Source organism: Lepisma saccharinum, chromosome 2 (assembly GCF_977018435.1).
Source record: "Lepisma saccharinum chromosome 2, izLepSacc3.1, whole genome shotgun sequence".
Taxonomy (NCBI): domain Eukaryota; kingdom Metazoa; phylum Arthropoda; class Insecta; order Zygentoma; family Lepismatidae; genus Lepisma; species Lepisma saccharinum.
Genome location: NC_139230.1, coordinates 58423357 through 58567535, shown reverse-complemented (window position 1 = coordinate 58567535; position 144179 = coordinate 58423357). Strand labels below are relative to the sequence as shown.

The 144179-nt window shown below is 37.7% G+C and overlaps 1 protein-coding gene across 2 annotated transcripts; it reads left to right on the top strand.

Moving 5' to 3' along the window:
• Positions 1-72084: 72084 nt before the first annotated feature.
• On the top strand, positions 72085-139949 carry Jwa (PRA1 family protein Jwa). 2 transcript variants are annotated; one of them, XM_083117396.1, is made up of 5 exons: positions 72085-72430; positions 83777-83994; positions 112128-112244; positions 113865-113978; positions 134956-139949. In XM_083117396.1, exons 1-4 carry the CDS (start codon positions 72240-72242, stop codon positions 113927-113929), a joined length of 591 nt encoding a protein of 196 aa, XP_082973522.1. In that variant the 5' UTR covers positions 72085-72239; the 3' UTR covers positions 113930-113978; positions 134956-139949. The 2 variants fall into 2 exon arrangements, with proteins under 2 accessions (XP_082973522.1, XP_082973521.1); XM_083117395.1 differs by lacking the exon at positions 113865-113978.
• Positions 139950-144179: the final 4230 nt, after the last annotated feature.

Sequence of the window (144179 nt, the reverse complement as noted above, 5' to 3'; positions counted from 1 at the left end):
TTGTGATTTGAAAAATGGCAAACAATGCCCAATTACAGAGCATGATTTGAAATAAATAAACATGCCTATGAACTTATTTGGGTTCAAAAAACAGGCTATTATGGAGCTGCCGACACCACAACCCTCTTCTGATATGCTGTCTAAACTGAGTGGCTTGTTAATTATTCATCTGAACAGCATACTTACAGATGTTGATGATGAAACAGGCAAAATATTGTACATATTTAACAATAATTTAAATCATTACCAATTACCTGTAGGTGGGCAATTGCAATTTATTACAACCCCTGAGGGTGATGTCAAGATTTCAGTAGGGAGAAATATTTATAGAATCAAGCACTCAAACATGATTTCTGGCACTGTATATACTGTTTCTGCTGGTGACTGCTTATATATTGATGTCCCGGGATCCTATGACAAGCTTATACCCTTTTTTATAGAATTAAGAATCAGATACTCTATAATAAATAACCACTAAAACAAAAATGCCTAATGATATTTTTGGCCATACAAGACATGAAGATCACAGTGATGAGATTCTGATGCTTGATGTCAGAGTCAAGAAATTAAGAAGTGATTTACAAGCTTTACAAACCACACTCAATGCCAGTCTTCAATTAGAAATTACAAATTTGCAATCACAATGCATGGACCCTCTTCTTAAAATTGATTCTGAACTCAAAGTGCTGCTTCAGAAATATACTGATCTGGCAACATTAGATAATTTTCAAAGTTTGGAAGAAGCTGTAGCAGCTCTTCAAGCCAAATTTAAGACCCAGGCCACCAACTCTGAGCAATTGAAACAGCAATTGGAAGAGCAAATAAATAATGTCCAGACACAACTCCAAACAATTGTCAAAAGCATAAAATCACAGGAAGGTTTTGATCTAGTCATTTCCACTCTAAAAGAACAGATTCAGTCACTCCAGATACCTAATCTGGACCCTCTGAACAATGCCATAGCCGAGGTTAAAGAAAAAATTGGGACACTTGAAAATTTTATGAACAATTTGCCATCTTCTGATGCTTTGAGTGCAATAACTCGGAGTGTTGCAAACATCAAGCTGCAACTTGAAACATATGAAGATTTTGGAAAAATTCAAAGTACCATAACCCATCTTGAAGGTACAATAGCAGCAGTGCAAAATGATTTGGCAAATGTACTAGAATCCCGCCTGCCCGGTATTGTAGATACACTTGTCAGTGTCCAGCAACAAATCACAAAGCTTGAAAACCTCAACACTGAATCTGAACTATCTCATTTTCATCACTTGATAGATGATATCCAAACAAAGCTTGAAATTTTACAACAATCCACACCCACTCAGGCAGATATAGCCCTGCTCCAAAATGCTATGCAAAATGTGGCTGATGCTTCTGAATTAAACAATGTAAAATTGGCACTTGAATTTTTGCAAAATACAGTATCAAATCTTCCCACATCACAGGAACTTAAAAATATTAAGAGAGCTGTGAATAGGATATTGAAATCAGAAGATATCAAGAATATCCAAGCAGAGATCAAACAACTCACTCAGACAGTGGCCACTCTTCCAACCAATCAACATATTAATGAACTGCATGCCCTGTTTGAGGATATCAGAAGACAAGTTCATGATCTTACTGCTCAAAATTCAAAATTGGCAGTTGTTGAAAATTTGCAACAAATTGTAGCTAATATCAAGCAACAGCTAGGGACCATGGAATCCAATCAAGCAAATGCTCTGTCTGTTTTTGCCACCCAGCTTCAAGAGATTGTGCAACAATACAAGAGACTTGCTGTGGACATAAAAATAAAGCCAGGCCATGATGATGTTGTTAGGACCATCAATGAGCACCTTGAATCTGTAACAAGCAGATTGCTTACAGCAGAAAAAGAAATAACAGGCATAATCGAGAATCCAAAACATACAGTAATTCTTGAATTGTACAGCATCCCCAACAAAGAATATGATTCTCCATTTACACCAGGTGGCAAAATATATATGCTGTCCCCTGCACAATTTTATTACCAGTTTTTTGTTGGGGGCACACTGAGACCAATCAAGATCAAATATTGGCATCAGCCACAGGCACACCACTACCCTACCTTATCAATAACAAATGCTGACAACAAACCAAAAATCACCAGTGTAGAGTTGGAGGATTTTACAGACCCCAATACATTAGAAACAGCCTATACTGAAGATGATGGCTCTTTGGAATTTAAAATACAAATAGGGGACAAATTATATTTAGAAAATCCTGCAGTTTCAGCTGCTGAACACCCTATAGTTGCAATATTCTTGTTTACATATTATGTCTAGACAAATTATTGTTGATGAATTACACAGACAAGCCAGACATAATTTTAAGAGACTCCCAGTAGTCACAAAGGGCATAGATGATTTATGGCAGAGCGACTTGATTGAGTTGTCAAGTGGACAGTTGAAAAACTTAGACAAGATCAACAAGGGCTACAAGTATCTACTCACTGTCATAGACACATTTTCAAAATTTGCCTGGGCTGTGCCACTCAAATCCAAGACTGGAAAATGTGTTACAGAAGCCATCAGAACAATCATCAATCATTCAGGAAGATCACCGCGCTATTTGCAAACAGATAATGGCAAGGAATTTTATAATTCAGTGTTTCAACAATTTATTAAAAGCCAGGCAATAAAACATTACTCGAGTTACAGTGACCTCAAAGCCTCAATTGTAGAGAGATTCAACAGAACCTTAAAAAATCTTATGTATAAACAATTTACCCTCCAAGGTAATTATAAATGGATTAATATTCTTCCAGAACTTCTACATAAATATAACAACTCTGTCCATTCCACAATCAACATGAAACCCTCTGAAGTAACTTCATCTGATGAGCAAAAATTGATCAGGACTGTTTATTATCCTAGATACCAGCCAACAACAAGAAAAGCCAAATACAGGGTGGGCGATCAAGTAAGAATCAGCAAATATAAGCACTTATTCAAGAGAGGCTTTACGAGAAACTGGAGCACCGAATTATTTACAGTGGTTCAAGTTAAACCCGGGACCCTTAACACATATATAATAAAAGATCACCGAGGAGAAATTCTCAAAGGCAGGTTCTATGAACAAGAGCTCAGCAAAACTAAACAGCCTGACACATATCTCATAGAAAAAATCATCCGCAGAAAAGGCAACAAGTTATTTGTCAAATGGCTGGGTCATCCGGAAAACAGCTGGATCGATGCAAACAAAGTGATAATATGAGCACCTGGGATGTTATAAAGAGGCTGCCAGAACCTGAACAGCAGAATAAGAGAAATGGCAAGTTGCTGCCTGATAATATTAGGTGTCTTATTGTTGGGCCATCTGCTTGTGGTAAAACTACACTAATGGTTGATAATTTTTTATTGGCACCCAACTGGTTAGACTGGAAAAACAGGCACTTGTATGTCTTCTCTAAGAGCTTGGAACAATTAAAATATCAGCAGCTGATGAAGCTATATGATGGATTGGATATAGCCACTTTTGAATCAGATGTTAAGCCACTTCATGAATGTCTGGATAATTCAGTTGTTGTGTTTGATGATATTATACTGGATAATCAAAACAAGGTCAGGAATTTCTTTACACAGGGGCGGCACAAAAACATAGATTGCTTCTACCTGGCACAGACTTTTTCAAAAATTCCCAAGCAGCTGATCCGAGACAACAGCAATTTTATATGTGTGTTTCATCAAGATCATACCAACCTCAAACACATACATGATGAATATGTAGGTGGGGACTTGAGCTACAATGATTTTTCCAAATTTTGCAGCAAGTGCTGGAACCAGGACAGTTATGGGTTTGTCACAATTGATATGACAAGAACACCTAATAGTGGCAAATACAGAAATAAAATCAACGATTTTCTAGACGTTGAGACATAAATAAACAACCATGAAACGACCAGTCATTGATGATCTTAAGTTAAGAGATTATCTTGTAAAAAGATTTAAGGGATGGAAATCAGAGAACCGTGGAATTTATGAAAAACACAAACAAACAGAACAGCCTGTCATTGATGCTATTAATAATTTAGGTAAGAATATCAAAACTGTTACAGAGCAAAATCAAGATTTGATCACAGAGCTTGTGCCTGTAGCTGCAAGGAACATATTAGATTATCCATTCACCCCACTTTCCAGTATTCATACACCTAGTCCTATTGCTCCTAGAAGAATTGAAGCTACTCAGGATCCTATTGAATTGGGTCTTCTTGCTCAAAAATATTTAACCACACCTAAAGACAATAAAGATGAGGTTTTTGGCTTATATGCCGACACAGAGCTTGATGGCAGTATCATACATAGAATCGGTAATTTCAGAGTAACTTTTATGGGGGATGATCTGATTGTTTATTCAGAATCTCGTCTCGGAGAAAAAGGTGGTTTTGTTAAATATCCCGGCACACCTGGATTGTGGGAACTGATGACTAGGAAAAGGCCTGGCAGCTATACAGATCAAGATTATGAACATTACAAAGAAATATTAATAAAATCAGATGCTCTGTACCAGAACAATGATCCCACACAAAAAAGAGTCAAGTCTAGCAGTGGGGCAAAATACAACAATTTAATCAAGCCCATATGGTCACAGATCAAGACTGGTAGTGGAATCAAACAATACAACACCCTGCCTAAAGAATTTGTGTGGGTTGATGATGTCAGGAAACTTGTGGATAGGTTATTGGTGATAGCTGGGGAGGAAAATGCTGGCAACCACAATTTTTACAATGAAAAGGTTGGAATTATGGACATGATAAGCACCAAATTGTCTAATTTTATAGTGAATGACCCTAAAGGGATTGGATATCTCATAAAAATTATTAATACTCTACCCCCCAAATTTTGGAATGTCTCTGAGGGTCGGGGCCTGGTTAATGACATTATAAACAAACTGCCATTTGAACTACACATTCCAGGCTATCAGTATTGTGGTCCAGGCACAAAACTGGACCATAGATTAAACAGAGGGGACCCTGGTGTTAATCCCCTAGATGCTGCTTGTAGAGACCATGACATAGCATACAACACACATTCTGATCTTGACAAGAGACATGTTGCAGACAAGAAATTAGAAGAGGCTGCATTTGGCAGATTTGTAAGCAAAGATGCATCTTTGAGTGAGAAAATAGCAGCATTGGGAACCACCATAGCTATGAGCACCAAACAAAAACTGGGGTGGGGGTTGTGAATATGTATATAATAAACCTACAATGAAGGCCAAGGGTGTTATGTATCAAATACCTTATGCAGGTCTCAAATCTCTTAAAACTATTGACAGTCTTTTAACCAAAAAGCAGCGCAAGAAAAAAAGCTCTTGTCTTGCAAAAGGGCATGGTATGAAATTGTTGCTTAGTACCCCCCAATTAAAAAAATTACAGCAATCAAGAAAAAAATCACATGTAGGAGGATTCATATTTACTATCCCGGCCATCTTAGCTGCTCTCGGGGCTGTGGGGAGCTTGGCTGGGGGATCAGCTGCCATAGCAAAAACAGTAATAGATGCCAAGAAGAATAAGGCAGAATTAGATGAGCAGAGGCGACATAACCTCGCCATGGAGAAAAAAGGCAAAGGTGTTAAGAGAGCCATAAATAAGTTTAAAAAAAACAAGAGCCGCTTACAAACCAAGATATTGAAGCTTTAATCAAGCCACTGGGCATCAAACATTTTAGAGGTGTGTACATGTCTGATTCTTTACCGGAACAACCACTCAACAAAGAGTGTGGCATTGTTAATTTGGATGAGTACAAAAATCAGGGCACTCACTGGATCTGTTATCTTAAATATTTAAACAATGAGGCATTTGTGTTTGATTCATTTGGAGGTGTTCCTCCTGAAAATTTAATAAAATATCTAAAATCAGTTAATCTTTATTACAATAATGCCCGTGTTCAAAACTTCAAAGATGTTAATTGCGGACATTTGTGTTTATCTGTTCTCAGATATATGTCTCAAATAAATAAACCATCAATTGAAAATTTTCAAAAGGCCTTGTGGTATCTGAAACATCATGGGGGTATTCCATCTCACCAGCCAAAATTCAATATTGAAACTCAAATTACATGATGACATAGTGTATCCCAAAACAATAGCTCTCAGAGCATTTTACGGCATGTACCTGATCCCAAATATTACTCACCACAACAACAAAATTGCAGTAGGGGATCAAAAAATTGTCATCACTCCAGGGCAATATAATCTATCCACTCTAAATGCTCAATTACCCAGAGGTATAGTGTTAAGTCAAAATTCTGTCACTCACAGAGTAGAGATTGTATCTGCCACGGAGACAGTGAATCTGGGTACTATAGGAGAGCTTTTAGGCTTTGAGAACAACACAAAACTTGAAGCAGGCATCAAACACACTGCTATGAATATACCTAAATTCTTAGCCATAGAGACTCTGAATATTCACTGTAATGTGGCCGAGGGTATGATCACCAAATCAAATGGCATAGGCACTCACAAACAAACAGGCATCATTGCAACATTCAAACCTAATTCCGAATTCATGGAGCCAATCATCTACAATCCATCCCCAACATTATATTTTCCTGTGTGCCATAATAGAATAGATTACATTGAGTTGATGGTCACTAATGAAAAAGAAGAATTAGTTGATTTTGCTGGAGCCACAACAACTGCAATCATAGAGATTAATATTTAAATAAAAATACATACAAAAAAATGGAAAATATTGAGAGTTATGAGCTACAATCATTCCCCCCAAACAGGAGGACATTTGCAAATTTAAATCAACCCAACACAGAAATAGAGGTTGATCTTGATGTAGGGGACGGCTTTATACACCCCCACAGAGCAGATCTATACATCAAGTTTGATGTTGTAATGCTCGATGGAACAGATTATCCGGCAAATTCGAATATAAGATTGGTGGACAATTTTGTGCCGCATCTGTTCTCTGAAATTGAGATCAGAAAGCATGGTGTTGTTATAAACAGAGTTGATTATCCCGGCATTACCTCCACAGCTTTGGCCACATTAAAATTATCCAAAACCGAGGCTTCATACTACAAAATAGGCGGATTTGAAGCTGGTGAGAAAATATTATCCAAAAGCCACACAGTGCTGTTCCCCATGCGCCTGTTGCCAGGATTCTTCTCGGATTACAAAGATATCATGTGGAAGGGTGGTTTAAGAATCACATTTAGAAGAGCTGCCAATGACAATAATGCTTTGATGAGGTACAGTGCAATAAACCCTACAGGGGAAGCTCTGCCTAATACCCTACCTGATGCAGGCAAATGCATTATTCAGACTATGGAGCTAAGAATCCCTGTTGTTGAATATGAGGCCAGTTATGCTCTTAAATACAAAGCAGATATCCTAAAAAATCCACAGATTCCTCTGCAATTTTATACATATCAATGTGTACAGAAGCCTGCCGCTGGTACTTACTATGAGTTTGATGCTACAAATTCATTCTCCAGTATACAATATGACATGCCGGATTTTGTAGTGGTATTGTTTCAGACTGGAAGACACAATAATCAGGAAAAAAATTCAAGCAAATTTGATAACTGCAACATCAAGAACATATATCTTAAAAATGGCAGAAATGAGGTATTTCCTAGAGAAAATTACAATTTAGACATTTCCAAGGATGATTTCCTCAAATTATATGAGGCATTTTCGGCTTTCAAAAGGGTCACTACTGGCAGTACTGACATGTATTACTCACCAGATGAATTCAAAACACAGAGACCCATGTTTGTCATCAACACTTCAAAAAGGAAACAAGTTGTGGTTAATGACAGGACAAACATTAAAATTATCTGTGAATTCCACGAGGCATTACCTGATGACACCATTTGTAGTGTCATTCTTATAGGTGAAAAATCATATGTTTATGATGTAAGAAATGAGAGAGTCACGGAGCAATTCTAGAGGTCCGATTCAAACACAGAGGCCCCTTGATTACAAAGCAATAATACCAACACTTTGCTGTCAGAGAGGCCCCAGACACTCTACCAGCTTTGAAACCTCAACTGTATTATCAGCTAGCAGTGAATATCTTATGTATGGGCAGTTGTATATATTTCAATCTTTTATCAGGACTCGAACCCCGAGCTTTTTGTTTACAAGACAACAATATTAACATTTTGCCATCAGGGGAGGCTTCATATTTTATGAGGACTTAAACCCGAACCTCCACACCTGAAAAATTAGGGTATAAGCCCCTCTTGCCATTGTCTTAAGTATGGGTAAATCTATCTGTTGAGCCCTCGCCTTTTCTACACTAGAAATTCAGAATTTCTTAAAAATCAGAGCATATCACACCTGAAAAATTGGGGTACAGGCCCCATCTTGGCATTGTTTTAAGTGTAAGCAAATCTGATTGTTCAATCAAATAGCCTCGCCTTTTCTACACTTGTAAGTGGCGCTGTCCCCACCACAAATACAACTACTTTCTAATAAGTCTTTTGTCACATGAGGACAGCGATTCTCTAGCGAAGACAAATATATGTAATATTTTATCGAAAAATTCCACAGCTACGATTTTTTACTGTCCTTCACCGGTTGGCTTTATTTACATCGTTTGTTCACACTAACTCACGATATATCTTACAAAAATACACACAACAATGGGAACATTATCCCTCTGATAGTGAGAACCATAGAACCCCGAAAATTACCAATATAAACAAAAGACTCCAGAATAGAAAATATTTCAAAGTAGCACGTTTTACAGTAATATCCGAATTATTATCAAAATAGTCCACTACTTGACTACACTCTCTCTTGGAGTGTTGATTATCTTCTCAGGCTAACATCCGGATAAGCTGTGTTCGATTCCACGAATAAGCAAGATATTTTTTCTAATTATCTTCCATGTAATACTTTTAAAAGTGTGTATTTTAGTTTTTTCAAACTTTTAATTTATGTTGCACTTTGCATGTTGGCTATCTAAAACCTGTAAAGATGAAAATTTGCAAACATGTGCATCGGTCCGATGAAGTGAATGAAAAGTTGCAGTGTATTCATATAAGTTCTGGAACAAGATAATGATTTATCAGCGCAAAGGATGCAAACACAATTGAGATTCTCTCCTGGATGTGGGTGGTAACATCAAAGCGAAAACGTCATCCCTAGTGACGATACTTCACTTAACACTGACAGTAGCTTTCTTCTTTCAACTTATCAACTTCCACTTCACAACGAAACCGTTAGGGGTTGTGAGGAGTGGTCGTGCCTTCTACGGCATCGAACTTCCATGCTCACAATAGCAGGTTCGAGTCCAACTCTGCGCGATCGCTCTTTTTCTTTCTTAGAAAATCACGTGGGAACTATTAACGATTTCTGTTTTTTTAATATATTTTTTATTTAACCAAATGATGCGCACCTCTACCCGCATACATTCCGTGGTAAGCTCGTATTGCCCTAGCTGCTAATGTGGTACGCTAGGATGTCAGTTTTACATCGTGTTTTGTTATATTTTCCCCTTTTTTGTTTTATTTCTTTTACGTACAAGATTCAGGACAGATTTATATACTGAGTTGTATAGTTGTCGCATTTTTACAACTTAGCTAATCACGACGAGGAACCATTAACTTCTTGCAATGTGTTATCCATATAAGATACCTAGCACAAATGTTAATTTATTAATGTCCACATTTCTTCTTTATTCTCTCTAATACACACGAATGATAGAGAACGCATCAGGAATTTTGTTTTCCATTACTACGCTGTCTGTAATGCAGTGTTGCTTTCATTCGAAAGTTATAAAATAGATCATGATAATAACCCGTGGCTCTACAGCGCTGGAAGGATCTTGGCCTATATCCCATCTGTCATTCTCTCTCTCACAATCGTACCTAGTGGTGTAGACATCATTAAAAGTTATAATTATTCTAATTCCTTTATAACGGTTGATTCGCTTTGTGATGTGACTTTTTAGCAATTCAAAAATAGCACATTGCTTGTTGAAACAAGGGAATTTGTGGATACTTCTGGGTAGTGTTAAAAGTAGCCGTGAGTTTTAGCGCACCTGCATAGAGTGTCAATGGTCGTACGTTCGAATCTGGTTCACAATGTGCGTGCTCTTTTACTTATTGAATTCTAATTTATGAACCACAGAAAATAATTCATTGGTGAATTCGGAAGCCACGTGATGAGAAGGGCAATGACACGAATGCAGCAAAGGAAAGTGAATCGCAATCAGTTCGTGATACACAGCAATAGCTAACATATCGTTGGTGACTCGGAGAAGAATAATTGGGCAATGGGAAGCAGGCCGAAGCAAAAAGAGTATCTCGGAAGAAATGGGGATATCTTTAAACACTGTGTGTAAGTGGGTACGGAGATATGAAGAAGAAGGAGAAGTTGGATTGAAAACCAAACAGAGGCGTTTTAGACAAAAGTCAACCACTTAACAGGAAATAGATGCAATTGTTGAGGAAAGTAGGCGAGATCCTTTTAAGCCCGCAACAGCTATTTTGCGGTCTTTGCAACTGAATTGTTCGGGACGGACTGTCCGACGAAGACTAAGGGAGAATGGGCTTCGGAAACGCATTGCTGCAAGGAAGGTAAGTAATCTTGCACGTAGCGAAGGGGAGGGCTTGGGGAGCTCAAGCCCCCCTTTAATTTTAAATAGTGTATAGTGGTAATTAATTTTACTTCATTTGCATGATTAAACATCTTGTTTGAATAAAAATCATGTTTCAAGTCCATTATATGCACAGATAAGCTAATCGGGACTCGATCTGCAGTTTAAAGTGGGATCCGAACCACTGTGCAATGTTCCTCCACCAGGTAACGAACTCGCAACCCCTTGATTAAACATATTGTAGTATAATAAGTTGTAATGCACGGAGAAAATCAGCTACAGTGGTTCTACCCCAATTTCTCGCCTTCAGTTGGCGGCTGGTGATAAGGGATGATCCCTCTCCCGAAATAAAATTCTGGTATAAGCAATGTATAGGTGTCATTGACTGAACGCCATAATTTTAAGTTATGCAAGTACGCTATAACTGAATCGTAAATAAAAATGGACTGAATATTTCGGCATGTTTCACGAATGAGATTTTCAAAGTAATATTATTTCGCAAAATCAGGTCAATAATCCAGTATCAGGGAAAAATATAGAAATCATAACAATATATTTTTTAAAAAAAGTTAATAAAAATCAGATGCTAGTAACAGTTTAGATTTTCCGTAGCAATGAACAATTATATTTTTGTTCCCATCTCATGAAAAAACAACAACATAAAACCAAAGCGAAAATACTCCCAAACACTCTGGAAGATCAACCTAGCTGCTATATATTTTAGGACATACATCAAGGTGTATTGAATTTTAATATTCTAATTTGGTGGGGGGGGGGCATGCAAACAGATTACTTAGTGCAGCATTATGTCTCCTTCTCTACTCACGTCTTGTTTAATCTCTCCCATGTCTAAATTTGTTTATTAAGATTGTATTCTAAAAACTTTGAATGTAAGCTAAGCTAAGCTATGGCTTATAGTACGCGTATAACGGATTACGTTTTACACCCATACAAACAAAGTTACTAATTTGTATAAAAGGTAAAGTGTTCCCATGTGCTTAGCCCCACGCAGTGAAGGCGTATAGGGGGTGTGGGGGTAACGCCCCACACTTTCTTGATCCGGTCGTGAGTGGGGGTGATGTAATCAGCATCACGCCCCTGACCGCCTTTACCCCTCAGGGTTTCCCCCAGGGGACGCTGGATAGGCGCCGGGGCCGCTTCCACCGAAAGAAAAGTTCCCGGATTTGAACCGGCCTGGGATCGAACCCGGGACCTTTAGCATGGTAGTCAGACGCGTTACCGACTGAGCCACCGCGGCCACTAATTTGTATGTTTTACCATTAAATGATCTGATCGTAAAGGATAAAATGTTATGCATAGAATTTTAATTTCCTCTTTGTTACAAATATTTAAGTTTACGAATTTTTTTTGCAACTGTTTACATTTTGCGGATAAATGTGCATCATTCGTGACCGAAATTCTTGCAGATTCACGTTTTGTTCCCTTATAATTCTCTGTGCCAATATTTGCCGTATCATTCTGCAAATAGAAGGAATTACCATTCAGTAGACCTGCCAATAATAAGCTCTAGGAAGTCTTGAAGTGTGACATACTAAAGTGAAAAAGTAAATGATGAGATACGACATTCTCTCATGAGTTCTCACAGAATGAAACTCCAAGAAACCTTATTCGAAGTTCTCCTTTTAATCTTTCAAACTATATCAATAACACATTATAATAACCCATAGCTCTACAGCCCGTGAGGGCCTTGGCTTACCTACCGACTGCTGGTCTCCCTCCCACACTGTTCCTCCGTCACCTGTTGTAGCGTGGAGATCTTAGACCAGTATCAATAACACATTGCAAGAAGTTAATGGTTCCTCGTCGTGATTAGCTAAGTTGTAAAAATGCGACATTAAACAAACTATACAAATCAGTATGTAAATCTGTCTTGAATCTTGTATGTGAAAGAAATAAAACTAAAAATGGGGAAAATATAACAAAACACGATGTAAAACTGACATCCTAGCGTACCACATTAGCAGCTAGGGCAATACGAGCTTACCACGGAATGTATGCGGGTAGAGGTGCGCATCATTTGGTTAAATAAAAAAATATATTAAAAAAACAGAAATCGTTAATAGTTCCCACGTGATTTTCTAAGAAAGAAAAAGAGCGATCGCGCAGAGTTGGACTCGAACCTGCTATTGTGAGCATGGAAGTTCGATGCCGTAGAAGGCACGACCACTCCTCACAACCCCTAACGGTTTCGTTGTGAAGTGGAAGTTGATAAGTTGAAAGAAGAAAGCTACTGTCAGTGTTAAGTGAAGTATCGTCACTAGGGATGACGATTTCGCTTTGATGTTACCACCCACATCCAGGAGAGAATCTCAATTGTGTTTGCATCCTTTGCGCTGATAAATCATTATCTTGTTCCAGAACTTATATGAATACACTGCAACTTTTCATTCACTTCATCGGAACGATGCACATGTTTGCAAATTTTCATCTTTACAGGTTTTAGATAGCCAACATGCAAAGTGCAACATAAATTAAAAGTTTGAATAAACTAAAATACACACTTTTAAAAGTATTACATGGAAGATAACTAGAAAAAATATCTTGCTTATTCTTGGAATCGAACACAGCTTATCCGGATGTTAGCCTGAGAAGATAATCAACACTCCAAGAGAGAGTGTAGTCAAGTAGTGGACTATTTTGATAATAATTCGGATATTACTGTAAAACGTGCTACTTTGAAATATTGTCTAGGGTTTTGCGGGATCCTGAAAAGTCGGGACCGGGATCGGGAAAAAAATTCCCGTCCCGATCCCTACTTCGGGAAATGACTTCCCGACTTTTCGGGATCCCGACCAGTCGGGAAATACCGAATGGTCATTTTAAAAAGTCGTCAATTCTCGACGTTTTCTGCATTGTAATTGTCTGGAACTTATCGGAAATTGTTAGTTTTTGTACCAGAATTGCAAAAACAATAACTTAAGGTGAATATGACGTGTAAAATTCGAGATTTCAAGAACTTCCGGAAATTTCGAACATTTCCCGTCCCGAGAATTTCCCTACTATGTCGGGAAATTGAAAATTTTTCCCGTCCCGAATGTCGAGATTTAAAAACATTTCTCGTCCCGATCCCGTACCGACCCAAAATATTCTGTCCCGCACACCCCGAATATTTTCTATTCTGGTGTTGTTTTCTCTCTCTTTGTGTGTATTTTCCTGTGTCTGTTTGTCTGCCTGTTTAACAATAGGCTATATCGTAAATATTATTCTCTGCAGTCTTCTGTTTATATATTGGTAATTCTCATGATGTGAGGTAAGATGCATGGATAGGTTTGTCTTGTATTTTCTGCATTTTGTTATTTGAGTCCCTTCAGTTCCTGCTTGGAAAAAAAAGCTACGCATAAAAACCGAGAACTTGAGCTTAAAGCTTTCGGGGTTCTATGGTTCTCACTATCAGAGGGATAATGTTCCCATTGTTGTGTGTATTTTTGTAAGATATATCGTGAGTTAGTTTGAACAAACGATGTAAATAAAGCCAACAGGTGAAGGACAGTGAAAAATTGTTGCTGTGGAATACATATATTTGTCTTCGCTAGAGAATCGCTGTCCTCATGTGACAAAAGACTTATTAGAAGAACAAATTGATACATTAATAGATCAAATTTCATGTGTGTCTTTTCGTCAAAATGCCTGGAAATCAATATTACACATTTCTTCGTTGATGGAAAAAAATTTCCCTTGGTTGGGATCGAACATAGATCCCTCTGGTGAGAGCCCGGTACGCTAACCAACACTAACAATAACACTGCACTGCCTAGCTTCCAGTCAGTGTATTTTTTTTTTATTTGCGTAGTTTTGGTCTCTCCCTAGGTTAATCACGGGATAGTGAGGAATGTTTTTTTTAGACGAAGATGATAAATAGACACACAGGAGTAATCACCCTCGCAAAAAATCCAGAACTCCTGCTTGGAACCTTCGATGCGAGGTGTGTTTCTTGTTCTAACTATATCTGTGTGTTTTCGTTACATTCATGGTGTTTCGTGAGTTGATATGAAGAATGTAGATAAATATAAGACAAGTGGATGCAAGGGACTGGAGAATCGTAGCTACGGAACCATTGAGAAGATATCCTTCGCCAAGATAGAGAATCTCTATATCCCTTGTGATAGAGAACCTATCAGAAGAATGTAAAAGACAGATTAAAATATTAAATTTGATTTGTATCCTTTAGTCAAAATGCCTAGAAAACAATATAATATACTTGTTCTCTGATAGAAAATAATAAAATGTTTTGCCCATGGTGGGGATCGAACCCAGGCCTCGTTGATGAAAGCTCTGCACGCTAACCAACACACTACCAATAACACTACTTTTTCTTTTTTCCAGTCAGTCTGTTTCCTTCCTCAACACCTGAAAAAGCAAATACATCTAATTTCTCTGATAATTGTTTCATTGGCTATTAATAGAAACAACGTATGTCTAAAATAGACGCATTCTTTCTGTGAAATATCCCATGTTTCGCACATCGTGCTTCTCCGTTTACTGTTATTTGGACATTCACTTGGAAGTTAAAACTTAGCTTTGTGTGTTTGTTTTCACGTGCATGTGTGTGAGAAGAGTGGTGTGCACGTGTGTTTGATGTTACTCTAGGTATTATTTTCGTTCAAAGCATGAATATAATTGTAAAATATAGAATTTACTGTAATGCAAGGAGTGAAAATATAAACCCAGTCCGTCAGGTTCGTTCCCAAACAACATTAATTAATGGAACATAACGTGGACCGAGTATTATTCGATGTCGAGAACACGAGACATTACTTCCGACAATCTTCATCTCGTACTTCTCTTTGGCATCACTACTCAATTTACATAGATGTATACCCGTGACTGGTATAGAAGCCGCAGAATTGCAATGCTGGTTGGGTTGTCTAGTCACAAGGCGCTTGGTGGTCAGACATGGATGGCTTGCTTGCGTGCTTCTTCAATAGCGTCGTTACTACGCAGAAGTGTCCAAGACTGTACATGACTGTTTAGATTCCTTAACAAATATATAACCCTGGAGAGCTTGGCAGCTATGTATTTAATATGTGGCTCCCATGATAATTTATTATCAATGACAATACCTAGAAATTTCACATTGTCTGAGCTGTTATCGATCTGGATGTCTCTAAGACTGAAACACATATGCTGGGTTTTACTTTCATTCAGCAAAAAACCATTAGCTCTGAACCATAAAGAAGATTGATACAGGGTATTATCAGTTATGGCTTTAAGAGTGTTAAAGTCAGAGCTGGCATTAAAGAAGGTAGTATCATCTGCGTATAGTATTGTGAGAGCAGTGAAGCAAAATGGTAATTCATTCATCATGAAAGCAAACAATAAAGGTCCAAGAACCGAACCTTGAGGTACACCGCATTTGATCTCAGCTACATTTAACCTCTCCATTCCTATGCAGACAATTTGTTTACGTTTCTGAAGGTATTAATGAAATAGTTTAAGATCTGTACCACCAATGTCAGAGTATTTAATCTTTTTTAAAAGTGAAGTGTGTTCTACACAATCAAAAGCCCTGCTCAGGTCACAGAAAGAGGCCTGAGCAAAGTCCTTTGTTTCGAAAGCCTTAAGTACATTTTTGACTAGAGAGTCCATGGCATCAATTGTTGACTTACCCTTTCTGAAACCAAACTGTGATTTGCAAATTAAGTTATTATGGTCCAAGTAGTTGCATAATTGAGAGTGCATAATTGATTCTAAAACTTTTGAAAACACTGGAGTCAATGAGATGGGACGGTAGCTGGCTAAACAATTTTTCTCACCTTTTTTATAAATTGGTACAACCCTTGATAATTTCAATACATTTGGAAAAGTTCCTTCCCTAAGACATATTTATACAAAAGGTCAGTGGAAGAATTATACAATCTACGATTTTTTTTCGCAAGATTACTGGATAAATCATAGATATCTACACTATCTGATGGTTTCAGCTTTTTCACATCTATAATTATCTCTGGAGTTATTTCAGAAAAAACAAATTTTATTTCAGAATGTCTTACGCTATACTGTTGAAGTAAGTCGGAAACTGTTTCAGAGGGTCGTACAATGTTGTTACGAATTTCCTCAACAGAATTAATACAAAAATTATTAAAGTCGTTAAAGAGATTTCTATAACATCTTTTTTGCTGTATTTGGCAATCGAATTAATTAAGTTCCAGGCATTCTTGCATTTATTCCTGGATGCCTCAATATTAGTTAGATGATACAATTTTTTGATTCATTTATAGCCCATTTGTATTCCTTTCTTGCACTCAGGTAGATTGATTTAGCCAGATCTGTCTTATCCCTCTTAAATAAATCTAAGTATAAGAAAACCCTACATTTCATACCGGCTAACTTAGGAGTGTACCAATCAGCATTCTTTTTTGGTATTTTCTTCTCATTAACTTTGAGACTAACTTTACATTTTTTCTGGGGAATACTCCTATTATAAATATCTAAAAATACCATTAGAAACTTTTCAAATGTTACATCAGCCAATGTGTGTTCTGTATCCAAGGACTGAGGTTTACTTAACAGCAGTGACGTGCGGTGACATCGACACTTGGGGTAGCAATCAGTGGAGTGCCAAAGGAGGGTTGGTGGTGTCATACCCCCCCCCCCCTTTAGGACAAGTATAGCTAAATATAAAGAGCTTGACTTGCAACAATATGTAGTATTGAAGATTGATCATAATCGTCACAATCTCATCATCAAAATTATGGATAAAGTGATATATGAGAATACACAAACTTTAGGTATATGCTTAGGTATCCTGAAAATCTCAAATTGTAGTCAAACAATTTGGTTAGTCGATATGTGTATAGCACGAAGACGATAATACAAGCGACAAATCAAATTATATTGTGAGACTACATCGATCTGTACTTTCTAGTATGTTCATGGACGTACCCAGAGATTTTTTTAGGGAAACAAACTTTCTCCCGCGGGGGAGAATATTTACAAATTTGAAAATGTATATTTTATTCAGGCAGCTGAACAACTACAATTTTAATGTTTGAGCAATATCGCTGAACCAATATTAAAACGTTTGCCATCACAAAATTTTGGACAATTTTTGGGGAGAGGGTGCTAACGATCCTCGTTGTCCTCTCTGGATGCGCCCGTAATTATGTCCTTCGTCTCAAATAAACAACAAAAAATAAAATAGATATAACAACATCAAATCCATTCAAAACATACAGTCACGGACACTTCTGGAATATAACGATTACGTTGAGAGTTAATGGGGTTCTTACAGCCCATAAGTGTCTGTGACTGTACAATATAGAATGCAAGACAAATCCAAAGACTTACCTATTTGTATGTGAAGTCCATTCGACGCTCTGCTGTAGCGAAGTGGTCAATTACAGACTCAAAAAATGTATCTTGTTCCTTTAGTTCACTCAGCAGTCTTGATTCAATTGATATAAGCGCACGAGTAGAAAGACGAATTTGTCCGCATCTGTTTCTCGCGTAGTTCTTAATCCTTTTCATTGCTGAAAACGATCGTTCCACGGTGGCTGTCGTTACCGGTATTGTGGAGATCAAGGAGTATGAGAAGCTGTGGCATTGCCTTCCCAACAGGCGTTGCGCTCAGATAAAGTAGCAGCTGGTGAGGAGATTTGTCTGCAAATTCAGCAGAAGAATAGGCTACGACCAACTCATTTTTCAACAGAACTTCATCAAAGAAACGACCGTAACTTGCAATTAGGTTCTTGAAGTGTTCCGAAGGAAATTGATGTTTATATGTCTGAAATTTGGATGTGTCCAAAATACTCAAAAATGAAATGCTATTGTAGTCCTGAAATCTGGTCTGAATCTGTTGCTGTATATTATCTAATATTTCAATGAACAAACGCTTGAAATTTAACTTCGGATCTAACGAAGCATCGGAACTACGTGGTCTTCTACGTGGTGGCCCCACATCAGTGACAATTTCATCATACATTTCATCAAAAGAATTTCTTAGAGAATGAATCGCCATTAAAGTTTCCGACACCTTATGTCTGCAGTACACAATGTCCAAAGCTTGCTTCTGAAGATAGGAAAAGAGAACATCTGTGTGCATGAATATTCGGTGGAAAACAGCAAGAAGGAAACAAAATTGAAAATTTTCCATGTTTGCTAAGTGACCCTCTACAGATTCCAAAACATCTCTTTCAAGTTCATTGTTGTGGTCGATCATAACACAAAACACTTCGCGTAGGCTTTCTTTCTTTTCGTTCACAGTGTTTACCAGACGCGATGAATAGTTCCACCTGGTTGGACTGACACTTGGGAGACGGCGTTTCAGGAACTCTTCTAAATATTTTGCACGTTTTGGCGACCGAGAAAAAAATGCTGCCAATCCACCTAAGGTGGCAAAAAAATACGACATTCTGAAATATTTGACGCACTTTGTGACAGTACTAGATTTAAAACGTGTGCGTAGCAATGAACAAAAACCGCTCCAGGAAAGGATTCCTTGACGATTGCTTGTACTCCGTTCAGGCCCGAAGCCATTACAGCAGCTCCATTGTAAGTTTGTGCTATAACTTTGTCGCAACAGCCCATATTTACTACATTTGCGACAATGACTTCAGCAACAGCTTGGGCTCTTTTGTTAGCACTAACGTCACAGAAACCAACAAATCTCTCAACCACGTGGCCATCTTTAATGTACCGATATACCATTGACAACTGAGATTTATTCGTGACATCAGTTGTCTCATCAGCCATGATTGCAACAAATTTCGATGAAGTAATTTCATTCTGAATTTTGCTGTAAAGAGCACATCCAATAGATTCAATCAAGTCGTTTTGGATTCTGTTCGAAACACCCTTGAAAACTGTTGCACTTTGAAGATGATTTTTTAGTAAAGTGTCATATTGGGCGGTGTAATTAAGAAGTTCTACATAGTTGCCCCGATTCACTGAATTTTCTGTTTCATCGTCACCACGAAATGCGAGTTCTTGTTGGCCTAAAAAGCAAGCTGCGTTTATCAGGCGTTTCAAACGTTCCCTGTTTGTTTTTACGGTTTCATTCTGCAGCAACCTCTCCTTTCTAAGGTAAGATAAGGCAAGAAACGCTTTAATATGTGTTAGGGATGTTTCGTGAACTTTTACAGCCTTGGTAAACCCCCTAAATTACAGGAACCTAATTTCGTCCAAGACGAATTTCTGTCCGTGCTGAAAAGTAGGCAATTCCAGCAATACAGTTTCTTATTTGTTGTACTACCTGTCAACCAGTAAGTCTTATCGTAATTAGACGGTAAGAAATGGCGCGTGTAATTCTTCTTCTGTTGCGATATTTGAAGAGGTGGAGTTGGTCGACCTTTCTTGATCAGTGCCGCCTTTTCTTCAAATGTCCTGCAAGCAAATGGTCTCTGAAGAATGTTGGCCACAAGATCTTGATTTTCTTCGGACATTTGATTTGTTACACACAAACGCACACGCAGGCACACACACTACACACGCACAACCACACAACGAACTTTTCTTTGCTTAAAAACGCATTATGAAAACCTTCGCGAATCGCAATAGCACTCACGTCTACACTCACAACTCGGAACGGAAGCAACTATTTTAACTAACCCCCGTACCCTATTTTCACCAAGGGTCACGAGACATCGTTGCCAATATTTGTCTGATTTCAGTTCTTCTATCCCACTGAAACACGAGAGAAATATGAATATTTTTAAAATCCAATTCAAGTATTGGCGCAACAAAATTTTCGAATAACATACGTTTATTTTACTGGATTGCTAGATGCATTGCCCAGAATTGTATTATGCAAGTTCATACACTATCCGGAGGGTGATTCCATAAATTCTGTAGTTTTGCAAAAAGTATAATAGTTGGCAACCTTTTTGTTTTATGATACTTGTAAACTGCGCCATCTCTCGCCTCTCTCTTGTCCAGTGATATATCCGAGGGACACTTGTTTCTTGGCAGGAAACGAGGAGAAGGGGAGGGGAGTGGTTGCTACCGCTTCGGTGTCTATGCAGCTAGGAAAACAAGGGTCCTTTGAGACCTAATGCCAACCAAGGGCCTTTTTTAAAAAAAAATAAAGAAAAAAGTGCGAGGAGAGAGGGGGGTATCGCGTAGACAACGCATCGAATCCCATCGCGCATTTTTCTGAAACCGGATCCAATATGTATTCTTAAGTAGCTCTCACACACTTTGGGGTCCCCATTAGGAACCGAAGCTATTACAGATGACAACAAAGACGATTTGATTTGACTACGAAGATAGACATACGGGTTCGAATCCCGGCTCGGGCATTGGTGTTCTTTGTGTGTGTCCCTTCATCAATTTTATCGTATCATCTTCGCGATTACCCAAAAGTGGCAGACAAGTGAAATAGAATAAAGTATATCAAGCAATCAAACAACGATTTGATTTTTGTTGTTTGGCGTAGCCTTTTTGCCACATTTGGTTAATCTCGGCGTAGAGGATGGGCGATGGTATGATGACATTGATGAAGGGATACTCACAAAGAACACGCATACCCAGGTCGGGGTTTGAAATCAGGACCCCTGGTGTCGTAGTGCGCTATGATAACCACTACCCCAGGGAGGTTGGCCAAGCAAAAGAAACGGGAGGAAAGCTCTTACTAATCGGATACGGTTGTATCGGAAAAGCAAACTGCACTTTTGTGCTGTTGTATTTTTCAAATGGATTTTTTAAACACAATCTTTGGATATGATTCGTGTTTTTTGAAATAATGTTTATTTCTTGATTTCCCTAATTTCACAATCGCAAGATCTCGTTACTGAAAGATCCAGGCTCGAAGCCTGGCCTGTGCATCAGTGTTTCTTGTAACCACTATTCACCCGTTTAATTTAATCAACGTTCATCGTCATAGCAAAGATTAGGTGATGAAAGAGCAACGCTAAATAACAAAAATACAAATTGTTTCCTTCCCGTGCATTTGCAAGGCACTACGAAATCAGGAGTCAAGAGCTCTCTATTTATGAGTGTCCCTCATCACTTCCAAAAGCTCATTAGCTACTTATTATGGCAATTTAATCTATACAGCTATAAAAAGTGATGGAAGGTGGCAAACATTCAACATAGTAAAAGGCGGATGAACTGGTAATAATATACACTTTGTGTAATTTCTTCAATAATATTCAGGGCCTCCCCGATGGCGTAGTGGTAGCGTCGTCGCCTTGTAATGAAGATGTCTCGGGTTCGATACCCAGTGGAGGCATATAGCAGTTCGGATCTGTAGGTCCAGTCCGGATTAGCCTTACTGTGCATAAAGCGGAATTAAAACACCAAATCAATCAATCAATACTATTTATTTGGCTCTTTGAGCTCTGGGATACATAATTCATTCCAAATTATTTCATTTTTCACCGCAGGACTGCAGAGTACAGCACATCGAACAGGAATGCGCGTTCTTCACGGATTCGAATCCTGGCCTGGGCATGGGTGTTCTTTGTGAAGTTCCTTCATCAATTTCAGCACATCATCAATCATCTTCATCTTCGCGATAACCAAATGTGGCAAAAAATCGAAGTAAAATAAACCAAACCAACAACAATAAGAACGCGCGTTCTTTGGCCCAAATAAATACGTTCGTATTTATGACCGTTTAGCGTACCCGTTTTTTTATTTATTTAAATAAAACACTACTTAGACGAGCGAGAGAGAGAGCGAGTGAGCAAATATTTGTTATTTAATCATTATATCTTCCATATTTGAAAAAATAAAATAAAGCATAACATTTCCAAGTATTTTTGTCTGCACATAATACGTTCCCATTTCATAAACAATAAAACTATATTTTTACACCCCACATTATACATTCATATTATACAACGTGCATAAATACAGAGAACGTATTAAGTACTGCAGACATTTCCCCCCGAGTTCTTTAGAGGATTTACAAAGGAATCGAAGGGAAACCAGTCCCCTATCTGTCCTATAGGAGATAGACTGGGGGACCTGAAACCACGGGCTTTCAACCATTGCAGCGGGGAGCGAGGGGCCAAGGGAGGTAGAGGCAGAAATATTCCCTTTCCCTTCGAAAACCCGTTTCTACCTGAAAGTGCTGCGGCGGAGGAAGAGCGAGCTAGGCCAGTCCTGCCGGCTGATGTCACAGAGGTACGAGAAGCGCGTGAAAAGAAGTATTGTATATGAACTGCGGCTTCAACAAGACAATAAATATTGTGATTTGAAAATAATTAGAGACGTGAGATTGGTTGATCTATCTCTGCTAGACTAGCTACTCCTCAGTGCACGTCACTGCTTAACAGATCTAGCCAGTTTATATTACAGAGCAAGTTCCTGAAGTTTAATATTTTATCATCCGTTATTGGTCTTGAGATCACTATTTTAGATTCCTTACAGTTACAATCACACGGTTTTAAGTTATGTATTTTTAGCCAAGGAGAATCATGATCTGAGTATGCAAATACAGTTACATCACATGTTATACGAGATGTTTTTATGTTTGTAAATATATTGTCCAGGCATGCTGAACCCCTAGTGGGTTTATTATTCATATAGTTAAAGTCAAACTGCCTAAGCAGATTTTTAAATCGAGTCACACTTTGTTTATCTTCTGTTACATCAAATTGAGAGTTGTTTAGATCACCACCAATTACGATACTATAGTGTTTCCGTTGAGACTTACTGAAAAAATCTAACATTTCCTCAAGTTTTCCAAGAAAACACAGTAGGATCCCCATTTGGTGATCTATAAAGCACAACTATTACAATTTTGAGGTCTCTAATAAATAAACCTGTGGCTTCAAAGTTTAATTCACTACAGAGGAATTCAAAATCTAACTTATGACTAGCATGTACAAATGCATTTTTTACATATATTGACACTCCACCATGTTTAATTTGTTCCCTACTATAACTGTTAGCCAGATAGAAGTCATCTAGTATTTTGAATAAAATTTCACTTTTATGGCACCAATGTTCACTTAAACAAACAGCATCAAAACTATTTTCATTAGCAAAATCATTAATAATTTCATGTTTTTTGCCGAATCCCTGTATATTGAGATATCCTATCTTTAAATCCATTGGAGTGTGGGAGTTAGAACAATGCTCTAACTTCCCCATGAGAATTCTCAAAACTAAAATTAACACCTGTAGATGATGCGTAAGTGTTTGATGTGGATGCTATTTGATTTTTATATTCTTCATGGCTTAGATTTATGCCGAACATTGCTGTAGTATCACTGACCTTGGTAATTTTATCGGAAGTATTTACCATAAAAAATCCCCACTGAATCTACTTATTTGTAACTTTCATATTCTTTGGGGTGGTATTTTCCTGCCAAATTCCGGGAATAAAGAAAAGGGAAGAGGGGGTGTGGTCTTCTAGCCTGGTCACTTGTTTGACAGTTCCAGGAATATAGCAGTGCTTGAGGCCACATCTGCATTCACCAAATGGAACTTCCAGTTGTCTGACAGAAAAGTGTTGCAATTGAATGGTGAAGTGGGAATAGGTAACTAAATTGCCAATAATTTGTTGTCCCCCCAAATATCATTTACCCCAAGGGTAAAATTTATCAAGCAGAGAGGGGGACACAAGTATCCAGAGGGGGGAATTCCTTCTCATCCCTCCCTGCAAACACCGTCCTGCATAGCAGCAATATTTAATTGATAACGTACTTCAACTTGTGTCCAATGCTGTACTGTTAAATTTCCACACAATCACCCCCCACCCAAAGTTGGGTAGACGTTGGTAAGTGCCAAACCCGCATGTGGGCAACCCTGCCCTAACACTTCCATTTCTTCATGTAATGGATTATACGGTGCACCTAAGGTGTAAACGTTTTTACACATATTTTAGAAAAAAATGCGTAGTTAAATGTTTAATTTTATATCATTTTAAGGAAAAAAAACAACCAAAATATTTCGATGGTGCAGTCTGCGCCATAATCCCCACCCTGTGGGTACCCCAGAGTCTGTCTATTAAAATAAATAATTTCAACTTACCTTAAATTTCTATGAGCCCAGATATAATAAAGAAATCAATCGCATAGTTTTGAATGTGGGAAATAGCTCCAAGGCTCTGGAAGTTTGGCAGACAGGATATTATCAGGTGGCCTCTGCTTCTGTAGCCTTGGCTTCTCAGTATGTTCGAAATTTCATTAAACATATAATGGAATATTGTTAAAATGCTTATTTTCCTTATCTGAAAATTGCACTCTATGGATAAGCGATGCGAGACAAAACTTAGTTGTGTCTCGGTCTCGTCTCAATTTATAAACATCAGTCTCGGTCTATTCTCGAGTATCGACATGCATATAAAAACAGCATATAGGCAATACATGCAACCACAAAGTACAGGATCATAATTGCCACTAATGGATTGACTTTTCAATTACTAGGGCCTCCCCGATGGCGCAGTGGTAGCGTCGTCGCCTTTTAATCAAGGGGTCCCGGGTTGGATACCCGCTGGAGGCACATAGTTGTTCGGATCCCACTTTAAACTGTATGTCCAGTCCCGATTAGCCTTACTGTGCATAAAGTGGACTTAAAACACCAATTCACTCAATCAATCAATTTTCAATTACTGTTAATAAAGTATATGACTTTTCTATAAATAATCAGACCGCTTGCTATATCTGAAGAAACTTTGGTTATTTCTTCAATATCACACCAAAGTCTCGAATGAGACGAGAATTCGGACACCAAGTTCCTTTCTTGTATTGATTTTACAGAAGTCTAATTCATTATTGGTTTCGTCACGACAAGTCTCGGTCCCGTTCTACTCTCTATTTTTACAAGGCATTTTCTTTCTGCTCTAGGAGCTTGAGACCAAATCGAAGCTTGTCACAGCACCATCCCTATAGTGTGTGGCAACTTGAAACCTCTGGATTTGTAAGTTTCTTACGTATTTTACACGTGTTTACATATTTGAGGCGTTCTTACGCGAATCGTAGCGCGATATGCTAACCACTCCGCCACAGGGGCCGGCTGTCTGGTATATTAGTTCAATGTCAGCAGTAAGGAATTAGCTATAAAAGACTGGGGGTCTGAGAAAATAACTATGGAGCTAAAACTCCTACTATCCATAAATGCTGATTCAGCTCCGGTCTGGTTTAAATTAGGGATGGCCAGATCCGGATCCTGGCGGATCCGAAATCCGGATCCGGTTGGTTCCGGATCCTAAAATTTTTCGGATCCGGATCCGGTACTTTCTGATCCGGATCCAGAACTTTCGGATCCGGATCCAGAACGTTTGGATCCGGATCCAGAACTTACGGATCCGGATCCAGAATTTTCGGATGCGGATCCGTTTTGCCATCCCACATGCGCTTCTTTGGAAAGTAAGAATGTGCTTATAACATATTGTTACCTGCTAATATACATATATATATAATATACATACATACATACACATATATATATATATATATATAGTGTGTGTACGCGCGTGCGCGATTTGTAATTAATTAATACACTTACAAGGGAGATCTAAGTCTCCCCCTCCGATTTCCATGAAACTTGGCAGGTGTATAGAGCCCTCCCCCCCTCCAATGTCAAGATGAGGAGAAATTGAAGTGGGGATCTGACCCCGAAACCATGTAAATATGGCATAGGAAGAAACAGGGGGCATAGGGCCTTTCTATACACCTGTCAAATTCCATAGAAATCGGAGGGGGACACAGGGGTCAGATGATCCCCACGTCAATTTGTATTCATCTTGATATTTGAGGCGGGTTTTGCCCCCTAAAACAGTTTTTTAGCTGAAACAAAAAAAAAACACATATTTCTTCCTTTGGACCCCTCTATACACCTGCAAAGTTTCATGAAAATCGGAGGGGGACACAGGTGTCAGATCCTTACTTCAATTTGTCCTCATCTTGACAATTGAGTGGGTTTTGCCCTGTAAAACCGTTTTTTAGCTGAAACAAAAAAAAAACACGTATTTCTTCCATTGGGCCCCACTATCCACCTGCCAAGTTTCATGGAAATCGGAGGGGGACACATAGGTCAAATGCACACTTAAATTTGTCCTCATATTGACATTTGAGGGGGGTTGCCCCCTAAAACAGTTTTTTAGCCGAAACAAAAAAAACACGTATTTCTTCATTTGGGCCCGTTTATACACACACCTGCCAAGTATCATGGAAATCGGAGGGGGACACATAGGTCAAATGCACACTTAAATTTGTCCTCATATTGACATTTGAGGGGGGGGGGGTTGACCCCTAAAACAGTTTTTTAGCCGAAACAAAAAAAACACGTATTTCTTCATTTGCGCCCGTTTATACACACACCTGATAAGTATCATGGAAATCGGAGGGGGATACAGGGGTCAGATCCTCACTTCAATTTGTCCTCATCTTGACATTTGAGGGGTTTTGCCCCCTAAAACAGTTTTTTAGCTGAAACAAGAAAACACGTATTTCTTCCATTGGGCCCCAATATACACCTGCCAAGTTTCATGGAAATCGGAGGGACACAGGGGTCAGATCCTCACTTCAATTTGTCCTCATCTTGACATTTGAGGGGGTTTTGCCCCCTAAACAGTTTTTTAGCTGAAGCAAAAAAAACACGTATTTCTTTCTTTGGGTCCGTTTATACACACACCTGCCAAGTACCATGGAAATCGGAAGGGGACACATAGGTCAAATGCACACTTAAATTTGTCCTCATATTGACATTTGAGGGGGGGGGGGGTTGTCCCCTAAAACAGTTTTTTAGCCGAAACAAAAAAACACGTATTTCTTCATTTGGGCCCGTTTATACATACACCTGCCAAGTATCATGGAAATCGGAGGGGGACACAGGGGTCAGATCCTCACATCAATTTGTCCTCATCTTGACATTTGAGGGGTTTTTACCCCCTAAAACAGTTTTTTAGCTGAAACAAAAGAAAGTATTTCTTCCATTGGGCCCCACTATAGACCTGCCAAGTTTCATGGAAATCGGAGGGACACAGGGGTCAGGTCCTCACTTCAATTTGTCCTCATCTTGACATTTAAGGGGGTTTTGCCCCCTAAAACAGTTTTTTAGTTGAAGCAAAAAAGAAACACGTATTTCTTTCTTTGGGCCCGTTTATACACACACATGCCAAGTATCATGGAAATCGGAGGGGGACACAGGGGTCAGATCCTCACTTCAATTTGTCCTCATCTTGACATTTGAGGGGGTTTTGCCCCCTAAAACCGTTTTTTAGCTGAAACAAAAAAACACGTATTTCTTCCTTTGGGCCCCACTATACGCCTGCCAAGTTTCATGGAAATCGGAGGGGACACTTAGATAACCTCCCTTGTTAGTCTTACACTTCGTAATTATATAACACTGCATATATTATAATGTTTTATTTTAATTTGTAAAACTGTAACTGAAGAACAATTGTATAATTTTTGTATAACATTTGTATCTTGTTATATGTGTTAAAGGTTTCATCCTGGAATTGAATGTCTCACATTTATGTATGTTTTCATTTCCAATACATTCGAATGAATACATATTCGTTTCAATGGCATTTACAAAATCACTTCTGACATTTATGTTAAACAAGTAAGATTATTTTTGTGCACGAGTGTGTTAGCCGATGCGTAGCAAAGTATTTTAGGAACAACACTTGAAAAAAATCTTGTAGGACTAACTAATGAAAAATTTCTTTCTAATCGAAGATCATAATACCTTTTAAGGTGTGGTAATATTATAATGTGATTGAGATACGAAACTCTCGGATCCGGATCCAAAAAACCCGGAATTTTCGGACCCGGATCCGGATCCAGATCCGGAACTCTCGGATCCGGAATTTTCGGATCCGGATCCAGATCCGAAAATTTCAGACCCGGATCCGTTTGGCCATTCCTAGTTTAAATATAGGAAACTGTCACGGAAAAAAAAATTATGTTTTTTTTTTTTCAAATGACGAACAATACGAGTACATTATTCTTAGATCTCATGGACCTTATGTATTCGGAACCTACAAGTACAGAAGTACGCGATCGTGATTTTGTAGATGAAAGGTTTCCACTTCGGAGTGTGGAATATATATACCGGGTGTCATTTTAATGGCGCCCACGGACCACGGAAACGTATAGAGGACATCAAAACAAACCATTTTTCTCGGTAACATTTTTCTCGTTGGTGCATCGTTTCGGCGATACAGTCGTTCAAAAAAGTCGGTTTTGCCGCCTGAATGCTGGCAACCACACACAACATTTGATTGCATTTGTGACATCATTTCCCGTCGTGAAGCGATGCGTTCTAGGGTTGCCAGGAACACACATATTCTGTGAAAAATGACATAGCTACAATCAGCCACATTATGTACCGTAAAACAAAACGAGAAAACACGATCTGCAACCTAACAGGAAGTAAACAAACGATATGAAAAATGGTAGAAAGAAAATATAATTCAAGTGAAAGTGGTCATATCGAATTTTGTCTCAGCTTACATTTCAAATATTTGCAAATCTAGTTACCAAGTTGACATCTGCAATTTACTCTATCCACTTCGTCCTTCTGATACTAGTTGTCTGTGACACACTGAACAGATTACAAAATAGAAATGAAAGAACTCAAAATTCCAAAGGTACGCAACACATATGATTCAGGGCATTATGAGGCAAGTGACAAAAATGGTTGAAAATACAGTGATATAAGTAGTAGTAATACAAGCTCTCCGACGACTGTGTTTATCTATGCACCGGATACACATGTAATGGTTTGCAACTGTGAACAAGACATTATATACGCTACTGATTCATCATTAGATTTTTACTGTAGTTGTACGTATTTTAGCCGTAATGTAACAACGTGAACCTCGGATACGTCCGTTATCAGCACAAAAGTACCACAAGGCATCTGGACACAAACCTGTAGATATCAACCTTACAACGAGATTTGCAATTATTTGACATGTAGCTGGGCGTAAACAGCCACATGTAAGCTGCAAGTCCAAAAAAAATTATTGTTGTTGATATTTGACATGTAGGCTGAGACAAAATCCGATATTGACACTTCATTTTGAATACGTCTTTTACCATTTCTCATATCGTTGGTCCACTTCCCCCTTCACCTGAGATGACTGCTGATCTTCTGGCTGGTAGGTTATGATGTCTACTGGACGCATTTCTCGCTTCGTTTTACAGCTAATAATGTGGTTGGTAGTTTGTCATTTTACACAAAATGTGTGTGTTCCTTCCAACCTTGTCGGGCGCTGTTTCGCCGCAGGATATGACGTCACAGATACGATCAAATGTTGTGTTGGGTTGCCAGCATCCAGGCGGCAAAAGGGTCTTTTTTGAACAGCTGTAGCGTCGAATCGACGCACCAGCGAGAAAAATGTTACTGAGAAAAGTTGTTTGTTTTGATGTCCTCTATAGGAATCTGTCGTCCGTGGGTGCCATTAAAATGACACCCTGTATAATTGGCGTCGTCGTTTTTCTGCCTCCTATAGCTAATAGCGAAAATGAGGATGAGTGGTGAAATTAATGAGGTGACGCACACGATGTAACACCCACACCACGCCAAGCCTTGAATCTGGATGGAACCCATAGTGACGAGATAGTGAGTTCAGCATTCAACGCTCTCGACCACCGGACAACGGGGATAGGGAGCTTTGTTTCGGGCTTTGTGTGGGTGTAGCTCTTACATATTTTTTTTTTTTATATATATATATATATATTTTAAGAAACAAATCCCGAAACATTTTGCGCCGGAAATATTTATTTCAGAAAAGTGAGATTTGCACGTGACACAAGATTTCGAAATTTTTATGTGCACAAACATATTTGATCATAACTATGAAGTTTGATTTTTAAGTACATTTTATGCACAGATAGGCTATTCGGGACTGGACCTTGAGATTAAGATGAGATTCGAACAGCTGTGCCTCCACTGGGAATCGAATTCGGGAACCCAGCTCCTAACCATGGATCTCCGGCTTGGTGGCCAACTTCAACTTCAAATTCAAATTCTTTATTTAGGTGGTATAACCCTCTGCCCACAAAGTGAGTTGGTATCATTGTATGACGTCTTGCCTCATTTTGATTGGCTAGCATGCTCAGAGCCATGAGGAAGAATGAAGCCTGCCCAGTCGGGAGGCATCCGTTAAGGGGGAAAGAGTGGAGTGACTCTTACTGTACACGTGAATGGTGAGTGTGGCTATGCGATGGGGGATGTAAGTAGATTGGAGTTCCTTTTAATTCTGTAGATAGATATTTATTAATTTGTTCAATATTAGGTTTGTTATTTTCAATTGATAATTAGATTATTATTAGTTTCAGTATCCAGGAACCTAATCTATAATTCTCGGTCGTATGGCCGCGGGCACTACTCGCGTATTGTCCCCCAATTAATAATCAATTAAGTTGTAGGATATAAATTTATTTGAATTTGATATAAAAGGAAAGGGAAATATTAACTAGGTGTCTGTTAGAATTCTATATTCTGGCATTGTTAAAAATAAAATTGAAAAGATCTAAGTTCTGGTTTGAATTCGTAAAACTAATTTCCTAGAAGAATGGACTGGACTGGGACAACAGCTTACTTTCACTAGCACTCTGTATACGGTAGATCCTGCTTTAAGCAGTTGAGATTGAGCGTGACTACAATGAAATGGGCCCTTTTTTACAGCTTAGTTGCAGTGGGCGAGGTTAAGTCTGAGGTTGTTCTGCTACCTAACTTGTGTCAAAGATTACATTTAAATTTACAATTCTTATACATATGTGGTTACAGCATTAACACAGTATACAATAAAATGTACGATTTAATTACAGAATGCTACTGTTGATCAAGTAATTGTAATAAATGTTGTAGGAATAAAATGATACAAAAATTGTGAAAAGACAACAACATAAAAATAAAAGTAAAATAAAAAATGAAAGAAAGAAGATGTAGACAAAATACATAACATAACATACAAGTTACATCGTAGTATTTGAACACAATCTCTGCTCGGCTAAAAGAAAATTCTTTACATCATTACGGAAAGATTCTATTTTAGATATACTCGACATGCTCTTAGGTAGGGCACTCCATATTTTTGCAGCAAAATATGAAAACGACGACTGATATGCCTGTGTGTTGCAGAGTGGAAGGTTAAATTTGAAATCGTTTCTTGTATGGTGACTGAACACTGGTGCGAGGGATCGACATGTCTGCCAGATACGATGGCCTGCCAGAATTAAAAATTTTATATAAAAGGCAATATGCATGCTGTAGTGGCCTACGGTACATATTCAGGATATTCTTATTATTTCTGGAAGGTAAAATATGTTCACGCCTTGGGATGCGAAATATGAACCGCACACACGCATTTTGGCATTTTTGAATTTTTGCTTGTATAGATTTATTTGTTCTACCAGAGTACACTAGGTCACAGTAGTCTAGAAATGGATATACAAGTGTTTCAACTAATCGCTGTTTGATTTCTTAAGATAATAGTTCGTTAAATTTAAACAAGAATCTAAGTGTTATAAATGATTTATTGATTTAGCTGCTGATATGCTCATCCCATGACAGACGAGTATCAAATATTAGTCCAAGACTTTTAACTACTTGAGCTCTAAGTATGACATCACCATTTATTTCAATTGTTGTATTGTTGAGCTCGACCGTGCTAATAGCATTTCGAGTTCCAATAATTGTATAACATGATTTATTAGCATTGATTTTTAAGGCCATTATGGCAATTTCTTTTGGATGGAATGATTTTGTTAGTTGGGTGTCATCAGCATAGGAATGTACGTTACAGTATTTGACAACTGGGGGTAGGTTTGCAATATAAATCGTAAACAATAGGGGACCTATTATAGATCCTTGTGACACACCAGATGAAATATATAAAGTATTAGATAATAAAGTAAGAGACAGTTTCACACGTTGATTCCGGTTACTTAGGTATGAAAAATACCAGTTAAGGGTAGATTGTGAAAAATTGTAATATTTCAGTTTACTGAGCAGTAATTTGTGTTGTACCGTATCAAATGCTTTGGACAGGTCCAATAATATTAATGCAGTGAGGAATTTCTTATCCATAGCCTGGAGGACGTCATTTGCGACTTTCAGCAAAGCCTTAGCAGTGGCTGTGTGCCGGCCGAAATCCTGACTGTGACGGTGGAAGAATATTGTTTTGGGCAACGAGGCTAATTGTCTGTTTATAGATTATTTTTTCTAGGAGTTTTGAACACGCAGGCAGAACACTAATAGGTCGAAGGTCGTTTACATTAGTTGCTCGAGTCGTCTTAGGGAGTGGTGTTATCAAAGCTTCTTTCCATTTTCTAGGAAATACAGATTTCTCGAGCGAAACGTTAATAATAAAGTAAAAGGTAGCGATAACTTGAGCATCGTAGTTGATATTCCATCTGCACCAATAGCAGCAGACTTGATTTCGTACAAATATTTTCTTACAGTATAGTCATCCACTTTTTTAGAAGCAAATTGAGGAAGCATATTATTAAACTTTTGGTTACTAAATTTTAAACATTCTTGAGATACCAGACGTTGGTCGACATTTAGACTGTCAATCGAACTAATAAAGTGTTCATTTATCTCGTTCGCATTGTCAAACGTGGAGGGGAGAACATTTTTATTTGAACCAATGCCAATGGCGCCGCGTGGAGTAAATCCTTGGGTGTTCACAGCCAGCCTAAAATCAGAGAAAATTTACACCCCCCCTCCTCTCTCCTTCAGACCTAGGAGGCTAGAAACACACAGAGAAAGTAATTATTGATCACCATAGCAGAGAAGAGAACAGTTAACCTAAGTGACATTGGTTAATCGAGCCAAGAACCGAAGTTAAGATTTCTTTTCTTTTTTTTTTTAAATCCTTTGCCAAATGTCGAAGAAAAGCAACATAAAAGTACGAATATAACAGCGCGTGTTTTATCGAGGATACGAACCTGGGACCTTGTATTTGTAGCGCATTGTGTAGACACTCTGCCAGAGTGCTTAGCGAAAATACATTTACAAAATACAGGCCAATTTTAATTTATTGCGAATTATTGTATCTGCTTAATCCCCCCTCCCCTCTGTCGCCCGTGAAGACTCTCTCAAAAACATGGAAAAATTACATTGCAAAAATTATTTTGCAAATTTGGTTCGGATTCCACTTTAAACTGTAGGCCCAGTCTCGATTAGCCTTCCTGTGCATAAAGTGAACTGAAAACAACAAATCAATCAACCAATCAATCTTTTGGAAGTTTGAAATATTGAAATTCCTTGCTTTTCTCCTCGCCGAACTCCGTGCCAGAGTGCTTATCACAGCATCCTACAACTCTAGGGGCCCAGGGTTCGAATCCCGGCCAGGGCATGGATGTTCTTTGTCAATGTCCCTTCATCAGTTTCATCATGTCATCACTCACCCTCATCTTGGCGATATTAGCCAAAAGTGGCAGAAAAGCGAAGTAAAGTAAACCAAACCAATAAACAATTACTTTTCTCTTTATTTTAGTTTTGGAAATTCCTTTTCTTGCTCCTAAGAATTAACCCCCGCTCTCATTTTAGCTAATCACGATACCGTCGAATATGTGATTTTTTTTTTAAAAAATAGCTATTTGTAATTTCACAGCAGCTTCCCTATATTTCATTCGTACGTCTCTGGCAATGCTCAAATTTCATGATGAGAATTGCAACTCGCGATACTTAAAAATTATTATTTTAAAACTTTGTAGGAGTTTATAACAATTATAATTTATTTTCCAAAAAATGTAACGTTCTTGAGATACCAGACATTGGTCGACAGTTAGACTGTCAATCGAACTAATAAAGTGTTCATTTATCTCGTTCGCATTGTCAAACGTGGAGGGGAGAGCATTTTTATTTGAACCAATCCAATGCCTACAGATTTGAGCTGCTTCTATAAATACTTTGATTGTCTTGGTGTTTTATTGATATGATATGCTCAAAGTAACACTTTTTTTCTTCCCGAATAACGGATGTCGTGAAATTTCTAACTTCTTTGTATTCCTTCCATGCAGATTCAGTTCTGGTTCTCTTGAATTTACGAAACGCATTGTCCCTTACTTTCATCAACAGCTTTCAAAGAGTACAAGTAAGTTGGCATTAAAATATTCTACTTTCATATCCAAATTATCGGTGTTATATATTTTTTACCCAGTTATTTTTTTCTGCATCCTTCACGAAATTATCATAATCAATATCACCATATTTTCGGTGGTATATAATTCTGTTCACGCTTTCCTGTTTGGTATACGCAAGTACAACGTGCGTCATTCTATGATCGCTGTTGCTGACTGGCCCATCGACACCATGTTAGATTACATTTTGCGTGTTGCTGTCAAACGTCAGATCAATTAATGACTTATTCGTGGATTTTATTCTGGTCGGTTTATTGATTATTTGCGTTAATTGATTATTGAAATTGATTAAGCAAATTTTGAATGCAGACCATGTCAGCACAGGCCGGATGTAAGAAATTAATGTTGAAATCTCCGGTTATAACAAGTTCATTAACTAAGGGATACATTTGGATATCTTCTAAAATTGACAACTGTGTGTATGGAATACGCTTAGGCCTGTATACGGCACAAATACCGAGGCGTTCCTTTTTTATTTCAACCGTAGCTGCAAGGTACTCAACTTCAAACTCTCCTTCGATTTCGAAAGATAACGAATGCAGTTTGAGTCCCTCCCGTGCGTATCTGCAGACACCTCCACGCATGATGTAATGGCGATCAGAGCGTATTAAGTCATAACCTGGAATTTTCAATGCATTATCTGTTATATTGCAAGTTAACCACGTTTCTGTTATCACAAGAATGTCAATCTGTTTCTCTGTAATTTCGATGTATATTTCCTGAAGTTTGGGGAATCCGGAATAATGACCTTGTCACGGGCTGCTAATTTAATAAATAACTAATTAACTCAACTAACTCAACTGAGCTGAGCTTAGCAACGCAACAACGAAGAATCTCTCGCCTCACCTGCTGGGCGAATTAAACATTACATGAAATATAATACGGTCAGGATAAGTGCCTAACAGTCGGAGTTACCGAGAATAAACCTAGGAGGATTTGATTTTAAATACCTGAAATGACGTTACATAATACTACGGTGTTTCTGAATATACACATATATTAAAGCACAGATAAAAACACAGTACATCTTGCCCTCTTTCACTCGATCTCACATTCATACTCTCATTCCATGGCATATGGCGACAATATGACAATTACAAAGGTTAGATTAAATACTACTTTGACCATACTCTTGCTATGTCTTGGCTACATTGCCTTTTACAATTTATCGTTTAGGATTTTAAGTATAAAGTGAATAATTGTTCCTTGTGCGAACCCCTTCTATCTTTTCTGAAGGTATAAATATATTCAATGAACTATTGTTTGCTGTTAACATAAACTCTCATCTTTAAATCTTTTCCGCCGGAAAACAGATGCCTAGGGATGCCATAGCACTGATTTAAGTTAAGCAATGATTTGATTCACGCAGATTCGCGGTAGATAGTCGTCATCTTTCTCACACACGCACATGGTTGGATCTTACCTTAGCTGCATTCCCTCTGACCTGGGTTGGGTGAAAGTGGTCCTATAGTTCTGGAAGACATCCCCACACTCCATCGTTGCACCTCGCGGTTATCCTGGTTGGCGAAAGTGGATCAGTCGGCAGCTCCATCTGGCCTCATCGGATCCTGGCTTCACTCGTTCACTGTCGACTCCATACGACAACTTGCGCAATAATAGGTCAGTTCTTCGCGGTCACTCGTAAGTACAGATACGTGACTTGGGCGATGAGACGAACATACGCGATGAGCCATTCGCGGTTTCACATGGATATCAAATGTTATTAACTTTCACTACTTAGGACGTTGTTTCGGACGATTGACACGGGTGGACGTGTCTGGCGTTATTCTCACAAAACCACACGTATGTGCACGGATGCGTTGACGGCAAGGGGGAGAAGGACCCCCTGGTTCTATTCTGCTCTACTCCATGGCTCTGAAACACTCACTCGAGGAAAAACAAATCCAGACCTCGAGTCTGCTTGCAACTCGCAGCTCGGTCGCGCGTAGCTCACACTCCGGTGGCGATTGTAGGCAAACTGTGCAAAACTGTTTCAAATCATCCCTTTTATTCCAGATTTGAACGTAGTGACGCGCTACCCTCTATGATCAGGTGCTTGTTTATTGTTTCTGGTGCTTTGACCGTTGTCCTCCTATCCTGGTCAATGCTCACTCCGGTCCTTAACCTTTGGTAGCAGCCCCTCGCGCAGAGATTAGGCTAACTCTTTCTCCATTGTAGTCAGTCACGAAAAGCAAGGACATCTCAGTAGGGTAGCTTCTCCCTTTCAATTCAGCGTTGAATCTTTAATAATTCATAACTCCCGTAGTTCTGTTCTGATTAGGCTCAAATCTTGGAATCAGTACTTTCATGATGTGGTCTTCCGCTGGTTGAAATCTCATCAAATTCGGTCCATTGGTTTAGAAGTTGCATTTTTCTTGTTATTCCCATAAGAATGCATGTAAATCCGAATTCGGGCGAAAAACGGTGGTTGAGCAAGCTAGTGTTGGCTAAGGCAGTTCGCTAGACACCTGTATTCGCGACGGATATTAATAATACCAATTGCAATTAATTCCTACTAACGGGCAATTAGATTAATTACTTGTCACTCAATATTTGACCGTTATAACCTGACGTTAACATTTGCTACTTTGAGACCCAGGGAGCAACCGTTTCTTTTGTCATCGGCGAGAGGGTGGCAGAGGACATGCCCTAGAGCAGTTGAGTCAGTGGCGTAGCGCAGTTCTCTGGGGGATCCCCTCAGTGGAAAACAAATATCGAGATGATGCCAGAGTGGGACGGACGCACAATAGTTAGCAACCTCCTCCCCGCCGCCCAGTTGTAAAATGAATTAACTTTAACCCCGCCTTCCCATTTTTTTGTCATCGACATAGTCTATAGGCTACAGGGTGTTTCAAAAGTAATAGCGCAAACTGACGCAGGTGAAAGTACACGATAATAGAAGCAAAAAAGTCTCAGTAAACATGGGTCTGCAAAAGAGCCGTTTTCGAGATAATCGCGAATGTGTGATTACAAGCCGTCACTGACTTCATTGGTTGTAAACGTCGTCCTAGTTGGTAAAATGCTACTAATGTGTGCGAATGTGTGGTTAGAAGAAGTCACTGATTGCATTTTGTAAACACCGAGTGCTTTACTCCTTGCGCGTTCCGAGGTTTGCTTTCAAACATTTCCGAGAGGTGGCGTTGTAATCAAACAGGATGGATACAATCAGTACACAGTCTAATCCTACTGTGGGAGTCACTTTTCTTACTCTTATCAGTTTAGTAGTTTGTCGAAACTAAATCAGGGTGGTCTGAATCTCTGATAAATAACTGGATGAAGAAATTAGAAATATTTTCTCTTTCTTCAACGCGGTGGCACAGCCAGGATTATTTTTTTTAAGGAGGGTGGAGGCTTCACACAGCCAACTATTTTGTTCGAAACGTTTTTTTTTAAAAAAAACATGTAGGTTACACATAATACCAGTAGCGGCTGCTGCCTATTCGCGCACTCGCACGTGCACACCCAAATAAGTGTGCAATGTTTTTTATTATATTTATTCATTGAAAGCCATTTCTTCCAAACAACAAATGTTCTCGGGCCACATTACCTTCCATTTACTTCCTTACGTCAGCTTTTCTATCTGAGTAACTCGCGTCGGATGGGCGGCATGAACACAATTGGGAAGTGCACACAGCTGCACAACGAAATGGCGCTGTGTTCGACGGTGGGTAGAGGAAGCAGAAAGGCTCTTATGGCTTGGATCAAGAGCTTTCGGACTCGCTTCGCACAAAGAATTGTGACATAGTAGCAACGGACATGCGCTGTTCCCTCTTCGTCATATAGTGTTGCAATCTTTCCACTCCTTGCCGTATGACAGAGTCGAGACTCGAGAACAACCCATGCATCATTGCAAATTGAGGGATTTTTTTCTCAGCAAGGGAAATTTTGATCTCTCTCACCTCACGCGGTTCTGAACAAAGCATTGAAATCCGAATGAGGGGAGGGCGGGAAAGGAAGGGGAAATGGTGTGGTGTGTAGTGACGAGCGTACTATTCAACCATGCAAGGCCAGATGCAATGAGTGGAATACGTTGATACAATTGCTGGAAAAGTTGTTTTATAAAATGTCAGCGGTTTGAGTTAAAAACATTCACAATGTAGTAGGAATTGGTGCAATTAGACGCTCTGACTTGTATTTGGAAGTTCAACGAAAATTTCAAATAATCAGAGTTTAATCTTGTATTTTTGTCACAGAACAGTCAATCCAATTCTTTATTCAGTGCATACGAGAATCTGTTATTTGTACTATTATGTCACTGATTTGAGAATTTTTGTAGAGGTGCTGGCAAGAACTAGTTGCATTTGATTAGGCTTTCGAGGATCCTCATTACAATGACTAAAGTGGATAAGTACATTAAAAATGGTAATTAACTTAAGTGTAGGATGAAATGTTTATATGGCATTAAACTTGGGTTTCTAATGGGACATATTTACATTGAAGAAAGATAATATACATTATTAAAACACGGCAATTACACAAAATTCTGGCAATATTATTATCCTTTACAAACCATAGCAGTTTATCGGTATATCGTTGCGAGTGATTTTGTCAGGTCGTCGAATGCTGAATTTTCTACAGGTCACGAAAGAGACCAAACAACACATCTTCTCTCGTGATCGATTAAAAAAAATCACTACGATATTTCGATTTTGTAATAAACCTTATTTTTTAAAAAAAAATCATGAAATGTAACTCTGCTATCGTCTCATCATCAGGGAAGGGTGCGTCATAACTTGGATTGCAAATGCGATTAGCAGAAACGGGCAGGACTAATTGAGTGGGAATAACACTTCTTCTGGACGCGAGGCCAAGGTGCACACCCATAGATCCAGACCACGAGCTGCCACTGCGTAATACACACATATTTTTAACAAAAATACTGTTGGGTAAAATTGTTTAAAGGATAGTAAACACCAGTAGCGTACGCAGGATTTTATCAAGGGGGGGGGTATTTCTAAATCCTTCTCCAAATTCACTTTACTATTGTTTTATTATACTTTAATTAAATAATAATACTCATAATTAATTAATAATACTTATAATTAATTAAATAGTTGACTTACTAGTAATAATAATACTAATACCACTACTACTATTAAGTAGTAGAGATCTACATAAATATAGTATTTATGAAATTAATAGAACGAAATTACTTTCTAGTTATTCGATTTTTATCAAATCCTGGGAGCATTTTCTTGTTTCTTTGTTACGAAATAATTGTCTGGTCAACGAGGTGAGACATTTTAAGGATGTAGAAAATCCATAAAAACAAGAAAATATATTAAAATAAATTGAAATAATCAAAGTATGGAACTCATCCAAGGAGCTGCGGTGGTCTGGTCGGTAGAGCGTCTGACAACCACGCGGGAGATCCGGGTCCGATTGGTTGGATTTTTTCTGACTTCTTCCCCGCATAAATGTCCCCGATAATTCACATCTGGATTATTTCACTGTTCTTACAAAAAATATATATATATAGTTAAGCTTGTTGTCGTTTGAATAATTGTCTAGTCAACAAGGTGAGACATTTTAAAGAGAGACATTCAAACGTGCTGCGGTAAACAATGGGAAGGCGGACTGGTGACTCCTGTATTCTTGTCCGCCTAGCCCTTGTCTATACATTAGGCACTTACAACGAACCAAGAACTTTATTTAGTTAATTCTCATTGTTCACACAAAAAATACATGTTCATTGAACACTGGCGTACGTAGAGGGGTGACTGATGGTGTTACAGCCCCTACCGAAGTTTTGAGAAAATCAGAATTTACTAATAAAAATCCGTTAAGAACTTTAAAAAATCAAAATTTGTAAATGCGAAACCTCTTTTAAAGTGAGTCCCGATTACCATTTTTGTCTTTGAATACAATTTTAATAGACTGTAAAGCTCCAACAATACGAAATATTTTATTATGCATCCTGCTCTCCAAAACGAAGCCATGTGCTATCCACATTTACTATTCCAGCTCCTCCCGGAAAAAAATCCTGCGTACGCCAGTGTATTGAACATTGTTGCAACTGAGATATAAAACAATTTTTTTCTCTTTTAAATCATAGTTACCCTCATATTTTATTTTCAAGAATTCATGTTTATTTTCAAGGCATCACTCTGAAAGATGAGTGTGTTTGGAATGCTTTGCTTTTCTCCATGCTGCATGGAAGTAATAATTCAGATTATTATTATTATTAGTAGTAGTAGTAGTTGTAGTAGTAGTAATAGTAAGAGTATTGTCTCAGATCTTTGACTGTGATCAATTGGCCATTTACATTTTTTCCACAGCATTTTTCATAATATTTCACAAGCTCAGGGGGGGTTAAACCCCGTAAAACCCCCCTTGCGTACGCCACTGGTAAACACTCCCTTTTTGGACTTAGAGGTGGATGCGCTTTCAGCCCAAAAAACCTTCTTCTGGCTATAGCAGGGCATGATTCAATGTAAGAGTCGCTCACATTACGCTTCTAATAATAGTGAGTTATATCTGGACATGTAGATGGTGACCTAACATCAAAAGGTCAATTGCAATCTGCTGCGAAGAAATAGCAGCGGACTCAAGTCTTGAGAGATAGAAAATTAAGCAGCGACTGGACTTTATTCACACTGAATATTTGTCACTCAACGAAATGCCGATTGGAGCACTTTGAGCACTGTATACCATGTGTGGTGGAATTGGGACTACTGGACCTAAGGGCAAAAGGATAATGGCCCCTGGGCTCCATCTCCTGAGTTTTTGGGCCCCTTTGAAGTTAAACGTAACAGGTGTGAACAATGTGGGAAATTTATCTCAGATCTTATTTCAATCTCATACTGAGGCTCTGCGACCTCATTGAAAATATTTCGTGGGAAGTTACATTTTAAATATCATGTAATATTACTAAATGGTAATGGTAAAAAAAACGGTCATGAATTATCAAATTTGTTAATTTAGGTATTTTGTAACAATTGAATCTTACCCGATTCACAACTTTATTACACTACGTTTACGAAAACTACGTAGCTATAAAGGTATGAGATGAGAGAAGTTTCCTGGCGATTGTAATCTGTGAGAGTAGTTATGTACCCGCGTTGAAGTCGATAAATCAATTGATTGGAAAAGATCGATCAAAGATCAATTGATGACCAAGCAGTGTGGGCAAGCAAGGGTGGGGTTTTTGAGTGATGACGTCATAAATGGGTGGGGTTTATTTTGTTAGGAGGGATTTGATTGGTGTGACGTCATTGAATGGGTTGTGATTAATTTGTGAGGAGTGTTTTGATTGGTTGTTGGGGGGGAGAAGGAAAAGTCGGTGGCGGTTGGGGAATTGATAAGATGGTTTCCTGTTGTTAATGATGAGGTGACGGTTTTCTGGGAATGTTGATATGGGTTGAGGTTTCCTGTTGTTAATCAGGAGGTGACTACGGTTAGTTTTCTGGGAATGGTGATATGGGTTTCCGGTAGGGGGGGCGTAAATGACTGTTGAAGTTGATAAGAGTGGACTCTTGAGAAGATAAAGGAGTTGGAAAGGAAATGTGTTGGGATGTTGAAGTGATATGGAGAGATTGTGGAACACGTGTTGGGACATGTCGGATGTTTCTTGGAATGGGCGTGTAGAAGTTTGTGGGAACGTTGATAAGGTATGACTGTGTGCAGGATACGTTAGTAGGCGGCGGAATGGAGAGCGGGCAAAAAGGAAAAAAAGTTTCCGAGAGGCAGCACGTGAATAGAATAAAAAAAGTTGTGTTCTCGGAGGAGGTGGAGATTCATAGTATACCGGGAAAAGAGGAGGACCGACGAGGCACGTGGGCGTTGGATGCCTTGCGCGAGAGAATGCGCAGAGAATATCAGGGAATTTGAGGAGGGGTAGGTAGGTATATAAGAAGTTTTACCGTGTTTCACTTACACAGTTCGACAGACTGTACGCTATCAGGTAGTAATCATCTGCGATTTTGCTGATACTTGTTCCTGGACGCCCTTGCTGACACTTGTTTCTGGACGAGCTAGGTATAAAATCTGTATTCCGAGGTGAGTACTATGGGTTTCGTATCCTGGATGCTGTCATTTGTCGGTGGGATGATTGGCAAGTCATCCCCACCTGAACCGGTAACGGATGGTAGTCCGCTACCTACTTCTCAATGTTCACCAGAGCCGCCGATACGTCCAGGTGTGAGTACGGAAGAGAATACGGATGTGCCGAGCTGGATCAGTGAGGAAGAATTTCGTAAATCGTGGGAAGAAAGGAATGCAGCACATCATACATACGAGAAAGTAAAAAAACAGCGTAAGCGAAACTGTATCGACGGTGCTGGTGAACCTTTGAGAAAAAGGAAGCAGTCTGTGTTCAAGAATCTAATGTGCAATCCCTTATATGGGTATACGGAACGTCCTCCAGGTGAGACGATGTGTCTGGCATATCCTGTTACGGTTTCTGGTCGAGGAAAAGTGAAGTCTGGTAAACCAGAGAAGGCTGTAAATAACGGTGCAAAATTATTAATTTTCGATGCTCCTGTAAGGTACAGGGAGGCCCTTTTGGTTACATTTTATAATAAAGATTTACCATCGGAAACGTTTATGGAAATGGAAAGTGACGGTTTTCCGATCAATATGTATTTTTGCAAGAACCGTAGACATGGATTATGCGAGACACATTTTATTTACGAAAGAGCACCGGTATATTGCCACCTACCATACGGTGTGTGGTCGAACCGTGTGGTAGATGAGATAGCTGCTCACGGGTACAATGCAGGACCTTTCGCCGTATTGTCAGGAATTTCGTCATTTGACTGTATATGCCAAGAGAACGAATCGGAATTAAATTCGGAACATGTAAATATAGATTATCTACATGTTCCTCCAAAATGTGAGGTAAAAAAATATCTGATGATGGCGGATGAGAGACTGAATCGTGTTGTTTCAGGAATCGAATTGGTTCGATATGAGAATTTGGAAGAATTGTTAAATGACGAAATTCCGCGTCTCTATCGGGTAGGATGCCACAGCCTGTACATGATGGTAGATTACTGCGATGTTTCGACGTTGATGCAGATGTTCCGAAAACATTATCGAGAGTCTGTGTTGACGTTGAACGAAATTTTTAAATGGTTCAAGAGTGGCATAGGTTTGGAAGACCCGACAGGCGTAATGTTGGGGGTGAAAGGTCGTGTTCTGGACCCTGAGGAGCTATCAGAGTACAGTGTTAATCCTGTAAGAAGGAGTGACCTAAGCAGAAAATATGATTTTCTTTCTAGCATCTTCAAGGTTGAAGATCAATTCAGTCGAAGTTTGAGTCCTCCGACACGTCGATTTCCGACCATCATAGAGGAGACGGATACTTCCGAAGCTGAAGAAAACTAGAGTGGTCTAAGGTAAGAAGAAAAAATATTACCTGTATTCTGTACATGTTCTTTATTTAGGAGAACGAGGACGTCAGAAATTTTCGTCGTCGTCATCCTCCACCAAATCCACCACAGATGGAGAAGAAGGCGGTGAATCCTCCTCCTCCTCCTGCTGGGGGATTTGTGGAGGAGACGGAACAGGCACTACCTCTCCGCCAGGAGGCGCAGGGTCAGCAACTTCGTCGTGCGGAGCGGCTCCAGGGATAGGAACTCCTGCCCCAGCAGCTACGATGATTTCGTGCTGGAAAAGTTGCCGGGGCAGGTCGCCGATTAGACGAGCACCGGCATCAAGAGTTGCTTGGTGAACTCTGAAAAATAATAATAACAGCGATTAGAAAAATAAAATATTATGTATTGAGATGTTTCTTGAACGACGAAGTCTGAAAAAAATACTCTGTTAAAAAATTATGAAATGGAAAAAATATGAAAATAGATACCTGTTCCAATGCTCGTCGATCTGCTCGGCAGTTCTTCTTCTATCCTGGAGCATCTCCGCACGGAATAGCTCGCCCTGCTGAAAAAGCTCGCGAAAAAGGTCCGCGAGCGTTTCAGCAGCAGCGACTATTCTGGTGCTCTGCTGAGTAGCAAACTCGTGCTGACGCCTGCTAATTGCCTCCTGGTTTTCGAGGTGTCGCAGCATGGTGGCACGTATGTCTGCGACGGCCTGTTCCATTTCGGTTCTTGTGACATGTTTCAGATAATTTGTTATGAAATTCATCCATTGTTGCTGAAAAGAAAAATATTTCGATGTAAATTGTATAATACTGACGTGTGCATAAATAACAGTTTTTCTTTTATTTTCAGATGGCATTGTTACCTTTTGATTTCGACCTTTTGTATGCTGACCTTAAGAACGAGAATCAGAAGGGAGAAAGAAGAAGCCTATGGAATAAGAACCAGGCTAAGCATGCGGAGAAACATATTGCGTGTTACGTCGACTTTTGCGAAGAAAACAACTTAGCGGAAGATCTGTTAAAAAATCTGGAGGAAGTGTGCAAAGATATGGAAGTAAGAATCGACAATCTCATAAAAATGTTTTCATGTATAATCGGGAAAAAAGAAAAATCTGCGGCATTCGGGGATTTCGTCGAAAATATAAAACGTGGGCAGTATGTACCTTCCCATCTATCTCTTCGAGTGTGCTTTGAATTGATGGAGTTATTTAAAGGTGTCAGACAGCAGAAAGAAGAGGAGAAAATGGGGGACGAGGAGAAAGGAATGGAGAAGAGAATGGTGGAGCTTTTGAAAAAGAGAAAATTGAACAGCTAGAACTAACATTACTAATACACTAACACACTGTTCAATTTTCTGCGGTTGCATGCGAAGAGATAGATGGGAAGTTTATTGATTTGTTGCAATACAATTATTCACCTGTAGAGTTTCATTATGTGTAACAATTTCTGTGTATATATTTTGTAAACTGATGATCGGCACTATTGATTTGTTGCAACACTGATATTATATAATTTCTCACCTGTAGAGTTTCATTACGTGTAAAAATTTCTGTGTATATATTTTGTAAACTGATGATCGACACCAATAAAGGTTGCGATGTGTAAATATGAACTTATTATTTGACAAAATGAAATTAATATAAGGTACTTACATCATCCCCGTTCTCCATTCTGATTCTTCGTTAACAATTTCAAAGTGTGAAATGATCGTAGAGAAACATATGCAGCTGCCGCAAACACAGATTCCAGTATCATATCGCCTTTCAAGATAGTAAGTTGATTGCTGAATCTGGCTAATTGGTATATCCGGTAAACTCTGATTGGAGTATCATATCAAATTGGTGTCAACACTTGCGAGATGAACTCACTGCTGGCTAATTGGCATATCCGGGAAATTTGGATCGCAGTATCATATCAAGTTGGTGTCAACAGTTGCGAGATATCTAATTGCTGCATGTGGTTAATTGCTTGGCAGACTCTGATAGAAAAATAATAAGGGTCTAATTAAATATACAGCTCTCTGACAGCCCTGTCGAGAAGTGTTGAGATAAACAGTTCTAATATAAAGTTCCTTCTTTCTGTTTCCCAATGTAATGTTATGAACCGATCGGCAGGAAAAGTCTACAAATATGGATGTTATTAGTTGAGGCAGGTGTCTCCCATAATAAAGATGTATTTTATAATATTGGTTATATATGTTTTATAATGGGTTTGGTGGTATAAGTCCACTTTATGCACAGTAAAGCTAATCGGGATCGGACCTGCAGTTTTAAAGTGGGACCCGAATTTCTATAAGCTTTCACAGGGAAATGCACAGTAAGGCTAATCGGGATCGGACCTCCAGTTTGAAAGTGGGATCCGAACTTCTATAAGCTTTCACAGGGAATATATATATAAGTATAACATATATATATAATATATGATATATATAATTTTTGAACTTGATCTCGATCTTTCACCTTGACCTTAACCTTCGACCTTGACCTTAACTTTTAACCTTGGCCTTAACCTTTGACCTTGACCTTTGACCTGACCTTGACCTTGAACATTTCAAATTCGAATATCTCGGCTTCTAATTGAGGTAGAGGGATAATTCAAACGCTATTATACTCAGAAAAACATGCTCTTTCAGATGAACCAGGTTTCATCCTCCGCCAGTTTTCTATTTTCTTTATTTACGGTCGGAGACTTTTGATGTTACAATCAAATGAAAGGTCTTGCCGTGCAGATTCCGAATATGCAATCACTTCCGGTCTAGCTGAATTAGGACCGGCAGGACGACTGTTTAAATTTTATTTCCGGTTGGAGATCTTTGATGTTACATTCAGATGAAAGGGCTTGCGGTGCAGATTCCGAATATGTCATAACTTCCGGTCTAGCTCAATTAGGACCGGCAGGACGACTGTTTAAATTTTTTTAATTTATATAAGTAGTTATGCACCCCCGTTGAGTCGAGTAGTTATGCACCCATGTTGAGTACGATATTTCAAATTTGAATATCTCGGCTCCTAATCGAGATAGAAGGATGATTGATAGGTTGTTGGACTCGGAGTGAAGTCCTCTTTCCGGTGAACCAGGTTTCATTGTTCTAGGACCAGCAGTTTCCTAGTTTCTTTATTTTCAATCGTAGACCCCTTTCGACCACTCTAATGAAAGGTCTCGACGTGCAGATTACGAATATATAATCAGATTCGCTCTACGTCGATTAGGGGAGGAGCTAGAGCATTTTGAAAAATTCCGTTTTTTTTTTTTTTTTTTTTTTTTTTGCGAAAACTTAAAATCGCTGTAACTCTGCTCCTAATTGAGCTAGGAGGATGATTGATAGCTTGTCGGACTCGGAGTGAACTCCTCTTTCCGGTGAACCAGGTTTCATTGTTCTAGGACCAGCGGTTTCCTACTTTCTTTATTTTCAATCGTAGACCCCCCTTCCGACCACTTTAATGAAAGGTCTCGACGTGCAGATTACGAATTTGTCATCACTTCCGGTCTAGTTCAATTAGGAGCCGAGCTATTTCCTTATCTACGTCCTTCTTCCTTTGTCGATAGATAAACATTTCGGACGTTCCTTCGTTAAGAATTTATCTACATCCTGTGTCCTGTGTTTACAGATAAACATGAAAACCGTTACATAGCGATATCTACGAGGAAAACATGTGGTGAAGACGGTTAACCATTTCCAGGATAATTACATAGGGTCAGTAGAACCGTTAGGATCGGAGATAACTGTTGCGTCATGTTTGCGTATATAAAGAACGGCGTTCTCTCCACAAAACAGTCTTCGTGAAATAATCATTGTACGATCATGGACGTACAGTTATCCGCTTACGATCTGTTAGTGCTATATCGTGACGGATATTACACAACATTTGCACAATTACGGGAAGTGTTGGCGATTATTGCGCAGAAAATCATCGCGGGAGAAAGTATCTCTTTGGTCGAGGAGTATGACCACTTACTACGGACAGTGACAACATCCGCACCCGATCTTTCAGGAGGAGGATGGACAGATATTCCCGAAGAGTCCCCAGGCCCCCCGTCGACACCTGATTCTGTATCCCGAGTCACCAAAGAGGCGCAGGCATCCGACACAGGAACTTCTACAAACGCTGCATCCAGATCACACCCGGAGCCTTTGCCAGGACCGTCATGGAGACCGGACCCCCCAGCAGAACAGCCATCAAATGGGAAAGGTAAGAGAAGGAAACGTGCTTCAGTGTCTCGTGAACAGATAGGGAATATAACATTACATAACATTCAAGAACGTGAATATCCTAAATTCCGTTCCAAGGGACGACGTGTTGAATTCAGTTTCTCACACCCGCCAGAAAATGTCGATCCTCACACTTGGATTCGCGAAGGTGTTGAAAATCTTCTCACCTACGTTAAAAAAGACAGCAAAGATGAAGACAAAATAGGTTTAACTTTGTCTAACATATCTGACCCAACTGTGAAAGATATTTACATCGGGTGGCATAGATGTGATCAGTTACATAGTGATATGGTGTGGAACATTATGTACAAAATATTGCAAAGTGCAAAAACTTTCACTGCTACAGATCGCTTAATTTTACGAGCGGACCATGTCAATATACCTGTTGGAGGGGGTGGGGGTACTCGAACATATTGTCTACCTAATTACATGTTAAGCACTCGAAAAAGAAGTATTGTCGGTGTGCCAAATAGAAAAAAACCACTCTCTTTAGCTGAAGCTCTGGTCATAGGGAAAGCCCATGCTGATAAAGACCCGTCCTATACTCAATATAGAAGAAACAGAAATCTTCTTAAACCTGTTTTCGAACTGATGCGAAAAGCAGATGTAGATCTGACAGACAATACGTGTACTGGAAGTGGAATTCCGGAACTGAGAAAATTTCAGCAAGTTCTCCCTGAATATAAGATTATTGTATACAACAATCTTCGTGATGTTAAAGATGTTTTGTTTGAAGGACTGGTTGAAAACGCTTCCAAATTTATATACCTTCTCTATGATAATACCAGACAGCATTATGATGTAATAGTGAACCGTGTTGGAGCATTTGCGGCAAAACAAGAATGTCCCGGGTGTAACGAACTCATATTTCAAAAAGCTCATAACCATCTGTGTAAACAATTGTGTTGTATGTGCCGTTCAACTCCACCGTGTGTACCTGAACAGGGGGTTCGCAGAATATGTCAGACATGTCACAGAATTTTCAAAAATGAAAACTGCTTCACGAATCACGTTTCTACACCATTCCGAAACGGTACAGTCTGTAGTGAAATACAACAGTGTCCCCGATGTTTCAGAATTATTCTAACTCACAATACATATGAAAAAGTGCATAAATGTAACATGAAGTACTGTACTGTATGTAACTGTGTGAAGCCTATCAATCATTTCTGTCACATGGCTGTACCGAAACCTAAATTGAATTCAAAATTTCTCTATATATTTTACGATTTTGAATGTTATACAGATATTCCTTACTCTGAGAAAGAAAAAACTTTTCTGCATGTTCCGAATCTTATTGTAGTGCAGACAGCCTGTCACGCATGTTACAAAAAAGAGGATTTAACGGTTCCATGTTCTGTCTGTGGAACAAGAGAGTTTGTATTCTGGGATGATCCTGTAGACACATTTCTGTCCTATCTCGAATTGCAACATAAGTTTACCAACATAACCATCTGTGCACACAATGCACGAGGTTATGATTGCACATTTCTATTAAGGAGAATGTTGGAAAGAGAAATGAAACCTCGTGTCATCTTAGATGGAACCAAAATCATTAGTATGACATACCAAAATCTTCATTTTGTGGACAGTCTCAACTACGTTCAGACAAATCTTGCAGGATTTTCCAAACTTTTTGGTTTGCCTGTGCAGAAAGGATATTATCCGCATTTGTGGAACACCTACAAGAATAGAAATTTCATAGGCCGATGCCTCCTCCTTCTGCATACGGATATGAATATATGAAAACAGTTGAAGATCAACACCGTTTTATGTCTTGGTATGACATTGAATGCAATAAGAATATACCTTTCAACAACAAAAACCAACTTCTCCAATACTGCATCAAGGATGTTGTCTTGTTGAGACAAGGATGTTTGAAGTTAAGACAGAATTTTCTAGATATATGCAAAATAGATATTTTCAAGGATTGCATCACAATAGCATCTGCCTGTTCCCTGATTTACAGAGGGAAATTTATGCCGGCTAATACTATAGGGATAATTCCTAAAGGAGGTTACCATCATGCAGATCAGATGTCCAAGTTTGCATTGAAATGGTTAACCTACGTTGAAGAACAGAATCATGTAATACTTCTTCACGGTGGACGTACTCGTGAAAAATATGTCATAGGAGGACGTTACAGAGTGGACGGATATCACGAGGAGACGCAGACAGTGTATGAGGCGCTTGGATGCTACTGGCATGGTTGTCAACGCTGCATATCAATTAACAGGGATATGTATCCGAAAAATGACGATGAAGATGAAACCGATCAGGATAGTAGCAGTCAGAAACATAGTGACATGTTGAACACTGCAGCCTTCAGATACGAAACAACATGCCGTAAACTTGCTGCATTACGTTCGGAAGGATACCATGTCGTCACAATGTGGGAATGCGATTTCAACAAAATATTGAAAGCAGATCCTGAACTCGATAGATATCTATCGACACATCCTATTGTTTGCTGCATTCCTTTAAATCCACGAGACGCCTTATATGGAGGAAGAGTTGAAAGTGTCAGGACTTACTACAAGATCAAAGAGAATGAGAAATTGCAGTACAATGATTTCACAAGTTTGTACCCTTATGTGAACAAATATTGTGCTTATCCTGTCGGACATCCTACCATATTTCTAGGAAATTCTATTCCGTCGGTAAATGAGGTTCTGAACATGGAGGGCCTCATCAAATGTACTATTCTGCCGCCAAAAACTCTTTTACATCCTGTGTTGCCTACAAAAATGCATGGAAAACTCATGTTCGTATTGTGTAAGGAGTGTGCTATCAAATTGAAATGTGAAGGTACAGTGGTGGAAAAAAGTTCTTCCCCATAAGACTTTAATGGCAGTAAATAATGCCGGAAAGGTAGGCAACACACATTGCACCTTTAGGTGATCGGGTGATTCTGTCTGTCTCAAGGACCAACTCATCTTTTATGCAATAGCCAACAGACGCAGGAAATGTAGGAAATGTAGGTGGAATGTTGTTCGTCATAAAATCGCCTTTTCTCAAGCCAGGTCGCAGAACCGACAAGAGTTATAGCCTATGTTCGAAAATGATTCCCCTAAAACCGTTGAACGAAACGCTAAAATAATTCTTGCCTTAATTACAAAGGCTACTATACTATATTTGCCGCGGTAGCTCGGTCGTTAGGGAGTTTGATTACCATGCGAGAGCTCTGAGTTCGATCTCCGACTGGGGAGGATTGGAATTTTGTCCACCTGTTCAAGTGGCTCCGGCGCCCACCCAGCGTCGTATAAAGTGGGTACCTCTAGGAAACTTGTGGGGGGGTAAAGGCGGCCAGGGGCGTGGTGATGATCACATTATCCCCACCTTCGGCCGTAACAAGAAAGTGTGCAACTCCGCACCCCCTACACGCCTTCATGGCTTGGTGCAAAGGTAGCACTTTGCTCTTTCATTTACTATACATCTTGATTTTATCGGAACAGAACTTTCTAATTTCTATGTGGACTTTCTTCCAAGCTTCGTAGGGATGTGAATAGGCTCCAGTTTTTCTTGACACAATTCATTCATGTTATATTTCGTTATAAAAACCACGGCCTATATCCTGTGTGTGTGTGGGGGGGGGCTATAATTTAAACATGTGAGGTGATACTTTTCTCACTACTCCATTCTCCAATTCTTCGTATCCGAAATAACTCTCAATTCCACACACAGAAAATGTAGCATTTCCTACATCTTAGCATGCAAATATCTAGCAGCAAAGTAATGTGTAGGCACATAGTGGTACGGATACCACTTAAAACTGTAGGTGCATTCCCGATTAGTCTTACTGTGCATAAAGTGGACTTAAGACACCAAATCAACCAACCTTCAGAATCCCGTTATCGTCCAGATTATCGAAACCAGAAGCTTCGTCGCGAATAACATAAGCAGGAAGACAATGTGAAATTACCCAACACAAACGACGATACAGCACGCGTTCTAAAATGAAGAAGAATACGTAAGTTGAAAGACCTCGATAGACACACACACTTTTCCTCCCCTCAATGGTAAGATTTCTTTCTTGCAGAGAAGCCTTTACGTAGGGCTTCAAGGCCACGACGAAAAAGTGTTTTACATGCAATGGCGGGACCAAAACACAGGTTAGTTTGATATGAAAGCTGTGTTCCTCCTTATTTCGTACGTCATTGATAACAGGAACACGGCCTCGTCTGCAAACCCTAGTTTCGTAGAGCAGACGCCTGTTCGCCACCCTTTGGTTCCGTGACCTTCGCTCGTAGTTAGCAAGAGTGAATAACTCACCAGATACCTGTTGCCTGTGAGCTTATACAGGAATATATATTTCGTTAGCGTCTGTAAGTATTGTTTCATCTGCAGTTATATCAGTTAACGTTCGAATTGTTTCCTAATGGTTACGTTATTTATAAATTAGTTCTTTCTATCTATTTGTATGGGGGGGGTATACAGCCTGCATGTATTATTTTTTTTCCTGAAACAAGAAGAAATTTCAAGACAAAAAAAGAGTCCTAGAAGAGTAGTTAATAAAAAAGAAAGAAGAAAACGAAAATGTAAATGTTTAAATAAATTATTGCATAGATCGAGTGAATAATATTTTCTCACGGGGCCTCCTCGATGGCGTAATGATAACGTCGTCACCTTATAATCAAGGGATCCCGGGTTCGATACACGGTGGATGCACGTATTAGTTCGTATGTCATTTTAAACTGAAGGTCCAGTCCAGATTAGCTTATCTGTGCAGAAAAACTAAAAAAAGAAATTGTCACAGTGTAAGAAAATTTCATGTTCAACCACATACAAAAGGGAATAATTTATTCCATGTTGGAGTTCACATTTATAGCATCTAACCAACACAATTATGGATCGCAACGTATTTTCTCAGATCCATTTTAATTATACGTGCATGATAAAATAACAGAAGTTGAGGAAAGAGAAAGCCAAGCGAAACACAGATGCCTTCTCCAGAATTTCAAATCTCGTTACGTAAGGTTCTGGGTTGAAGTCCAGGGCAGGCATGACTCTCTTGTTCTTTCCCTTTTATCTGCTCTAATGTATTTAATCATAAATCGTCGTTATGGTTTACTTCCAGGGGAGGAATAATGACAATAATTGCCAATACAAAGCCAATAACGAACAGAGGCAGATGTCAAGAAAGAAACAAGACTTTACAGTGTCTCCGTCTCTCGGTTTCTCGAACTGAAAATTGCTCTCCCGTTCTCGGTCTCGGCTAGTTAAATATAGAAATCGAAATAGTATGTGAAGATACATATATTTCATATATCCCGGTTTTATAGGAGATTTCGTGAGAGATGAAATAAGTACTCTTCGATCATGTTTATTTTTATTAGTTTTGTTACGTAACATCACTTTTCTTCCTAGTCGCGGATGAGTGACCATTACATGAAATTAATGACGAAATACTCAAACACCTGTGACAAGGACGGTACTCAAATCCGGGAACTTTGGTGACGAGATCGAAGGTTGACCACTTAATGAGCTTGCCCACCGAGTCTGCTTAATGTTGCTTGTGTCAGGTAATTCGAAATAACTGTCAATATCCCACATTCATTATCATTTGTTTCATAATTTATCTTATTGATGTTATTAACCTGAAGTCGAAGAAATAGTTGAAAGGCAATCATGCAAGATTGAATGTCTATGATGTTACTTCGTGCCGAATAATATGACGTGATATTATGATATGAATATATTAATAATATAATATGCCTAGTCATTCGATTGATTGATCCCAATTGCGTACACAAAATATGGTATAATGTCCACTCCTAACCAACCTCCGTGGCGTAGTGGTTAGCACAGCGCGCTACGACAGCATGGGCCCCTGGTTCGAATCTCGGCTTGGCCATGGGTGTTCTTGGTGAGTGTCCGTGAATCAATGTCATCATATCATCTTCATCGTCGCTATTTGCCAAAAGTGAAAGAATAGCGACACTAAATAACAAAAATCCAATCAAATGGAACATCTTCACCGATTTAATTCTATATCGTACCAAATTCCAAGTTTATTACTGCTTCTTGCTTCATTTTACAGCATGTCAATTGTTTTCCGGTTCGAAAACAAATGGAATGTTGTTTTGTGCAGTTGATTGTGCATTGTTTCGTTGTTTGGATTGTTTAATTAACGTCGCATTCATTAGTTTTAGACCAATCGTGACAGAGGGAATCGAGAGCACAAAGGAAGTGGAAAAGACAAGTTAGATACCACGGCTCTCTTTAAATGTAGGATTCCTTGAATACAACTGAAGTGACCGCAGAATATTATGGATAAAATTTGTTTCACTTTTTCCTTTTATTTCTGTTTCAGTTATTTTACTTCGCTTTTCTTCTCCCACTGGCGTTAATCGTGTCGGTGAGGAAGAATTATAAACTCGTGAAATGGACGATGGGACAAAAAAATATATATGTCTCTCCCACGGTTCGAAACTGTGACCACAAAATATTGTCTTATTTTTAAAATTTACGCCAAATATGGTTTCACTCGTCTCTTTCTCAAGGCGTTCCATTGCCTCTCCGATGGCGTAGTGGTAACGTCTTCGACATGTAATCAAAGGCTTCCGAATTCAATACCAGATAGAGGAACATTTGGTTCGGATCCTACTTTAATCTGTAGGTCCAGTGCATAAACTGGACTTAAACCATTAGCGTGTGGCATGTGGCCTGTGATGAGAACCATAATTTCAGTGAACCTTCTTGACAATGACTAGTATCACTCGAAAATTATATTTTCTTACGAGTAGATCTTGTTAAGAAACCAGTTGCTGAAATGTTCTTCTTGAGGCCACGTAGCACCCAGCTGTTGTTTGTTGTTGCTGGGGCATGAGTCATGTGCTCAATCGTTCCCGAGAACTCAGATCCACCAGACAAACTTAAGCGAATAATTTGTTATTTGGGTTGCATAAACAACAGGCTTTAAGACGTTACGAAATTCTAGGTACCGTGGCCCAGGTAATTCTTTCTCCGACTGTACATGCCAGCATTCCGATGAACAACGCGCACTTTCGGGAACTTGGGTCATTGCCGAGGTACGTAAAGCATGCAGTTTAGGTTACGAAGTGTTGTCGATGTCGGAAGTGTGGAAATATGAAACATCCATGTACAACCCTGTCACACAAACTGGAGGACTTTTTGCAGGATATGTCAACACCTTCTTGAAAATGAAACAGGAAGCGAGCGGTTGGCCTTCATGGTGTCAGAACGATGAGGATAAGAAGAAGTACATACAGGAATATTTTGATAGGGAGGGTATTCTATTGGAAGAAAACAGTATAGAAGTTAATCCTGGAAAACGTACTCTGGCTAAACTCTGCCTTAATTCTTTATGGGGCAAATTCTGTCAACGGGACAATCTTTCCCAAACAACCATCATCAAGGAATCGAAAGATTTTCTGGATAAAATGACTGACCCAAATATAATGATCGGAGGAGTTGTGTTCATCAATCAGGATACTGTTTTAGTGAACTGGAAGTATGTTGAAGAGGCTGTCAGTCTGAACAGGAAAGTAAACGTTCCTATCGCTGCCTTCACAACATGTCATGCTCGTCTGAAACTTTATGAACTTCTAGAAAAATTGGGTGACAGGGTATGTTATTGTGATACAGATTCAGTAATTTACATAGATAGTCCTGAAATGGAATACCATCCCCAGACAGGTGACGCACTAGGAGAACTCACCGATGAATTGGCAGATTTCGGCACCGATGCGGTTTGTGAACAGTTTGTTTCAACGGGACCGAAAAGTTACAGCATGAAAATAACAAAACCGTTCTCCGAAGCACAGTATATTTGTAAAGTGAAAGGGATTACATTGAATACCTCCACATCAGAATTGATTAATTTCGATACCATGTGCGACATGATAAACAATGAGAAACCTGAAGTTATGGTCGAAAATATTTTCAGAATCAGAAGAACAAAACAGTTCCAAGTCATCAGTACAAATGAAAAAAAGCTGTTTCAGCCAGTATTGTTGAAACGACAATTCGACCATGAACATTTATCGTTTCCTTTCGGATACTGTGCAGACTAAAATATGTCTGTAACGGTCCAGAGTTCGAACCCTTCGTGGGCTGATATAAAACGTGTTTGCAGACTGCCAGACCTTCATTTTTCTTCAGAATCTGTAAGACGTTTCTTCAGCATGATTCCTAAACTTTCTCATCCTTTCACCATGATGGTTTGCGGAGCATCAGGAAGTGGAAAAACTATTTTGTGACAAATATGGTCGATTCCATCGTTCATCTTGTAGAAGGATCCGTCAAGAAAATCATATGGTGTTACGATCAGGAGAACAGTATTCCACAAAGTCTTCGAGATGTGCAATATCATAAAGGTATCGTCGATTGGCAGTCGTGGAACGGAAAAACTCCTACACTCATAATCCTGGATGATCTTATGATGGTTGCACAAGGGGAAAAAGTCGCCGACCTTTTCACAAAAGGCAGCCATCACAAAAACATTTCGGTGGTGTTCATAACACAGAATCTTTTCCACCAAGGAAAAAATTGCAGGGACATTTCGTTGAACGTGAAGCACTTTGTTATTTTTAAAAATCCTCGAGATATGAACCAATTCACTGTTTTTGCAAGACAACTTCATCCTCATCGCATGAAGGAACTCGAAAAAGTATATATAGATGCTACCACGCAACCTTACAGTTATTTGTATATTGATCTCTCACAGTCAACACCGGATCCTTTACGTTATCAAACAGACGTTTTTAACCAGAATTACTCAACTGTATATCTTCCTCAGGAATGTTTAAAACATCGAGATGAGGAAAACGAGGAAGACACGTACCAACTCACGTTCTAACAGGAATAGACGTTCCACTTCTTTCAAGAAACATTCACCTTTCTTGCACGTGTTGAAAAATTCGCCGCCCAAAATCCGTAAATCATTATTGAAAAGTGCTCCGAAAAAAACGATACGTTTCATCAGCGAATGCTGCCTGAACGTTTTAAAAGGAAACGTGAAAATTAAACCGTCCGCAAAACGTCGTCTGACACCTTACAAGTCGGTCATACGCAATCTAGTGAAACCGAGAGTGAACATCGAGAAACGCAGAAAGCTTCTTGTTCAGAAAGGAGGATTTCTACCTTTACTTCTAGGCTCCTTGTTATCGGGTCTTATCGGTACTCTCATTCCTCATTGAGAAATGACATCTTCTTACAAAAAAATGATCGTCCTTTCACCGGAACAGTTAGCACGTATTCGTGGTTCCGAATTGTCTGTGACTCAAAAATTATCCGTTCTAGATAAGAAGATGAATGATATTCTAAAAATGAAAAATATATCAGACGATCAAAAATGGCGTCTTTACAGAAAGGAACTGGACGAGTATTTATGTTTGAGTCGAAAATCCAAAGAACCATTACAGATTCCTATTGTGCAAGATAACGACGGTTCTTCTACTATTTCACCAGAATCGACGTATTTTCCTCAGAATCTGGCAGAGACATTACCCCGTAATACACGTCATCAGTTACAGAATATCATCGATGAGTACCAATCCACGGCACAACATTTGATAGACGAACGTCAGGAAAAAACACTTCCGGATCCGAAAACATTGAACTTCTCATCGTCGCCAACGGAAAGCCCTGGACCGTCTCATCGACAGAAGAAGAAGAAGAAGAAGAAAGTGACCGTCCGTGTTTCCAGGAAAACTACACCTTTTCTGAGAACACCTGACGCTTACAAACTGGTTCCTCTGAGAAAAAGCCGTAGACAGAGAGATCGGTCATGGGAGTCTCTAAGTTGAAACACAATAAAATTCTCACCAAAATATATTACGATCCCCGACACCATGCTTCATTCTCATCTGTAGATCGTCTGTGGAAAGCGGTACGGGATAAAAATATATCCCGCGATACGGTGAAAAAATGGTTGATGCATCAGGAAACCTACACTCTCCACAAACCTGCGAGAAAAAAGTTTCCTCGAAATCATTACAACGTATGGAACATAGACATGCTTTGGGAAGCCGATCTCAACGACATGACATCGATACAAAAACATAACGACGGATACAAATATCTTCTGACAGTGATCGACGTATTTTCAAAATATGCCTTTGCATTACCGCTAAAAAATAAAACAAGCAATTCGGTAACCGAAGCTTTCAAAACTATTTTCGAAGAAAACAGACGGAAACCTGTTACACTACAGACCGACCAAGGAACGGAATTTACAAATTCTACATTCCAGAAATTTTTAAAAAATGAACATGTACAGTTCTCGACAGCAACAAATTATCCTGTGAAAGCGAGTGTAGTGGAACGTTTCAACAGAACATTAAAGAACGGATGTGGAAATATTTCACCTCAAAACAGACAAGACGTTATGTAGATATTTTACCGCAACTTCTCGAAGGTTACAATACAGCAATCCACAGTTCCATAGGAATGGCCCCTCGAGATGTCAACGAAACAAACGTTTACATTGTGTGGAAACGTCTCAACAAACCTGACAAACATGTTTCACAACCGTCTTCAGATCTTAATGTAGGTGATATTGTACGAATTTCTGTCGTCAAAGGACATTTTGAGAAAGGATACGAACAAACGTGGTCACGAGAACTTTTCAAAATCCATTCCCTTGTTCAGCGAACACCTGTACCTGTATACATATTAGACGACTTAAATGAAGAACCAGTAAAAGGTACATTTTACAAACATGAACTGCAGAAAGTTTATTCGGATCCTGACGAAGAGTATAAAATTGATAAAATTTTGAACACCCGGGGAAAAGGAAAAAAATTGGAATACCTGGTTCGTTGGCTCGGATATCCGCCTAGTTTCGATTCATGGATCAAGGCATCTTCCGTAAACCAGTTATCGGGAAAATAATTTCCAAAACATATTTATATCAAAATATAACGGTACTGCGATCCAGTGAGTCTTCTGTGTTCGGCGAGAATGGATGATAATTTCTACGTTTACCTCCTATCATCTGCATCGGAGGAATATTTTCCAGACAACACACTCACCCATTTCACCGTAAAACTTGCTAAACGGATCGATCTGTCTCCAGAATTGTGGGAAGTCGGATTGGCAGAACTACATTATTCAACTCTATACGACAATGTTTTGGAAACTGATTCTGGAATGTTAACTCTTCCTGTTCGGACATATGCAAGTGCTGAGGACCTAGTCTCTACCATCATCGAATCTCTCCCCGACGACCTAGAAATAAGGAGATCCGTTCTCGAGAAATTCTGGCATTTTTTGACGGAACCGCAATGGGGAACATTTGGATCTACTACCTGTACGGATAACACACTCTATATTAACGAACAACCATTTTATTTTCCTGCAACAACATATACGATAGAGGATCTGATTTATTTCCTGAAAACAGACCCTGCTAATGTAGCTGTTCCTACTCATCTCAGGTTTTTCTTCAAACAGGCCGTGTACAAACATCTATCCGTGATAGGGGTTCCGAAGCCTGAACCTGACGATGCTCCAACAAATACCGTTACACCCATAGACGAAACTGATGACTATGCTAAATTTCGATATGACATATTGAAATCTATTTATTCTACGCACGCAATGTCCAATAGTGTTGTGGATAAAAACCCATACATATTTATTTACTCTGATCTGGTGAAACAACAATTGGTCGGGGGAGAAATGGTACGTCTCTTGCGTCTTACCCGAAAACAGTGTTCGGACACAAATACCTCTTGCACAGTACCCGTAGCCCATCAAACATTCGACCCGATTCATTACGTTCCTCTGGATAAAGCCTCTTTCGAAACAATAGAAATTGCGTTGTACGATAGAAAAGGAAATTTCTTACCTTTGAGAACTGGGTCCGTACCCACAATCGCTGTTTTACATTTTCGTAGAAAAGCAAAGTCCTTTTAAAAAACAGTAGACAGCTATTTCTCTCAGTCTTTGTCGAAAAGCGAATGAATCACCATGAATTCGCAGACCGAATATTATAGTAACCAAATCCGTGGAGGAATTGGGCCCATCTACCGTTCAACTAGAAATCAAAAAGGGAGAGGATTGGGGTCACTTTTCGCAGGACTGTTTAGAATGGTGAAACCTCTACTCTGGAGCGGTGCAAAGACGATCGGAAGAGAAGCTTTAAAAACAGGAGCTAACATTATCACCGACATTGCAACAACCCAACAAACTCCGAAAACTATTGTTCGTCAACGGGTACGTGAAGCAGGTCAAAATCTTCAAAGTAAAGCACAACGGAAAATCGACTCTCTGGTAGGTTCTGGTATAAGAACCAAACCTGCAACAAGAATTGCTCAGTTGATGTTAAAACGTTCAGCCACCCGTATTAGAACATCTACGATCCGTAAAAAACGAGCATCCAAAAAACGAAGAAAAACATCTGCAAAATCTAGGAGAACACGTAAAAGAAAAATCAAACAGAAGGTCTCAGGGAAAGATATTTTTGGATAATGATGGAGGATAACATGTGCATGATCTCGCAGTTCGACCTCTTCCGGAAAAAACCTATTCAGCAAAATGTGGAAAAAACGTACACAGCCACCTACAAACCTATCGCTTCCATCGATAATCAGAATATAATTCAGTTTGTCATACCGGCGGCAGGAACTGATTTTCTCGATCTTTCATCTGCCTATCTTCGTCTGCAAACGCAAATGGTTAAACAGGATGGAAGTCCCATGAGTGCTTCCGAAACAGAAAATGCCCTCACAAAAAACTGCGGGGTCGTGAATTATCTTCTCCATTTACTCTTTTCCCAATGTACAGTGACTCTCAACGGCATTGCTGTAACAACCGCCGATAACAATTACGCATATAAAGCGATCTTCGAAGCAGCTATCAATTACGGAAGCGATGCCGCAAACACGCATCTCACGAATGCCCTCTGGTATTTGGACACACCTGAACAAAGGATGTCTGGAAATGCGCAGCAAGGGTCAAATCTCTGAAGCTATGGGTCGCTTGTAGAACCGGTTTCCGCCGCCAATTAATATTCCGCTCAGGTTTGCCTTCAAGGCACAGGACGCTTTAGCACAGGTTTTTTTTATCTGTACTATGAAGAAGGGAGAGCTATTAGGGACGGGGCCTACAGTTTTCACCATTTGCTTTTATCACGGGGTAACGAACCTAGGACCCTTTGATTATTGATTTAGGTAGTAAATGTATGTTACTGTGTGCTATTTAACATAATATTGAACTTATTTTTTTACCAAACTTTGACTTTATGTCAAACATTTTCACAGCTTATCCTTATTTTTACAAAAATAACACTATTTGTACTATTGAGGCAACACTTTTATTAAATTTTGGACTCACAAAGACATTTTTACAACTTTTTAACTTATTATTTTACAATTTTATGTTAATTTTTTTTACCAAAATAACACTATTTGTACTAATCAGCAACATTTTTTATTAAATTTTGGACTCACAAAGACATTTTTTTCAACGTTTAACTTATTATTTTACAACTTTATATTAATTTTTTACCAAAATAACACTATTTGTACTAATCAGCAACATTTTTTTATTAAATTTTGGACTCACAAAGACATTTTTTCAACTTTTAACTTATTATTTTACAACTTTAAGTTAATTTTTTACCAAAATAACACTATTTGTACTATTCAAGCAACATTTTTTATTAAATTTTGGACTCACAAAGACATTTTTTTTCTACGTTTAACTTATTATTTTACAACTTTATATTAATTTTACCAAAATAACACTATTTGTACTAATCAGGCAACATTTTTTATTAAATTTTGGACTCACAAAGACTTTTTTTCAACGTTTAACTTATTATTTTACAACTTTATATTAATTTTTTACCAAAATAACACTATTTGTACTAATCAGCAACATTTTTTATTAAATTTTGGACTCACAAAGACATTTTTTCAACTTTTAACTTATTATTTTACAACTTTAAGTTAATTTTTTACCAAAATAACACTATTTGTACTATTCAAGCAACATTTTTTATTAAATTTTGGACTCACAAAGACATTTTTTTTCTACGTTTAACTTATTATTTTACAACTTTATATTAATTTTACCAAAATAACACTATTTGTACTAATCAGTCAACATTTTTTATTAAATTTTGGACTCACAAAGACATTTTTTTCAACGTTTAACTTATTATTTTACAACTTTGTATTAATTTTTTACCAAAATAACACTATTTGTACTAATCAGCAACATTTTTTATTAAATTTTGGACTCACAAAGACATTTTTTCAACTTTTAACTTATTATTTTACAACTTTAAGTTAATTTTTTACCAAAATAACACTATTTGTACTATTCAAGCAACATTTTTTATTAAATGTTGGACTCACAAAGACATTTTTTTTCTACGTTTAACTTATTATTTTACAACTTTATATTAATTTTACCAAAATAACACTATTTGTACTAATCAGGCAACATTTTTTATTAAATTTTGGACTCACAAAGACATTTTTTCAACTTTTAACTTATTATTTTACAACTTTATGTTAATTTTTTACCAAAATAACACTATTTGTACTATTCAGGCAACATTTTTTATTAAATTTTGTATTTACAAAGTGTGTGTTCTCAACTTCTATCTGTTTATTTCACAAGTTTAGGCTTATTATTACTCAAATAACACAATTCTATCTGTTCAGGAAAGATTTTTAGTTACATTTTCGACACACATAGTGTGTGTTCTCAACTTTTATTTGTTTATTTTACAAGTTTAGCCTAATATTTACTCAAATGACACTATTTATATTATTCAGGCACCATTTTTATTACATTTAGGACTCTCAAAGACACACACACACACACACAGAGAGAGAGAGAGAGAGAGAGAGAGAGAGAGAGAGAGAGAGAGAGAGAGAGAGAGAGAGAGATATTTTTTCCAAGTTTACAGGATTATTCTCTAGTTTACTCAAATAACACAATTTAGATGTGTTTTGAATTATATTTTGGATGCAAAAGTATGTTTTGACAAGTTCTACCCTTTTATTTTACAAGTTTAGGCTTATTATTACTCAAATAACACAATTTAATCCAGTCAGGAAGGATTTGTTATTATATTTTGGATGCACAAAGAGAGGTTTTCAACTTTTTTATTGATTTTTTGCAGGGTATGTATTAATTTTTATTTATTTTGTTTTGTATCATATATACATTTACAAATTTTTAACTTAGAGTTTAGTATTTATTTAATTTTTTCAAAAACACTAAAAAAAAGTACTTTTAGCTAAAATGTAAGCCACAGAATATATTATTATTATTATTATTATTAGGGTTTACTGATTTCCACTATGCTATTTTTGGTTCTGTATTTCTATATGTATTTATTTAGGGCAGGTTACGCCTGCCACGTAGGAAAGTTTGTTTATTTTAGAGTTTGCTGAGTATTTTGTTACTGCTATACTAGGTAAAAGTTTTCTAAATATACCAGATAGAGCTCTCTATACTTTTGTTTTTGCTATTTTGGAGATGATGCGATCAGCACCACTCTCCATCTGCTTTTTATTTTATGTACCCAATATTATTTTGAGGCTTAGTGAATTCTAGAGCCTATTTATGCAGGAGAGAGGACTTGAAAATTTTGATCTCAGACAACCCACAACTATTTGTCAGAGTATTTTAAAGGATATTTTATACTTATTATGTGCCACTAGAATATCAAAGCTTGCTTAATTTTTATGTCTGTAACGCATTTATTGTATTTCTAGCTAGGGATTACTGGATAAAGTACACGAAATGTTTAACATTTCAACTATTTGCTTTTATACGAGGGCAATTTTTTAGTGTAACGAAAATTATGATGTGTCTATGAGGTCTGAAATCCCTTTACCGAGGGTCCATATTTGGACGCTTACTAATATTGTTTTTTCCCCTTACATATAACAATTTAACAATATAATTACAATACGAAGTTAACAGACGGCTTAGGGGCCTAGGTTCACTTTCCAAACTTTTTTACTATTCTAGAAGAATTATTTAGCTTTATAACCTTTTTTCAAGGTATTTTTGAAGTATTACTGGCTTTTTTGGGTGCATCAACACTTGGGTTATTTCCATTTGGTTTATTATACGAGGTTTATTTTTTACTCTAAGATCAATATATGTCTCCGAGGACTAAAATACATTTATTGAAGCTAAAAGCTTAGGCTGTAACTAGGGACTTAGCATGTATATCGACAATTTATAGGACAACACGAACCTTACAAAGGATTATAGGTGACGTAGGACCACACGCCAGAGCTTTGTTAATCTGCAAGAAGCAGTTGCAACTAATGCTATGAGGATATAATGTTAATTTTTCATTGTTTCACAAGGAGGCTATTTTTTACACAACCAATATTTGCTTTTTCAAGTAACTACATGTACCAGAAGCACACATGCCAACACTAACTAGATTTTGATTTATACTATCTCAGGTGCTAAATGTATCAAGAACACTGATTGTACATATTTTTGAGAATCCAACTATATCAGGATTTTTCTATGTAAGTATATTTTTATTGACTGGCTTATTTAACAGATCAAACAGAAAGACGGCAAAATTCACTAAATGTAGGTGATTGCATGAAAATAACTAGATCAAGGGGTGACCAACAGTGAACTGAATGTGTATATATAGAGGGTTGCGCTCTATTATTCTCACCTTCGCTGGATTGGCGAAGGAACGCACTTGTGGGCGGTAGAACCTGAACGGGCTCCATCATGGCATCGGAGACTCGAAGCAGATGTTTTGGAGGATGAACCCAAGTAGGGTCATAGGCGCTACGACCAATTTGGTCATTGCTTTTTATATGAGGAACCAATTTGGCCCACTCCCAAAATTAACTTAGATTGCTTATAACTTATGAAATTTGAAGTCTGCACAAGATCCGATGACAAAATCTAAAATTGTAACAACCCTGCCAGGGACTTGAACCCTGGACAGATAGGTTAAAAGCCTAGCGCTATACAAACTAAGCTACCTGCATTTTTAAAAAGTTAGTTATGTTAAGAAATATATTGAAACACCTGAGAACACTCTTGGTCTGGTTCGACAGAGAAGGAGACAACATTTCCAAATTTTTACAGACTGGGTGTATTTTTCCACTATAGAGGCCTTCACTATATGTAATTCGAAACGCTAAAGTTCAGCTAGCTTCCAAAATTGAGGTAAAGATTGTGTTTGGCGAGATTAACAAGTTACAATTATATCCAGTTACGGACAAATAAAGCTAAAAGTCTCAGATTTGCTGTACTAGCCAAGTTTTAGTAACATTTTCTTCACTTTAGTACAAATATCAAAGAAATAGGTATATTTTATTTATAATTTGACAAAATGTACTAGTATTTAATTCACAAAGTTAGGTAAAAAACAGTATTTTTTTAAAATATTGTTACTGCCTTCAAATTTTATGTTATTTAGCCACTAACAACTGGTTTACACTGCTTGGCATCCTTTAAATAGGAAAAGAAGGAATTATTTGTTTAGTATTTTTACTACTTTATATTTATTTAAGAAAACAATTCTACACTTTAACTTAATTTTAACAAATTGTTACTAATTTATATATCAAAGTTATGTTATTTAGAGTGCATAAAGGCGTATAAAGTTAATATTTGTTCTTATCAGTTCAACTAACAATTATATTTTACACACAAAAGATACAGTTAAATTACTTGAATCAGAGAATAATATTTTACAGTAATTGATTCATTCAGCACTAGTCAGTACTTTTAGGCATCAGAAAGTTTTCTTAATTTTCTATTACGCATGCTATTTTGGGCTATTCTTAAAATGTATTTCTAGGGCAAACTGGTTTAATTTTCTGCTTATAATGCAAAGTTGACAGTTTTCGCACAATGCATTGTACATTTGATATATTCTCTACGTACAATCCAAATATTATGCTTATTTAATGTATAACTAACTAACTCTCTACCCTTCTTAAACCCGAAGTTTCATGGCTGCATCTGTCCCTGTCCTGAGCAAGATCTATATACTCCTTTCCTTCCCCACCAATTTCCTTTAGGTCCATCTCTACATTATCCCTCCATCTTTGTTTTGGTCTTTTACCATCAGGTTTCCCAACAAGAATTCTGTATACTCTTCTTTCCTCTCCCATTCGTACCACATGATCTACACACCTAAGTCTTCTTGATTTAATCATTCTAATAATATCTGGGTATGAATACAAATTATGTACTTCCAAATTATGTAATCTTCTCCACTCATCTGTCTCCTCATCTGTTTTAGGCCCAAATATTTTCCTAAGGATTTTATTTTCAAATACTCTCAATTTATGTTCCTTTTTCAATGTAAGGGACCAAGTTCATTCACTGTATTTAACTTTTATTTTTTGTAATTAACAAAAATTAAAAGCTTATACTGTAGTTATTATATCTTTTTCTATCAGCTTGTTTTGAAATTAATATTATTAGGTATAGTCTTTGATTTATAACTATATTGCTTTTTTATCAATTTATCTAAGAGTACACGCAGACAAACACATGTGTACACACTTTTATGTAAATAGATATGCTTTTTTTCAATATTTTAGTATGAAGATTGCACTTTAGCTATTTAAGCAAGGGTAGGAAAGGTAGGATTTCTGAGAATTTGTTGCAGGATTTTGTTGTCCAAGTATAGATGAGAACTGAGCTGGGAGACTGTTTTGAACCTTTTCATGAGAGTTTGCATGTGAACTGTATGCAAATTGAGCACTATTGACTATGCATGCTTCTAAGTTTTGCTGTTATTTTACATCAAGTCTGTGAGACTGTAGTCAGTTTTCCCATTTCAAGTAGTTTTTATTGATTGTATTTGTATATGTTGTGGGGACTTAGCAGTTTTATGTTATGAGGCACTTTGTTGTAGAATATTTTTACATGATTGTTTTGAGATATTGAGTGTCTGCTGTTTTACTTGTAATTATTTTCCTTCTTGTGTTGTGTATTTGACTATATTTTGTCCAAGTTCGTATTATTTAGAATAATTGTTATTGACTTGTAGATGTAGGGAGTAATAATCCTTTGCAAGATGCCCTATACTTTAGTCTGAACATTATTCTTAGTGTTCACTTTTGAAGTCTTAGTATTCTGGTAGTATTATTAATGTAGAGGTAAATTAGGCTGAAACGTAGGCATTTTTTCTGATAAATTATACTCACTTAGTTGTTTCAGCAGGTAGAAGTTGCATGATGGTTTACTGCTGATGATGTTAATTTGCTCTTCTTATGTACTACGTATGATGTAGCTTACTTGAGTAACTGGAATTTTCTACTGAAAAAAGGATTGTTTGTCTATTTTATTCCTATGTTGTTGAGTTTGTCCATAAGCAAGGCATGTTTTTACTCTATTCTATGCCTTGGAAGAATCTAGTTATATTGTGTTTGCAGTTTTATGCTTCTCTAAGGTTTCAGCTATGTAGTTTTTAAACTGTGCTATGGCTTAACTATTGATTTCTTTTTCTGGATGCCATGTTGGTTCTGTGTATTCCTTTTGCTGCTTGAATTTGACTTAGGTTGTTTGCTTTTTTTCTTACATCCTTATTTGTTTATTTGTAAAATAAACTTGTAAAATAAACAAATAAAAGTTGAGAACACACACTGTGTGTGTCGAAAATGTAACTAAAAATCTTTCCTGAATAGATAGAATTGTGTTATTTGAGTAATAATAAGCTTAAACTTGTGAAATAAACAGATAGAAGTTGAGAACACACACTTTGTAAATACAAAATTTAATAAAAAATGTTGCCTGAATAGTACAAATAGTGTTATTTTGGTAAAAAATTAACATAAAGTTGTAAAATAATAAGTTAAAAGTTGAAAAAATGTCTTTGTGAGTCCAAAATTTAATAAAAAATGTTGCCTGATTAGTACAAATAGTGTTATTTTGGTAAAATTAATATAAAGTTGTAAAATAATAAGTTAAACGTAGAAAAAAAATGTCTTTGTGAGTCCAACATTTAATAAAAAATGTTGCTTGAATAGTACAAATAGTGTTATTTTGGTAAAAAATTAACTTAAAGTTGTAAAATAATAAGTTAAAAGTTGAAAAAATGTCTTTGTGAGTCCAAAATTTAATAAAAAATGTTGCTGATTAGTACAAATAGTGTTATTTTGGTAAAAAAATTAATATAAAGTTGTAAAATAATAAGTTAAACGTTGAAAAAAATGTCTTTGTGAGTCCAAAATTTAATAAAAAATGTTGCCTGATTAGTACAAATAGTGTTATTTTGGTAAAATTAATATAAAGTTGTAAAATAATAAGTTAAACTTAGAAAAAAAATGTCTTTGTGAGTCCAAAATTTAATAAAAAATGTTGCTTGAATAGTACAAATAGTGTTATTTTGGTAAAAAATTAACTTAAAGTTGTAAAATAATAAGTTAAAAGTTGAAAAAATGTCTTTGTGAGTCCAAAATTTAATAAAAAATGTTGCTGATTAGTACAAATAGTGTTATTTTGGTAAAAAATTAATATAAAGTTGTAAAATAATAAGTTAAACGTTGAAAAAATGTCTTTGTGAGTCCAAAATTTAATAAAAAATGTTGCCTGATTAGTACAAATAGTGTTATTTTGGTAAAATTAATATAAAGTTGTAAAATAATAAGTTAAACGTAGAAAAAAAATGTCTTTGTGAGTCCAAAATTTAATAAAAAATGTTGCTTGAATAGTACAAATAGTGTTATTTTGGTAAAAAATTAACTTAAAGTTGTAAAATAATAAGTTAAAAGTTGAAAAAATGTCTTTGTGAGTCCAAAATTTAATAAAAAAATGTTGCTGATTAGTACAAATAGTGTTATTTTGGTAAAAAATTAGTATAAAGTTGTAAAATAATAAGTTAAACGTTGAAAAAAATGTCTTTGTGAGTCCAAAATTTAATAAAAAATGTTGCTGATTAGTACAAATAGTGTTATTTTGGTAAAAAAATTAACATAAAATTGTAAAATAATAAGTTAAAAAGTTGTAAAAATGTCTTTGTGAGTCCAAAATTTAATAAAAGTGTTGCCTCAATAGTACAAATAGTGTTATTTTTGTAAAAATAAGGATAAGCTGTGAAAATGTTTGACATAAAGTCAAAGTTTGGTAAAAAAATAAGTTCAATATTATGTTAAATAGCACACAGTAACATACATTTACTACCTAAATCAATAATCAAAGGGTCCTAGGTTCGTTACCCCGTGATAAAAGCAAATGGTGAAAACTGTAGGCCCCGTCCCTAATAGCTCTCCCTTCTTCATAGTACAGATAAAAAAAACCTGTGCTAAAGCGTCCTGTGCCTTGAAGGCAAACCTGAGCGGAATATTAATTGGCGGCGGAAACCGGTTCTACAAGCGACCCATAGCTTCAGAGATTTGACCCTTGCTGCGCATTTCCAGACATCCTTTGTTGTCTGGTTGAATCCCTTCCCTGCCCTACAGTATTGCATAGCTTTCCCCTGTTCTTGCGTACTGGTTAACCTTGAAAAAACCGGTTCTGATTGGTCAATCGGGTTCGTTCTTTGTCCTGACGTTGTGACGTCATTTGACCTTGAACGCACTTCCCCCAAATTCCTTTCTCCTCTACCTGCGCGGAGTTCAAATTCTGAGACAGTATTCTATCTAGCGTCTCGTACCATCGTCTTTAATACAATAATAACATACATTATTACATACATTGTACACTATAGGCCTAACCATTTATTACCGTTGCATATCGCGGGTTCGAGTACCGGGACCGTCTTCTTTCGTACCATTACCACCGTTCATAGCGGTTCATAAACCATAAACTCTTATTTTCAATATTATAAACATTAATATTATCGATTTATACATTACATACTTTGCAGTAATGAATATAAAAACATATGCATAGCGTTTAGTACCTCTAATTACCTTCTATATACATATTTTTCATAAAATAAATAATTATATATTCATAAAAAGTTATAAACATGCAAATACATAAATGTAAAGTATTCTACATACGTGCGAATGAATTCTAACTACATACGAATTAATTAAAACCCGTGCAAATTAGTTATAAGTACATACAAATTAATTGCGAATATTAAATAGCAACTGTCCTTATCGCGTTCAACTTCTACTGGCTAAAAATATGTTTTCTATATTCAATGTTCGCTTCATTTGATATGACATTATGTACACACGAACATAAATTGAGCATTAAATAGTCACCTATACTTACATCTAGATAAATTAAACGAACAGCAAAGGAAAAATAAAAAAAATAATGATGATAGGGCAGTTCTACTTTGTTATATTATTGTTGTTATTCCTGTCACTTACGGTGTCAATGTACTCTTGCACTGTGTAAAAACAATGTTCCTTTAGGAATCTTTTTAGATGTAACTTGTATACTGGCAATGACTTTATATTTTTGAATGCATTTGGTAGCATGTTAAATAAGCGTATACCATTATATGTTACCCCTTTTTGGTAGAATGTGGTATTGTGTAATTCCATATGTAAGCCATTCTTTCCCCTGGTGTTGTAGGTGTGGTAGTCCTTATTTGCTGTGTGTGTATTTTGACAAATTTTCATGCCTGTTAGGATTTCATATAGGTATATGCATGGAACTGTCAATATCTGTAATTCTTGAAATAATGGTTTGCATGGTGCACCTGTTGGAGCATTTGCCAGAATTCTAACAGCTCTCTTTTGTAGTCTGAATAATGTAATGCTTTTGTTCATGTTCCCCCAGAAAATGATGCCGTACCGTAATACAGATTGAATGATGCCATAGTATAGTGTTTTTGCTGCTTCTAGATTTACAGTTGTTTTTAATAACTGACGTTTTCTCATGTGATATCATATTTTTCCACGTAGCTAGTAAATATGGTATTTTGTTTTATATACACACATTTATCGTCAAGAATAGTTATTTCAAAAGTTATTTCTTCTGTTTCATGACTCTCAACTTCTAGGGCTATCTTATTTACAGGAATTATAATTTTAAAATTGGTGTTAACAAGAAAAAGAAGGACGAAAATACGAGGGGAGAATATCTGCTTAATACAATGAAACCGTACGTTAATATTAAATTATCAGATAGGGCATAATGTCAGTCATAGTGTATAATAATATATATATAATGTGTTTACGCACTTAATAAATTTTTCTTTATAATTTTGGGAGTTTCTTCGATTCCTATCCGCCGTTGAATCACACCTGCTCGCAACCAGAAGAAAGCAAAGCATAGTGTAAAAATCTAAATTTTTGTATTATCGACCCATGGCAGCTAGAGACGCCCCAAAAGACGTCAAGTTTAGTGTTCTTTGCGCATATTCGTACTATATTTAGCTCGTTTTCGCAACCATTCCGTTGCGCTTCAATATATTATTTCTTAGGTTCAGGAGAATGTAATTTTCGGAAACTTATGACTGGCTACATAATCTTAAAGCTTTGCTAAACTTCATTGAAAATAACGTTTGAATAGCCATCCCATCGCGCTCCAATGTAAAGCTTAGGGCAACCAAATGACGAACGAAATTATTTAGGGATACAACAGGGGTGGCGCCGCCACCGGAAAAGTTTGGCAATGAACAGCCCCATTTATCATCCTCCGAAAAAATGAAGTGAAAGTAAACAAAATCCAACATATTGCTGGCTAAAGTGTATCTACTTGTCAAAACCAGAAGAAAAGGGATGGCATGAAACGGGGGATAGTGGATTTGTGCTGCTAGGTATAAGTGATCGCACAAGACTTAAACAACTTGTTTGGTCAAGCCCCGCCCTTCGTTTTCTGACGTGTGAATGCAACACCCTTGTTAATTAGCCTTGGTAAATTTTGTTCTCTAAGCATAAATTCACTTCAATTTCTTTTGGGCCTGACAAAAAGAGGTCGTATTTATGCTGAGACCTAAATCTAACAACGAATGAGTTTTGCCTGACGTCGGAAGGCGAAGGCTTGTCCAAAAGTTGTCTTGTGCAATAAGTGAGGACACTGTGCTGCTGACGACTTGCGAGCTTGCTAGGTTGTTTTGGTGCAATTACGTCACATGTTTGGATTGCAACTGTGATTGGCGATAGGAATAGAATGATGTGCTTTTATTGAATTGCACCGAATTACATTTAAATTGCTGGTAACAGTGCACTTAATTTGTTTCGGAAAACACATTAAAGAACGATGGATAAGGTGTCATCAGAGATTGAAATATCGCCACTGAGAAGTTTGGACGATTTCCTGCTAGAATCTGCAAGATTTCAGATACCCAACGTTAAGGACCTTGACAAATGGGCAAACCGTATTATAAATAACCTTTTGTATTACCAAACCAATTACTTTTTGATGGCAATAGTTATATTTTTGCTAGTTGGGTAAGTGCATCATTATATTATTTTTAGAAGTATTTGTGCTTACCTTCATTGGAGGTTTTGCTTGTTTTTCTTGAATGGGAATTTGAAGCTGTTAGTTTATTCTGTATTCACAGTTCTTGTCAACACTTTTTCTCTTCCTCTTAGAACAATAGCTTATAATTGAGTATTTGTATTCGGTATTGACTAAGTTCGTGGACAAAAATGGGTTAATTTGAAATAAATGACAAACTGTTCGCACGCCCACCTCCCAGATACATACATATAATTTGTAAAATATTGTTACAGTCATTCATTGTTTCCTATGTAGTGGGCAGATTTCACTGCAAACTTCACTCGATATTTCACCTCGTATCACTTTAGGATTCACTTAGCCTAGTTTAATGTCATCTATCAGTACATGTGTGTAAGCACGCACCGAACATTTTTTTTTTAATACTTACTACATCCTTTGTGCAGAAAGATATTTACATCCTGCTCCTAATGCTTGTGTGAGTAAGTTAGGCAGTTCACGGTCCTACATGCATCGTTGCCACTTTTTATGTTTTGAGTAGATTATAATAGTTAGATTTTTACCTTAGCATTCCCACAACTTCCTTTCTCTCCAACCTGCATATACAACATTTTTTGGTACTAATTTACTATGCTTCGGACACATTTCTTCATTTTTACAGAGGAAACTACTTACCGTAATAAGTTCCTGTAGCATTGTATAACATCGGGAAGGTGTTTTGTGTGATGTGGGAATGTTTCATAGCGGAAATTCATGTTCTTTGCTGTAAATTAATTCTCCGACGGACAATAGCCTTTGGCGCATACACCTTCGTACATCATCACGCGTCGTGATTGTGTTTTGTTCATGTTCATTGGGTATCCAGTGTTTCGAACTGTCTGTGTTTGCAACGAAAGTTAGAAACATGACGTGTCGTGGATGCGTGGTGAAATTCGTACCGGGTGTGGAAGATCCAGTGGATTTTTTAATTTAATTGAACACAGGATCGTGAAGGAAGGAAAGGAATGTCGAAAATGTGGCAGTGAATGTAAGCTACTCGTTAGAAGGAATGGGCTGTGGGTATATGCCTAATATGACGTGTCGTGGATGTGTGGTGAAATTCAGGTAAGTTTTCCGTATCCTGTAAACCAGGGCTCGAAATTTACGGTTGCCAGACCAAAAATCTGGCGCTAGCGACTAAAATTTTGTTGTTTCAAATGTGTATGAAACATGCCCGAACATCTCAATCCAACGTTCGTACATGGTTTTTGAAAGCGAACTGATTGAAAACTCAGTGTCCACTCAACGTCGACACCATCTAATCGGCACAACAGTTCTGCAACTGTTGGCATGCTACCACTTTGGATGCACATGCAACTCAACCTAACCCATTTTCCCTGCTTTGCTTTTCCTCCACTCTGTTGTTTCCAAATGACGACACTGCAGAAAGTATGTGTGCATCATGCACCATGCGAACTTGTGGGGGGAGGGGAGGGGTAGTGTGGAGCAGGCCGTGACCTAACTGAGGCTCCTTGCTTGTGCACGGAAAAACCATTTTCACAGTTGTAAATTGCTCTGGCACGTGCCAGTGTCCAGTCTTTGTTGACAAAAGAATGTGATAAATGCACTCGTGAACGTTGGTTGACGTGGTAGTAACGTTTATTCTGTTTACCTCATTTTTTTTTGGTTCGGTGGTAGTTGCCTGTGAGTGAAGTGGTTCCAGAGAAATACATACATCAGCCTTCTGATGGATGTGTATGTTCAATACGTGGATGCAAATGATTGGTCACATCAAGGAGGACATTTTAGGAGTAATAGAGCTTCAAAACTCTACTTCTGCTGGTTACTTCACAGCCATAACTGATTATTTAGATAAGGCAATAGGTTGAAATAAATACAGAAACAAGTGTTACATTGTAGCAGGGTGACTTGTCAAAATAATTGGAGGGCTCTGATCATTTAAATGAATGAATGACTCGCTCCCTCCCTTTTTTAAAAATAAAAATTACGTCTTCGTATAGCAGTTTTTAAGCAGCTATTATATTCCTCATGAAAATTAAATGTAACATGAAAAACGTTTAGAAAATGTTTCAAAGTCTCTTTATGTCTGTTGTGTTGGCTCATTTGTTGTTTAGATAATTAACAGTTTTATGCCGGCTTCGGTAGCCGAGCGTGTTGGGTGGTCGACTCAACTCGCTTTGATCCAGAGGTCTCTGGTTTGAGTCCCGGCGAAGGCATATGTGGGTTTTAATGTCCACAACAGACATGTGACTGGTTGCAAATAATGTTAGTGTTGACGTACCCATAAAATAAGGAATATTTACAATATTTAACAGTTTTATTTAATTATTTACATAAATGCTAACACATATCACAGGAAAATAGTTTTACTTTTTTGTTCTTGCTACAATATTTTACTTTTTAAATTTAATTTTGCAATAATAAAAAAAATATCATGTACACTAAGATATAAAGTGACATACACAACAAAAACATATGAACATGATTTAAAAATAAAGCAAAAGTTTCTCTACGCACTGGGTTATTTCTTTATGAACTCATTAACGAGTGGTCTCAGGTCTAAATTATCAAGCACAGTTTGATGTATGTGGAGTACCACTAAGCTGCTTAGTCTCTTTTGCCCCATTGTAGATATCAAATACAGTGGCGTAGCATTATAGTACGCCCGTACGCCCGGCGTTCCCAGATTTAAAATTTCAAAAATGCTTAAATGCTGTGATTATAAAGTAAAACGTGACTAATTTCATATATGTTTGACCTTCATGGCATTATAATGGCTATTTTTCGCGATCCGCTTGCAACGCTCCGCTCTCAACACTCGTTCTAGCATCTCTTTTCAATGCCTTTCCCGGCCGGACGCCGAGCAAGTTCGGCGTACAGGACTCCTATATTCCTTGCTGCCTTTATGGAGGGAAAGGTTCCATTTCTACAGCACGCGCGTAAATAGGCTCTCTTACGCCGGCGTACGAGAGGTCTACTGTGATTGGTTCATGTGACCCTTCCTGCCTTCTGAAGCAGACCACAGCGGCAGAATTCCTACCCGGTTCTTCGCGCTCATGCAACTCGTGCTGTGTGATGCTACAATACGCAATATTGACTGACGTAACTTTACCAATCTCAAATATACTGCTTCTTAATGGCCACTGCATTGTATAATTTATCGCACGAACAGCGATGTGTATTAGAAACTAAAAGATCAACACAGTTTTTGTCAAATAAGTTGGTGAAGTCCTCGTGATACAAATTCAGCCTGTGGCTGCTCTACCACTTAACCCGCAAAACTATTATTTTCTTATTGTATTTTTTCGTTATTATCTAACTACTTAATATTGTGTGAATGGAAATGTTTAGCATTCATTTGAAAACTCTTAACATCGAATGGTCTCTGGAGAAAATTATTTTAAAATGTTTATCAGCATTCTCAAGATGTAATAAACAGTGGTCTGAATTACTAATCGGCACTGTTACGTCAGTAGAGTGTACAATATTTGGATCATCCACTCTGCTTTTCACAGTGCGCCAAGACGACAGAGGTCCCTGGTTCGAATCCTGGCGTGAGCATGGGTGTTCTTTGTCAGTGTCCCTTCATCAATATCATCACTCATATTCATATTCGCAATTAACCAAAAGTGGTAGAAAAGCGAAGTAAAATAAACCAAATTAATCAGTAGTTGTATCGCCCACAACAATGACGTCTACTGTTGTGCAGAGGTGCTTGTGATTCAGGTAGGTTTTTAATGACTTGCGTCATGCAGAAAGATATAAAAAAGGTATAGAACACCAGAGTTCAAAACATCTGTGGCATAGTGAGGCATCTAATTTTCTAGCTAAAACATGCAATGATGATGTTTTATTGAAAACCCAGCTTACTTCAGGCAAATAATACCCGTGGCGACTAATACCATAAGTAAATTATTAAGCAAGAAAGGGCCGACTCTTCCTTCGGACTTGGCGTTCCCACCCGAAATGTCCATGCTACGCCACTGATCAAATATGTCTTTAGTCGGCGAATAACATTGAATGACCTTTCGGCTGTGGCTGTCGTCACTGGCACAGTGTGGAGGACCATCATGAATTTGGCAACTTCAGGCTGAAGCTCCTGGAGGGTGCTGTCTTCCAAAAGAAACTTCCTTATGTCACACTTGGTAATTAGAACCACTTTCTTCTGTTTGGTGATATCACCAAGCATGGACATGTGTAAGGAGAGCCTATCGGCATCCAAATCTTGGTGAAAGAATTCTCGCGTTTGCTGAAAGTTTGTTGTGCAACGATTCACAGCTGAGATGCATTCTTTCTCTAGGGCTGTTACTTTTTGTAGTCCTGTTGATTCATGTCCTTGTTTAACGCATGATTTTGCTGCATCACACACGTCAGTGTATGTTGATTTATAATACTATTTTGGAGTGTAGAACTTGTGAGTTTTGGCAGCATCAGGATTTTCAAGTCTCTTAGGGACGTGACGTTGCCAGGGCAATTCTGGCTCATCAACGAGGCTGGGTTTGCCCTTTGTGCATTTCTGCCAGAACTGCTCAAAATCCATTCACTTTTCTTGAAAGATGTAAGTCAAGTATTTTAGTTTTGATTCCACTTCTGTAGCACCAATGTGTGGAGACTGAGTCTTACAGTTTACCTCTTCTATTGGACCCATCACATGGCAGTAGAGGGAGAGAAAGAAAAATGTCTTGAAGTGAAGCATTGTCTCCAGGTATCCAGCACATTTTGATGCTGCGTCAGTAGAATCTTCAGAAAATTTCTCAAAAACATTTAGAAGGTTTTCGTAGTTCCTTAAGATCTGTTGCATACTGGAGGCTCTCAATGTCCACCGACGAGGACAAAGTGGTCGCAGTCCAGTATGGCCAGCCTTCTCATTTACATCACTAATATTCCTAAATATTTGCATTCTTTTAGGAGATTCCCAAACAATCTTTAACAAGTCGTTGGCTAAATTCATTATGTCTCTGATTAATATATGTATAATAGTAAATATTAATTATATACTTAGTATATAGTAATAAGTCATGTGTTTTGCTGTCTCCAGTCATAGCACCCCCAAAGTTGATGGTCTAGAACATTTGAAATCTGTATTTAGGGTTAAGTTCATGTGGCACAATTCAGAGTAAACTTTACAAGAGAAGCAAAATAATACATTAGATTCTCTTAAGCAAAATTGTTTGGAGGGCTCTGCCCCCATATCGTGAGCCCCCCCCCCCAAGCCCCATGGAGTCTGCGCATATGCATTGTAGGCTTGGGTACTGCAGCAAATATGGTCGGGCACAAATCGGGATTGACTGTGATACTATGTGTTCACCTTTATATAACTTGGAGCAATCAGCGACTAGTGGCAGTTTGCCCAGATCGATGGGCGCTAGCGGATGGTCTTGATTTTGAGTTTTCTTTTTTTTTATAAAATTTACTATTTGTACTATCATATTCGAATTTATATAACTTGGGGCAATCAGCGACCAGTGGCAGTTTTCCCTGATTGATGGGCACATTTCTGATGATGTCTCTGCGGCCAGTTGTGATGAAAATTCTCCTTGATTTTTATTTTTTTATTAAATTTACTATTTGTATTATCGTTTTGATACTATGTATTCACCATTACCTAACTTGGGGCAATCAGCGACAAGTGGTGGTTTGCCCAAATCGGTGAGTGCTACCGGATGGGAGCTAGCCAAAATTTGAAAAAATAATAAAAAATATGAAATTCCTCTGTCTGTTGCTTCCAAAAATTACACATCGACATGTTTACCTTACCGAACGAAAGTTTGGAAATTCTGAATAAAATGAGCCCTCATTGGCATTTATCGTGTTATTACAACTTTTTTTTTTTTTTTTTTTTTTAAAAAAAAAAAACATTTTCCAACTTGTTACATTTTGCTTAAAATGAGCCTTGGGGAATTTCCATGGATGATGAATATTTTGTCATCAGCCTTGAAAGGGTTAAAGAAATAATTTATAGAATAATGTACATGAGGATTTTGTAGACATCAGAATAACTTTTGGTGAAAGTACATTAATCTTGTAATAATTTAATGGTGTTTATTAGCCTCTAAGAAATGAAAAAGATACAAAACATTTGAACTGATGGGGTGAAGCTCTTATAAAAGAAAATGTAATATGTAAACTGTAAACACATTTAAATTTCTCTGTATTTAAAATTCACTAACTTTTACAGGCAAAAATGGCAAACATTTTGTGTAGAAAAATATACAAAATAGAAGATAGAAAGGCGGAACAAAAGAAGTCAAAAGGAACACCAAAGTCGTCCATCCGAAAAACACCAGGTGGCAGCTGTGCAACGCATGCGCATGGGGTTCCACAAAGGAAATAGGAGTGTCTCGCAAGACACGTGAAGGGAGAGGGTAGCGATCAACAACGGTAGGGACAAAAGAAGCAATGAAGCATGAAGTAACAATTGCACAGCGGGAAACAAACACCATGACTGAAGCAGAGCAGCCGAGAAAAGTGGTGCGGGGTTGTAGAACCACGGGAGGACGACGACGTAGGACGAAGAAACACACCGAGAATGCAAGAAAGTGGTCCGTGATACTAGACAGGCAACAGACGCATACATGGTTCAGGGCAGAAATGGCGGCGCTTGCGGTGCAGTGCATGGGGAGTCCCCAAACACAGTGGGGAGACACCGCAGCAAGAACAAAGCACGGTGCAAGAAAAGAGAAAGAGGACCGAACGGGGAATGGTACCTGCCAAGGAGACAACAAATGCGGAACGAGGGATTCCCCATAGCAGCACCGAGGGGATGTCACACAGAGGTCATGCGCCAGCAGGACAAACACAGCAACTACGGGCACAGGAGGTTTATTGCCACGTAAAGGTGCACTTACAGATAGGAATAGTACGTAGTCGTACCCCGGACTGACATTGTTACAAAAGTTGCTCAAATTGATGACCACCACATTCATTGCAGGCATTCCAGCGTCGCAGGAAATTCTGGCGAACCCTGTCAAAAATCCCTGGCATGGTACACACCTCGGCCAATGCTGCAAGTATCCGCACTACCAATGTTTCCTGGTCAGGCACTGGGGTCTCGTAGACGAGTGTTTTCACATGGCCCCACAAGAAGAAATCCATTCGTGTGATGTTAGGTGCACAGGACGGGGCCCGCTCTGCCGATCCAGCGCTGTGGGTAGGTACGGTGCAAAAGGGTTCACACTGTGCCATCAAAATGTGCAGGCGCTCCATCCAATTGAAACCACATGCGATGTCGCACATTGAGGGATACATCTTCTAGCAGCTCTGGAAGGACTGATGCAAGAAAGGTGCGATAGAGGCGGCCATTTAAACGTGGTGGCAGCAGGTATGGACCGATAATCTGTTCATCGATGATACCTGCCCAGATATTCACTGCAAAACTGGGTCTGATGGTGCACCTCGACTGCTGCATGTGGATTTTCATAATCCCACACATGGCTGTTTCGGCAATTGAAGATGCCCTCATGGGTGAATGATGCCTCGTCCGTGAAAAGCACATGGCGCAAGAAACGGGGATCGTTGGTACAAAACTGCAACAGTCGTTGACAGAATTCCACACGTCGTGGGTAATCCCCAGCCAGCAACGCGTGGACTCGCTGTGGATGATAGGGATACAGCAGATCATCATGAAGGACACTCCACACTGTCAACTGTGATACTCCCACTGCACGTGCAATGCTATGGGTGCTAGTGGACGGTGGGTCGTCCACGCGAGCAAGTACGTCCTCCTCGACCGCCGCGGTGCGCACATGTCTTGGGTGACCGACATGATGGCCTGCACGTAACACACCCGATTCACCAAGGATACGGTGCACGTTCGAAAATAACCTGCTGTCGGGGTGTCGCCTGTCCAGATACCGTTCGCGATACAGGCGTGCAGCTGCTCGACCATTCCCATCTGCAAGGCCGTAGACAAAATGCATGTCCCTCAGTTCTACAAATGTGTAGCATTCCATGGTACGGTGAGGACAGTGCCAATTATGGAATACTGTACTGTACTGTCGTACGTCAAGCACACCACCACCGCACCAGCTCTTCCACTGACACGCTCCCTGACGCTGCACTTCCAATCTGGCACTGTTTACGTAGAACAGATGCCAGCAGCCCATACGTCCGCACGACGCTGTGGTACAATCAGCTGACGTTCCCAGCCACCCGTGCCTGTGCTCTTCACTACCTGACCACTGCCGTCAGGTGGGGCCATGTACTCTGGGGGCTTGTCATCGTGGAACATGTAGCGTCCTTCATTCTTGCCCCATTCACCCACAACACGTACTTCGTCCGTCTTGCTCGAGCCGACGGGAAGCACTACGTACGATCATGTGGTGTTTGTGTACACTAATGTGGGGTGACCCAGCAGTTGAACAGACGTACATACCCCATGTAGCTTCATTCCACGGCTGTCCCATGCAGTTTGTCTGTCCAGCCTCGCTCGGCCCGGTCTCACACCCATGCGGCAGTGTGCGGCTGCGGTGGTGTGAGGCCACGGTTGGTTTCGGAGCGGAAGTCTGCGGCCAAGGAGGGACTCGAGTTGTTCGGCTGGGGTTGGGCTTGGAAGCAAGCAGCCGCGTCAGGTCTGGGGACGGTGGACCTGGTGATCGGGCTGGACCCTTTCCGACCTCGTCCATTGGTGTCGTCCACCGTATGGAGTGGTGGGGTCCGTACGACACTCCAGCAGCCTTTCGCCCCCTCCCACCGAGCGATGTGTCTCCGGCTTCATTTCTAAGAGGCTGATTGGGCCCCATCACGACGTTTGTAACAATGTCTGTACGGGGTACGTGGTCCTATCTGTACGTGCACCTTTCATTGGCAATAACCTCCTGTGCCCATAGTTGCTGTGTTTGTCCTGCTGGCGCACGACCTCTGTGTGACATCCCCTCGGTGCTGATACGGAGAATCCCTCGTTCCGCATTTTATTGTCTCCTTGGCAGGTACCATTCCCCGTTCGGTCCTCTTTCTCTTTAGTTGCACCATGCTTTGTTCTTGTTGCGGTGTCTCCCCACCGTGTTTGGGGACTCCCCATGCGCTGCACCGCAAGCGCCGCCATTTCTGCCCCGAACCATGTACGTGTCTGTTGCCTGTTGAGTGTCACGGACCACTTTGCTTGCATTCTCGGTGTGTTTCTTCGTCCTGTGTCGTCCTCCCGTGGTTCTGCAACCCCGCAATACTTTTCTCGACTGCTCTGCTTCAGTCATGGTGTTTGTTTCCCGCTGTGCAATTGTTACTTCATGCTTCATTGCTTCTTTTGTCCCTACCGTTGTCAATCGCTACCCTTTCCCTTCACTTGTCTTGCGAGTCACTCCTATTTCCTTTGTGGAACCCCATGCGCATGCGTTGCACAGCTGCCGCCTGGTGTTTTTCGGATGGGCGACTTTGGTGTTCCTTTTGACTTCTTTTGTTCCACCTTTCTATCTTCACTGGTACTGGCTTTACAGCGGTGTGAAGTTCATTTTCACACGTTTTCGGCTTTGTCTAGCTCCTCACGGAGGCATCTGTCGGCAAAGTGGAAGGGGCACTTTCGTCTCTATTTCATGTGAGGTATCTGTGGTTTTCGTTTGTACCCTACCTTTAGAATCACCCTGTATACAGTATCAGAAAGAGAAAAATGTAAATTTACAAATAATTTTTTATATGCTTTAATCAAACTGTTCAAATATTTTACAGGGCCGTTTACTAGAAAAAGCCTTTCTATAATAAACATATATCTATAAATTATAGTGGCAGAAACCATGGAAGTAATTTAAAGCATGTTTTTTTTATTTTAAAAAAGTAAAAATTTAAATAAAAAAATTATTTAAATCCGATAAATCGTCAAAAATTATTTTGTAAATAAAATTCGTGATTTTTCTGACCCACTAAACCTTCTTCCTGAAACTCACCAATGGGTACAGCTTGCTCTCTTTTGAGGAATTTATAAATTTTGAAAATGGACAGCAATCTGACAACATATTTGCAACTGCGGTTCCTGTGTGTATGATATGCACGTAACAGCTGAACTGAAGTTGTGTGATAAGGGTCACACCAGCAGATTAGGGTCTCACTTTTCACATGAAACTCAACCAACACCCCATCCTTTGACTTGTGATGTCACAATTACCATGTATTAATGCTAAGAGGTCCTAACATAACAATGAATACATTTGACCTTGACATGAGAATACAAAGGTTGGGCTTGACCAGTATATGACATCATGATGTCACAAATCATTCCACATAAAATTGCAAATTTCACCCTTGAGAAAATTGAAAATTTTGAGTGGGCTATGGGTATTGCATTTCATGTGAACATTTGTAGTTGTTTTTATCTCTCAGAGATGTGTTATAACATATAACACATATAGCGAGAAATTAAATGTAAATTAACCTGATTCATTCACTCTACTTGTTCCTGGTAGTACACCTTTGTGTGGTATAGCCACCTTTCAGTTTCAATTTTCAGCCAGAAATACTGACCCTACCTGGAAAACATGTTGAGCAAGTGACGGTCTGCTCTGCAGGGGCAACATAATGTCATTGTACTTGTGCATCTTGTGGAATCTTATTAATGGTATCTTTAGAACATAGCTCCTTTCTCGATCAAATACAAGTTAATGTAAGAAAATATTATCTGAACAATAGAAAGGGAAGCACAATGTATATATACATATATATATATATATATATATATATATATAATATATGTTTTCATGTTTTATATGTATGTTATGTTGTATGTGAATGTGTTTGTATATTTAATAATATATAAATAAATGTGGGAGGGCAATACCCATGACATTGTGTAGAAGGGTGCCTTGTATGTGCCAACATGGTCTGGATTGCACACCATTCCCTTGGGCACTGCTATGATCACAATTAAATTTCTAGCCCACACATGTAAAGTTTCAGGTCATTTTATATTAAACATATAAGCAAATATGATTCCCTTAAAGTTCATAGTTTTCACTTCTTAGTCATGTATAAGCTTTACTAAGTTTTCTTTTCACCCCCCCCCCCCCAAAGTTTCATTTCTCATGGATATAGGAGGGGTTCAGAGCACAAGTAGCATAACTCCCTTCAAAACAGTTTTGAGAAATGGCACATTTAGATAGTAGCTTAGTACTATGTTTAGGAATTGGAGCACAAACATAGTAATGGAATGGTGGTCATGTGACATCAAGATGTGCTAGAATTTCCCAGGTGCGTTTAACTTATAATTAGAACTCAATATGATATACAAAAAGCATTTTTTGAAAGAACAACAGGTAATGTTTTAGAACCCCTTTTAGATGTTGTACCTCTGCCAATAACCTTCATCTCATCTTTATTAAATAATGCTGATTTTTATACTCTCTCCCTTCCAGGGTCATACATCCAGTGAAAATGTTGTGTGGAATGCTTGCCATGGTTGTTGCATTTGGATTATTCTATTATGTAACAAATGCAAGGAGAGCAGCAACTAATTTCAAGAAAGCACATCCAATAATAAGTTTGTTCCTCATATTTGCTGGTGGATACTTCATTGTTTATATGTTGGGATCAGTGTTGGTATTTCTGTTTGGAATTCTACTGCCAGGTGTAGGTGAGTACTGCTTTTGCATAATTTCCTCAACATTTGAGATGTTTTGTTTAAAATGTGTAATCCAGGGCTCAATGGACCAGAACAGACTGGAGCCTCTGTATATAGATGGAATTTCAAAATTAATGGTTCTTGTATTGTGACAAGTCATTTTTATAGACATCACTTTTTCGTGCTATTATTAGTTTATGTGGGCTACTGGCTATCAAAAAATCCATTGTTGATGCTTTGTAAGTTCATGAAAAATATTCTTTTGCAATATGGAATTAGAGCCGCTTTGGTCTAGTTGGTATGGTGTCTGACTACCATGCAGGAGACCCGAGTTCGATTCATGGGATGGGTGTTCTGAGGTTGGAATTTTACCGGCCTAGTCCCTGCATAAAGCAGCTCTGGGGCTCACCCAGCCTCAAATCAATGTGTACTTAAGGGCAAACTTGGATGGTAAAGGTGGCTGGAGCATGTTGCAGATAACATCACCTCCAAAATGGTCAAGATTGATAATATGTAGTTGGGGTGTGGAGCCCTACCCCCATATCCCCTAAATGTGCCTTCAAGGCATGGTGCTGCATGCAAGGGAAACCTTACCTTTGATCTTACCTAATATGGAATGTTTATTTGCGGCAGAGTTTATATATAGATTGTTTTCCTTAGCTTCATTTTGTGGCAAGACTTTTTATAGTTAGTTTTTGCATTATTTACGAAGACACGAATTTGCAGTTGCATCTATATATGGATGTTTTTTTTTTTTTTTTTTTTGGGTCGTACTTCCTTCAACATCACTGCAGGGAAGAGCTTAATAGTAGAGTACATATTATAACATTCATAAGCTTTCTCCTACTTTGAGACGCAGTGACGTGCGGTGACGTCGACACTTGGGGTAGCAATGAGTGGCATGCCCAATGGGTCATAATCCCCCCCCCCTTTTTAGGGCCCAGTATTCCTAATAGAAGAATGTCAAATACAGGAAAAATTGCAAAGTTAGGAATGAGTACAAAAAATTGTACACATAACTTCCACCCACTTTCGAAAATCAAAAACGATTTGATTTGACTACTGAGCCAGAGATGCCGGATTTGAATCTCGGCTTGGCAATGGGTGATCTTTGTGTGTCCCTTCATCAATTATATCGTATCGTCTTCGCGATTAACCAAAAATGGCGGAAAGCGAAGTAAAATAAACCAAATCAAACAATCAGTCAATGAATGATTTGATTTGATTCGCTTTTTTGACACATTTGGTTAATCGCGAAGATGATACGACAAAATTAATGAAGGGACAAACACAAAGAACACCCATGTCCAGGTAGGGGTTCAAACCCGGAACTCCTGGTGTTGCAGCGCGTTGTGGTAACCACTCCCCCACGGTTGGTTGATTTCATGGTTGATTTGACGTTTTAAGTCCATTTTATACACAGAAAGGCTAATCGGGACTAGACCTATAGTTTAATGTGGGATCCGAACCACTATATACCTCCATCGGGTACCGATCCGGGACCACTTGCACTCCCCCACGGAAGTCCGCCGACAACAAAGATGAAAGGAAGGTGCTAACCAAATCGGATGCATGGGTATCGGTAAAGCAAACTGCATTTTTCCTGAGTAGTAATTTTCAATTGAATTTTTGAAATACCATCTTTATATATGATTAACGTTTTTCCAAAAATTTTGCATTGCTTGATTTCCTTAATTTCTCCATCTCACGATCTCATTACTGAAGGATCCGGGCTCGAGCCCTGGCCTTTGCATGAGTGTTTCTTTGCAACCACTCTTCACCCGTTTAATTTAATCAATGTTCATCGTCATGACAGAAATTAGGTAAAGCGATGGAAGAGAGAAGAAAATACAAATAATTTCCTCCCAGTGCATCTGCAGGGCACTGTGAAATCAGGAGCCTAGAGTCCCTCATGACTTTCCAAGCTCTTAGCTACTTATTCCGATTAAATCTATACAGCTAGAAAAAGCGATGGGTAACCTTTAAACAAACCTTTTTTTCTACTTTCTTCAATGATATTCATTTTGCTTTTTGAGTTCTGGGATACATTTTTCATTTCTAATTTTTTCATTATTCACTGCAGGCAGAGTACAACACATAAGAACAAGAATGCACTCTCGTCACGAATTCCGGCCTGAATTGTTCTTTGTGAGGTCCGTTCATCACTTTCATCATATCATCACTCATCCTGATTTTCGCGATAACCAAATGTGGCAGCAAAGCGAAGTAAAATAAACTAAACCAACAGCAAGAATTAAAACGAGCATTCATTTGCCCAAATAAGTACATCCGTATTTATGATTGTTTAGCTTATCCATTTTTTAATTGGAGGCCAAGAGATTAGTATATTTAAATAAAACACTACTAAAACGAGAGCAAGAGAGAGCGTGAGCAAATATTTGTTAATTAATCATTATATATTTCATATTTTAAAAAAGCATAACATTTTTGTCTGCACATAAGACATTCCAATTGCATAAATAATAAAAGTACATTCCATATTATACATACATATTGTACAACGTGTAAAAAGTAGTGTAAATACAGAGGTCAGAAGTACTGCAGAAAAATTTCCCCTTAGTTCTTTAGAGGATTTACAAAGGAAGCGAAGGGAATCCAATCCCCTATCTGTCCTATAGGAGATAGACTGGAGGACCTGAAAGCACAGGCTTTCAACCATTAGAGCGGGGGCGAGGGGGCAAGGGAGGTAGGGGCAGGAATCTTCCCTTTTCCTTCGAAAACCCGTTTCTACCTGAAACTGTGAGGCGGAGAAAGAGCGAGCTAGGCCGCTGAACGCACCGAGGGTTGAGAAGTGCGTGAAAAAAAGTGTTGCATATGAACTGTGGCTTCAACAAAACAATAAATATTGTGATTTAAAAATAATTAAAGATTTGAGATTGATTGATCTATCTCTGCTAGACTAGCTACTCCTCAGTGCACGTCACTGTTGAGACGTGTTGTTTTGTGAGGGGAGCCTAGCAAATGATGCACCTTTTTATGCCTTGTGGTTTTCGTTTTTTTTAATTTCTTAATTATTATTATTATTATTATGTCATGTCTTGTGGATTCAGTTGTTCTGACAGAGGTAAACATTTTTGTGCACAAAATCTTTACACAAATTCGGATTCTCTCTTTATCGTCATTCTTTTTTCTTTCATACTTTCATCTTTTATATTTTCTCTGGTTAACCATAATGGGAATGTGAGCTGACCATCTTAAATCAAATAATTCTTGTGGCATTTTTCTCATACAGAGTGTCCAAAAAGTCATGCAACTGAGATTTTGAATGGATGTAACTTTTGTACAAAAAGCAATACAGACGTGAAACTTACACTGTGTGGGTATTTATCGAATTGATAAAAGAATGATAAAATGCATTTTATTTATTTATTTATTTTCCATCTACAGAGATAAGATATCTCGAATTACTGAGGCATTGGAACAACATATATAATGTACATATGAATATAAATGAAACTAAATACCATGCTGACATATTACATGGATATAACTATAACATAAATATATTTACACAGTGTACTGAAGTGCTCGTGTAACATATGTATAAACTATCCATTAATCCACAAACAATACAGAGACTACAGAGTACATACATAGATAAGATTTGTACAGAATAAATATAACCATAATAGGATAGAAATAAAAATGAAATAAATTCATACACATATTAATGGACATATATCCATCCATACGTGTATCTACATTATACATATACATGTAATGTATTAACTAATTGTGAAAGTGTCTGTCAAGTGTTTCTTTTATGGCATTTTTATAATCAAAAATATTAATTAAAATCAATGCAATCACATTAAAATGACAATCAAATGATGCATTACATATGATTTTATGGGGTTAATTATTGTATATTCACGAAAAAAGTATGTTTTTCGAAATTATGAGGTATACTGCCAACATTGGTCATGTCATAGGACAGTACCAGATATGCCTAACATCTGGCTATGTTATTCAATCAATGCCCAGATGAAAGAAAAGATTTGAAATTTATCATACAAAAAGATATGTATGTTAGCATCTTCGTTCAAGAAACTTCCGTGGTCCACCGCCTAAATGGCAGTGGTGACGTTTGAGATGGCACGGAAGATGCTCGCATTGCTTACATAACTAACTACATAAGAAACAAAAATGCATGTTACTTACGTTTGGAGAAGAGCTCAGCAGCTGGATAGTTTGGAAAATTTCCGAGATGATTTTGCTGTCTTCGCGGCACTTAATTCCTTTCTTATCTCCTTGGTGTGGAAGAAAAATCGACATTTCAGATAGTGAAATATGAGTTTAAGTAGCGTACACAGCACATGATCTTCACAGCATCCTAATTGTGATGTTTTTACAGCAATTATATTTAAATTGTCCAAACACTCAGAAAAAAATATCACCCCATAAACTATTAGCACATGATAATTTTTCTGCAACAACTTCTTCCACTCGTAACAGCACATCATAAACACTTTTTGATGCATAGGTAAGGTATTTACAGCCGTCGCCCGAACCATAGTCTTGAATTAGCATAAGTGAGGCAGGTACATTAGTTATTTCCCCTTGCAGAAAAGTTGTACACAGTTTACAATCTGTCACTTTTGAAATATACCGCAGTATGTATCCTGCCAAATGATACACCAAGTATTCTTTACCAACACTTTGTTCATTTAAGTTCAGTATGTTGTTTTCCCAGTCCGGTATTTGAATTTCATCTTCAACAATGCAATTTTTTCCCTTATTTTATTTTCAGCTTGCTTCTTCACCGAAAGATTTTTATTTTCGGTTGCTCTTGTCAGAGTTCGCATTTGATTAACAAAAGACGTCAGAGGAGATTCAGTCATGTATTCACAGTTTCCGCCCAAAAATAAAGCAAGTTTTGCTGGTACGTAAATTGATTGCAGCATATGTAAGTGCAGAAAATCCACAGTGGAGGGATGATCATCACAAGTGAATGACCGCAATATACCAAAATGGCGTTCTAGGGGATCTTGATTAAATTTTCCTGTCAAAACGTACTTGTAATTGTTCTTCCACAAATATTCGGACACTTCTAAAGTACTTTCTAAAGTCACTCTTAAGGACTCTAGCGTTCTTTCTGAAGCGAAGGAATTTCGATTATCTCTAAGGACAGCATTCCATTTTATTAAATTTGTATGTGCTTCTGATCCTTTATATAGTGCCTGTGCAGGAGTGAATGAATTTAATGCATCAACCAGACAGTTTAGGTCCCTTGTGAAATTTTCCGTTGTTTCACTGCCTTCTAACCCCTCTGCATTATGAGTCTTACATTCATTCGTTGGAATGAATTAGGATCCAAATGAGCAGAGGTCACTTTGTAGCAAGCTTTCGTACCGGAAAATTTTAGTAGATGAATCATGTTCATACACTTTTCTGTAAAATGAATAATCAACAATATCACCATTATAGTACACCTGCACTTTATCATGGAAGTTATTCCTTATGCATTTAAATATATGTGGTGCCCTGGAAAATGCCCAAAGCTTTCTACTAGAGTCAGCTGGATTGGGTATAGACAGTCTGGAAATTCCTAAGCATTTCCATAACTTTTTGTTAGATTGGCTACCGTCAGATGTAAAACCAATAATTCTGACCCCTACTTTTTCCAAATGTATGATAACCTGGATAAGTATTTTTGTGAGAATGTCAACAGGGGTGGTATTCCTGCTAGCATATACTGCTATGGGCTGAATCCAATTATACAGAAAAGGGACAAACATAAAAACTAGAGCATGATTTGCTAATTGATTCTTGCTTTCGTCTGGAGTAAGATTTCCCAATTCAACAAAGCTCTCTATTTTTAAGGAATTCGAGTTAAACTGAATTGCTTCCCTAAGTTTAACTTCATCAAAAATCAGCATTCCGCTGCGCTCATTCTAATTCTTTTCACTAAAAAAATGTGTTATAGTGTCGATGGCATAGGAATTTACGTCATTTGTACATTTAAGACCCTTCACCAATTTTCTCAAGTGAGCTTCAGAAGGCAAAGCTAGCAAATAGTGATGCAAACAGTGTCTATACCCCTTGGGGGACTTAATTTTTAATAGAAGAGAATCCAGTATAAACTCAGAACTGTATCTCATTCCTGTCTTACTTTTCAGTTGGCATTTCTTTAAGATTGTATCAATTACAATTACAATTTTTTGATTTTTTGCTGAGACGCGAACTGTTTTGACTGTGTGACCGTTGTCTTTAATATAGCATCTTTAACGCCTTTTTCAAGCAAATTTATTTTAGCCTGTGCGACTTTTAGTCTATTCTACATTCTAATTAAATTGCGTTTCTGATTCTTAAGTTTTTTCTTTAGCAATGCTATTGTATTGCTAGCATCCGCAGTGTGAAGCAAATCGTCCTCTACTGATAAGCTTAATGATACATTGCGACGAGTACTTACTTCATTATCATCTGTCCACAAGGATTGCCTTTTCGTTGGAGATTTTCGCTTCTTAACTGTCTTAGAGAGGTATTTGGGCAGATTAGGAAATATACGAGGAACTGCGTCTAGTTTTAATTTCCACCTTTGTCGTGGAATTTCTACTGTTTCGCCATCCACTATCAATGAATCCACTTTCACTAAAAGGTCAGTGGAAAAATGAATATCACACACATAGCAATTATGACTTAGTTTTTTATCTTTTCTAGGGATGGCACTCTCCCATTTTGAGAAACCATTACTGTCTTCAGGTGGCCTAAAAAAATGTCTACTACCTGAAGAACAGGGGTCATATCCAGATCTACAGCTGCGTACGAAACACGAAGGCATCTTGTAGTTTTTGCTCGCTGCTGTCTCAAACACAATAATAATGCGTTGAACACAACACAAACTAGTTACAACAGATCAATCACAAATCTAACGACACTAAACTGAATAACGTAACAACGTTGTCATTAATAAAAGTACACAATGTTATTCTAGCACAACAAAACACAACGCTCTACATAAAGCGCGGCCGCACTGCAAGCAGAAGATGCTCGTCGCAAGTAAAGGTGCGGTCAGTGTTTCGGTGGGGCACCGCTCTATTCACTTGGCTTACGGGAAGAAACCGAAGTGTGTACACTTTCTCTTCTATACGCTCTGGTATTACATTGCAATCACTTTGTGTGTATTGAACTTTCTAGAGCTTTCTTCCAGATTCCATAGCCTGCAGAGTGCAGAGACAAATGCCCCCAATATGTGCACTAGCACCTTGTTTGCTTTCTTGTAGTAGTAGCATGAACGTATAGTGCACAGAACTCCCAGTGCAGACTTTTCCAAGGGCTAATTGTATATGTTGTTCCAAGACTTGGAACGGAAGAATTTTCCTCCATGCTTTTGTGTTGACATGCCACATTTTCTGGATTCTTTAATTTTGTTTTGATTCATTTTCTTTTGTTACTCTAGAAAACAACAATTCCTAGAGAGTTTTGTTATTTCCTATTGTCCTCTCCAATTCTCTATTTTGATTCTGAAATAATATAATATAATAGGAAAACAGTTATGCACAAAGGAGTTCATTTTCAAACAAAAATAAATTAATTGTTCTTTTTACTCCATATATGTAAATGATTTTTTCTTGTACAAGATATTGTATTTGTAGGCTCATTTAATTCATAGCTTGCATGATGGGCAACCCCAGAGAAAGTGAATCTTGAATGATACATATGAACTTGAAGGATGTATAATAAAAGAGAACAACAAATCTTCATGTTGTATATCTTTACAATGTTGATTTTTAGACACTTAAAAACTGCCCAAATAGGCACTAAACTTTCGTAGAAAAGGGCACAAAAAATGGTCACATATTCCAACACATGTTTATAAACTTGTGTACTTGATCCTTGCCTTGCAATAACAAGTTGAAATTTTGACATACAATTTTGTGCTCAACTTAGCTTGTATCACCTGTCCCGTTTGTGCTGCACCATTTAAAAGATCCACCATTTTCTGATTATTGTATCTTCAGCCACATGTAACATGGATTGGGTGATAGATATGGAGACAACTTAATGTCTCTCTCTTGAGCTCACACCAGGGTTACTAGAAGTATTAATATCACCTTCCTGGGTGGATTACATTTGTGACTGCAGGCACACAAAATATGCATTCATTGACATCTTTTATTTTTACATTTTTTTAGGCATATTTTGAATTTTTATATTAGCTAATGTAAACAATATGTGGGTATTTTGATACACTGTGTGTGTTCTTTGGGTTTAGGTTTGTTTGATGTGTAAACATCACTGGGCTGTAATCAATAGTTCCAAAGTTATTTGAGTCATGAAATTAGCTCCGGGGCTCATTTTTCAGATTCGGGTCACATTTTCTGTTGCCCACTACCTTCTTTCACAGGCTATATATAACTCTTAGAACTATTTCTCAGGAGAACCTAATATTTGGAATAAAAGCCTTCCTAACATGATCATACCAAATTGAAGACTATGACCTGGAGGCCCTGGTCGATCTGACATGGAATGACCCAAAGTTCATTTTGAAGGGAGCATGGGAGTCAATAAAAGGCTCTAATTACAATCAGTATATACTGTGCAAGAGGTTTGTGGGTAGTTTTATTTATTTCAGAAGTTCACCATTTGCTCACACTGTTGTGAGATTTCTAGAGACCGCAGTGATAGTAACATGATATGAAATAAATTTTAGTTAGTTAGTATCTTGAGATGGCGCAGTGGTAGTGTCGTTGCCTTGTAATCGAGGGGTCCCGGGTTCGATGCCCGGTGGAGGCACATAGTGGTTCGGACCAAACTTTAAACTGTAGATCCAGTCCCGATTAGCCTGACTGTGCATAAAGTGGACTTAAAACACCAACCAACAACAACAACCAACAGTATCTTGAGATGGGTGCAGATAGCCTGCAATGATCATATAATGTGGTAGTCAGTTTGATAAAGTTACAAAATCGAACATTTTTGTGATGTCAAAGCTCCTGTGACACACAAATTGAAATTTCTCCATGCATCATTGACAGTCGTGCTCACATCAGACTGCAGCAACTACATTGGGTTTCACGCGACTTCTTAGTTCTCCTGTGACTACTGGGTAAAGAGGTAGAACCTAGCAATCCTTGAGGACCGTGAATTCTCCCTCAAGGAAGCTCACTTATGCAATGTCCCAACAACTTGCGAAGCGTGACTTCCTTTAGGCAGCTCTTGTCAAGGTCTATTGCAGGTCTCTGCTCCTGAAACCTTTCCTGTATGCAACAGTGACAGAGCTTATTTTAAATTCTGTTCTCAGCATGCGGTCTTCTTTCTGACCTTCCTCTATTCTATTTTGATTTTCCAATGCCTTCAATTGTGTACCACTTTCATATAGTTCCTCCAAGTACAGTATTCCTTCTGTCTTGCTGCTTTATCTTCACTGCTTAAGCAGTTATCCCCTCCAATTCTTTATACCATTTTTATTGTTCTTTGGCCCATTAAAGCTGTTCCTCCTCATTTTGTATGCTACATTTCCTTTACACTCTGTCACTTCTGTTCAATTTCTTTACTTTTCTTTTCCATCCAGTTTTCATTCCTCTTCCACTCATCATTACACTCATTCATAATCCATTTATATCACTGTGGCTGTGCTGTGTAAGGTGCAAGCTTTGGGCTCCACGTATGGGACTCGTGCAGGTTCGAGTCTCCTGGGAGAAACATAACCACTTTTCTCTCGAGATTTCGGCCTGTGTATGGAACTGGCAGCCACTGACCATCGTGAGGAAATTGGGGAGCTATGACTGAGTAGCGTAACCTGGTAGAAACCTATGACGACGAGTGGGGGTTCATCGTGCTGACCACATGTCACTCCATAATTGGCTGGATGATCTCCCACCAGGTGGGAGTGTGGCCAGCAGTTGGTAGGCCTGGCCCTCACGGGCTGTTATGCCATGATTATTATTATTATTATTATTATTATCTCAGAATGGCCATTTCATTCTGTGAATTTTTTTGGAGAGTTGTGTGGCGGATATGACTCACTGGAAGAAGGAAAGTCCACTTATCTGAGCTGCCACCTGTTGGGACCCAAGCTCTTGATGTGCAGTGCATGGTAAACAGTCGCAGGCTGACACCATCCCTGCTTTGTTCTTTGCTGGGTGGGACCCACGTGCTTCCAACTTTGGGCTAGAGAGTTACGCCCATGCAGGAGTGGGTATTCACAGTTCATATGGGACTTAGAGCGTGGGTTCCCTTGGGTAGACAGTAGCGTGCAATGGTAATCATTTCGTAATAACTGAGCAGCAATTTAAAATCTCAATAAAGTCTACGTAATTAGATTCAGCATTAAAAGCCATGTGCTTGACATGAATATTTCAAGGCCCTTTCCAGTATATAGGAAATAAGCATAAGGAGTACAGTGTTAAACACACAGAGTCTACACACAAGAAACTGATAGGAATTGCATGTTTCCGAAGATGGCAGAGTGGTTAAGGTGGTTTCTTAGGTTCCTATCCCACTTGGGGTATTCAGATTTTAAAACTTTTTTATGTCTATATTTAATTTGAATGTATTGGTAAAATGAATAAAAAAACATTCCATCGATGTACCATTTTTATCAATTCCATTAAAAGTTTTTAACTTTTTAAAACTTTCTTCATGGAAAATGCTTAAAATAATTGTTGGGTTAGAAGACATTGTTAGTTTTATCCTACTTACACACTAATCGAGAACATTTATATGTGAATATTACATTATGAATTTAAGAAATAAAAACATGTGTCAGGGTAGATCTGTATATGACAAGATGTGTGGGTTCAGTTGCAACTCAGGTTCCATACATGCTGCACGCACAAGAAACGCCGGTTATCGAAACAATATTATTGCATAAATATGCAGAGTATTTTAAATCATTTAAACAACATATAATTTCAAGGGTGTCTACAAGGGTGGCACTTGTCCTCCCCCCCCCCCATTTCCCTGAGATATCTGCAAAAAGTTCATGTAATTCTAATGTTCAATTGTAGGGAAATATTTGATTATAAATAATATAGTTTTCTGCTATTTAGAGGCTGTCAGTTACAGCACTGCCATGTTCAACAATATGATGACAGAACATTTTCAGGAGACATTAAAATCATGTTGACTGCCATAACTAGAGGAGTACAGGATGGGACTGAAAAAATATCCATTTTGTGACCACGTTGGGAATTGTTCCCTCATCCATTTCATGTAATCACCATTCATCCCCATCTTCGTGATTAGTAAAAGCTGGCAGAAAAACAAAGTAAAATAAAACAAATTAATCAAGAAATAGTTACCAATACCAAACTGTATTCCATATACGAGTTGCTTGATATTAAAAAACCCATGAAACTGAATTTGAATTGACCCTCGTTCCCATTTAAGGGGTAGATGGACAATTTCTCCTAGGTCGTAGTCTGCGGCAGCTGCCAATCACTGTTGCCAGCTTCACTCTTTTGGAGCCAGATCTGGCTCTTTTGTGCATTCATTTGGCTGTGAACTGTGGCACCCACTGTGATGCCATCACTGGCTCCAGTCCACAAAGACCAGCTTTTGCCATGAATATATATTTTGCACGTGATGTGGTATTATTATATTGGCTGCATCGCCCTACCCCCTCTTAACCACCTCAGCTGCTTTTTATAGCACCGTAGCTGACATGAAGATGACATAATATTGTTATCCTGGATTCCTTTATTTCCAATTTCATGCAACCATTGGTGGATTATTGAGATGGGTGATGCCACCAGATTTAGACAGTGAAAACTAAGATTAAATTGTCATCACTTTAAAGGTATATAACCCACATCTCCAACACCTAAGATTACCCTAGGAGGCGCTTTATTCAGCCTTCATGAATCTAGCTCCTTGAAAGTCAACTTTAGCTCTATTTAAGGTGAAATTTAGCTCATTTATGCACATCAGGTTTGGCAACACTGCCAGGATGGCCATAGGAGACAAGGAGAAATGCATTACGCTTATGGGAAAATTATTTTATTCGTTCTCTTGGGAATATCAAACATCCAATGACTTAGAATAGTACATGGATGGAGAAAGGACATGTTGAACTATGTCGTAGTGGTAGGAAAAGTTGAAACTCCCATTTGATTAGCCGTAACTTGAACTTGAAGTTGATTTCTGATAAGGAATACATAGGATTCTGTAAATTCTTACTGATCATATCTTTCAAACGTCGTGTCAAGCTTAATAATCACTAGAGGCATGCATATTTCGTTTTTGACTAAAACCCGAAATGTGAAATAACACATTCTAATGTTAATTTTTAATGTTTCTGAAAGGTGTGAGGTGCATTTTACCACCCTGTTCTGTCACGAAATGATGCAAAATGAACTGCAAAATAGACTCTTAAACACGAAATTTACCGTTTATATACCGATGCGACACTTTCTGAAGTCTGAAGTATCCTGCGAGTTATGCAATTCACGGAAAATTTATTAATTCTGCTGCAAACATTTGACATGCAATTTATGAACCCCTTTATACAGGAATAAACTTAATAGTCTGGTAATGATTTAATGTGCTATTAGAAGGGATATGTTTACTTTGTGTAATAGTGCAATTTTTAAATCAAATTTGGGATTATATTCACATTTTTAGAACCAAAATTTCATATGCAGAGTATTTTAAATCATTTAAACAACATATAATTTCAAGGGTGTCTACAAGGGTGGCACTTGTCCTCCCCCCCCCATTTCCCTGAGATATCTGCAAAAAGTTCATGTAATTCTAATGTTCAATTGTAGGGAAATATTTGATTATAAATAATATAGTTTTCTGCGATTTAGAGGCTGTCAGTTACAGCACTGCCATGTTCAACAATATGATGACAGAACATTTTCAGGAGACATTAAAATCATGTTGACTGCCATAACTAGAGGAGTACAGGATGGGACTGAAAAAATATCCATTTTGTGACCACGTTGGGAATTGTTCCCTCATCCATTTCATGTAATCACCATTCATCCCCATCTTCGTGATTAGTAAAAGCTGGCAGAAAAACAAAGTAAAATAAAACAAATTAATCAAGAAATAGTTACCAATACCAAACTGTATTCCATATACGAGTTGCTTGATATTAAAAAACCCATGAAACTGAATTTGAATTGACCCTCGTTCCCATTTAAGGGGTAGATGGACAATTTCTCCTAGGTCGTAGTCTGCGGCAGCTGCCAATCACTGTTGCCAGCTTCACTCTTTTGGAGCCAGATCTGGCTCTTTTGTGCATTCATTTGGCTGTGAACTGTGGCACCCACTGTGATGCCATCACTGGCTCCAGTCCACAAAGACCAGCTTTTGCCATGAATATATATTTTGCACGTGATGTGGTATTATTATATTGGCTGCATCGCCCTACCCCCTCTTAACCACCTCAGCTGCTTTTTATAGCACCGTAGCTGACATGAAGATGACATAATATTGTTATCCTGGATTCCTTTATTTCCAATTTCATGCAACCATTGGTGGATTATTGAGATGGGTGATGCCACCAGATTTAGACAGTGAAAACTAAGATTAAATTGTCATCACTTTAAAGGTATATAACCCACATCTCCAACACCTAAGATTACCCTAGGAGGCGCTTTATGCAGCCTTCATGAATCTAGCTCCTTGAAAGTCAACTTTAGCTCTATTTAAGGTGAAATTTAGCTCATTTATGCACATCAGGTTTGGCAACACTGCCAGGATGGCCATAGGAGACAAGGAGAAATGCATTACGCTTATGGGAAAATTATTTTATTCGTTCTCTTGGGAATATCAAACATCCAATGACTTAGAATAGTACATGGATGGAGAAAGGACATGTTGAACTATGTCGTAGTGGTAGGAAAAGTTGAAACTCCCATTTGATTAGCCGTAACTTGAACTTGAAGTTGATTTCTGATAAGGAATACATAGGATTCTGTAAATTCTTACTGATCATATCTTTCAAACGTCGTGTCAAGCTTAATAATCACTAGAGGCATGCATATTTCGTTTTTGACTAAAACCCGAAATGTGAAATAACACATTCTAATGTTAATTTTTAATGTTTCTGAAAGGTGTGAGGTGCATTTTACCACCCTGTTCTGTCACGAAATGATGCAAAATGAACTGCAAAATAGACTCTTAAACACGAAATTTACCGTTTATATACCGATGCGACACTTTCTGAAGTCTGAAGTATCCTGCGAGTTATGCAATTCACGGAAAATTTATTAATTCTGCTGCAAACATTTGACATGCAATTTATGAACCCCTTTATACAGGAATAAACTTAATAGTCTGGTAATGATTTAATGTGCTATTAGAAGGGATATGTTTACTTTGTGTAATAGTGCAATTTTTAAATCAAATTTGGGATTATATTCACATTTTTAGAACCAAAATTTCATTTTATTTACCGCTTTTGAACCCGAAATTGACTCTGTTCTTGTACCGAAATTTAGATTTTTTATTTACCAAAAATATGCGTCTCTAATAACACTGTGTAACAAATATTTTCTTTCCTGGATGGTATGTAGTGACCATAATACCCCTTGGTATCCTGATGTAGGAGCATAGTGCATTTGTTTGTATCAGCCTCCTTTTCCCGCAAATGGGGAAAAAGGATTTTTAAAATACGAAATTTCCCTCTTTCAAGATGGCAACACTTCCCCTTGTGGAGTTGCAACACTGCATGAAAATCCATATCAGAAGCCGATGGTACATTATTGAGAGTGTGTTTGTGTGTTGTTATTCATTGTTGTTCTGGATGTTTGTCTGTTCCGAGAACTCTTGTATGAGTTCACACAGTGTTAATGTACTGCTCAGAAGGTACTGAAAGCTGGACTTGCAGCACAAGGATTTCAGTTTGTTGCTAAGTGTGACTGTTAGATATTCCTGTTCGGATGTGACAAGTATCTCCGGTTCTGACATTATATGTGTTTGATGTATCTTTATTGTAAATCATGCCAAGAAGTTGTGTAAATAACCCAAGCAAGTTCTGTTACATATGTGGAAGAGTGACTGTTAAGTCCAATGTTACTCACCTGACACCTGCTGTGAAAAAGGCTTATGAATTGTACTTTTCCTGCAAAGTCTTGGACCAGGATAAAAAATGGGCTCCGCACGTGTGTTGTAAATCCTGTGCTGTGAACCTTCGGGGATGGTTGAACGGAACACACAAGACAATTGTGCCAATGGTGTGGCGTGAGCCACAAGACCATATCATAGACTGTTATTTTTGTTTAACAAACATTCGTGGAATAACCGCAAAAACAAACAAGTCAATCAACTATCCATGTGTACCTTCTGCTATTAGGCCTGTTCCACACTGTAATGAGTTAAATTTCCTGTGCCACCAAATGCTTGGACGTTGAGTGACTGTGAATCCGAAATTGAAGGAAGTGAAGATCCTGTGTATGTGGGGAACGCAAAGGAACCGCATATAATATGCGAAGCAGAACTAAATGATCTCATGAGAGATCTGCAGTTATCCAAATCACAGGCTGAACTATTAGCTTCCAGACTACAAGGTTCGAACCTTTTGCTGAAGGACAGGAACGTAACAATGTATCGCTGTCGTGGAAGTGATCTGGTGAATTTTTTCAGCTGTCAGGAAGGTTTGGTGTACTCTACAGATGTGTGTGGACTTATGTCTGACTGAGTATGACATGAATCAATGGTGTTTATTTATTGATTCTTTGAAATTCAGTCTTAAAGCTGTGTTATTACACAATGGCAATAGTCACCTTGCTATTCCAGTTGCCTATGCTGTAGGTATGAAAGAATCATACCAAAATATGAAGCTCTTGCTTGACAGAATGAAGTATGCGGATCATCCTTGGCACAGTTGTGCTGATTTTAAGGTTCTTGGTCTGCTTTTGGGAATGCAGTCAGGATATACAAAACACTGGCCACAAGCAAGTCGATGGTCCCTGGACAGAAAAGTGTTAGTTACACGCCTCTTTTTGATCCAGAAAATGTGTACTTACCACCATTACACATAAAATTAGGATTAATGAAGGTGTTTGTGAAGGCACTAGATAAAGAGGGTGGATGTTTCCAGTACCTAAAGACAATATTTCCACATATCACAGATGCAAAGTTAAAGAAGGAATCTTTGTCGGACCACAGATTAGAGAACTCATTAAACATTCAACATTCGACAAAATCCTGCATGAAAATGAGAAAAGAGCATGGGTTGCACTGAAGAATGTGATAACAAATTTCCTTGGAAACCGAAAATCTGAACATTATGCTGAACTTGTAGAACTGCTACTGATCTTTCATGTAATTGGTTCTCACATGTCCCTAAAGCTTCATTATCTACACAGTCACTTAGACTTCTTCCCAGAAAACTTAGGTGCAGTATCAGATGAACATGGTGAACGATTTCATCAGACCATTTGCGTCTTGGAAGAAAGGAGAAAACGAGGGTGCTCAGTACAAACGGAAGCGCCAATAAGACTACCTTGAACATCTTTATACATGTTACTTTATGTATCATCCTTTCCATCCTTCGATGTATGTACATTACTTAATTTGATCTGTATTGTTACTTCTGATACCTATTGGTGTAATACATAACATATTTTGTTCATAATATATATTTGTAGTTCTTGAATTGATGTTAATTTCATTTAGGCGTTTATGTAAATACCTTTGGCTCAGGGTGGGATAAGGGAGCAGCTCGGGATGTGGGACAGGGGTCAGGCAGGGTATATATTTCGGTACCGGTACTGGTATTTATGCAGATCGATAGCATTGTCGTCATGTAATCTTCGCTTCTTGTACTGTGTAATTTCAAAAACAAATTACTTTTAGTTTCATTCTTCGTCCTGCAGTGCTTCAAATAGCATTGCATTTACATTACATAATAAAATTTTCAACTATTATTTCTCGAAATCGGAGGCTGATACACGAATTTCAGTTACACCACTGTCATCAGCGTGACAAGTTCTATCGGAAACAGTTGCATTCATTTCGGAAAGAGAAAAAAGTTGTAAATTTGTTACACAGTGTAATCACCTTAAAAACTGCTTCCACATGCAACATGGAGATAAATTCATACGCTCTTGTATTGTGAAGAATTTTTTTTAGCAGTAGTGCCTGCCCATGCTGACAATATTGAAATAAATGCACAACTGGTGCATAATTGTCACTCTTCCCCTTAAAATATTCGAGATTCTTCCAATAGAGCATCTTAGCATGGGCCTACTAAAGTTTGAAACACCACCTTTGACTCAGTCCAAACTTTTTCATGCAACGACATTGAAAGTTTGAAAACTGTATAATTAGTTTTAACAATCTTAGCCTGTAACAAATTCGCCCTGAATATAGTAGCAGGGTGGCTACTCACTGGGAATTCAGTATGAATTTTTCTCCCTAGACATGAAAAATTGCAGCTTTTATTAATCCAAATCCCATTGAATTTGTACATATTATAAATGACCTGAGTCAAGTTTTTCACAGTTTATATTTTATTTTTATCAAGGAAGGAAAAGAAAAGCTGCCTGGAGAATATTAAGTATTTAAAAAAAATATTAAAAAATACCAAACTATAGCTTAATTACGGTTTGTGAGTATGTACAGTATGCCAAACTACTTTTTTTAAGTCAACTGCTCCCTTCCTCAGATTATCTCCTTGGCTAGCAAAATTGTTTCATAGCCGCATCAAATAAACACTAATCAATTTTGCTAGCCAAGGAGATAACCTGAAGAAGGGAGCAGTTGACTCCCGAAATGTAGTTTGGCACACTGTACATACTCACAAACCATAAGTAAGCTATAGTTTGGTATTTTTAAATATTTTTTTTAAAAATACTTAATCTTTTACTAAGTGAGTAATTCGCACCCGCGCAAGATTTGAGTTTGCCTGGAGAATAACACAGAATTCTATTAATACGTTTACTTTGTTAGTGTCCTTAACAATTTTTCTTGGATTGCTTATATATGTATTTTGAGTCTGAGTATGTAAAATGGCAAATGTGAACTCTGCATGCAATTTTTATTTTTTTAATATATCATATCCCATTTAATTGAATTGGAATTTTTGGATACATTGGAATCACACAGACCATTTATTTTGTTAATATATTTGTGTATGGGTGGTGGGAGGCAGTAATATGTAACACAGAAAAATCTGCTTATACCCTTGAAATTTTGGAAAGTTCGCCTTGAAAACTGGGACTTATTTTATCATAGTCCTAGAATGGTCACCCTGAGTAGGTGTTCCAGTATGCTCTGTCCGCCCCTGCTCAGGTGGGCGAGTTGGTTTGGCTCAAGACAACATCTGCACAGGGCAGGAGTGGGCTGGTATTTCTTCCCATTACGGCATGCTGGTAATGGATCACATTTGCAGACCTAGAATTTTTGTATTTTATTCCATCTTCCATTAAGTTTAGTATCTCCTTCATTACCCAAGACTTCATTTTTACTCTTCCCAATTACTTTCTCTGTGATGTTAATCAGTCTTTTCTTGATTGAGTTCATTTTTATTCAATATCTGTGTCTTCCTCTTTCTTATCTATTTGTTCATTCAATTTTGCTTTATTGCAGAACACTAATGTAACTAACATGCTCTGTGCCCAACCTGAACTTTCTGTTGTGCGCCCCTATTCATTTATTTTTTTCTAAAATATTAATTCATGCCTACATTTATATTAGGTATGTACAAATTTGAAAATGCATACATGTAATTTGAAAGGTTAAGGCAACAGACAATTTGAAAATGCATACATGTAATTTGAATCAATGCAAAAACTGGTATGAAAGGTTAAGGCAACAGACAAAGTGTAACTTATGTATAGGGTCTACCAATTTGAATGTCAGATCTTTAAAATTAGATAGAATGAAAACCACAAGTGATAATGACATCTTTTTTTATTTTGAAGAGCAAACAAGGGCATTATGTTTTGAACAATATGTCCTTCAAATGTCCTCCTCTGCTTTGGTTGGTGGGATGGATTCTGAATATTGAATTTTCCAGCACGTCTGCACACATATTGAGCAGTATAGCCTCAATGGTTTGTTCGATGTTCAGTTTCAGGTCCCAAACTGTGCATGGCTTAGTCTGATAGACCTTAGATTTGACATAATCCCATAGAAAATAATCCTGAGGGGTTAGGTCACATGATCTTGGCGGCCAGTTCACATCACCCTTTCTGGACAGAACTTGTCTGGGGAACTTTTCCTCCAATAATTCCATTGCTTGGCGAGCTGTGGGGCAAGTTGCACCATCCTGTTGGAAAACACATTGTTGATGTCAAGATTTGCCAGTTTAGGCCACAAAAACTGCACCACCATATTCCTGTAGTGCTCCCCACATGATTTCCATGATGGTCCTCCAAAAAATAAGGCCCAATCACGCCATTGGCCCAAAACCCACACCACACAGCCACTTTCTTAGGATGAAGGTGTACGTCCAGAATCACTTGCGGATTTTTATCTGCCAAATCCTACAGTTTTGTTTGTTCTGTCGGTGTATTATGTTGACCATAAATTCCTCTCAATGCACGAAATGTCTGTCGAACTGAACATGAATGTTGATAGTAAATTCGAATAATTTCTATGCGTTCCATGATAACTTGCCACAGACTACTGCACACAGATGTCACAGTTCCATCTCGTCATTCCAGTCAGTGTTGCCATAACACACTTTGCAAGTTCTGACGTTCAAATTGGTAGACCCTTTATTATAATTATATATGAAAGTACACTGTTAATACAAAAATTGTTAAATGCCCATTTAAGCAAGCAAAGCAAAGCAAATTATGGTGGTAGTTTGATCAAGTCCAGTTTTTGAGCCCGATCACTTTCGATGCTTAACAGCGTCAGTTGACTCAATCTCACTCTTGGCATTGTGCTTATTTCTGATCAATTTTAGTTTGGAAAATGACCTCTCAGATGATAAAGACGTCACAGGTAGGGTCAAATACAGCATATAAGCAGTGCATATGTCAGGAATACTACTTGCCTGAATTTTGTTTTCTATGAAGAGGAATTCTGCAACTTTGCTGATATTTGACATGCTTCTTCTTTTGATTTCAGTTGACACTACATTCTGAAAATAAACAATTTCTGTAGCTATATGTGAGATATATTTCTTCCATAATTAGTAGCAGATTCCATTAACTGCCTGTCGGTGTGTTCTGTTAGGGCTGTGGGGGCTTAAAAACTAAAAAGGTGAAGCTTTCTTTTATTTGTTTCATGTTTCGTGCCCTGAAATCTACTGTTTACTTGATTTACTAGAATATCTAAAGCATGGTAGAAAATCTTTACTTTAAAACAATCCAATGGGTCGAGAAAGCCAATACCTTGCCAGTTCGTTGATATATCTTTTTTTTTTTGTACTTTTCTTTTCCGTTTGGTAGAAATTGTAAGTAGGGACGGAGAGTGGTGAAAGTCAGAGTTGCCAGTGCATTTTCTTGCCTGTTGTCTACTCTTCAGGGATGTAAACTATTCAGCTAATGAAGGTTTTCTTCTAATTTGGTAATCTACATTCTACTTTTGTAGTGTTTAACATTTTCTGTTTGCAGTTGTAGGGGTCATAAAAATACAATATGTTTGATTGAAAATATATTTTAACGCTGAAAACTTTTCTGAACTATCGGTCTTTCTTAATTTATCATTCTTACTGCCCCCTTCCCCCTCGCACCACAAAGGTTGCGGGGGTGTTATTTACTCCACTGTTGCAGAACATGTTTCATTCTTCTTAAGCTTCCCCGAGCGATAAAAACATGGGCACATTACAGCTGAATGTCACACAGACCCTATAAGCACCTGAAATTGGACCACTGTTTTTAAAGTAAAATACAGTGGTTGTTACGGATGTTTTGTGCCTTTTTTGTGAACACTTTATATGTTAAAATTCGCCTGCTTCTTCATCCATCACAATTGTCTTCAAAAGCATCCAGCTTTTCATTTGTTTAAAAATTTGCATTATGTTACTGTAACGAACTTGTTAAACTGCAGCTGGCAGAGCTAATGCACATAATCATGCCTCCTATATGAGCTTACGTGGCTCGGGCACCTTCCCTTCCCACAGAACAGACACCTATACATGTTAGAACATAATGAACTAAGGAAGCTACATACCTTGCTGACGTACACAGCAGTCTTGCCCAAGGGTGATGCCTGCCTGTGCTTTCCTCCATGCTTGGGCACCTTTCTTGTGTTGCTAGTAGAAAGGAGGATACGCTGAAAACTGGACATCAAGGAAATTACCATCATTCCTACATACAACATGATTTTCTGTCACGATTTTAACCAGGGTTGCCAGCATTACTACTGAGGTTGTGTGTTAAAATTGCTATTAGTGAACTTTTGTCAATTTCGGAACTTAAAAGATTCCTGAAGTCTGCATTTTCACTGAATATCGAAGTTACTCGAATAAGTTAAAAGTGACCTCACTGGTTTTTCAAAACTGTATTCCGTTTACCAGTGCAAATTGTCAAAAGTACAGTGTTTGAAAACTTATTTTCTGTGCAGCTCTTAAAGTCAACTTTCCGTGTGCCATTCTTATATTAAAGCATGTAACTGCAAGTGCGAGATTATAAGATCTTATAGGGAAATCTCACATTAGCATTTGAACTGTCTTACACTATTTTACTGCCAACGAGTAGAAGAGTATCTGATTGTTCATGGCAATTGCCCTCAACATTTACATACGTGGCCAAGTGTTGATGAAACTGATCGAACTTAATATGGCTTCCACTTTTTTGCCAATTGTTACTATGCCGGTGTGATTATGTTGATGTGTATGTCCGATGAAAGTATAATTGTGTGTGGAATGTCCAAATTTCTCAATCATTTCACAAGACTTATAAAAAAGAAGCATTATACTACAGAGTGATCCATTAAAATGTAGACTGCCGCATCGGTGTTTGTGCTATCAGCAAGTGAGGTGCTTGCAACCATATGTCGGCACTGTAGACTGTCCGTGAATCAAGCATGCAAGTTTCTGTAACTAGTTTAAAGAGTGATTTATTTACTTACCAATTTATGAAAGAAGGTGCTGAAACTGGCCACACATTTTTGACACCTTGCTGAAGTTACCCATTGATTAATGTTCGTAATGTGTGTCTGCATGCAGAATCACACAGCTGAAGAGCATGTGTCACAGTAATTTTATACGGCTTTAACTTTAACAGTTTCACACCTCTTTGTACAGAGCCATAAGAAATGCCAGTTTGTTGTGAAAGACACGGGCCTTGCACTGCTTTTTCAGAGAGCGCTGCCAGTGCACTTTATCATTTCTGGCGTTTTCTTTTAAGTACGAAAATCCATGAACTAGTTTCTTCCCACCATGAGAGCTATTCACTAACAGAGCCATTTCCTAAGTGATGATGAAGTAACTCACATTCAGTATTTATAGTCACTGGAAAGTGAAAGTGAATGCCAGAGGTCAGAGGTGATAGGAAGAAGCACCAAATTGTCCAGGCACCAAAACGTGGATAGCCCGTAAAATGGATGAAGGATAAAAATGTCTGGACAATGCACACATTCAGATATCCGTACACTTTGGGTAATCCAAATATTGGATATCACATATTTGGCTATTTCAGATATTCAGATAATTTGGACATCTGAATATCCGATTTCTGGATTTTGAAATCCAGATAAAAAATTATTCGATATCTGGATAAAATTTTATCCAGATTTGGCCATCCCTACTTTCTATCCCTCTTACAAGACTACAGAACCTCTGCTTTCTTTGCAGTCGACATAGACATATGATTTGATTTTGTTATTTAGCATCGCTTTTCTGCCACTTATGTGTGATGAAATTGATGAAGGACACTCACAAAAAACACCTATGCCTAAACCGGGATTAGAAGCAATGACCCCTGGTGTGCTGGCCTTGCCATCAATATTTTCAATGAATTCCATCAGAAACCCTACTTACGTTAAACTATTTAAACTCAGTCATTTTTTGATTCACTGTTACCATGTTCATTACATTAAACAAGAGTTCCATAACCTTTGAGTCTACTAGTGAGAGCAGTGTAAATGACACACACATATTACCTGAACATGGATGAAACAAGACATACAGAAGGTTGTTTCACGTTGATGGTAACGATTTCGATCACCAGGGAGGAGCAAGTAGGCACAGCACAGAGCAGCCAGAGCCAGTAGGACGAAAGTACTGTGTGTTGACTTTCAAAGACGATGGTTGGTGTGTGAGTGGGTGTTTATATGGAACCAAAAATTCCAGTCTTTTGGGAGGGGTACATCTGTGCCCTTTCCGACGTTGGTTATAGTTATAGCCAGATAATTAAACAGTGCCACATGAAAGCATTCCATGTGTCAAAGAAGGGCATCAATGCAGTGTTGAATCGCCATAAAGCTTGCACCATACCTGTTGCTGGAACCAGTGAAAGTGGGCCTCGGACATATCGGAAGCCCAAGCGTTCCTCCGTTGTTGTGCGGAAAGTGAGATCCTTGGTGCGATGTGAAAACCCTGCAACGCAAAGAGTGATTGCACAGGCAGTGCAATGTTTCCCTGCAACTGTGAATCACATCATAGGCCAAGATTTACAACTTGTGCGGAAGCACAAGGCTCAAGTTCATAAGTTGCGTGCCTCACATGTCCAGGAGAGGAAGACCAACAGTCGGAAGCTCTACGAACGCCATCTGGCAGGGGACCGCTGGAAGTATGTGGTGTCCCTGGATGAAGCATGGGTATATCTGTCGGGATGTGGTAAAAAAAGGGCCAACTACTATCGTCCACGTGATGCAAGAGGTCGATTTGAGTGGGTACGTGAATGTGCTGAAAGTTTTCCACGCGGGTTCATGGTTCTTGGTGGTTACTGCCATAACGACAAACTTCCACTGCGCAGAGTAGAAAAAAGGCTAAAATAAATGCAGCCTATTACCAGACAAATATTTTGGAGCCACTTTACAGACATGATATTCCTTCTCTCTATGGCAGCGACACATCTCGTGTTGTCATCCACCAGGACAAGGCTTCCAGTCATACGGCAAAGTCCACGCAGGCATACATGGATCGGATGGCACGTGAAACTGGCATTCATGCAATCCCCTTTACAGACATCCCTGTGAAATCCCCCGATGCCTCTTCCATGGATTTTTGTGGGTTTCCGTTGTTGAAACGAGCCTTGGGAAGCAGACGGCCCCGCACAATTGAGTCTTTGGAAAGCTTGTCAGGAGGAATATGATCGTTTGGACCAATATGTTCTTCAACGCAGTCTCCTCCAATGGAAACTCCATTGCAGGACCATTGCTGCAAGACAGGAGTATCACGTGGAGCACCAACGCTCGTGACGTCACGGTTTTTCTTAAGGTTAGATACGTTCTAACTTTGTTACCATGGACGTGAAACGACCTTCTGTATTATATTTGCTTTACATTTGATATTCTTGTTGCAAATATAGTGATGGTTTGTTACCAAAACACTTATTACCCATACACAGCCAATGTGCAATAGAAACAACTGCTACATATGTGTTCCATTTTATAGGGCCATTGTATGTACAAATTGCTACTTTCTTTATGGAAAATGTACTGTCGTTGATATTTTACAAGCGCTTTCTTTCTGTAATGTACAAGATTTTTGTACTTTATATATTATGCAACATGGTTCAATTCACATGGGATCTCTCAATGTACTCCCCATGAACATCATTGCCATCTTCCTGGTAACTTCATAATGGAACCATTCTTTGGAGGTACTATGACACCACTCATGGACAGCTGCCTGCAGTTCCTTGTTGTTTGCGAATCTCTCAGTGAGTCCTGCATGTTGTCAAATAAAGCATAATCAGACGGAGCGAGGTCTTGTGAATATGGCAAGTGTGGAACAAAATGCCAACTTTTCTGTCATAGTGTTGCTGGTGTGGGGCCTTGCATTGTCATGTTGGAGCAAAACTCCTTGTGACCACTTTCCCTTTTGCCATTGCTGAATCCTGCATTTCAAATGTGTAAGGGTCTCACAGTACACCTTGCTGTTGACAGTCTTTCCTTGGGGAAGGCAGTCCATTAGCAGTATGCCCAAAGTGCCCCAAAAGACAGCGATGATCTGCTTGCCTGCAAATGGAGGAACACGATATTTTCCATGTTCAATCATTGTGAATAATGGTGTGCATGGTTGCGTGCCTGATGCCTGTCTCATACTCCAATTGATCAAAGGTTATGCGGCTATCAGCCATAATCAAACTCAATGTTCCTTGGAGTTTGCGATGTTGCTGGATGACCACTACTCACATTCTTGTGTGCAGTTTCCATGCCACTGGCAAACCATTTGACCCAGTTGTACAGGAGCGTACTGACCCCATACCACAGTTAAACGTCTGAGAATTTCTGCAGTTTTGATGCCACGTGAACAATGTGCTCTCGCTACACACTGCATACACCTGCCATCTAGCATATGCATGGTGTACTGGTATCAGCCCTATGAGCAGACATGCCCACAGATTGCACAGTATTCGTACATCACTCTTATAAATCATTTCTGTACGTGCCTTGTACATAGCAACTTCTATAACTTTTACATTCCATGTACATTGGCTATGCAGCCCTTCTACATTTCTCCTCTGTAAGAAGACTGCAATACATTAATATAACCGGTGGCGCAACAGCCCGTGAGGGCCAGAGCTGAACTGCTGACTGCCAGACACACTCCCACCTTAGTGGGAGATCATCCAACCAGTTACAGGGTTGCAATACATTAACTTTCCTTTATTTCTTACAGTGGCTTTTCTTTTCAAACCACAAAACACAGCACATGTTTTGCAACCATTTTTTTTCCGGCAATTTCAATTGCCAGTTATTTTTTCTGAAATTTTCACTAGCCTCTAGATTCTACAATCTCTTTGACTTCATTTTATCTGTTTGAACCTCACTAGACTTTTCATCATTTAGTAGGTTTTAATCACTATCTACATTGCACCTGGGTACATTTTACAATCTGATTCCTAATTCTCTGCTTCACTATGATATAGTCGCTTTTGTAACTTACTATGTCTCCAAGCATCATCCTCTTAGGAATTTTGAGCTGTGCATTTGCAGTGACTAACTTGTGTTTGTAACAGAATTCTAATCTCTTTTGTTTCCTATTTTACTTCCCAAGACCCTATTAATGTGTGGAGCCGCAATGGTCTAGTCGGAAGGGCATCTGACTGCCATGCGCGAGACCTTGGTTTGATTCCCAGTGTGGGTGATCTAAGGTCGGAATTTTTCCAGCCTTTCCTTTTCATAAAGTGGCCCAGGGCTCACCCAGCCTCAAATCATTTGGTACCTGGGGGTAACCCTGGGGGATAAAGGCAGCCAGAGCATGGTGCTGATCACATCACCTTCCAAATAGATGAGATAGAGAATGTGTGGGGTCTTACCCTCACCCCCTAAATGTGCCTTTATGGCATGGTGTTTTATGCACAGACCCCAAGATGTACAGTATTAAGACCCTATTCTCCAGGAACTTTTCAATCTTTGCCTTTTCCTCCAAGTAGAATAAGGTTTTCATGCAGCTGATCTCTGTTGCAAATTTATTAGCACAGCATCCTATGATGCCAGGGGTCCTGGGTTCAAATCCCAGCCTGAGTGTGAGTGTTCTTAATGTACGATTTATTATTATTTGGATGGTTCTTGGGTAATTCTAGATTTCATATATTATATATATATATATATATATATATATATATAAATGTATGTATGTATATGTGTGTTTGTTCCACCATAGCTCTCGAACGCCTGGAGCGATTTCTACCAAACTTGGTACACATATCACTTGCAATCTCGAAAGAAATACTGTGGGGGCAAGACAGCCCTGGCACCCCTAGGGGTGGGGGTGGGAAGGGGGTGACATGTAAAAATAATAAAAAACGACTGATATTAGTGTGGAATCCATAGATGAATAGTGACACTCCCAATGCCTTTCAACTCCCAAGTTCATTTTACACTATAGTTAGAATTCATTATATTCCTGTCTAATAGAAGATTGGGATAAATAAATACCTGGGCAATGCTGGGCAATCAGCTAGTATATTGTATATTTTAGAGCCAACAACCACTACTAAAATTGTATTTTATGCCTGTGTTAGGCATTTTGTCTGTCGTCTTAATAAAAAAAACAACTTATTGTTTCCTTCTGTCAGTGCTACTGTTTATTCTTTGCTTTGTTTTACAAAATAAGGAGACAAGACTTCTTTGGTTGTCCTTGTGGAAACACTCAACAACTCTTTAAGACAGTTTCGTGACTACATAAGTCTTAATACACTAGTGATACTATGTAGACACCAGTGAAAGCAAACCACAGGCAGAAGATTCATGTGAATTTTCTTGAAGGAATTCTAAGCATATATAATTTTTCAAATTTTGGAATATCAGTGGCTTTTCGAAAGGAGAGAAAAATTCAAAAACAGCTGCCCGGTTGCCAGCCAAAGGTCCAGCCAAACCCTAATCTTAATTACTATCTTTTGTTAATTTAGATGACTTGTGTGTGGTTACTGCTTAATTTTGGATGTCCATTGGGTAAGGAAGGAAGATGCAGTCATTCTAGACAACAAGGGAGAAAAGTTATTGATCATCATGTACTCTTATGCTAATTGACAACCTATTGTTAGTTTTCGACATCTTGGTGAGAGAAAGAAATTATTCACATACAGTGGTGTGCCCAGGTTTTTTTGTGAGGAGGGTATATGAACACAAGGGGGTTAGGTCTTCTTCTTCTTCTTTAGTAGTCAGCCCTACATTTGTGCCATATTTTTCTACATCTGACATTCTTTGTTCTAGGAATGCCAGACTAAAGGGTGAAGGGGGGTGTATGACTTCCACCAACACACTATTCATATAGTAGGGTTTATGAGGAACTATTGATCAATGTTTATTGTAAAATGTTATTAATTTTTTATTATAACAGTAGTTTCATTTTAATTTTTTTGGAAAACTTGCATTCAAAACCTGGAATTTTATCGGGGTCATGGAGTAGTCACCCTGTATTAAAAGTGGCTATTCTTGTGTGTGGACACAGTGTACCAAGTATAATCTAAAGTGAGTATAATTTATTATAACACACATGTGAATGGCACATTGGCACAATGATGTTTAATTTTCTCAAAAAGGTGATTTGGACATCATAGTAAAACTGGCAAAATCAAATATAAAATTTCTGGTACTTCTTTGTGTCCTTACATATTACAACTGATTTTATGCATATTTTTTTTTCATTTCAGTTATATTCATTCATGCATCAATGAGGTTACGCAACATGAAAAATAAAATCGTGAACAAGATAGAAATGATTGGATTGAAAAAGAAGACACCAATGGGCATATTTCTTGAAGCTTTGGGTATGGAACAAGAAGCTTTTTCTTAAGCAAACATTTTGAATTTTTTAAAATTCTTAACTTTCAAAGCACAGTTCATGGAGCTGTGTTCACAGTGTGTACTCCTATATAATTTGATGTCTTCATTCTGAAAAGTAGGGCTATGGAAGGAGAACACATACTACTAAGTGCCACATTTGCTGTTTCTATTATTTACTCAGCATTTTCAACTAGGCTGTTTCTTACTCTTTTTCTATCTTTTAAATATGTATTTTTATGTCTGACAAGCAACTTTTATTGCTTGTATTCGTAAAAGATATACAAATCCCAAACAGATTTCTGTGGAATTCAGTGCTAATATTCATATTTATTGCAGATCTTTAAATAAATGGTTCTAAAAAAATATTAAAACAACGTTAATGAAAATATCTATTATGTTTGAAATATGATAATTTATTATCTGTCAAGATCTGTAAAAGAAGAAGAAACTTAAGTACGAGGTTATCAAAATGAATCTCTGCAGCCTCCATACATGTGTAGATAACATTTAACAACATTCTCCAATTGCATTTCTGAATAACTGACTTACATTTTGAACTTTATTTTTTCAATTTCATTTTTATATACTCCCATTATAATTAATTTCTTGCAGTTAGATAGTTACATAGCACAATTGTTACTTCATGTCAAGAATTCATAAAATGAACTCAATATTCATGTGTGTATATACTTGTCTTTTAAGACATGAAGGGTTACGTATTATCTTTTTGAAGTACATAATGTAACCAAACTAAGCAATTGTAATTTGTAGATTATTACTTTCAGAAACCTTATAATGTGTGCAAATAACATGTAAATCAACCAGTAGAGTTTGTGTGGCATGTTTATAACTATAGATTTAAATGTTTAAATTTAGCAAGGAACACCTTTAATTTTTGTCTAGTATATGACATTGCACATTTATCTAATCTATATTATCACACATTGGTGCAAAGACAAAAAATATATGTAATTTCTTTGTTGTTGGTTGTAGTATGAAATGCACTTTCTCTTTACACCAACATGGCAGTGAATTGTATTTCAAAGACTGAAAGGAAATGCAGGTTATTGCATATGCATGCATATATGCATATTTATTTTTCAGTCTGTGCTGCAATGTGTGACACTAGAATATGTTGTAATATGTTTATAATGCATTATTTTCATTTCAGTGTAATTCGTAACTTTTATTAATTGATGTTAAGATAATAAGAAACAAATTTAAAATTCTAGTAATTGGCTTCCCTTGGTATTGATTCTGTGTTGGAGACTTTATTACTACAAGTTTGTTTGTAAGTGCACATATTTTTTTGTACGAATCTGCACCTGAAAATTTGTTTCCTCTTAAATATTACATTACCATTTTTGTTTGTTTTATTTGATTTAATAAAAACAAACTATTGACAGTTTACTTATAATTGCAATTCCTTTTGATTCATTAGTAGTGGTTCTGCGAAGATTGTTTACAAATAATTTGAATAATATATTTCTCAGCTCACTACTCCTTTTCTAACCAAACACTTTGATTATGAGTACGATTATAATCTCAAGCCATATTTGAAAATGTAACAATATGGATGATTAGACAAAGCTTTTTATTTCCAGTAAGAATTTATGTGCATTTAATGGATTGTCAAGGAGGCTTCCAAAACCAAAGTTTGTCAAAATGATAACACTGACTTTATATCAGTTACAGGCCAGCATATCATTGCAATTCATGTAAGTTGTTCTTCGTTAATTTGGGTTATCATCAGGAATATTGCCAATGTCTTTGGGAATATTGACTAATAAGTAAATCCTGTGAAATTTGTTCTGCATCTGGACATATCAACTTAGTTATGCAACAAATAATGTATAGTGTGCAGGAAGTTTTTCAAATTTTCTGTTGACAGAAACAATAATTGACATTTCCTTAAATCATATTGTTTATAAATTACAGTAAACGATAAGCATGTTAAATAAAAAACCTGAATGTACTTGATGTAATGAGTTTAAACTATTGATATTTACTGTACAAAAATAGCATAAAGACTTGATGAAAATTCCAGCTGTATTTTGAATTCAGTTTCCTGTGCACATTATCATATACATACATTTCAGTGTTTGTGGTGGCTTGTTGCCACCTTTACATATTGTAGTTTATTGAATGTGTGCATTCCTCCTATTTTGCACTAATAAATTATAATCGAATTAGTAATTTACTGATAAGAGAACAGCTTTAAATTCTTTTTTCCCAGCTATTTAGATAAACTAGCATGGCTCACTTTTTATGTATTGCTTCATATAATTTTCCTGCAAATCCCATGTTGAAGATTAGATAGATCAGTGTATGTGGAGTTATGCTGATGTGAAGAACTACTACAAATGTGTTCCTGAAATAAGAACATTTTTTGGACTGTCGGGGAAAAAAGTAAATTGCTCCTCTGAGTTCTTCTCATGGTAGATTTCTAGAACTTATTTTTATACAGAAACATAATGATGTTTTGTTAGAATTTGCTGAACTAAGTGCCATTAATAGATTTAGATAATTACTTAGTGCTTGCTTATGGAGAAACACAATATACAGATTTAATTAGCATATCTCTTGTTGAGATTTTGCATAATGTGCTTAACGGAAGTTAGCGCAAGAGGAAAAAAGAGGTAATTAACATGTAATAAGCAAATAATTATACATGCATATTATAGAAAATAATTGTGTACACACTATTGTACAGAATGCATTTCCCTAATAAAACACAAGACTTTATACTAAGTTCACCTCTGCTGGGTGTGGAAAATGTGTCATTCTAAAATATATAATTTCAAGTTTCAACTTTCTCAGCACAATAAAATTTATGCAAGTTTTCTGGTGCTTGTGCACTTCTGCAAGGCATGGCATCATAGGGTTACTATAGTGGAACCACAGGCTCTTTTGCCTGTGCAAACTCGTGACTCCTGTGCATTGTACTCAAATGAGGAGGGGAGGGGCAGAGTGGAGCATGCTTCCTTACGGCCTGAGTTGAACTGACGGAGGGAAAGGTGCACGGAGACTTTTGGCCAAAGGTTCTTTTTTGTGGTCTCTCTATAACAGTGACCTGACTATGGCAAGAAAACAAAAAGCATTTTCGCATTTAAGTTTATGAATTTCAGTTTAGAAAGGGCATGCATTAAATTGATTTTGTTGTCATTTTACTCACTATATGGATATATAATGTGCATTGCTCCTTGCTTTTTTTTTTTGGGCCTCCCCCATGGCGCAGTGGTAGTGTCATTGCCTTGTAATCAAGGGGTCCCGGGTTCGATACCCGGTGGAGGCACAAGTGGTTCGGATCCCACTTTAAACTGTAGGTCCAGTCCCGATTAGCCTTACTGTGCATAAAGTGGACTTAAAACACCAACTCGACGGCTCCTTGCTTTTTGAATTTGTCTAAGATGCTAGTTCATTGTATTTTCTATCTTCATGTTCTTCTGGCAACATACTCACAACAGGGACATAGCTAGGTCAATCAGTTTGGGGGGGGGGGGATATAATATTAAAGAAAATTAAGTTTTTACTATCTGTAGCAGAATTAAATGTGCTGTTTTTTGAACCTCTGCTGAGATGAATGACAACATATGAAAGTAGCATTCATTGGATCAAACTGGATTTGATCTCAAGTTTACATTAACATTTACATTAAGGGGTTAAGTGAAAAATCATGTTCTAATGTTTAAGATAATTGTGTGCATTTCTCACCTAGACCCTCTTAGACACTTGAAGCACAGTATTATAGGTCATTATGTTTTGAATACAAGGGAAATTACACTCTTTAACCCCGCAGTAATTTTTTTACCTTTTGGTACTTGTCATATGATTTGCTTTCATATGTGCTCAATTACTAATCTAGCCTTTACAACTGCTGTTGTATTTTTAATATGGTATTTGTAGTATTTAAACATGTCCCTATTCTGTTTTATACTTCTTTATTTTGTTCATTAACTGCTGTTTTGCCTGGCATGTCCCCTGTTACGTAAGTCAAACACAAGTTACGCAAGACCATGCAATTTTCTTGGTGGATATTGTGTGCCATGAAGCCAGATTAATCAGAATACAGATGGGGAGAAAAGCCAGCATGTATGTGTTTGAAATTTTCATTTTAACGTGGAGTGGCTCTTCTAATAGTTGAGTATTGAATACCTCAAGATGAAATTAAATAATAGTTGTTATTGATGGTGTTTCAGAGAGGCTAATTTTAAATGTAGCATGATTGTTGAAGGTAAAGTACAGGATAAAATCAAGAGAAACGAGATTCCACAAAATGGACTGGAGACATTTTTGTGAGCTAAGAAAGCTATAATTGAAATATTCATCATTAAGTGAATATTTTAATGCACTGAAAACATTTTGATTTTGAATCATAATAGTACCATATCCATTACTGGTAGAAGTGGAGAAAAATATTTTAGTCAGTTTGACCAAATGCGATTTTGAGTGAATATGGTAAGTGGGTACTTTTTGAAAGATGAGTGCAAAGGAATGATATTTCAGAACAAGTCTTTGTACCTTTCAGGATAGACTGTTGTGAGACAGAAATTCCAAAATTAATTTGTTATGAAAGTGTTTTCATTATTATTACATGATAGATATATTTTAACTGCTGAAATTAGTATATTAAAGTAATTTACATATATTTTTGACTGAAAAGATGTGATGTGTCCACCTTGTACCTATGTATATATACAAATACTTGTGACTGCACATTCATACTTACACACAAACACTAACACCCATGTAGTTTATCCTTGCATCAGAAAATTAAAAATCAATGTAAAACAAACTTTCATAGTATAATTTATGTACATACAATTATTTTTTCTGCTACCATGTGAGAATTATTTTGTATTGATGTAGGAGGAACATGCACAAATTAAATATTACATTTTGTGTATTTCCGTTTAGAAATGATTATTCAAACATTGTATCTAAGGAATTCTATCATTTTCTTTGCATTTATTTTTCTAAGAGAATTATATTTTAAATGGGCATCCTGACTTTCTGGGGAATTATTTAATTTGTTCCAACTACTTTTTTTCTCAACAGCTTGAATAACTTGAAATAAAACTACTTTACAGTAACCTTTTTCACAATGTTATTGTTCTACAGTATCCTTTTTAACAATGTTATTGTTCAGTCTAAATGGCAGACATTACCAATTGTGTGAATAAAACTTTAATAACCATTTTGACAAGTACATTGAATATCTGACTGACAGTCTTGACATTGAATGATCTAGCTTCAAGGGAGAATTCATATCAAAGCCACTTGTTACTTGATGATTTCACCAATCGAATGCAGGCTTGTGTGGCCTGTCATGCTATTACATTGTTTGAACGTTGCTGCTGATTTGCTCGTTCCCAAGAAAACAGTGTTGCTTCAGTGTGAATTCTCCCTTAGTCCTGCCCAGGGCATGGAACATTCCTTTGTTCTCGTCATCACAATTAACCTAATATGACAGAAAAGCAACATTACTGAACCAGTTACTAAAGGAAACTCATATCTTGAACCTTGACTTATGAGTTGTTTATAGGGTTGTATGTGTGTGAATCATTAGAATAGCAATGCATTCATTACATAAAATAAAGTAGTGTAACCTTTGTCATTTCTAGTATTGTGCATAAGCAAATAGCATGACTGCAATCACCTCCAGGTTCAGTGAGATTATCTTGCATATTTCTGAGGGTACTCAAAAGTGTAACATGCATGATATCACATACTTAACTTACCTTGATGGCAGAAATTTTATATGCAGTCATAAGAAGAATTTGAAGGCAGCTGGACACAAATGCAATGTGATCAATTTTTATATTATGAACAAAATGCAGTGTTGCTCAATTTTCAAGAGTGAGCCATGTTAATTATGGATTTTGTTTTCCAATTTCAATTGACATCTTATTTGGTTCTAGCATCTTTGTAGAGTTGTTTGGCTCATAGTTCTTTTTTTTATTATTATACTGCATTATGCTCAAAAGTAAATCATAGCATGCATTACCTTTGGTACTGATCTATATAAAATTGGAAACTCATACTTGCAATCCTAAATTTGAAAATTAACTTTCTAGCAAAATTGAAACATTAGAAAAGTGTAGTCTTTACTAGATTTTTTTTAGATATAAATATGGAAGGAAATATATTCACATTCCTTGGGCAATGCTTCAAATCTTAACCCTAACAAAAACTGTAAAGGGGGTTGAGTTGATAGTTGTTTACATCTAAAGGATACATGATAATATGAGTTTTGTCTTGTGTATTACATTTTTACTGTTAAAATGTACTCCATTTTTTCATGACTACTATTTTCAGTTCAATGATACCCTAGTCAGCTTGATGTTTTGTTTCTGCTGTTTGTGTGTGTGTATATATAAAGGAATTAATATTTATTCATTGTGTTAGCCATGCAAGGCCCTTGAAATATTTTTATTTCTGTTGTTTGTAATCTATATACTAGTGTTTGGAACATATACTTTTAACAAACAGTAAGTATTGGTATATTCTATACATACACAAATGTTGTGCAGTGTAACATGTAAAGGATTTAACAATTATATACATATAGATATTGTAGAAGACTGTATTTGTTCAACATAATATTTCATACATGTAAACATGTAATAAAATGTTGTGTTGCAGAAACACTGCTTTTATTTTTCTATCAATTTGAATGAAAATCAAATATAGTGCATATACCTGATGTTTTAATGTTAGGAAGCGGGGCAAAATTAATTTAGTTTGTTATGAAGCTTGACAAGAAAAAGTTAGGAACATTTTTTTGAACCAATACTTTTAATATTTTCTGTATACATGAAAGAATGTGTGTGTGTGTGTGGGGGGGGGGGGGGCTGGGTGTTTTTTTTTTGTGTTATCTGTACCATTGGCTGATGTCTCACTCAGGTATCCTGCTTATCCTCTTTTTTTTTCATGTATATTCCACAAGGTTATGCTTACATACAATGGGAAAGAAAATTGATTTTTTAAATTTTGGCCAAGAAAATGAAAGTGCAGCAAGTAGTGAAATCTCCATGTAGGTCCACACACACACAGTGCTTGTTAGCATTACTGCTAAAACATGCTGAACTAAAGACAATGTGTATAATTTCAGAACAGTTGACATGATGAGGGGTGTTAATGTGAAAATGGAAATCAGTCTCTAAGATGATGAACTATGATGACTCACAAAGATTTCCTTCATACTTTATTTGTTTATCCTACATTAGTGTAGAATATTGACATATCACGGCTAGGGTATTCCATCACAAGTACTAACGTCTCACCATCCTGAATACCCTAGCCCACAGGGCAGTAACAATTTCTGACCAGGAAAATGTACAATCTGAATTCACACACCTTAGAACCACACTACAACAGAATGGATACATCAGAGGTATCAACAGGTCACATACCAAGGCAGTTGCATCCCAGCAAAGACCACCCCATGGAAAGTGAAGGGCCAATTCATCACAACATGGTACAGTCGAAGTTCGGAACATGCCAGTTGCAAGTACGGATCCTTCAGTGTCCAACGCAGTAGAGGAGCACCTCATTACAACTGTTTTACCATTTATTGAACACACCTCCAGGAAATTAAGCAGAATTTTCACCAGACACGAGGTAAAGACAATACACAGACCACCACCCAAGACCAAGGCCCTTCTCCGCTCAGTGAAAGATTACTTGGAACGTTCTCCAGGTGTATACCACATACCCTGTATCTATGCAGGACACCATACATAGGACAAACAGGACACCCCATTGAACATCAATGCAACATCAGACTATTTCAAGCAGAAAAGTCAGGACTGGCAGAACACAGCATCACCAAGGGCCACAGAATTTTATTTTCAGACACTAAAATCATAGCCAAATGTATAGGTTACTTACTGGGACAGGAGAGTGAAGGAAGCCATAGCCATTGCCCGAGAAAGCACAAACCTCGACAGAGACGTGGGACTCCAGCTTAGCCTCACCTGGAACCCACTTCTCCAGAAAAGCATGACAGCAGCCAATAGAACACTGAAATCCAGAGAGAACTAATCACAAGACAGGGACTAAGCTCCACCTCCTAATCCACACTTATTTAACCTCTCCCTTGGTCTCAATTGAACATTCCATGAAGATGAGAGCAATGTATGCACTTGAAAAGCTGGATGCTAACACCAATTTAACCTGGCTGGATACCCTAGAACACTTGTTCGAAATGAATAGTAATTGTTCAGGAGCTCTACATATACAATTATAGACTTATATTTCTGCTGCTTTGGCCCATGTAACTCCTGAACATTTTCAATTGAAAAATAAGGGCATAATAGTAAAAATACTGTTTCAGATATCATGAACTCTAAATCATAAGTTTGAAAATTCTCTCTGTATTTAGATGATCACTCAAATATTCCATGAAAAATGAGTGATTGTAGAAATTTTGGCCCTTACTAAATACTTTGATCAATACAGCTATCTGCTGTGACACACTTGTCACATGCTATCATAACATGTTATAACTAGAGGCATGCATATTTCGTTTTTGACAAAAACACGAAATGTGAAATAACACATTCTAATGTTAATTTTTCATGTTTCTGAAAGGTGTGAGGTGCATTTTCCTACTCTGTTTTGTCATGAAATGAACTGCAAAATGCGAAATGGACTCTTAAACACAAAATTTACCGTTTATATACTGACGCAACACTTTCTGAAGTATCCTGTGAGTTATGCAATTCATGGAAAATTGATTAATTCTGCTGTAAATATGGACTCCTTTATACATGAGTAAGCTTAATATTCTGGTAATGATTTAATGTGCTATTAGAAGGGTTATGTTTATTTTGTGTAATAGTGCAGTTTTGAAACCAAATTTGGGATTATATTCACATTTTTAAAAATCAAAATGTCATTTTATATGGTGCTTTTTCACCACTATAACAGTGAAATTTCATTTTATTTACTGCTTTTGAACCAGAAATTGACTCTTGTTTTTGTTTTTTTATTTACCAAAAATATGTGCCTCTAGTTATGACTAAAGTTCGTATCCCAAAATATACTGTTATCTGCTACTGCCAATTTAACATCCAAAAATGGCCCGACCCTGTGGCCGAGTGGTTAGCACATCGTGCTGCGACGCCAAGGGTCCCGGGTTCGAATCCCGGTCGGGTTTGGTTGTTTGTGAATGTCCATTCATCAATTTCATCATTTCATCACTCATCCCCATCTTCGCAAATTAGCCAAGAGGCACAAAACGCAAAGCAAAATAAACCAAATCAATCAATCAATCAATCAAAACATCCAAAAATGAACATATATCACATTCCATGTCAGTTAATTAATATTTAAATTTGGAATGTTTAATATCAAATGCACTGTTTTGTTCCCCTCCTCTTCTCCAACATAAAGATACATTGCAATGACAGTGCTACTTAGTTTTACCAACACAGAATCTAATTTCGCAGTCATCACCTTTCCTTTGGTCCTGAAAGTGAAGAATGCCTAATTGGCTTATGATTTTGTGAGGAACGATGAGCCTCCTTAACATTGTAATCTTACAGTGAAAGTAGTTCTTGTTAGCATTAAGTAGAAATTGGATATTGATGGTTTATATCCATGCAAAAATGTTTTTGATAAGAACAAGCACATGCAAAACAGGGATGAATGACAATGGAAAACAAAATTTTTGGATTATATCAAATGTTATAATATAAGTTTTTTGTAGCCACTACATGACTTTTTACTTTTCATTATAGACTTGATTTGCCTTATCAAAATTGTCTCAGTGGCTGAGCATGTAGAGCAGTTAACTTTCAATCTCTCTCCACCAAAGATCAGTGTCCTGGTCTGGGAATGGATGTGTCTTTCTATTTCCTCAATCAATTTTATATAGTCATCATTCTTCCTCATTTTTGCAATTAGCTGAAAGTGTCAGCAGAATTCTCCCTTAGCAATTTTCTTCTCGATTTTAGCCATTACTCCTTTGTTTCATGCTGTCTTACATTGTGCACTATTTACATTTACTGATTTTTTGTCATTTAACAAAATGATGTCAAACTGCAACATATTCAGTATGCAATTCTAATCATATGTATTCAACGTTTTTCATTATTTTCAATTTCTGGAATCTATTCCTTGCTTACTTCCCACAAAGTAACTTCTGTTTACTTGAATGCACAAGACATATTCATTGATGGTAAGTAATTGTAAGGGTATTTATATTTTACTTTCTTCTGATAGAAAATTCGCTAATGCTTTGAGCTATCCAATAATAAGAATTAATCTAAATCTATGCTGCCTTGGTGACAGCACATTGAGTGTCAACTTGTGATCTCACTTCCAAATGTTCCAGATTAAAGTCCTAGCAGAACATAGTTCATCCATTGTTTTTGTTTGTTATTGTATTTCATCTAACCATTATTTTATCACCATAATTGCAATTAACCAGAAGAGGTAGAACAGCAGTAGAACAGCAGTATTAGTCACTGCATTATTACTTTCTTTTTATTGGTTTATATAATTTTGCCCTATCTTGTTGGAAGAAGTTCTACATGCAGATATAAATGCCATGATCTCTGCACTGCTCTAAGTATGTTCCCCCTTTAAGAAAGCTGTAATCTGTATACAATATCTGATTGGAGATTTGGATGTTATTCACAGATAGTTGAACCATTTTGTATGTGAAATATGAGGGGTAGTCATAAAGTTTTAATTATCACCTCGAAAAAATCAAGCTGCAACCATGAAACTTGGTGATGGTGTTAGTCTTTCTCTATATATTCACCCTTTAATGCGACACATTTTTCCCAATGATGGATGACTTTGCGGAGACCTTGGTTGTAGAAGTCTGCATTTTGGCTGTTCAGGAAACGTTCCACCTCGAAAATCACCTCGTCGTCATTCTGGAAATGCCTGCCACACAATGGTTTCTTCATCCGAGGAAAGAGGAAGAAGTCATTGGGTGCCTTGTCAGGTGAATACGGGTGGGGGGGGGGGGGGTGAAGCAAAATTTGATAGCCCAAAGAAGGAGCATATGTGACTGTGTCCTGTGCAGAATGAGCTGGGGCGTTGTTGTGGAGCAAAAAGGCCCCCTTTGGACAGCTTCCCGCTATGCTTAGTCTTGACAGCCTCCCGTAACCTCGTCAGGAGATTTCGGTAGTATGCTCCTGTGATGGTTTGCCCCTTATGAGCACCACACCATGGCAGTCCCAAAAAACACTCTGCATCACCTTGCCCGATGATGGTTGGATCTTCGCCTTTTTCGGCGGTGGTGAATCTACATATTTCCATTGCTTGCTTTGCTCCTTTGTCTCAGGGTCATAGTGATACACCCTGCACTCGTCCATAGTGATTAGACAGCTAAAGAAGTCATCTGGATTGGCCTGACACAGCTGCAATATTTCCGCTGCTGCCTCGGTTCGGCGGGCTTTTTGAATGGGTGTTAGCAGTAACGGGACCCAGCGGGCGGCAACCTTTGTCATGTTCAAAATGTCGTGCAAGATGTTGAAAACTGATCCATGACTGATTTTCACATTTTCCACTATCACCTCTGTTGTGATACGCCGGTTTTCGAGCACAAGGGCCTCCACTTCTCTTGCGATTCCAGGTTCTTCACAGAGAGATGGTCTGCCACTTCGTTCTTCATCATTCAGACTTTTTGGACCACACTGGAAGCATCTGCACCACCTAACCACTGTGTCATATGATGGTGCATTTCAGCCGTACACTTCCATCAACTCAGCATGGATTGTTGCAGCGTCGTTCCCCTTCAAATGCAGAAAATGAATTACTGCACGATACTTCACTTTATCAATGGGCTGCACCATTTTGTTTTGGCTCCTCTAGCGGCATGCTACAGTACTGTTGCATGGGGATTTCAATGTATACCAGGACTGCAGACATGTACCTGCAAACACACAAAAAATTAATTACATGACTATTTTTTTGAGGTGATAATTAAAACTTTATGACTACCCCTCATAAGTTTTGTCATCTTACTTGAAATGAAGCTAGAAAATAATCAAATTAAGAACACACAAGGAAATTAAATAAAGTGTTTATAGGTGTGCCAAGTCTGTGCCACTCTGGGTGTCTGTCCATAAAACGTTGGGCCATACATTTCAGTGGCAGTTTTCAAATGGATGTCATTTGATTTCCTGCTCATGCCCAAACCCGAAGTGAGGTGCCATACTGTTTCTGACCATGGACAAACCAGGAATAATTTTTACCACTACTTATATTTTCCTAAATGTTTCTCAACCTGAAAGTGATAAAAACAAATGCATGGATAACTTTACTGGACTCCCAAACTACTGGACTTACCTCCGTCACCTTGCAATCAAACTGTAGATTGTCCCAATTAGCCTTTCTGTGCATAAAGTGGACTTGAAAACAAAAACTCAAACTTGTATTCAAGGTGTCCTTGATTCATTTCCCAGTGGGAGTACAGTGCAGTGGTTCCGATACCACTTTAAAGTATGGGTTCATTCTTGATTAACCTATCATCCTATCAGCATAAAGTAAACTTAAATCAATCTTTTTATAAGATGTTGGGAATATATTTCACCAAGTGCGTATTCCTCCATGGAGGAATTTGTCAACAATTTTATTGTACCAACCATCCTCTCAAGTTCAAATATTTTCAGGGCCTCCGAGATGGCGCAGTGGTAGCATCCTTGCCTTGTAATCAAGGGGTCCCGGGTTTGATACCCGGTGGAGGCACATAGTGGCTCGAATTCCACTTTAAACTGTAGATCCAGTCCCGATTAGCCTTACTGTGCATAAAGTGGACTTAAAACACCAACTCAATCAATCAGTCAAATATTTTCATTAAATCAAACTAAAATTGATGAATTTCTGCATTAGTCAATGTGGACAATTCACTGCACGAAGTTCCAAACAATATGTTTTCTATATTTTGTGAAAGGAAAGTTTGAAATTTTTACAAAAATTTTTTTAAATAAATTTTAGTAATTCTACTTATTCTACAAAGTTTTGACATATACTCCAGCAGTAAGTATTTCTCACATGATTAACATGAAAAAGTGTTTCAGAATTCTAAATATATTTATGTACTTTGTGTGTGTGTATTCCTTTCTTGCTGCAGTGTTTGAACTCTTGGACAAGGATTTTCCTTGGGAAATTGCTAATTAAATTATGATGTATGCAAGTAAGAAGGTTAAAGTGGTTGACATTGATGTGTCTTAAAATCCAGTTTTTCCGCTTTCAAATTGCTTTTAACTATTCTAACCTTCTTACCTAATTCTTTGGCTTTTTAATAGTCTTTATTTCCTGAGGGAAACACCTTTTCATGGGTAGAAATGCCAATAATTAATATAACCACGTAAAGTGTACGCAGTATATTTTTTATTCTGTGGCAACATAGACTAATAGGGAGAACTTTGATAACAAATGGTAAGAAAAATGGTAACTTTTTAATGCCTTTTTGTGATTGTTGTGATCTTTGTGTGTGTGTTTGTGTACATATATGAAGGGCACATTTTTTCCACTTGAATTTGCCACTCGTGCTAACCCATATTCAGGTTGAGGATGTGTTTTTTTGGATGGATTTTGTGTGTGTGGTGCACTGGTGTATATGCACAAACACATTGCCATATTACATTTGCATTGCATTCTGTAATACTTGTTGCTTATATTGCTTTGAAACAAACCTTTTACATTAAATGTGCATTATAGTATCACTGTATGAATGCTTAAACCTAGCACATAGAAGTCTAATATTTGTGACCAAGAATTTGACAACCTAAACTAATCAATCATAATCAATGTGTAGTTTTGTTCTGAAATTGTGTTATTTATTCTGAGTATTAAAATGTTATGTTTTTAATTAACTGTGACAACAGAAATTTGAGAGAATGATCTAGAATTTTGTAATATTTAGTACTTTGTTTATGTTGTAGTTACAAGCATTTTAATTGTCACAATCTAGCACTCTAACTTGGTTATGTATATGTCTTCAAATCTAGTACAACCATGCTAGTAATGCAGTAGACCTAAGTGCCTAAGTGTAATTGAAAAGATAATCCTTGGTTTAAAGAGTAAAATCTGTAGTGTAGTAAGTTTGTGCAGATTAAAACTGATATATTTTTGTGAGAGTAATGCATGCATAAAAAATGCTTTACTGCTTTAGATACTAGATAGTTCGAAAATTAATTTCCCATTATTGTGATGAGTCCTGAAATTCTTAAAACTGTCTTTTTTCCCCACTTAGTCTCAAAATTACTGTATGTTAAGTCTAAGCACATTAGAATTATATGAAAATATAAATTATATTTGTGGAACAATCACTGATTTATCTGAATGTCTCTTACAAAATGTATTGCATTAGACATGGTTGGGATATCAATTGCAAAACAGTTTCTTGCATCTACATTGCTTTTCTTATTTGGTATTGATTAATATCAGAGAACCAGTGCCTTCATTGTCACAGGTTGATAGCATTCTGATCATGTCATTGTTTTTCTTACAGTCATCTGGCACAAGTTTGGTTTTCTTGGCCACATACTTGGGTCTTGGCTTGATAAAATATCAATACTCATATGGGCCAATGATTAACAATTTAAAATCCAGAAGAATACAAATGTGTATACTTGAGTATACCAGTCATTTAGATATGAACAGGTGTTACAAAATCTGTGCAAAGATATGAAGAAAATTGTGTTATCTAATCCAAATAATGCCAAGCATATTTTTAAATGTTGCGATTGCCTCAAGTGATCCATGGGCTGCAATACAAGTGGCTATGCTAGAATTTCCGACTGACATTGGTTATTCTGGCAAGCTATATAAAAATTTGAACCATTTGCAATTAATGGTTGTTGAAAAGTATTGTTAATTTATTGTTTATGTACAATAACTAGATCTGGAACATTTCTCTGTCCTCAAAATTGATTGATATAGCCATGTTTGTGTTCTATTCCATTAGCATAGTCATTATTTTTGTTATTTGTTCAGCATAGAAAGGTAATTGTAGAGGCCAAATGAACATTAAATTCAATTCAAAAGAAAATGCTACAGTCATACATGTAAACATATATATGAAGCATACAAAGGAAAAACAATCAAAGTCCACTTTTGATGAAAATCGGGATTTTTATACTATGCTATTATAGAAGTGGAGTACTACATTACAACATGCCTTTTCGGGAAAACACTCACTGTTCAGAGTCCCACAGAAACCAACATTATAAAAAGGGGCATACAAGGGGAAAACAATCAAAGTCCACTGTGCAATAGAAAACAAAGTCTGAATGTACTTTAAGAAATTTATTAAATCTGTTGAGCATGAAAGTGTTTACAAGCCTGCTTGTATTTTTCATTGTCAAAGTGTCTGGCTTTAATTTGTAGTAACTCCATTGTTTCAAAATGTTAGTTCTGTTGAGAAAGGAACTGGAATGAGGTGTGAGTTTCAACATGAAAATGAATGATTCTAATGACTGCAGGGATGAAAATTCTTCACCAAAGTACATCGCCTTGAATAGGTAGTGTGCATTCCTCTGCATTATGATATCAGCTACAGGTGCTGGTGTCGGCACGTCTACGTGGATTTTGTCTGCTTATAATGGAAGTAAATGGAGTTTTCGTTGCAACATCTGATTGTTTTACATGAAGTATTTCTATGAATGTGATAATTGCTATGTTATTTGGTACAGTGCTGATGCGGATCACATCACCCCCACTCACGACCAGATCAAGAAAGTGTGGGGCGTTACCCCCACACCCCCTATACGCCTTCATGGCGTGGTGCTATGCACAGGGGAGCACTTTTTTTGGTACAGTGGCTGTGGAGGTATTAACGGACATTCTAGACAGTCAATCACATCCTGTTACTTTCACTAATATATGGGAGAAAATATACGCGTGGAATGTTTTTGTTAACTCTGAATTTTTGTGTATGAATTACACAAAAAGGTTCATTGTTATTATTATTAACATTTTTTAAAGAAACACACACTGAAGCATTTGTATTTTTTATATTTACTGGCCACGGTGGCTCAGTCGGTAACGCGTCTGACTACCATGCTAAAGGTCCCGGGTTCGATTTCCGGCCGGTTCAAATCCGGGAACTTTTCTAACGTTGGAAGCGGCCCCAGCGTCCACCCAGCGTCGAATAACATGGGTACCTGGGGGAAACCCTGGGGGGTAAAGGTGGTCAGGGGCATGATGCTGATCACATTACCCCCACTTACGACCAGATCAAGAAAGTGTGGGGCGTTACCCCCACACCCCCTATACACCTTCATGGCATGGTGCTAAGCACAGGGGAACACTTTACCTTTTTTTTAAATATATATTTACTGTCTCTTTTCTTCTGCTTCAAACTAATCATGGTGATTTTGGTAACTGGTGATTGCGTGAAATGACAAAGGAAAACCCACAAAACTCCCTTAGTGCCATCGACATGAGTGTAAGGAAACTTTCAGACCAAAGGGACAAGTGACATGGGATGTTCACACTGATGTAACTAGTGACACAGACACTTCCAGACTGTAAAATATCATTCATTGTGCACGAGGGACCAGCAAACAGCAAACCGTTCAGCAAGCGACACGTTCAGCACACGTTCATGTGTCATTTTCGCATGCTGCTTGTTACTTCAGTTGGAAAGCTTCTTAAATGAAGGGTACTCAGAAGCAACGCTCCACAGGGGGAGTTCACAATGAAGTGACAAGTGACATGGCATCTTCAGTCTATTAGCAAGAGTTTGCTGCTAATTGTGCAAACAACAGATCTAGTTGACACAATAAGCTGTACATGCTGCATTGTCCCTTGCATGTCGCTCAAACTGGCCATTTCCTCAATAGCTTGCAACGTGTTGCCATGGTTTGTTATTTGTGCATGCATGATGAGTGTCTTGCTTTAGGGAGATTTCACACCGAAGTGACAAGTGGAATGCGACACTTGCCACTTGAGGATTTCACCAACCGAACGCTGGCCTGTGCGGCCCATTATACCTCAATGGTGTGAAACGTTGCTCTTGATTAGTTCGTTCCAAGCAACATGTGTTGTGTGTCACTTTGGTCTGAAAACTGCCTTGGGCTGAAGGACCCATGTCACTTTGGTGTGAAATCCCCATGTCGTTTGCTGCTTTGATCTAAAATCTCCCTGGGAAAATGGTCCAGTCCAAGCTTGTGCCTCTATGGTTCGAAAGGCTGTATTGATTACCGACTACTTGCTTCCAAGTGGCACATGTGGTTTGTTGCCTCAGTATGAAATATCTCTCAGGATACTATTTATATTCTAATAACATAGAAAATAAACTCTAATACACAATCCAACACTTCGACATCCAGAATCACATTGTGATGTTTCTTCTTGTGTTATGTATGTTATTTATTTATTTATTTATTTATTTTACTTTTCTTTCCAAATTGATACCATTTCGTGACTGCAGATCACTCCATAAATTAACTTTTTCCATCAATTCACTTACCACCTTTGAAGAGAAACAAATCTCCACAATATATTCTAAAAACTAACAAAGCTGCATTACTTCCATAAGAAAATTAGTTGCCATACTGATTGCACTGCCATCTATGTTGTCATCCACCTCGGGAACCAGTGTTTGGGTCTTTTTCCACACTACCTCTTCAAGATGCTGTAACCAAAGTAGATAAAAAAGGTGGACACATGATAGAATTACAGATGTCAGCAAGCACATTAGGGAAATGGGTCATGTGGCATGTGAAGTGTACAAGTGTAGGAAAAACTGATCTCTCTGAGAACAATCTGCAGTTGAACAACCTACAATGGTTCATGGGAGCCCCGTGGTACAGGAAGTGGAACACACCCACCTGCTGCATATTTAAGTTCAATTTCTTCCACTTTCTGTGCCAAATTGTCTGATGTGATTCTCTTCAGAAAATGTCCAGCTTTACTTGTGAAGGTTGCCCATCATCAACAGTGATTAGTGTTATAGGAGATTTACTTCCGTTGTCTTCATTCACTCATTACAACTTTACTTTTTCTATCAAGTGAAAGGGCAATGGGCAAATATTGATTTCTGTAAAATTGTGCATTTTGTGAGTTTACCATTAGTTTGTAGAACCTAGCAATGTATATTCATAATGTCTCTCATAATTACTTTTGTTTTCTATAATGTAGACAAGCAGAGGACAAAGACTGCTTTTCCGTTAAATTCTTCACTTCATCACTTTACCATTACTTTGTACAACTTAACAATATGTATTGTTACTGCAACATGAATATTCTGTTAGGTAAACACTTTGCAAATGTAACCACACAAAATCAAACTCTGTTTTTCCTGCCTTATTCTGTAGCATTTTCAAACTTCAAATTACATTCCTGTAAAAAGATAGAAAGTGGACTTGTTTCTTTTCCTATACTCTTCATATGGATACACCTACATACACAAAGAGCATACCTATATGTATAATGCTACTTTTCATATAGTTTTCTAGAAAAAACTATTAATAAAGTTTCATATTCAAACATAACCTCAGAAATTCTGAAGAAAATTGTCTCTCTGCAAGATGAATTGATTTTATAACTTGATAATAAATTGAATGGAGTTTTGTTGAATATGAAAATATTTGTATTTGAAAATTTCCAATAGTAACAATAGCCATATGTAAGATATGAATTAACATTAATATTTGAAAGTGATGGTTTGTGTCAAGTAGCATTCACAAAATCTTTAGCAATTACCCCTTACTTGAGGAAGTGGAAGCCAGCATACTAGATCAGTTAAAAAAATGTGGTTGCTATGTTTTTATTTTTTTTTTTTCTCTTTTAAGAAGTCCAACATAAGTACTCCCATGATAGAAAATTTCCATGTCTCATCATGGCAGCATATGCTTCCACAAACTGCTCTACCATCCTTGTAAAATAATTTTATGATTATGGTGTTTGCATACGCAAGTCCAATTTATATCTTGCATAGCATAAGATACCACATTCCATGTACCAATTTAAAACTATATATTAAATTTTAAATATAAACAAAGCATGGTATAAAGGAATTCAACATATTGTATTCATTTTTATTTCACAAAAGTTTTTTTTTCTTTGTTTGTTTCATTTTAACCAAGATACTAGAAATATATATTTTTTGAAAATAACAGTTGTTTGCATGTGTATTTTGAGTTTTTAAAAATGGGGTGTCTCCAAAATACAAACATTCACTGTGCATAAATTTTCATGAAGTTCAGAATAAAATTCCTGCCATTTAATGACTTACCCTTATATATATGAGTCATTCCATTGTCAGGGGAGAGACACGCAGACTATTTTTTTTTATATTATTAAAGTAACTATTCTACTGATAGTTAAGCAATATTTTTCTTGCAGTTTCTGTGCAATGAAATATGATATTTAACACTGTTGATTAAACATAACTAGCCTTAAAATACTTTCCCATATTTGTAGCTAAAGGTGAACAATTTTGTGTCACAAGTGGGGCAGACGAAACACTGCCTCTTCACTAAATTAGAAGTTTATTTTAATTTCTGTGAATTGTCAAATTATGAAAAATAACTTATTTAAGACAAAGAGAGAAGGTAATTTCCTAATTTACCTACCCTATAGTGCATTGGCATATCAATACCTATGGGCAGGGCTCGAAAATTCCCAGTCGCCAGGTCGCCATGGCGACTAAAAATTTCAGCCTGGCGACTGATCTTATGCTGTAATATGTACGAAATTTTGGTGATTCTAAGTTCAAATTGCAGTACAGCGTAAGTTAGCAAATGATTTTTTTTTTTAAATCAACGTTGTGAACATTCCAGAGTGTCAGTAATAATTTCTTACTCTTTGTCCCCCAACGCCCCATTTCCTGTTTTCTCGAATGATTTAGCAATGTTTTGAATACCGTGATGCTCAGCTTCTTATACAGTGTGTTTCAAAAGTTCAAAAGATACGTATTTACACCGAGTTTTCTGCATTATAAAGTCTCATCCATTGAGATATTTTTCAATGCTTAAAATTATCAGTTTTCTCAAAAAAGAAAATTAGATAAATTAATAACTGGTGGAAGGCAGCTTTAAATTTTTTCCAGAAATGCACTTTTGAATGAGGAAAATATGTAAGAAATTATCGAAGGGTCATAATTAGATGCCTGATGACTGATGCCATGTCAATCTGTCTTTTGGGACCAATATTGGCATGTGCAACATTTGATGGATTTTTTATTGGCAATTTTATGGGTTGAGTGAAAAAGTGCCATTTGTGGGTCATATATGGCAATGCTAGCAGGTTGAAATATTGTCAACAGACGCACACCGCATGTGCCTAAGTATTGGCTATACATTTATGTGAAAAATCATAAACCAAGATTTTGTGCCGAAATTAGACTCTTGAGAGAATCCTAGTCTGCCTCTGGTTACACTGAATTCTCTTCGCTCACTTTCGACGCTACTATGCCTGTTCTTTTAAGTCATTCAGCATGGCGTATTCTTTGGAGCAGCACGTGTGCATTGCTGAAGAGTATTTTATTATTCATTCTTAGTCATATGCAAGAGGTTCTGCTGTACCTCACAAAGCAACTGTTTTACAACTAGTCAAACACCAACAAATGATCCCACAAATTGTTAAGTGTTTGTATTATTATTGAAGATTAGGCACACACAGGAGATGTACTACGTAAAAATTTTCAGCGAAAAATGCAGGCTCGACAAGGACTCAAACCTGGGTCTCTGGCATACTATACGATTTCTCTAACCTCTGAGCTACTGAGTCAGCCTGGCCTTGCCTGATTTCTCACTCGCTGTTTTACCTGTGTGCAATCATCTCTGCCAGTGCTACCACAACGGGACCTTTTGCCTTTGAAACACAGTAGACTTCGACATTGCCTGGTTCCTCCCAGCGTAGAGATGTTAATGCATTTTTTGCTTCAAATTTCTACATACTACATTTCCTGTGTGTGCCTGATCTTCAATAATTAACATCTCTAAGCTGGGAGGAACCAGGCAACGTCGAAGTCTACTGTATTTCAAAGGCAACAGATCCCGTTGCAGTAGCACTGGCAGAGACAATTGCACACAGGTAAAACAGCAAGAGCGAAAAATCAGGCAAGGCCGGGCCGGCTCAGTAGCTCAGTGGTCAGAACAATGGCACGGTATATCAGAGACCCGTGTTCGAGTCTGGTCGAACCTGCATTTTTCGCTGAACATTTCTACGTTGGTATATATTGTTGAAAATCAATTCTCAGATGTTTTCAGCAAATTAACAATATTTTTTTAAAATAATGTAATTGCTTTTATTTGGATACATGGTAACATAAATTTATTAACCCAGTGATAGCGTACATGATTAGTTTAGTGCAGAAAACCTGGTGTGAATACCTCTTATACGGTTTTCATGATATACATTTTCGAAGTTTGGGTTGTGAGACTTTTGAAACACTCTGTAGTATGCACAATTGCTAGTAGGTAGTTTCCTGGCACCTGATTTTCAGAGCTGGTGCCTAGCTTTGAATAAAATTTTTCGAGCACTGCCTATGGGGTATCCTACCACTACACAAAATCCCATCCCAAACTCAAATTCCCAAGCCTCTCCTTGTTAGATCACACTCTCTTCACTTTGCACTGCTACTTTAATGTGGAATATCTTACTTTCCAAAAGTAGGATACCATCCTATGCCAATAAATTTTCATACATGCTAGGAGATGGATCTAGAAAACCTAATCAATGTTGGCACAATACCAATTAAATACACACTTTGCTAACTTAATATACTTAATATATTAGGTGTATAAATTTATATATGCTACATAATATATTCTCTTGTAGAGATTCCTGAATTACAGTTGAATCATAAAGTCCTAAACTTTTGTACTGCTAGCATTCACAACTGAGCATAAATATAGTAGCATCAAGTTCTGTGCAAGATATACTACTTGATTCATCCCCATCCACAATATGTGGGATTTTATTGGTTGAAAACTAGACTCAGTGTAGTAACTAAGTGTTAAGCATTTTAAACAGTAAAATGAAACACACTTAAAACAGCGAAAATAAAAAATCTGGTGAAACCAAAGCGAGCTTGGTAGCCTAGTTGGTGGCATGACATGCCAGAGATCCAGACTGAGTGTTGGTCAAGCTTGCATTTTTCACTTAACTTTCTACATAGTACATTCCCTGTGTGTGCTAAATCATTAGGTAATAAAATAAGATGTGTTAACTTTTTTGATCAGTTCTAGCAGAAGAAATGTTGCAAGATGATTCCTGAAGGAAGAAAAGTAATGTTGACATTGGATATTCTTGCTTGCTAGCTAGGTATATCAATTAAAACATGGCTATGTTCATCATGCCTGTTAGTGCCTCTATACTTGTTTAATCATTTGTTATAACCTTAAACTGTTTTTGCTCTACAGTAAAGAGTAGAATAGAGTAGAAATAACAAATGTGCATTCAAGACAAGAAGATATGCTGGAATAACTGCAACTCATGCAATTGCATTGCTGCCAGTTTTCTAATATACAACCTGCATGTATATGTTCATTAAACTTTATTTTAGCTAATCGAGAGTTATAGTTGAACTAGCTGCAGTAAACATATAATACAGGGCTTGTAATAATGCACTGTCCTCCTCACATTTCTCAATTGTTATGTCACCTGCATGCTTATGCTTGATATTTAATTTTACTGAAAAAAGTAACTAAATATTTAACAAGTACTTTTGATCAAACTTTTTCTTTGCAAAATATTTTTTCTTTTTTCTTCCAGATCTAAAATTACAGAGAGAGATGATAAGTAAAATACAACATGGAAACTTAAAATCAGAAGTACATTATGACAGCTGGAAAAAGGATTAAATCTTCGATGTTTCTGCAATGGAGGACTTTTCATGGGTGAGAGAGACAGTTCTACAACAAAATTTGAATTCTCAATGAATGACTGTACTTAACAGTAGGTAAATATAATCAGTGTTTTTTTCCTGATGGTATGCATTGATATGCTGTGCCAGCACCTTAGCAGAGAATAAAAAACTAGTAGTCTTTCTTTTTGTGTGTGTTAACAAAATAAATATGAACGAGTGTACAATTACAAATGAAAATAACACACTCTTTTTCAGTATCTCACATGGTTAACATTGCATAATTTTCTTTCTCCGCCATAGCAAACCAACTTATTAAGAATATCAGAAACCCCTCTCAAAAAAGCACTGACTATAATAATTATATTTGTAGCTGGCATAATCTCATTGAGAATGCACACATACAGATTCTTTATCAGAAATTTTACCTCTGATTGATTAGCTATTTTGGATGGAATGCAAGAATACCACAAGCATATTTAATATTGTGCCATAACTGTGTGGTAGAAATGTATTTTGTGATTAAGTGACAGCTATTTTATTATTCAGACTATACCATAAGTTAAGGGAGACCAACCCATGACATGCATGCCACTATTGTCATGTGCAAAATTGTCATATATGGAAATTTAATAATATATATTAAACAACAAATGTTTTGATACTGGAATTAATTACATGCAAGAAATTGCCATTTACCCAGCATTCAGTTTCCAGATGCACATAGCCCTCCCTTGTCCCTCTTCCAAATGACCATGGCTACTCTGCAAACCATATGACCTCTCTCCCTCATTCGTTTTTTTAGCAACACTGCCCTCACTGCTGCTTATGTTTGATTGCCCCTGAAACACAGGTTTAAATAGAAAATTACTTTCTCTTCTTCCAAACTATTTAATTATACATGTATATATGTAGTTCCACACCATGGCCATGTGGTCTACTGTGTCAGGCTTTGGGCTCAGGATACGGGAAACACTGGTTCAATTCTCCTGGGGAGAAGCTTTTCTCCTGAGATTTCAGCCAGTGCATGGTACTTGTGGTCATCCACCATTGTGAGGAGACTTGGAAGCTATGAAAAACCTACAACAATGACTGAAGGTTGATTGTGCTGATCACATGTCACCCCATAACTGGTTGGATGATCGCCCACCTCTGCTGAGGCACGTGGAACTGAGGCCAGCAGTCGGTAGGTAGGCATTGGCCCTCAAGGGCTATGTCACCTTATGTTGTTGTTGTTATTATTATTATGTATATATAATTTCTGGCAAACATGTGAGGGGGAGTTGCATTAAAGTGGAGTGGCACGTCCAAGACTGCACACAAAATGTGGCACATGGTGTACTACAGGTTGGCCACCCCAGCAGTATTAATCTAAGAATTCTTAAATGAAATTCTAATAGACTGATATGGTATAGTGTTGCACTGTAATAATTAGAACACATTTATTGTGAACTATTTTAAAATGCTACAGTGTTCAGTTATTGTTATCAGCATGATTTCTGAAAATACCTAACAGAATTCTGAATTTTTGTTCTACAGGGTGGGTGGAAAGTCCCTTTATATGGGTGGAAAGTCTATTTACACAGGCTTTAAAATTATGTGATTTTGCACAACTTACCTCCTATGGGTCCAAAACGTCTGCGTAACTTCCTCAATGTTTGTAGCATAGCGTTATGTGCCTCCACGTCTGATTGCTAATCCGTAACAGCATATCAAGGGCGACTGTTTCAAATGCTGCATGAACTGCATCTTGCAAGTACTCGTTGTTGGCATATCATTTTTTTCCGCACATCTTTCTCAACCCCCCAAAGTGCATTATTAGGTGTGCTGATATCAGGGCTTCTTGCAGGGCAAGGCAATGAAGCTGGAGATTAAGCTGAACCACGTCCGATCCAGGGATTTGGTAAATTTTGGTCCAGGCACCTGCTGGTGCTCCATCCTGTTGGAACCAAACAGTGTCGGTGAAACCTTTGGCCGTCCACTCAGTGATGATTGCCAGATAAGTTTGTTGATTAACAGAGCCATCGAAGAGAAAAGGACCAAACTGGTGTTCTGCTATCATCAAGGTTCAAACCATAACATGAGGTGGATTGTGCTCGATTTTCTCAAAAAAGTAAGGATTATCTTTCGCCCAGAAGAAGACGTTCTGATTGCGAGAGCTGCAATAAATCATGCACTCATCAGAGAACATAACATGCTTCCTGTCCTCTGTGGTCAGAAATTGTTGCATCAGTAACTGACATGCATGAACATGATTATCAAGGTCAACATCTGTCAACTCATTAACGGAAACAGGACAAAAACATTTCACTTTTAATTCCTTTTTCATATGGTTTTGCATTGTTGTTCTCGGGATGCCTAACTCTGCAGAACATTTGCATGTTGATTTCATTGGTGATCATTGAATCGTTGCCTCCACAGCAGCACAAGTTTCGCCTCAAGTGCTCGGTCTCCCACTATGAGGAGCATCAAGAACACTTCCCGTAACAAACACCTTCTTCTCCCATCCCAATAACGTTGGCTGTGATAGTGATGGTGGTATGCCAAAATGAGCCTCAAAGTTGTTCATTATATCCTGCAATGTTTTCCCGGTGATTTCACATTCATGCACCTACACACAAGCCACAAAGTGCTCTTCCACAGTGAAAGTACTTGTGTCCGCCATCACTACTCACTTAGAATGTTGTGCATTTTTTTCTGTCACCAGGAGGCAGCATGGTAGTCAGTGGCACCAGGCATAGCTCGGGGAAGGTTGCATGAAGGGTAAGGTTGATTGTCGGATAAGATAAGATGATATACAACCAGATAAAGTAACTTTATATTATTTTATTAAAGTGTAAAAGGACTTTCTGCCCACCCTGTATATTTGACTATTATGTGTGAGGAAAGCATGTGCTAAAGTGAAAAATAAATTTGAACATTTTTGTTTATACATGAATTTTACCACATAGTTCAAACTTTTAGCAAATTCCAGTAAATTCAAATATGTTGTTATCCCTGCTCTTCTGTTTCCGGGACTACATATGTAATAGTTTATTTTCTACCTTCATGCTTATTCTGCTCTTATATATATTATGATGGTAAGAGAATAATGTTATCAACTTGAAACTATGTAAAAGATACATGTGGTTCATTAGCATCAATGTTCAAGATGCACTTGTAAGTGAAAACAATAAATTTCATTCAGAACAGAAATAATATTAATGCCAGATAATGTGTAATTATACTGTATTTATACTACTTTATGACAACCTTGACTTGAAAACTGGTGGGAATGCAATCATATTGCTAAGTAACTAAAATTAATGTCAAACTTAAAATTGTTATCATGTGTACATGTGTGCAAATTGCACTTGGCATAAATATGGTTTTATGCATAATTTTGGGGGTATTTAATGAACAGTTTTAACCAGAATAATTTTTGTTTTATGTGCGATAGTGAATTACGAGTTTTACGTGTTTGTGTGTTTTTTCATGTTTTTGTACATGAATTTATCTTGGTCCTATCTATGAAGTATGTCTACAATTAATAACTGAAATGGAATGAAACATATTTCATCTTAATTAATTATGTTTATAAGTTGATATTTTATATTTATTATATTATCTTTTTATTCCAATGATTGATGATTCATGCAACAGTAGGACTTGCATATTTGTAGAAACCTTGCAGCTATTTAATTTACTATATCACACAGTGGCTTTAGTAACTTATTGAATCAGTACTGTTGTTGCTGTTTACTTCTGGTTCCTATATTTATAAATCCTTGTTGTTTGTGTTGGCAAAATATTGTACCTATAGAAATTGGAAGGATTGGTTGTTGGGGGCATACACAACATAGATTAAACAGACATGTAGTACATGTAGTACAGTTGTATTGTGTGCCAAATAGATATAGATAGAATTAGGTTCTGCGAACACTCATCAGGGTGGTGTAAGGGTCACTCACAGATTTTAAGGAAATCTATTCTGTCCTCTGCTGGAAGATTAACTATGTGGTTCACACGCAAAATGTGACACATTCTGGCATCTTCATTCATAAGTTGGTATGGAGAATATCTGTTGCCAGGGAGGTAAGGATAGTGTCACTAGTGTAACCCACTTGCAACTCTTACAAAAATCAAACAGAGCATGCTAGCCATTAACATTTGTGTATGTGGCATTGAAAAATAGAGAAAGAATGGACACACACAAGGAACATGGGTTTGCTTTTGTTGCCAAGTCCACTGTATGCACAGAAAGGCTAGTGAGACTGGACCTACAGTTTAAAGTGGAACCCACACCACTATGTTCCTCCACCGGGAAATGGAACATGGTTCTATCTTATTGTCTTATGACAAATCATTTCAAAAGAGCTCTTTTACAATTTATATTCCCAACCTTGCAGCTTATTTGATTGAATTACCAAAACTCAGCCATTGTAAAAAAAAAAATTCTTTGTTTTTGTCTCTGTGTATAATGGGCTGAACTTAGTAAAAATTAGGAGACAGTATCAATTAACTTCTAAAGTTGAATTTGACTTGAACAATGGGACATGTTCTGACCCCATCCCCTTTCAAGTTAGGCTTCAGGTTATGCTGCTGTATAAGATATGTGCATGTGTTAGATCATAGTGATATGAACAGAGAATAAAATTTCAAAGAGGAGCCTCTTTTTTTCCTTTCATCAGGATAGATCACCACAGAGTAAGCTTTGCACTCAGACAATATTTGCTGTTAATGCAAATTGGAAATTGCCGGAGATAGAAAAATGATGAATTGGAGGTTTTTGTGTCACACAGATGTGGTGTGGCCTTCCAGGCATTAGATCTGCTATATTGAGTATTTTGTGTGTCACAATGCATAAGGAAAGCCACCTGGTACAATTCATTGAAATAAACAAAGCACCAGAGCCAAAAACTGTTGGAAAAATGAAAAAAAAAATGACATTTCAAGTGTTGCGTGTTGCCTGTTTCCATCATTATGCTGCTTCTTCTCCAGAACAGTTGTGTATTGTCCCATGTTACCTGGTATACTGCTGGTAAATCAACAAACTGTGCATGCCACTGGACCTTTTTAAATGTCATATTTTTCTATTTTTTTTTTTATAGTTTTTGGCTCTGTTGTTTCATTTCTTTCAATGAATCATACCAAGTGGCTTACCTTATGCATTGGGACTCACAAAATACTTGTTATGGTGGACCTAGTGCCCCCAAAATAGGTAAAGTTAGGCAAGGTGAAACTGAAAAGCTTTTGTACTGTCAAGATTCACTCCTCCTTGTCTGCTTGGCAACTGTAAAATATTGCTTATTTAAAAATGTTTGCATGTGGTGTGAGTTATTCTCTATTTGAAGTTATAAATCGTAATAAAATTGAATTCTTGCCTTAGTGGCTGATGGCAGACTTTAATTAAGGCAGCTTGTATATTGTAGAAATTCATTACCATGAAACAAAAAGATTTTGTCGTCATTAAGAGATTCACAATTTTAGAATGCAAAACCTTTAAACTTGAAGGTTCGGTGGAGGGTGGAACAAGAGAATGAACAAGGTCTTATTGATGAGTTTTGGGTGCAGCTTGTATCATAAATTGCTATGTGAACAGCTTGAAAGTATATACTTTCATTTTAACAAACAAAAAGTAAAGCCCTGGGTTCGATACCTGGTGGAGGCACATAGTGGTTCGGATCGCACTTTAAACTGTAGGTCCAGTCCCGATTAGCCTTACTGCCCATAAAGTGGACTTAAAACACCAAAAAAATCAAAAAGTAAAGCAAATTTAAATATTCAAATAACTATGCCTAACGATGAAACACCATGAATATGATCATGCCACTTATAATTAATATGTATGTTTTTGGATTTAAAAGAAAAAAGTATTTTAATTTATAACATAATCTTAATTTATATGTAAGTTATAGTTATTATTTATCTTACTATCTGTGTGTGACATGAATCAAAATGAATAAATTATAAATATTTATATGACATTGTCAGTTGAGTAGTTTCTTTATATATTGTGTTGCAAGTACTTGCAATGAAACTATTTTTTGTAAAATAGAGTGAAGACAGTGTTTACTATTTTGTTGTCTGGAAATATGTGATCATTTTAAAAAATAGCATAGTGAATGTATAAGTTTCGTGTGTGCAGACATACATATTTACATACATATGTATGTATAAATACACTCACACATATACATTTACACATACACCCATGAGGAATTGACAAAGGCCAGTGTTTAGAACTATATTTTGTATGTTCACCTTGTAAGGACTCTGTGAAGTTATTTATTGCAAAATAAAGTTGATTACATACCAACTATTGTATCTATGGGGAATGGTAATAACTTTCTGTGTGTTTTGTGCAGTATCTGTATGCTAGTTTAATCATTTTTCTTCAAAATGAATCTTTTCCTCTTTTCCTTTGTGTCCCATATCACTAATTCAGTTAGCAGAGAGGATATTGGATGCTGCTAAGAGGATGCAATGAAGAACAAAAAATAAGTATGTGAAAGATTTTGAATTATATTTCATTTGATGTAATTGAGAAAATGATGTTAATCACTTCTTCCATGGTCAAGACCAGTGGCGTCTTCTCCCATGTTACCTGGTATATCATGGTAAACCAGCTGTCTTCATGTGTATAGAAATTGAGAGAAAATTTGAAATTGTCGACTTCTATTTTTGTTTTGCTTGTATGCCTACATTGGTGTTTTATTTTTATTATATCTAATAAATATATACAATAAATAAGAATTATTGCAGTAAACCTGGTCAAATTTTTCAGAATATGCCACTGGTCAGGATCTTTCTCATTCCAGTCATATGATCAGTATTATCTAACTTGCCCCCCCCCCCCCAAAAAAAAAGAAGCCTGTTGAAGAGAGAAATTGTAATGTATCGGTGCTTTTAGCACATCCATCTGGATTGCAGTAGTTACTAGGTTTGAATTTAAGACATGGCAGTGTTTTCTTCAGTACATTCCATTTCATCAAATGTAATTCATATATTGTGTAGGTAAAGTTTGGTATTTCCATGTTGCATTTGGGGAGTGGGGTATCCGAATAACCACTGCTTTCATTAGTAGAGGTTCCGGCATCTAGAATGGAGATAATGTTTTTGTTAGGTCGGTTCATCTGCTATGATCTCAGTAGATTGTAGTTCTGATTTCTGTAATCTGGAGGTGTTGGTGAATGTTGATTCGTAGGTTGGGTCATATGTTGTGCTGTGCTGTTTTGCTCCATGTGGTTCACAGCAGATTACCCAACCTAACAAACAACATCCATCAGTGCTGCCAGATGGGAGGAATCAGAACTACTGCCAACCAGAAGAAAGCAATGCAGCATATGTGTATACATTGTAACCTGTGTGCATGAAGGCAGTGGTCCTTAAAAATTAATTGGACACCCAAAAATCTGCGACGTGGATATACAGAACTTTACCTACACCATACTCTAACCATGGTTGCCATGTCAAACCATGTTATGTGATTGCATATTTAACCCATAAGGATGCATGTATGGGTAAAAATTACCCAGCCAATTTTGAAATATATTTTTTGATCACTTCTGATGAGTGTCTGAAGCCACCCTTCTCAGTACCTTTCCAGTGAACCCTTCCGAGTGTCGGGACCTTGAATCGGATGTTACTTAGTTCATTAGTTCGGTTCTCAGGCCTGTAGAATCACTGCCTGGCTAAATTTCATCCAATGCACAGGCGTACATTTCACTTTGGCAATTCAACATATTATTTTTTCTCATTTTCATCAGATGTGTGATTCAATACAAATGTTCAAAATTATTAAAGTTAGATTAATCAATGAAGGTATTACTATTTACATGCTTTACAACAATTAAAATTCGGACTTAAGAAGTAATTTTTCTTCTGGGTATTTTTCACCCAGCACATGTCCTTATGTTATGACAGAGATTCCTAATTTTCTCAATTTTATCTTTCTGTAATGAAATAAAAATGTTTAATTTCAATAAAATTAGATTAATCAATGAAGGCATTATTATTTGTATGATTTAAGCAATTAAAATTCAGACTTACGAAGTAATTTTGCTTGTGGGTATTTTTTACCCAGCATGCATCCAGAGGCCTGCATAAGACATGGAAGAAACCCGTCTGCAAGGAGGCACCTACAATAATATGCAACATGCATGTCAAGCCCAGATGTTCGACATCGCGTAAGCGAGCTTCACACCACAACTGTGCCCTGACCTCGATGCCTGCCAGGTTTTTCTCTTTACCCAGGTACTAAGAAGTCACATGAGACTCGATGTACGGTAGTTCTTGCACTTAGAGGCAAGCACTACTGTCAGTGTTGCCAATGGCCATTATATTTCACTAGGCTTGGAAATATTTGAATTTCTGTGAGGCACAGGTGCCTTGAGGTTGTATAACCATTGGCATAGCAAGGGACTCGCACATGTAGGGGCCTCTCATCCCATGAGGTTGATACGAAAAACGTAATAAATGGAAGTGAGAAAAATGGAAAAGGCTAATTTTTGTGGGCAATAAAATGAAAATCTTTTGTTTTTATCTGGCTTTATGTTCTAGTTTAACATTATAATTTCAATGAATATGTCAAACCAGAGGTGGGCGGGAGCTCTACGCACGCATTAAAATAATTCTCATTTCTCATATGAAACATTAACGCAAAAATTGCTTGGACATTTTTTTCCATTTATTATTTTCTTGAATAAAAAGCGCATTGTCTTGGCTTTTCTTCTGTCTCATGACCTTTCATAGCCTACCCAAATTTAATATGTTAACGATAAAGCACCTCAAACTTCCACGGAGCAAGGTATGGGCCATTTAAATGCTTCCGTTGTTTTCAACTGAAGAAGGGTATGGATAATATTAGCAGCTCATCCTTCCTTCCTACAACTTCAGATGCAGCTATTGCCCTCTGTAATGGGCACGAAGATGATTTATCTTCCAAATTTCCTGATCAAGTTATACGTTTCAGGAATGTGCTTAAATCTGAAATCAAGTGCTTTGGCAAAGTTTCTTCTCCTTGATAACTCTACACTAGCTTCCAGTGTTCTCTGTATGCTGTACCACCTTCTGTTTGTTTCCTACTCTTCAAGTAACAACCACAAAATAAGAACTATCTTTCTCAAAATTGAAACTTAGGAGAAACTTCTGG

Bases quoted from the DNA above. Each gene is read 5' to 3' on its own strand.
- Jwa (XM_083117395.1), top strand. From the start codon at position 72,240: ATGGATAAGGTGTCATCAGAGATTGAAATATCGCCACTGAGAAGTTTG. The intron at 83,995-112,127 runs GTGAGTACTGCT...TTTTCATTTCAG, and splicing joins AATTCTACTGCCAGGTGTAG to TTATATTCATTCATGCATCA. The intron at 112,245-134,955 runs GTATGGAACAAG...TTTTTCTTCCAG, and splicing joins CATATTTCTTGAAGCTTTGG to ATCTAAAATTACAGAGAGAG.